At 32.7% G+C, this 119,692-nt stretch overlaps 7 protein-coding genes and 1 non-coding gene across 18 annotated transcripts; 7 read left to right on the top strand and 1 right to left on the bottom strand.

Annotated features, from left to right (window-relative positions):
* Positions 1–12,298: 12,298 nt before the first annotated feature.
* On the bottom strand, positions 12,299–25,723 carry LOC108322489 (transcription initiation factor IIE subunit alpha). Of its 2 annotated transcripts, XM_017554614.2 has the most exons (10): positions 25,566–25,723; positions 25,287–25,409; positions 24,760–24,880; positions 21,452–21,577; positions 21,151–21,260; positions 20,868–21,051; positions 18,986–19,183; positions 18,029–18,268; positions 17,712–17,904; positions 12,299–12,743 (listed from the first exon to the last, which is right to left on the bottom strand). In XM_017554614.2, the coding sequence occupies exons 1-10, from the start codon at positions 25,583–25,585 to the stop codon at positions 12,640–12,642; spliced, it is 1,419 nt and encodes a 472-aa protein (XP_017410103.1). In that variant the 5' UTR covers positions 25,586–25,723; the 3' UTR covers positions 12,299–12,639. The 2 variants fall into 2 exon arrangements, with proteins under 2 accessions (XP_017410103.1, XP_017410116.1); XM_017554627.2 differs by lacking the exons at positions 25,287–25,409; positions 25,566–25,723 and adding an exon at positions 24,431–24,461 and having other exon boundaries at positions 24,760–24,869.
* Positions 25,724–28,831: 3,108 nt separating this feature from the next.
* LOC108342509 (transcription initiation factor TFIID subunit 2) lies at positions 28,832–55,555 on the top strand. Of its 2 annotated transcripts, XM_017580298.2 has the most exons (25): positions 28,850–29,094; positions 29,250–29,589; positions 30,957–31,102; positions 31,224–31,290; positions 32,762–32,961; positions 33,056–33,209; positions 33,368–33,452; positions 33,569–33,660; positions 36,882–37,007; positions 37,130–37,183; positions 38,005–38,073; positions 38,775–38,872; positions 38,966–39,310; positions 39,389–39,476; positions 40,390–40,515; positions 40,595–40,651; positions 41,636–41,715; positions 41,803–41,845; positions 43,078–43,164; positions 50,622–50,711; positions 51,094–51,152; positions 51,237–51,327; positions 51,407–51,572; positions 52,149–52,332; positions 54,053–55,555. In XM_017580298.2, the coding sequence occupies exons 1-25, from the start codon at positions 28,976–28,978 to the stop codon at positions 55,254–55,256; spliced, it is 4,170 nt and encodes a 1,389-aa protein (XP_017435787.1). In that variant the 5' UTR covers positions 28,850–28,975; the 3' UTR covers positions 55,257–55,555. The 2 variants fall into 2 exon arrangements, with proteins under 2 accessions (XP_052729291.1, XP_017435787.1); XM_052873331.1 differs by lacking the exon at positions 54,053–55,555 and having other exon boundaries at positions 28,832–29,094; positions 51,407–51,608; positions 52,149–52,289.
* TRNAF-GAA (transfer RNA phenylalanine (anticodon GAA)) lies at positions 32,252–32,324 on the top strand. Its single transcript has one exon. It is a non-coding gene; the product is annotated as a tRNA-Phe (tRNA).
* An 8,639-nt stretch (positions 55,556–64,194) lies between the features above and the next one.
* Positions 64,195–66,298, top strand: LOC108338969 (transcription factor TCP12). Its single transcript, XM_052868141.1, has 2 exons — positions 64,195–65,720; positions 66,029–66,298. Exons 1-2 carry the CDS (start codon positions 64,674–64,676, stop codon positions 66,089–66,091), a joined length of 1,110 nt encoding a protein of 369 aa, XP_052724101.1. The 5' UTR covers positions 64,195–64,673; the 3' UTR covers positions 66,092–66,298.
* A 15,537-nt stretch (positions 66,299–81,835) lies between these two features.
* On the top strand, positions 81,836–90,182 carry LOC108323623 (DNA mismatch repair protein MSH2). Of its 2 annotated transcripts, XM_017556101.1 has the most exons (13): positions 81,836–82,096; positions 82,235–82,284; positions 82,793–82,825; positions 83,467–84,537; positions 84,712–85,266; positions 85,466–85,576; positions 85,713–85,802; positions 85,908–85,979; positions 86,162–86,272; positions 86,708–86,834; positions 87,985–88,184; positions 89,033–89,185; positions 89,722–90,182. In XM_017556101.1, the coding sequence occupies exons 1-13, from the start codon at positions 82,045–82,047 to the stop codon at positions 89,920–89,922; spliced, it is 2,826 nt and encodes a 941-aa protein (XP_017411590.1). In that variant the 5' UTR covers positions 81,836–82,044; the 3' UTR covers positions 89,923–90,182. The 2 variants fall into 2 exon arrangements, with proteins under 2 accessions (XP_017411590.1, XP_052727580.1); XM_052871620.1 differs by lacking the exon at positions 89,033–89,185.
* A 3,618-nt stretch (positions 90,183–93,800) lies between these two features.
* On the top strand, positions 93,801–103,185 carry LOC108320936 (uncharacterized). The gene is made up of 14 exons (XM_017552538.2): positions 93,801–94,274; positions 95,556–95,646; positions 95,878–95,962; positions 96,202–96,286; positions 96,608–96,677; positions 97,725–97,794; positions 98,023–98,068; positions 98,179–98,425; positions 98,503–98,708; positions 99,558–99,632; positions 101,761–101,830; positions 102,077–102,157; positions 102,625–102,704; positions 102,827–103,185. Exons 1-14 carry the CDS (start codon positions 94,159–94,161, stop codon positions 102,903–102,905), a joined length of 1,401 nt encoding a protein of 466 aa, XP_017408027.1. The 5' UTR covers positions 93,801–94,158; the 3' UTR covers positions 102,906–103,185.
* Positions 103,186–105,006: 1,821 nt separating this feature from the next.
* LOC108321274 (uncharacterized) lies at positions 105,007–111,965 on the top strand. 8 transcript variants are annotated; one of them, XM_052876622.1, is made up of 5 exons: positions 105,011–105,335; positions 105,605–107,347; positions 107,471–107,663; positions 108,400–108,708; positions 108,814–109,117. In XM_052876622.1, exons 2-4 carry the CDS (start codon positions 105,759–105,761, stop codon positions 108,550–108,552), a joined length of 1,935 nt encoding a protein of 644 aa, XP_052732582.1. In that variant the 5' UTR covers positions 105,011–105,335; positions 105,605–105,758; the 3' UTR covers positions 108,553–108,708; positions 108,814–109,117. The 8 variants fall into 8 exon arrangements, with proteins under 8 accessions (XP_052732587.1, XP_052732582.1, XP_052732572.1 ...); XM_052876612.1 differs by having other exon boundaries at positions 105,015–105,335; positions 105,578–107,347; positions 108,394–108,708; XM_017552976.2 differs by having other exon boundaries at positions 105,015–105,335; positions 108,394–108,708.
* A 32-nt stretch (positions 111,966–111,997) lies between these two features.
* On the top strand, positions 111,998–113,381 carry LOC108331404 (transcription factor MYBS1). The gene is made up of 2 exons (XM_017566055.2): positions 111,998–112,558; positions 112,762–113,381. The coding sequence occupies exons 1-2, from the start codon at positions 112,134–112,136 to the stop codon at positions 113,240–113,242; spliced, it is 906 nt and encodes a 301-aa protein (XP_017421544.1). The 5' UTR covers positions 111,998–112,133; the 3' UTR covers positions 113,243–113,381.
* Positions 113,382–119,692: the final 6,311 nt, after the last annotated feature.

Raw genomic sequence — 119,692 nt, forward strand, 5'->3', positions numbered from 1 at the left:
TCCCGTACCAATACGATCATCACGGTTGGAAACCACAACCACAACATGCAAGATGAATAACCAGAAGCATCACATCATAACCCAATACATATAAACTATAACAATTCCCATGATAAATTGATCCACATGACGATGCCAACTAGTCTTTCATAAACTAATGTCGTTTACTTGTAATTCGTCGTCATAACCTGCTCTCAATAACAGGCGACCCGAGCCGTCTTCCATCGCGACTTCAGACCTATCTCCCCGACTCCTCAAGGACTAACGAGTAAAAACATCGATACTACGCGTAACGATGCACTATACTCAACACGAGCCGAAGTCATTGGGCGAGACATTCACCTCCTCACGCAGAAGAAGGTGACACTCGAATCTCCGTCTCACGCGTGAGACTAGCAAAAATGCTAAAAAGACCGACGAAGTTACAAGTAAATAACATAGTGTATGTACCACCTCCAACAGAATAAACGTGCTCAATCACGAATTCATACATATTCTCAATAATATGTATAAATAAACCAATATTGGATCAAGGAAATAACCAACAATTCTCAATAATCGTTTTCAAAATACTCCCACAGATACATGCATTATTGCCGAACGCTATTTCCAACTATGATGTTGTCTGAACGAACGTTCTGGAATCAATCCTCCTCAAAGGCCGAACGTTGCCGATGAACACCAAGCCTTATTAACCGAGCTCCAAGGACGAACGCTCACAAAACCAAGGACGAACGCTCACAAAACCAAGGACGAACGCTCACAAAACCAAGGACGAACGCTCACAAAACCAAGGACGAACGTCCACAAAACCAAGGACGAACGCTCACAAAACCAAGGACGAACGCTCACAAAACCAAGGACGAACGTCCAAGATCCACACCGAACACTTAATACCGAACGCTCATTTACATCAAAAACCGAACGCTCAAATACACCCAAAACCGAACGCTCAATTACATCCAAAACCGAACGCTCGATTACACCTATAAATCGAACGCTCACTTACACTCATAACTGAACACTCACTTACACTCATAAACCGAACGCTCACTTATACTCATAAACCGAACGCTCACTTACACTCATAATCGAACGCTCACTTACACTCGTAACTGAACGCTCACTTACACTCATAACCGAACGCTCACTTACACTCATAACCGAACGCTCACTTACACTCATAACCGAACGCTCACTTACACTCATAAACCGAACGCTCACTTACACTCATAACCGAACGTTCAGGATTCAAAACTAAAATTCTCTTTTTAAGAACGAACGACTGCAATCACTAATACTCAAAACCGAACGCCCAAGTTGAAACCTAGAATATCAATTGATAACGAACGCTCACAATCTGTACAATTCGAACACTAAACTAAGTACGAACGTCCAACAACTCTCATTCACTAGATAAATATCATTGACGAACGTCTAACATTCAACTAACATAAGGACGAACGCTGCGCTCATTACACGAGAATACAAAATCGGACGCTCACAGATCAAGCCCAGAACGAACGTAACGCTCGTAACAGGAGGAGGCAAGACCGAACGGTCACTAGTTGAGGGAACGCTCGTTCTACAAGTTATAATTTGGCCGACCACTATTTGGTCGAGCACCAGTTGGACGTCCGTCGAACACCAACTGGACGAACGTCCAATTTTCACCAAAATTGGACGTTCGCGCATTCTGCAGAATTCTGCAGAATCGCGCAGATCCAGAGAAACCCAGAAAACCCTATTTTCAACCCCTTCTTCCCAAATTTGCATCAAAATACAGATTATACCAACAATTAATGAAATAAATCAAACTCCCCTTACCTCTTGAAGACTTCCTTGTAAATTTTGGGATCTATCTCTTCCCAGATGTGCAGATCAAGATCTCCTTGCAACCTCAACAATTCTTCACTTCTTCTCCCAGATCTTGCTGCAAGGACTCCCCTCTCACCAGATGCTCAACCAGATCCTCCTCTCAGGCCTTCAGAAGTTGGAATAGCTTCCCATGGGTGCTCCTGGAACGGCTGGAAACGAAAGGGAGGAAGGGTTCCCTTCTTCTGGAAGCTCTCCCTCATACCAAAGATAAGCCTCTCTCTCCTTTTTTTTTTCCAAGCTTCCCGTAAGATGCACCTCCAAATAATGCTTCCTAATAATGCAAGAGGTGGGTGACCACCATGTCCCCACCACTCCTAAAATTACGGGTTTTACAATATTAATGGAGAAAATAATACAACATCTAAATAAAATAGTAATAAAAAGTTATAACGATAAAAATAATTAGTTAATCACAGTATTAATTTTTTATAATTTAATATTTAATTAAAACTATTTTTTATCAATCACATTTTATTTTAATTAATTACACTTCTTAATTTTTTTATAAACATATCATATTATTTTATTTTAAATTAATTTAATCAAGAGAGAAATATACAATTTTATCACTTAATTGGTTAAAACATTCTTTTTATCTGTCAATTAAACCATTTATTGACTTTATTTCAAATATTTTGTATGAGTAGTCTCATTCAATACCTTTCTTAAATATTTTTTTTAAATTAATTTATATTTTACTTTTATCTTTTTAAAGTTAGAATTTTATATTAACTTTATTAATGTTATATATTATTTAGAAATAGTGAGAGCTTAAATAAAAAATAGAGTATTAGAAATAATAAGATGTTTTAAATAATGAAACTCACTTATTTTAATATTAAAAGTTTAAACGTATAAATAGGATTTCAATTAACGAATTTCATTATCTATAAGAGTATTATCTCTCTAAAACTCTTTCTCCCAAGACTCTTTGCGATTTTTCTAACTCTTTTCATTCCTTGTTCATTTGTTTAAAAGTCAGAGAGTACCTGAAGGATTACTGAGACAAGGTCTTTAAATATATATGATTAATTCTTGCAAAAAAATCAGTTAGTTTATGCTATTTTCTCTAGTTTGTATTTTACCATGTATGTGGATATTGTTTTTGTGGCATGTGTTATAAAAGTTTTTTATAAGATTCTCTGCTGGTTAATGATGCTAATAGTATGATGTGATCATAATTTTGTTATTTATAAAAGTAGATAAAAATTTTTGAGTTAAAAAAGTAATTATAGATTCTATACAGCAGTTTGAGCTTCTAACATACAGCAGAAGTTAAATATCATTAATCTTAAGTTCTAAGATGAATAGATTATGTAATAATTTTCATTTAACTAATACTCATCCAAACATTTATTTTATTACTAAACAATTGAGTCAATATGTTTTTGAACTTCACATGTAATATCTTCATTGATTTATCATATATTTAAAGGATATTTAAATATTGACAAATTTTTTCTCAATGTTCTGTTTTCTTATAAGTACTTAAAGTAAAATGATATTTTTAAATTCTTCATTAAAGTTAAGTGTAGAGAATTAACATTATTATGGTTGTGTCTTATTTATGAGCTTATTTGAATATCTTAATTCATACTCCTTTTTTAACTTTCAATGATAACATAGACTATACACATAACAAAAAGTCATACATTTCACGAATATACGAATCATGTTTAAATTTATTATCATTTAATTTGAGACAAACTTCAAGATAACTTACTACCAATTTTCTTGTCCTATCAAGATATAAAATTACTTACTAAATCTCTTCATCCTGAAGCATGCATACCAATTTTTTTTTCAATTTTCTTACAATTCTCACATATCATGTAGTGAAATATTATTTGTTTTAGTTTATAATCATTTTCGTTTAAATTTGAACTACATACAAAATTAAAAAGTAGTCAACAAATATTAAAAGTAGTAAAATAATTAATTTTCTCCATATAATTGAAATAAGTAATAATAAATAAAACTAAAATATAAAAATGTATTAATTGAAATATAAAGGGTAACAACTAAAAAAAACAAACAAGTTAGACTCTAACTCACGTAATGTACAAGTAAGAAACTCCTAAAATAAATTAGTTCAACTTACTTATCAAAGAATTGCTGAAAACACAATTGTTTCTTATTGTTTTCACACTCTTGCTAAACACACTATCCTATTTTTGTTTTAATTTTTTCCAAAATACAATCTGTTATTGCTACAATAATTTCTTAGATTAATGTCTAAAATACGAATGGTATTTAGAAAAAAAAAACATGTAAGTGAAAAAGATAAAAGAAAAAAAGGTAGAAAGTGATATATATTTTTTTTAAATTGTTGGATAAGAAAGGAAATAAAAAAAAAACAGAATTCCTTCTTTTTTTATGTTTGATTTTTTTTAAATAAAGTCAAAGAAAAGAAAAAAATACATTAATATAAAATAACATTAAATAAAAATATAATCAAAGAAAAGAAATTCAAATAAAGGTATTTTATGTGTTATAGTAAAGCTTCACAACTATTAAAAATAAGATTAATTTAAAATATATTATTTGATAAAAATCTTATCTTAAAAGTGAGTTTCATGTCAAATATTATATATATATATATATATATATATATATATATATATATATATATATAGGTTTAAAGTTATTATTTAACATTTTATAAAAAAAAAAACTTATTTTTTCCTTTTACATTTCATTTATTCTTTAGTCTATTTTTTAATAAATAAATGGGGAGTTGAATTTTTAATTTTTCTCCTCTTTTTCATTCCATTCTTATACAAATCTAAACTCTAATACAAGGGGGAACACGTTTATCGATTTGTTTTCTTTGCTCTATTTCTTTCACATATCTCCTCTCATATTACTAAAATTCGCAGCATTATTAAGTGATGTTCATAATTATCTAACGTGATAATTCAAAAGGATAAAACTTTGTATCTTTGAAAAGCCTATTACGTATTGGCAAAATACGATCACAATCAAATGTTTTTCTTTTTTTTAATTGACATTTGGTAGGCAGTTGTATTTTATATTTAATAAATTTCTCCTCACGTTAATGAAGAATTTTTTATCTTTGGAATTGATTGGTTCCTTTAAAATTTTACTTTGGTCAATATGAAAGATAAAAAAAAGTTGGAGGAAGAAGAAACCTTGAGAGTGCAAAAAGCAACTCCGATTTAGTATTAGTAGTGGACTTGGATATTTTCATACCCAGCTCTTGAAACTCAGTTAAGCCCAAATTTTTAGCCCAATAAGATAATAGAGTCAGAGCTACTTCTTTGTGCACCCCATAGTTTCAATCTCATGAGAATGGTAAAAGACCAAACTGCTCCAACTGTCACCACTGTCATTATCCCTTTATCGTCACTGTCACCCTTATTTATGTATTATGTTTTGGATGAACTTAAGGAAAAAATGTGTTGAAGTATATAATTCAAAAGTTACTTCTTTTAAAAAAAAAACTTGTATATTGTGTGATATGCAAGACACTTTTTGGATTATGGTTAGTAAAACATTGATTTTTAAATAGTGCAATATAGAAGACAATTTCAGATAACATAGTTTGAAAGTTTTTTCTATAAAAAAATTACTTTTGGATAATAGAATCCATTTTTTTCACAAAAATAATTAATTATAGATTTTATAATCCATAAGGTTTTTCCATACAAAAAGTTAATTTTGATATTGTAAAATCTAGAAGTCAAAAAAGTTTATAGAAACTTTGAATTGTCAAAAAAGTTTTGAATCATGTAATTTAGAAACTTTTTTTACGTCAACAAAAAAAAAATGGGAATTGTAAAATCAAAAGTTATATGTTTTAAGAACAAAGTGAAAATTTTCATATTTATGGAGTGTACAAGGAAAGCACCAGGTGCAAAAAGAAATATCATTAAATCAAGCTTAATCTCTTAATGGCCCGTTATTAGAAAACTGAAGATCCGATCATAGTAAATTTTTCCCACACCTCCATATATTTATTCCCACACATAAAACATTATCATTTTGCTCTTTGGATATAATCCATTAGTTAAAAATGGATTTAATCTGGAAACTATGTTTTCTTAACTTTTTCCAATTTTTAAAAGTTATTTTTGACTTTCTAGTTGTGTAATCCAAAAACGATAAAACGAGAAGTTTTTTCATATGAAGGTGTAGGAAGAAAATATAGAGGTGCAAGAAGAAACTGCATCCTATCATTATATCTTTAAGACTTATTGTTGTTCTTTGTTGATTAATTGCACTCCAAAAAGGACAATTGAAGTTTCTACAAACCTTTTGGACTTAACTAATTCACCACATATGAACACATTTCTTTGGAAATCTTAAATATGTAATATATATTTCTTTGAGAATTTAATTTCTAAAAAATTTCTTATCACTTTCTAAATTAATTTGCTGAAAAAGATTTAAAACTTGATTTTTTTTTACTGAATTTCATTCTCAACGAAGCGCTCTTTTTGAATTTTAACTTTAAAATATGTCAAACACTCCTCGTAAAATAATTACTGAGAGAGGAAATATAATCATTTTGATATCAAAACTCATAATATATTACATATTTATTTTATATAACGTATTAATTAATGGACAATGTTATCCAAGATTTAATAAGTTCGTGCATGAGTTTCCAAATGTGTTTCTCTTACTTTGTTCATCAAATTATGCTTCATCATATGTTTTCAAAGTGATTTTTAAAATTCAAGACAATTTTAACTGTTTTTTATTTTTATTTTTACCTTTTATTTAATTTTTAACCACTTGCTATATTGTGATATTTAAATAACGATTAAAAATTATTTTATAAATATTTTATTGAAAAAATAACTTATTTATTTACTGAGATTTATTAAAAAAAGCTTAAATAATACTTTAAAAGGGTGAAATGAGTATAACCAATATAGCCTTTTGTAAATAAATGCAAAGATTTGAGATACATTTCACTTATTTATAATCTTCCTTTACATTTGTTAACAACAATTTTAACAATGTAAGAGTCTTTATTAATGATGTCTAAAAAAATAAACACTGTATGTCTTAAATTTTTTGAACAGCGATAACTAAACTAACGCCTGTTTACATAGTCTTAAATAGTGATGTAACACTTCAGAAATTAAAATAAGTAAAAAAATACAATTTAACGAAGTTCATCAAGTTTTTTCATTATAGATTAGTCTAAATTTTTGTTTATTGAAGCAATATCTAACTATCTTAATTAATTTTGATAATTTAATATTATGACTATTATTTATGATGAGTTATTATTATACTTGGAATAAATATTATGATAAATATAGATCTATCATCTATATTAATTCTATAAATACAATTAATATTTTTTTAAGAATATTTATTTAATAATCACTCATATTTACTGTATTCATATAAATCTTAAATTTTTTTACTACTTTAACATAAAAAAAATCTTTTACATATAAACATCTTCCTCTTAGCATTAGAGTTTAAGACTAGTGAATTAAAAAACAAGACTCTTTAAATTACCGAAAAAAGACTAACTTAATTACTCCTTGTATATAGTTATATCATTTTAAGCTAATTGATATAGTAAATGAAAAAATTGTTAAATATCTTATGCATTTATTCCTCCATTCATTAATTTTATATAATACATTAAAAGATAAAATTGGTAACTATTTGTGTTACATGTTTACGTGGTGACTTGGGCCTATAGGCATGCTTAATTTTTTGAACTAGATAACTTTAAAACCTATCTACTCCATCTATCAAAAATGGGTTAGCTCAACATCTAAAGCTTTAAAACAGGAGGCACAGTAAAGTGATCGTAATAAAATCATAAAAACAGTAAGAAAAGATATATCAACCAAATCCATATTTTGAATCCCAACCCTGTCAACTTTCTTTAAAAGACAAAAAATTAATGTTATTGGTGATTAAGTAATACAAAATAATTAATTCACAGGATCTTATAATGTGTGAAAAATGAATTGCAACAAGTTATATATTAAAATTTTATTTAATTTGAATATACTGTTTTAACTAACAGGGTTTAGAGAGCATAAAGGAGATATTTTGAAGGGTTTTGAGAGGTCCCCAGACACAATAAGAGCACAATAATACCACAATTAACCAATCCACCAAACAGACCAAAAAGAGGCCTAATTTCACTGTCCTTCCATCACTCAACCAGTAAGCTTTAAATCTCACATGAAATTGTGGGGATCAAAATCAAGTGGTTAAACTTCTTCAAACTAATACCCACCCACTTCAAATTTCAAAGAGCAATTCAAATACTACAAAGGAAAATATTTTTTCAATAATTTTTGTTTTTTAACAAATTAGACGTGATGACTTATAATTAGTTCGTTTCAAATATTTTTTTAAAATAAATTTAAACAGATCAATAAAATAATAACACAGTCATTATAAAAAAATTGTTATAAAAAGTTGTTAATGTATCAATGTCTTGTTACAAAATGATGGAAAAACTATAAATTTTAGAATTATGATATTTTAACAACTTTTTTTAATAATATTTTGACAATAAATTACGTGTCACTGTTTTTGGTATGTATATTTAAAACGGACCAATCACAAACTACTGTTGTTGTCAAAAAGTTGTTAAAAGAACATTTTCCTAAATTTTATGACCATCATATCATATATAAGAACTTTAAAGTCAACCCTTTCCTAACATCCCTGCACGATCACATGTATTTTCAAACACCCCTTTTTCTCATAACTAATACCAATATTAAAATGCATTTCTTCTTCCTTGATGTCGTGCCGTCGCAACCACTACCAATCAATATCAATATACTATTTTTTATTTTCTTCTATCAATCGCATACTATTTAACCATCTCGTTATCGATGTATCTAGGACAATTTCATTAGTAGCTTATATTAATTCAAATTCGCGCGTGCTTCATCAAATCCTAACCATATATTTCGAACCACTTGATATTTACAAATTAATGCTTCTCGCTGGATCAATCATGGCGCAAATTCTAAATTAAAAACATCAACAGATCAAGAAGTGTATATATAATAGTATTCGTCGCACACATGTACACAAAAAATATAATATAAATAATAACGATTTTAGTTTATGAAGAGAGGAAAATATGTATATATAACACTTTTTTTTACTAGAACTAGACAAATTCTCCTTTATGAATACATAAAAATTACAATATATGACGGTGAAGAATAAAAAGAAGAAAAAAAAAGAAAACAAAAGTATGAACCTCGTTAATGGTGCAATGGGTTTGGACCGGTTGGAACGAGGCGTTTATCGACACCGTAACGCGGATCAATCTCGGGTTGGTTTGGGTCGGGCAGGTGAGACCGGTGGCGGTGACGGCGGTGATGGTGGTGGTGGTGGTGGTTGTGGAGAAATGGGGTGAAGTCAAATCCTGTGGCGGGAGTGGCTAGGATTTTTCTGTTTGGGTGGAGTTGGTAATGAGTGTTGGAATTGAAATGAAAGCAGCCATGGAAGAGTAGAGAGAAGAGGAAGAGCCAAAGAATGAAGCTGAGTAGATGTCGGAGTGTGATGATGAGGGCCATGATGAAGTAGAAGGAGATCGGAATGATTGCATGGAGAGAGGTTTTTGGAAGGAGAAACAATAATGAGGCTTTAGAAGAAGATGAAGTATATCAGTTTTGAAGGGTTGACAGCTTGAAGATGGTAAGCATGCATAAGAAATGCTGCTACGGAAGCTTGGCATGGGGAGTGTTTGCTTCCATTATAGACTATGCCATATTATTTTTATATAAAACTGATAATAATTAATTTGGAGAGAGAGAGAGAGAGAGAGAGAGAGAGAGAGAGAGAGAGAGAGAGAGAGGAAGAGGGGTTGAGTTAATTTGGAAGGTCCAGTAGATGCGGAGAGGGGGCAGAATTGTCGAGCATTCTTCTTCCAATGAAGCTTCCTTTGCGTTCAAGAAACAAAGTCATTAAGACCGCATTGTCAAACCTTCTATTATATATTGACACTACCACCACAACACCCTCATCAATTTCTAACTAGCCTAGGCCTCTTTGCTACGCCTTTAAATATATAATTAAATATTTTATATATCAAATCATTTCTCCAACCAATTGCCAAAATTTCAATTCTTTTATTAGTATTGTAATCTTTCTCGTATGAAGCTGAAATATGATCGCTTATTGCCTAGAAAGATAGAGACGGAAAAAGTTGGGGAGGTCTTGAAAAGGTCCTTTGTCTAGTAAAATTTGGTGGCTTCTTAAGGTCCTCAAAACTATCAAGCCTAGCTTTCAACACTCGTGTATGTAAAACAGCGACACCTCCCTTTAGTACTTTTGTGTACAAGAGAAGTGGAGCAATCGAAAATGGTAAGAAGCTAAAATAGAAACACATTATAAATGCAAGATGAATACATTTAATTCGATCTATCTTCCCTCCTGTTTTCCCGGATTAAATATCTATTGTGAAGATATTCTTCGTCTGAACGCAGGGAATGGCAACATGATGTATAGAAACCGGCAGAAAAAAAGAGCTGTGAGATTATTTTGACTTAGATTTTTGTTTTATGGCTATTGACCGACAATTGATTTAAAATATGGAAAATGAACTTATACCAATTTTCTATTTTCAACCATATGTGTAATTATGAAATGTCATTGGTATTTGACCTTTAGCTCAGCTTCAGCACAAAAGAGCTGGCATTAAATATTCGGATACGTTTCACCAAAATTTGAATATAGTTATAACAATCATGTAAACAATATTATGCGAATTCACACTTCTGTACTCTACATTATATATATACATATACGTTGGAACACGCTAAAGTTGCATAGGAGAGCTGAAAACACTTGCTTCAACTAGACTCTTTCTCGCGTCCTCTTTCAAATATATTGTTTGTTTTGATTTACGCTGACAAATGAATTGATAAAAAATGTTCTCATATATCTCTTCTAATGGACTTGGGCATGTGGATGTGGGTCTTAAAAACTTTTCTAGCTTTCTCTGACTTTTTAGTTAAGGAACCATGTTATCACCACATAGTACATATATATTTTGACCTCCATACTTTACAGTCCGCGGATAAATGCATGAAAATTGCAACTTGATTCTTATTAAATCTAAGGAAAACAAAATTGTAGCACTCAAATAGTTGGAGGTAGGGTAACCCAAAATATAAGACACCGAAAAGAAAGGAATCCGGGTTAAATAAAGTATTTTTCCTTAAAACGATCACCAAAATTAAAAATCACGATCACATACAAATTATTTTCAGTGATTTAAAAAAAACAAACTTTAAATTTTAAAAGTATTATATAAATTAAAAATATCTTAGAATTTTAAAAGTATTATAAAAATTAAAAATATCTAATAATAAAATAGTAAATCGAATTTCATGGGATATCAATTTTGACTTCAATTGTAGATGCCAGGCAAGGCAACGACGACACTGCCCATCTCTAATATACTTTTTCGCCAAACAGACAACTTGGATATGTTGAAAAATAAGGGCCCTGTCTGAAATTGCCAGAGGAGGGAGCTTTTTTCTGCACCTCCATACATTTCAACCTACACTCCCATAGAGTTGTGAAATAATCCATTTATTTTTATCTTCTCTCTTTCATTTTCTTCTTCCTCCACCAACCCAGAGTCCTCTTCACCGTGCTTCATCTTCTTCCTACACCAATCCCAGATCCCTCTCTCCCACTCTTCATCTTCTTCTTCCTACACTAGTTCCACACTTAGATTGTACATTTTGAAATACAAATTGTGCAATCCAAAACGCATTTTTTATTTTTTGCATTTTAGAATGCAAAATCCGAAATACAAAACTTGTATTGTGCTTCAAAATATACAATCCAAAATACAGAATTTATATTTTAGATTATACATTCCAGAACATCACCATATTTTACATTTCAGATAGTACATTCTGAAATTCAAAATGAAAATCTTAAATTAAAGAAAAATATTGGAATTTTCAAGTGTATGGAGTACAGGATGAAATTATGGAAGTGTGGGAAGAACCAGCTCTCGAAGAGATATAATTCAGGGCTCACCATTTTCTTCAATGGTGTGAGCAACAACTCAGATAAAATGGCAGTTTCTTCCTACAACTCCATAAATTTTCCTCAGCTCCCCAATATAAAGAATTTGGTTTTTGCCCTTTTCAGTTAATTCAGAAGTCAAAAAGGATTTCCGAATTGTGCAATCCAGAAATATTTTTTTCTTTAACAGAATACAGAAGTTAAAAATGACTTATAGATTGTGTAATCCATAACTAAAATGACTTCCGGATTATAATCCAGAAACTTTTTTTTTTTTTTTTAATTTTCTTCTGCTTTTGGAAGTCATTTTTTACTTCCACATTACTCAATCCGGAAAGGGAAAATTTTTAATTTTTTTTACATGGGATTACAGGGGAAAATTTATGGAGGTAGAGAAAGAAGCTGCCTGGTAAAACGTTGGAATGTCCATTACTAACAAATCTAGGCATCCACCGGCAAATAGTAATGTGATCACAATAAAATAAAGTTGGTGACACTGATTTTGGACAGATATAGCATGAAAAGTTTCCGAGTAGTATTTTTCATCCAATGTATGATTAACAACTAAAAAGTCAACTGCGCACCTTATCTGAAGCCACGGTCGCATAACCACAATAAGATGCACAAGCAAGAACATGTGAACAGTTAATTCCGGTCTTGTACTTTGCAGCGGCATTACTATATGAGCACTTGCCTTTGAAAATCAGAAGAGGCCATTACACACTACTGACCAATAATTTTTCATCAACCTTCCTCCCAGTCTACATCATCGTCGTCGTCGTCATCTGCTGGAACTTTCTCAGCTTCAACATTCAAATCCCCGACCTTGTAACCTCCATTTCCATTGCCTGTTAAATATTACACCCAGCGCATAAATCAGTGGACACAAAACATTTCAATCAAAAGAAAAAAAAATTAAAATCGTAATTGCTGAAAAGGAAATTTCAGAAGGGGACCTAGTCAATATTAATAATACAAAAAAAAGGTTTATTAAATTTTAATACTTCTCGGGCCAGTCAAATCTGGAAGGGGGGAGGCGTTTTGATCAATAACAAACAAACTACGAGTCCGTAGCTCCATCAAGCCAATCATAATGTCTAGTCCTCACAACGTTTCCTATTATAGTTAATTGGCTTAATATACTAATTTGTCCCGCTATTATTGGACTACTCTCTATTTTGCCCCACCTTTTTAAAAGTTCTCAAGTAAGTTTCTTTCTTGTAAAACGTATTCATGTGGTCCTTCCACAAATTTGAGTTTAAGTGGGTGGCAATTTAGTTGATTGTGTCACACGAGTTAACAGCAGACGACAGTTTCTTCCTCTCCAAACCCTTTTATCTGGGAACACAACCCCACCCCAAGAATGACATAAGAAGGAAAAGGTGGAAGAAATGAAATAGCAAAACTCATGAGGTTGGATCATTACTTCAGACGGGAGTAGGTTCGTTGTGAGGTGGTCACGCGTAAAAGAGGGATGCAAAGGAAGAAGTTGCCATCAGTTGCCAACTCGTTTGACACATAATAAACCAAATTGTCATATTATCATCCACTCACTTGTGTTATGCTCAAATTGATAGAAAGGACCACATTGATCCGCATTAAAAAATAAGGACCAAATTGTGAATTTTAAAAAAAGTCGGATAGAATTGAGATTAATGCGTTAATAGCGGGACAAATTAGTATACAAAGCCCCATTAACTTTATAGGAAAACTACACCTGCCTCTATCGACTCCACATTAGTAAAATTTTCCAGACTGAATGTTGAGCAGTAAAAAACTAACAAGAAAAAATACTTCTCTCCCCTCTTCCTTCTACCATTACAGTTGTTACCACTTCCACAACATCAGCCATAGCAATTGTCTTGCCATTCCACTATTCTCCAATTTATCCAAATCCGCTAATATCTAGACTTCAAATCCAACTTTGAAAAAATTATAGCACCTCAAAGCTCACAAACAATTCATCAATCACAGGGATCGGTAATTTATCAAGAACTAGGCTATTTAGTTTAATCCACACAGAATTGCTACACACCATCTTTCTTCTTGACCAAAATGACAGGACTACTAAAAAGGCTGGTTCTGGGTCCAATATCTCCAGCTTGTAACATCTCTCTAATAATCCTTTCTCTCTCATTTTTTTTGGCAGTGAGGGTATTGGTAAGGGTGCATATTTGGGATCTGTGATCTTGATCTCTCTTAGGAGGTACCCCTTGGCTCTCGAAAGAGATCATCAAACTTAGTCAAAACTACTTCAGACCATAGCTGTAGTTTTTCTGTTTCACTTGGTACGGTAATTACAACCTGACATGCCTCAACAAACCCCTCCAGCTTGCATTGAAAGGCTGAGTAAGATCTTCCAAGCAGCTTAAGTTTTAAACAATAAATGATCTCCTCTCAATTTTTTTTGGTTATCCTTTCCCCACTTAACAGTTAAATATTTGAGTTGGCTTCACCATCCCCCAAAACTAACCAGCCTACATCCCTTTAACTATGTGAGGATATAAGAAGAAGAGAAATTAGTTAAGATAGTTAGAATACTAATGAGTTAGTAGTCACTTGAGGTGTTAGATATAAAGGATGTTAATTTTGTAGATTGAGCACTAGCTCTTTGTGAAGGGGAAACCCTTGGAGGAGAGAGTGCTCTCCTATTTTTTGTTTTCATTCTATTCTATAAAAATCTTTCTTTTCTTTCTCTTTTCAATTATTGGCTCCTAGCAAACTACTTCAGTTCCTCCAAGTTCTGCTTTATGGCTATTCCCTGCTGGCCTGATAGTATATCCTTGCAAAATCCTTTATTTCTCACCAAGAAATAGCTAAGTGGAACTGGATCCAGCCAGCCACTGCCTTCTTTATAACCAGATGATTGGGAACTCCAAGACATCCACAAAGAAATCTTATCTGTTAGGACAAATCAGCAGGGAATCAAGGAAGCCTAGGTGCAATAGCAGCAACTACCAGCATGTGAAGGTATTGTTGAAGGGGGGAGAGATGATACATGCCCAAAAAGGCCAATTGTTTCTAGGTGTATGTGAAACGAAAAAAGAGGTTTATCACCTTTTAGTAAAGGAAAGGACATGTTTCAAAACTTTTGATTAGGTGGGACCTAGTTCTACTAGGATGATATATACTAAAAAGAGATTAGCCCTATTGAATATAGTAAAAACTGTATGGGATTAATCTCCCTTATGTAGAAAATGTTGGGTCTATCGAGGAAGAGATTCACCGGAAGACTTTCAGTATAGGGACCATTATACTCGTCTGAGCTGGTCACCAAGACAAACCATCGGCTCTGATACCACTGTTGGGTCTATCAAGGAGGAGGTTCACCGGGGAGACACAAACACCAATGAGACCTGAGCCCAACCATATAAGGGATTGACACCACTCTCTACCCTAAACCTTAAGGCAATGGGTTAATGGGTCTTTCATCTTTATATACTGCTCTACTTTCTTATTTTTATCCAATGTGAGACTTTGACTCACACTTGGATTCCTAACAGAAAATACATATATGATACTTTATTTACAATAAAGGAAATATTGGCTAAACCCAAAATAAAAATAAAGAATAGTAACAAAGTAAAATGCACCCTCTAGTTGGTGCATATAAATTGTATGTATCAAGTTTGTTACAAATATAATCAATTCTCGATCGCCGTAAAGACTTAGTAAAAACATATAATCACTTGAGTTAACGAACTCAATCTTGATATCTCCAAATACAATCTTTTATCGAATGAAATGACAATCACTCTCCATGTGTTTGGTCCTCTCATAAAATACAAGATTAGAACTAATACGAAGAACAACTTGATTGTCACATATAAGTGTCTTTTAGTAACATCTCCAAATTGTAACTCTATTGCTTAAGCCAAACATGTTCACAAGTGGTTGAGGCTATAGCTCCATTTTCTTCTTCCGCACTAGATCTTGCCACACAACACTTTGTTTCTTTCTTTTCCAAGAAATCAAGTTACCACCAATAGAGACACAATATCCGAAAGTATATCTTCTATCAGAAGATCATGCCTAATCAACATCTGAGTAACAAACAATTCTTGTATGGTTATTGGAACCATATAACAATCATTTTCCAAGAGATCCTTTAATGTATTTTAATATACGGATGGCTGCATTCCAATGATCTTCACATGGGAAATTAAGAAATTGGCTTACTACTCTGACTACAAAGCAAATGTCAGGACGAGTAATTGTAAGATAACTCAACTTCCCAACTAATCTTCTATTTTGCTCAAGATCTGACATAGGCTCCCCTTGATTTGGTAGGAATTTGGTATGGGTGTGTCAACATATTCATCAACTCAGTTTCCTCCAAAATATCCAATGCATACTTCCATGCAAGAGTGATTGCGATCATCACGTTGAAATGTTAATGCAAAGGAATCATCAATAGAAGTAGGTGTATAATGCCAATACCATGAAAAACTTTGATCGTTGCTCTATTTCTTGGACAAGAGTAGCAGCAGGAGACAATAACTCATTAAATTCATGGAAAAGAGCATGAATCTTATGCATATAATCAGCCATAGAGGCCGAAGAACGACATAGAAAAGATCATTACAAAAACCAAAAAAATGTTGAGTATCATTGGTGTATAATAATTTGACTTGTTTCAAGACTTCAGAACATGTGTCGTAGGAAAGAATTTTTTTTTTTAAAGAAGAGTGAAGGATACCCTTGAGAATGATGCATAAGTAAAGTCAAAGTTTAATGTTTGATGCCCAAGTTGCATAATTAGTGTCATCTAACTTATCAACAAACAAGTGCACGTTGACATAGATATATGAACGTGGCAGAAGAGAGATCAGAAGAGACAACAGCAGAAAAAGTCATAAATGAACATGAGAAAGAGAAACCCTAAAAATCCAAGGTTCTCCAATCAAGGCACCAAGCACAAATCCTTAGCACTTTGAATCTCTGCCAGAGAGGAGTTGGGACGTGCCGCCATTGTAGCAAAAAAAGGATGCAAATTTGGAACTTCGTGAGGTGCGTGAGGGCGTGTGAGAGCTCCAATGAAAGCGTCATTGGTGGCATGGTGGTTGCCTAGCCGATACGATCAAAACTTTATGGTCGCCACCAAAACTGGAACATCATTCATTCTGTTGGAAGTCCCACATCGACTAGAGATAAGGCCAATTCAGTGTATATAAGTGGGTGCAAATCTCACCCTACAAGCCGATTTTGTGGGGTTGAGTTAGGCTTAAAGTCCACTTCTAACATGGTATCAGAACCATGATTAGAGCCTATCCTAGCGATATTTGTTGTTTGTTAGGCATATTGTTCCACCCCCTATCGGGCTCCTATCGGACCACCCATTAAAAATGTCTAATCCCACGCTCGAGATGTATATACCTCGGCGTGAGGGGGGTGTGTTGGAAGTCCCACATCGTCTAGAGATACGGCCAATTCAGTGTATATAAGTGGAAGTCGGTTTTGTGGGGTTGAGTTAGGCTTAAAGTCCACTTCTAACACATTCCAAGTAAATGTCACCTTTGTAGCACCTAATAATCTCAAAACCACAATCATAATAAGTCCTAGATGTGAATCCAAGGTGATGACCATGTTTATTAAGAACATAATTTAGATACAGCAAGAAATGCAAGCAATAATATAATCAAACTTATAAGTAATCACATGAATTTCGAAAGTTATTGTTTAAAATTTTTTGCCTTGCCTTTATTAATCTTTAGGAGTTTGGGAGGGAGTATTAAACACAAAATTCTGAAACATTAGGGATTTAAACTTGAGGATCCAAATTTTAGTCATATCACATTAAAAGACTACAATGTTACCTGCAATAGGAGCCTCCTCCCACTCAGTACCATCGTCATCTTCCTCACGTTTGGATTTCTTCCCAACCTGACGATTGGAAGTACTGCTAGAAGGATTGTCTGCAGCAACTGTATCGGACAATTGTCTTTTTGCAGCTTCTTCCATATCATGTTGTTTAAGAAAAGCAGCATAGTAAGCCTTAATATACTCATCCTGTAATAATAAAATATCGGAGGAAGCGGAAAATTTAGTGAATAAAAACTGTCTTATACATTTGGGAGGAAAGGAAAATGAAGACAAACAGAAAGGGGTAAAAAGTTTATCTTATTTTATGAACCTGTATATTTTTATTATGGTCATGCCCAATCGTTGACTTCTTGTCGTCTGTGTCCTGTGCTGCAACGGAAGTTGAAGTCCCATCCAACTTTGTTACCTCCTTCACCTCCCCACGTTGTTCCTTTGTAAGATTCATACCTGATGTAATCATCCAGGGAGGCAAAACCTTTAGAGTTGTACTGTCAGTTTCAGACTTAAAGCCCTCTCCCTTTCCTTCAGTATTATTGAAGTCAACTACAACCTGTCACATTCATCAATAGAGTGTTAAGTAGTTAAAACTATTTAAGGAATATACGCTCAATGCAAAGAATTGAAAAGCATCAAAGAAGATTTGTAGGCCATATTTATTCACATGTAACTTGTTTCAAGATAAAATAAAAGATTAAACAATTTTAACAGCAAACAGAATGAGGAGAAAGAAAACAGGCATGAAACGAAGACAATCTAGCAAGTTGGCAAGTACGTTCATGATAAACATGGACATACAAACTATCATGTTACCACCACAAACAGAAAAAGATCCTATTTGCATTCATTTCAGTCTGTCAGTAGTTCTCTTCGGTCTATATTGCTTTGGGAAAAGGTAAGTAAGTTCAAAAGGCTTTCACTTTGTATTCAACTCAATAGTGATCCTGTTTGAATAAAGGAAGCTGTACAGAAATATAATCATAATAGATTATATAGAAGTACTATAAACTTTTTATTATAAGATACATCTATCAAGCTTTTAAGTCATTTTTTCCAACATTTTGCAGGTTTTCTTATACAGTTCAAAGATAGAAATTCCACCTATTAAATATTGGCTGAGGAAAATCAAACCATAATCTAAATGGAAACAATCATCCTCACTTTTAACACTGTTCCTACTGATGGTTGAGGGGGTGGGGGAAGGAGTACCATGGTTGCCGGGTTGCTCCACATGCAAAAAACAGGACACCCTTAAATAGGAGAATGTTACCTTAGTGTCTCCACTGTATGGCATTGGCACTCCATTATATCCTAGTTGCGACATTTTAGAATCTCCAAGATTGATATCTCCACTAGCTGCACGGACAACAGCATTAGCTCGAGCTTCCCATGCTTGAAGACTGCCAAATTCTGGAACAGGCAAGTCTTTTACCCGACTGAGTTGATCCATTAAAGGTTTGAGTTGTGCCTGCACAAGAACTAAGTTGTGGACCAGTAGCAACAAAAATAATGAAGGCCATATTGAGTAAATTGTAATAATATATCACAAACTTCAAAAGAGGTTAAGAACCTGTAGGTAATGTACTATCATTCATAAACTAGCCTGAGTTTTGCACCTCTAGAGAATACTTACCCAACAAAAGATGCCCAAAACTAATAAAGCAGTTGACCTACTAAAGACTTGCATGTCAACATTTAGTTCAAGGTTATCAACTTCTCTTTCCTCATTTCTAAACTAAAGCAGGTCATTTCATATAATTGGAAATCTCACATTGACTAATGGTCAAATTATAATATATAAATAAGTGCAAAATCATCTTATGAATCACTTTTGTAAGATTGAGTTAGGTCTAATTCCCACTTTCTAAGATGGTATTAGAAACCTAGGTGACCACTGATGTTTGGTATCAAAATGCCACATTCAAGCTTGAACTGGCTGAAAATTCCTGTTTTGATCATTTCCCGAGTCCTAATTGGGGCCTGGACTGGAATGATATGAAGAATGGAAAACAGGGATGCTACCTTCTCTTTCTCTCTCATTTGAAAATTGATGTAGTCGGCAACTTCCCCATGCCTGGCTATAATAAGATTTCTGTCTTCATCTCACACAGGGATCATCATTTTACAGTCACAACAGTAGAAAGGTGCAAACGCCTGAAACCTAACAGACATCTACACATGCGAGGATTTTTTTTTTACTTTTCATAATTTGGCTTTTGGATGAATTTAGCAGTATCAAATTCCAAAATGATATTTTATGATTGAGTGTAAGGTTTTAATAAAATTAGTAAGCATTCATTATATTTGGGCTCGTACTTTTGCTCTTTAGAACACATGAGAGCAGGTTTACATGGTTTATAATATAGAAAATATCCCACATTGACTAGACATATAGCTAAATTACTAGTATATAAGTGTATGTAAATCTCAGTGACTGATTTTAAGAAATTAAATTAGGCTTAAAGTCAAATTTTTGAAGGGTAAAATATGCCTTTAGTTCCAAAACTTATACCAAAATTGGAATTCTTGTTCCAAACTTTAACACATTTTGGTCCCAAAACTTTAAAAATGAATACATTTAGTCATTTTAATCCAACGTCTTTTTTTTTAATGTTAAATGATGTTTTAGGTTAGCATTTGAGCTATTTACACTATTTGACACGATTCAGCTCAAATGTCAACCAGAAACGTCATTTAACACGAAAAAAAAGTTAACGTCGTTGGGTTAAATTTTGTATCCAAGTTTAGGGACTAAACATATTTAACCCATTTTTTAATACTCTACTTTCAATTTGTTAGCTTAAACATTAATTTGTAAAATAACATAAATAAATAAAATTAATTAACTCTTTTATGTAGCATAAAATCAATTAATAGAGATTAACCTTACCACCAAACGATAGTTCCTAGACCTGAAATGAATCTTTAAGTGGGAATCGCATTACACAGCTTATCTTAACAATAAGATAAAGAATCGGAGAGATGGCTTAATGATACATGCAAAGAGGAAACAATCATTTATTGTTATAAACTAAATTTGCTAAGCTTCCCAATTCTTGGAAAGAACAACGAAACCAACTAAACTAAGTGAAATGATCCATCATAAGACGCCACAAATATGAATAAACAGCATAGCAAAATCGTATAAGAACCTCCATCTTTTGAAGCATGTCCTTTAACTTTTCACGTCGGCGTCTTCTTGCATTGTCATCTCCATCTCCCCCATCTTGAGCAGCTATCTTATCAATTTCAACCTCTAGTTGTCCATCACAACTTTCACAATGGAAGTCTTCATCTTCAAACGAAACTAACCGTAGAGCATCCAAAGCATTGTATCTACCATAATTCATATGCATAAGTATTATAGAATAAAAATTCATCAATACAAAAATAAATGAAATATATGATGTTGATACTAAAATGAATTATTGAAACCTTTTTCCACAGTTTGGACATATATATTCCTGAAGTGTATTTTTGTTTTCTAACTCATCTTTCAGCTTATGTTTCATGCGATGTAGTCTGTACCTAATCACATCATAAATCTGCAAGGAAATTTAACACAAGAGTTTTTTATACATGAAAGGGGCATAAATTGGTCGTACATTTGTAATGTTTCAAATAAAATGTCAATAAAAAAGTAAAATAGCATTGTTTTTTCCTTCTCCCTGCAAATAAACAAACAAGTATCCTTCTTAAACCACAATTATGGAAGAATCAGAGTGCAGAGACGGACCTGAGCATAATCTAGACAACAGTAAGAGTGTGTGTGCAGCTTGACCTTTTCTTCTCCTTCTTTTGCCAGATGACCATCAGCCGTAGCAGCTACAGCAGCACTATAAATTTTTGCACCTTTTGCTGTCTGAGGTCAAATCAGAAAATATGTACGTGAATACAGTCCATCGCAACTCTCCCACAGAATCAAATCTAACAATAAAAAATAACTAAACAACTCTATAAAACACACATCAACAGATGAGACTTATACACCGTAAACATAAATAACTAGTTAAGCTGAATTTAAACTTAACATAATAGATGGAAGGAAACTTTACATGATAGATAAAATAATATGAAATGCATCCAAAAGAGGGAGTGTTCCAAAATAATGATCTTAAAGGAGCTTACTTACTCTTCATTCATCATAATTCAGAAAAAAAAAAGTTCAGAAAGTAATCTTCTCCAGGTTATCTAGTCGTATTCTAAGTGTTTTTCCCTCTGATTTAGCATGGTAGTTTTTGGCTAGGGTTTTCAGTTTTCTGTTATAACTGATTACCTATGATTTCACTGTGATAACTGTAACAGTTAGGCGTCTCTGGTATAGTCACAGTTTTTGTATTCAGAAACAGAAATTCAATTTACAATATTCTCCCATGTTGAACACAGGATCTGAACACTTAGTTTGGTCAATGATAGTCTCTATAGTTCCAACACTAACCCCTCCTATGTTGTCTTCCTCTTTGCTGTATTTTACTTCTCCAAAACAACTTCAGAAGAACTCACTTATGATAACTTCCAACTCTAGTGTCAAAAGATTGAGTCAATTTTCAAAGGTTGTATAGTCTTACCTCCTATCTTGTGAATCCACACACTCCACCACATTATCACCAAAGAAGATCACAGTAATGGTGCATTGAACGCTAAGTATCAAGCCCGGGTGATCAGTTGGCCCAATTGTGGCTTCAATCTACACTAAATAGTAGAATTCTCGCTGAAGTTATCGATTGTGCTGAATCTTAGGAACTTTGAGGATCATTTGTTTCACAAAATCTTTTGGCATTCGCAGAATAATGAAAGTAAGAATACTTCTTCTCACATTTGTTAAAAGGTTATCAAAAAAATATTGGTTAAAACTCTTGGTTGATCCTCGTATTTATTCTGAAATCTCAATTCAGTCCTCACATTAACTAAAAATATGGTGGTCAAATGATAATATATGATTGGGTGTAAACCTTCTTTACAAGGCAATTTCGTGATATTGAGTTAGACTTAAAGTCAATTTTAACGATAATATCAAAGTATGTTCTAGTGAAGTTTTTTATGGGCTATCTTGCCACCTGTTATCCGGTCACTCCAAGTTGCCAATATTTTTGCATGAAAGTTTACCCAAGGATTATGAATCTATTGTTACATTGATCCAGTAGCAACATTTCTCTGCTGCAAATTTCAAAATTCAGTCTGTGCAATAAAAAAGTTTACTGTGAATTAGTTTCCCATCAATTTGACAAAAACTCAAAATTTAACAACTGTCATTCAATTATTCAAACTCAGGTGATAATTGACAAGAAAACTAGTTACTTCAACATTTCTTTTGAGAAGATTTTAATTTAGACGTAGTTGGCAGCTGATCCAAAAATTCTATGTTTAACATTTGTTGATACATACTCCATATTTGTGTGGCTGTACTTACTCAAACACAAGGCTAATATGTTTTCAGTTTCTAAACAATTTAGAAAATGGTTGAACTTCAATTTGGCTGTACCTTTAATTTTGTCCTTTGACTGAATTCCTTCATGATTAAATTTTTTGTAGATTAATATGCCAATGCCCATTTACATCAACAAAATGCAGATGTTGAATTGCAAGCATAGACACATCATGGAATATGGATTTCAGACTCAATCTCCATCAAGCTTCCGTTCCTATATAATTCTGAGATCATATGTTTGTTGCTTCTGTTTGTCTTGTAAGGAATTGAGAGAAACAAAAAGAAAAACGAAAGTGAAATTTTATTAAACTGTAAAAATGAATTGATTACTCCAACAGAGCTATTTCAGTTATTTTTACAGAGGAACAGGTTAGGCTACAAGCTATACACTCCAGCCATCATAATAGAATGACAACTGGCTAACCCAACTAACTCCAACTGTCATAATAGAATGACAGTTGGTTAATAACTTTGACTAAGTGCTGACTCAGCAATCTACATATAGAAGTACACTATATTACCTTTTAAATAGGCTCCTTACATTTTCTCTTAAGTTTGAAGTTCTATATCAAGCAATGTTCAAATAGTCACCAAGTTACAGGTTTCTGTTCTTGTAGTGCCTGGACTCAATCTCACTTGAATCATTGCTCAAGCTGAACAGAAGAATGTCAAACAGGCCTTACAAGATTAGACTTGGCTTGCTGCCATGCAAGCTGAATTCACTACTCTGAAGCAAAATAACACCTGGACACTAGCCCTTTTCCTCCCTATAGGGGTATCTTAAATTCTGAAAAGGTGGAGGGAGATCTTAAGTTTGCCACTATCCCTCCCAACACCTGGCACATAAATGACTTTGTTTCAAAGGCTAGATGGATTTTCAAAAAGCCTCACTTATGCTGCTACAACCGCTATTTTGGGCACAAAATGCATTACTATTCAAACTTTGTAGTGGCCCAAGGCCACTCTGCCACGTTAGCACAGTATTGAAAAATGATAATTATGTCGTTTTCCCACATAACTAAACCTTAAAAGTTTGTTGCACCTTATGGATATTTGGATAATAATCTTGCAGGTGGTTCTATACTTTATAGAGTGAAACTCTCAAGTATCTTGACTTATATTCTTCATCAAATCACAGTGAAAAAGAAAGTTATAATAAGCATTAAGAAAATACCATATTGTTATCAAATGAAATATACCGTTTGTGTTGCCGATTTCAACTTATTTAGAAAAAACACTCCTAAATAATCTGTCAAATTGCTATGTCAAAGGATGGATTAAAATCACCTCCATTCATTATGTGTCTCTTTCCTTGTTCCTGAAACAATTTTTTGCTATGTCAATTAATATAACACATAAGCATTAAATGGAATTAACAGTGCTAATTGACGTGGCAAAAACTTATTAGAGGGACAAGAAAGAAGACGAAAAAAAAAACGGTGCAGGTGATTTTAATTGGTCAAGAGATATGACTTAACACAATTCATCAAATGAGTCTCTTAGGTCCATTCAAAAGAGCAATGCTAAGCTATTTTGTGTTCTCACAATCAAAATATGAACCAGACAAAATAAATTATCTACTTCAGTGGTTAATGCAGGCAGGAACAAATAGTTACCTCTCTCCTATGATCGCGAGTAATGATCTTTTCTTCTTCAAAGAATCGCAAAGTTCGACGAAGTTGTTTAGTATGCAGTTTGAGGTCCTTTGCCAAGTCTTCTTCTCTGACCCATTGCCGTCTGAAACAAATATTAATGAATGGGTCAAACACCAAATTAAATAAATAACGGGCCTGCGTTTTTCCAAATACAGAGTCAAGTTCAACTATTATCATTTAAGTCATCTTTTGTTGTTTTCATTCTATTCTCTCGGCTTTCTCGTTCTCTCTATTGCTTTGCACTTGAAAGTTCAAATAACTTGTGTTCTCTTCTGGTTTTCGCTCCTTTGTACACAGTTATTAGTTCCATGGTTCTGAATTGCAGTAACCAATCTTAGAGCCTCATAAAATATCATTGCAGCAGCACTGACAGCATTTGTCCACAATTTAACTGCTCAACTGCCGTAATTCAAATCCACGCGTTCTACTTTCAACACAATAACACAGGCATACCTTCAGAAGAGTATAAACAAGAAGAAAACTCGAACCTCGTGAGCGCGTCAAGTACCACTACAGCAATTCCTCTGTTATCACTCCTTCCTGTTTTTGGTTGAATATCTCCTTTGCTCGTAAGATCATCATAGAAAGCCCTAGCAGCTAGTTTAACCAGCCTACGCAGATCCATTCATCGAATTAAAACAAAAATTAGCATAGTCATACATAGAATTGCATGCAATTCAAAGCCGTTTATTCTTCTTCTTTTATACTTTCATTTGACTAAAAGCAATTTCGATGCACTCGAATTAGAGAGAGATAGAATGTGTTACTTGTTATAGGGTTCAATCATGGATTCGACTTGGCCTGGAGTTTTAGCACGGTCGTTAGGGTTTCAGAGGACACCGTGAGTGAAATTAGTTGACTAGAGTGAGGTGAGGTGTAAATATTTCTGCTCCCAACATTTCAATAATTGCTGCAAGAAAGTACTTGATTTTGTCAGTGGTATTTATAGAGGGATGAATTGGATCAGCAAGGGCGGTTCCACTAAAAAGTAGTTAGATAACCTCTTTCCAATGTAAACTAATTGACAATTAATTTTTTGCCATAAATAATGAAAGTGGATTGTGTAATGGAGTAAAAAATATGCTCACTTTTTTTACAATAAAATATAATAAAAATTATTTTTATTACAAGGGATTTTACGTTTTTTTAATTGTTATAAATGATTATTTTAATTTAACAATAATAATTAAATTAAAAAATTAGTCAAATTAAGAATAAGAGTAAAAAAATTTAAAAAAAAGTATCAATTAAAGTGTAAAATATTAATTTAATTTTGAAATATTGTTATATAAATAGTAAAATAATAAATAAAATGTTCATAAAAATAATTTTTAATTTTTTGTACTCTTTTTATCTTTATGTTTTTAATTCATTATTTCAATTTCTATTATGTAAAAAATATATTTATAAATATTAAAAATATATTTATTACGTAATTATAATAATTAGCAAAAATAAAATATTTTATAACTATTATAACTATCATGTGAATTTTTTTTAATAACAGTTCCAATATATTTTTATCATATAATAAGCATTGTAAAAATCAATGAAAAGTAATTTTGTAGTTGTTTTATGACTCTAAAATAAATTTTAGTAATACCTTTAAGTCATTTCTATTATTATAACCAGTGAAAACACATATGTATATTAATTTTTATGATAATAAAAAAAAAAAATTATTATTATTATGAAATTTAATATGAATAATTGTTGTAATTTTATTGTAACTCAAAATTTATTTATTTCATAGGTATTTTTATAATATTAAAAATAGTTAAGTTAAAAAATGGTTAAATTAAAAAAAATGTTAAAGTTTTTAATATATATATATATATTATTACTATATATATATATATATATATATATATATTATATATATATGTTAAGGTTATATATATTACTTTTCAATCATGTGATTATTTTTATCAATGTAAGGAGTGGATATAGATTAATAATAAAAAAAATATTTTTGTAATTACTCAACTATTGTTTTTATCTAATTGCACATCATTTTTAATAGTGACTTTCATAAATTCTTTCTTAAACAGTTTATGTTATGTAAATATGATATCCTTTGTAGAATGTTAATTTTCTTTCTTATCTTACTCTTTTAATTGTTTTCCATGTTCATAAGATATTGGTTAAGTGCGAGACTTATGTCACTTTCTCTTACACTCATTTTACCTATGCCTTTCATTATATGTAAATGTTACCATTGTCATTTTACAAATCTTCATAAAACAGATAAACATTATTATTTTATAATGTTATCTTATAATGTATTTTATATCTGATAGAATTAAAGAGCGTTATGAGGATGTTGTTTATAAAAATACAAGTATTCATATATAATTGTTGTATGAGTTGATGACCACATTAAATAAAAATAACAAATTTTGATGGAATGTACTACAAAAATACCTGTAAACATTAATTTAAAAAAAAAAATATTGAATGTGGTGTTAGATTTTTTTTTTTTAAAACAATTGCTGTCTCAAAGATAACTTTTAGATTTGGTACTCCTAGCATTTATTTCAAATAATAACATTATTTCATTTTAATATTATAATAAATAAAAATTGGGAAATTTAATGTGAGTATTTATTTTTAACATTATCTTTTTTGGAATTTCTATATATTACTATAATCTCTACCATCAACAACAAAAATTTATAAATATACTTCACGTGAAACTATAGAAAAAGTTAAAAATTAATATAAAATTATTGTTGACACTTAAAATAAATTAATATACTATTTTTTATGTTTTTTATTTCGTGAACTCTTACTTCAAGGTATTTGGTGTCACATTCTAAATATTTGTGTATTTTTCTTTAGGAAACATTATTCTTCTTACATAACCATGGGCTAATGATGGGTTGATCTTCATTTGAAATGCATAACCCACAACTTAAATTCTTAAATTTCAACTTGTTATATTTATTTCTTTTAAACAACTTGTTTATTGTGATTTATTCATTGGTTCGTCGAAAAATATCTCACTCTTTTATGCTAGTCTATAAAAAGAAAGTAATTTATTCATTTAGGTTTTCTCTTTTGTTTCAGTTCAAAAACATTTATATTTTTGATATGTTTACTAAAAAATTATAAACCATAAAATTACAAATTATAGTCATTTAAGAAATGTGCGTATGAAGATTATCATCCCTACTAATTTAATTAAATAAAAATAAAGTTATTAAATTTTTTATGTGAATACAATTATATAATTTTAAATTTATATTATTAAAAAATTACAAAAGTATACATAAAATCTTAGTTTACTAATTTCATATAAAATTTCAAATTCATCTTCAAAATCAAGTTTCTAATGACAATTTTTAAATTATGTTACTTATATTTTATTTATAAATTTTAAACAATTAATTACAATAGATTTAATCTTAAGTTTAAGCTTATTCACATAATTGCATAATATTTTCAGTACCATTTTATTTATTTTCAAAAATTTATTCCTTTGTTATCTATAAAATTCAATTTGATTCTTTCCATCAAATTACTTTAACACCATGTTTATATATGATACTTGTAAATTCATATATTTTTTTAATATAAACAAACATAAACTATCACGTGATCATGTGGTATCACATAATAATGATAGTCTGACGTGAGAGTCGCAGTCTGATGTGGTATCCTATTTTAATTTAGTTATTTTATTAAAAAATTAATTTGTTTTTAAACGATCTAATTTTATTCTCTAATTTAAGATTTTAATTATTATTAATTTAATCTCAAATAGAAAAAATAAAATTAAATCGAATAAAAATTTAAATATAAGAAATAAATTAAAAACATTAAAATTTTCACAAATTCATACCTGTCATATACAAACAAATCAAACTTTTTTAAAATATCAAAAAAATTAAATTGAATAAAAAATAATAAAAAAAGTCAAAATTAACGAAACCAAACAAATCACTGATTAAGTCTAGCTTTATACACCCCTAAAACGAATTTAGCAACATTGAATGCAATTGCATTTAGGGCACCATATCGTCATCGCTTGTCTAGGCCTGACTCAAGCACGCTACTACTGCTCTATTTCTCTATAAATAAAGCATCACTTCATCTATCTTGGAGGGAGACACACTCGAAGAGAGAGAAAGATACCTCGATTCGAATTCGATTTTCGTTTCTCACTCTTCCCCCTATGGCGAAACCTCGCAAGACCAAGAACAACGAAGACCCCAAGCCCGAAAACTCTGGTGCCCTAGTTCATCACCAGAAGCTATGTCTCTCAATTGACATCGACAAACGCCTAGTCCACGGGTTCGCAATTCTCTTTTCCCCTTCCGTTACTCCATAATTAGCATCTCTACTACACGACGCTGTTGTGGATTAGGTTTTGTTACGGCCGAGACTGTGTTTGAGATCGCGTATTTAAAATCGATCTAGAATTTTATTTGAGTTGATTTCACTTGTAGGTACACTGAATTGGAGATTGCGGTGCCGGAGATTGGGATCGTAGGGTTGCACGCGGAGAATTTAGGGATTGAGAGTGTTTGGGTCGATGGTGAGCCCACGGAGTTCGAGTATTACCCGCATCAGCAGCAGCAGGTGGAAGATGATAAGAGGTTTAGTTCTGTGTGTTCTCCTAGCTCTGCTGCCGATGCTGCTGTCTCAGTGTACATGTCCTCTCTGGAGAAGGAGCTGGTGCCCAATTTACTTATTAACTGCTGTAAACCTTCCAAGACTGAAAGTGAACAACAGCAGGAGCAACCAGTTCCCGAGAACGGGTTTCACTCCACGGCCGAGCCCAAACAGGTTATAGTTGCCGTCTATGAACTCTAGGTTTCAGAGCTAACCCCTTGCTGAGCAATTTAGAGAGTTACGTTAAACGAGGCTTGTAAACCCCAGGCATAGCAACTGAGTTGTACATAATGTAGCAAATAAGTAATTTAGTCCCTCAAAACGTGATTAGTTCTCACTTTATTCTTAGATTTAGTGTAATTAAAAAAAAATGTCCCTGCTACTGTGATATTTTACCGCACACTGACATCTTGGCCTTTTTATTTATGTTAATATCATCACCTAAGTTTTTACGTTACAGCAACCTTGTACCATCTGAGGGACATATTGCGGTTTCAAGAGCTTTTTGAATTTTTTTAGTTCTAGGAACAGGAGTGACAGTGATTAGCAAATCACAACGGGGGCTAAATTGTCTATATGCTTATAAACATTGTGTTCATACCTGTAATTATCTTTTATAGAAAGTAATTAGGCACTGACTGGATTTTATAATTATTTATATAGATGTGTTTGCTGACTTGAATTTTATATTGTATTTATATATTTATTTACGTAGGGGTCTTGAAAAGTGCCTAAGGGCACTGTTTAAAGAAATTGAAAAGAAAAACTTTTTATTCAAAATCATATTGGAGCACATTAAAAAGTAATAGGGAAGCACATTTCTTCACATCGAAATAGTAAATTTTCCTCTTTTAAGTCCTTATTCTACGCTCTTAGGATGCTGGTTAGCATGTCATTTTTATATTATATATAATATATTTAATTATAATATACTTGTATTTTTTAATAGACTTCCGGCCATGGGTTTGGGTTCAGTATGACCAACCTGAAGTTAAATTGTGGTTATGGTTATCCTTTATATTCTGGGAAATAGTGGACAATTTTAGCAACAATTGGGGTCATGAAGAGTCCAAATCCAAAAGCCTTGATGTTGAGATCACATCCTTCACATTATGAGAAATTGCAGACTGATGCAGTTGCAATGCTGTCATTGAGTTAGAAAACCTTGCCATTGCTGGTGAAGCTACTGACCATTTTATGAAACTTTGGACCCATGTTCATTCTAAGGACTATCAACCCATTTATGAACATCGTCCTCTGCCTGCTTGGACTTTCCACGTGTTATTTAGATGCTGCACTAATGAAATTGTGATGTGTCACCAGAAGTGCTATTTTATTATGTCATTTCTAAATTTTCACCCTATTTTTGTATTTTTGTTTCTATATATTTTTTGCCCCTCATAGTAGGAAATAGCTTATTTTTTAATGGTTGAGATAGTGCAGCATTCTTCCATGAGAATATGGCAGTGAAATGTGAGAATGAGTAGTTTTGGTGAGGTTTACTATTGGTGTTTTCTCATGTAGGTTGATGTTGGGTGCAGAATGTGAGAATTGTTCGTATTGACTATTGGATAGAAAAGGCAGAGACAGGAATCCACTACAGAAATAATCTTCTTCATACTGATAATCAGATAAGGAGAGCTAGATGTTGGTTCCCCTGTATAGATGACAATTCACAACGATGCTGGTATGGACTGTTATCACTTTCCCATTTGTGTGTCCATATCCATGCTTACATTTCATTATAAATTTATTTACTGTTCATAGTTTGAGCTTGAAGTAATTATTGTTGTTTTGCTAATGTTCAGCTATGACCTGGAGTTCACCGTAGCACACAATCTTGTGGCTGTTAGTACGGGATTCTTGCTTTATCAGGTAGCAATGACTGATACTATTACTAATATTCTGTTATTTAAGTTATGAAAGCACAAGCAATACTATTTTTACATAAGCTGATAACATTTTGGAGCTGTTTCTATTGTTGATAAGCACATTTAATGTTCTTTCAAGTCAAGTCAGGTTGGAAATTGGAATTTCCTTTGTTTCGGAAATTGGAGTTATGCTTGCTTTGGTTTTTCTTTTCTTATATTCCATAGGTGTTAGATGATGATTGGCTTCAAAGTCAATCAATATTCTTTTTGGGAATATTCATTGCTGAAAATGACTGTCTGCTATCATAGAACTGTAGAAAACTAAAAATCACCAGTCTCTACATAAAAACATGAATGTTAAAGTTATTGGTTATCTAAAAAATATTAGAAATAGTGATTTTCTAACATGATTAGTTTTTTGCTGCCAAATAATTAAGCTTGACATGTCTGGTAGAACAGTGAATTATCTACTGATTTTTATTTTATGTGTTGTGTATTGTCATTTTCTAGTTCATTTATTCATAATTTGTTCATTGGACTCTTGAAATGCCTTAAAGGAAGAATCTTCTACAATGTTTAATTTGATCTGCTTATTCTTAAGTTATGTTCTTGCATATTGTGAGGCCCAGTGAAACTTTTGGAGATTGAGTTCGCTGTTCTGTTTTTTCCCTTTCCTCTTTGGATCGGATGCAACCTTCCCCTTTTCTGTTCTCTGTTTCTTGTCTTCTTTTTCTTAAATGATAAAATTCATCTGCAAAATACTCTTGTTGTCATTTGGGACACGACATCAACATAGTGATATTGTATGGATTTCAATTTGTTTCTGATGCATGCTTTTCGGGTTTAATCCCCGTTAGCCATATATGGTTATCACTGTCAATTTGTTGCGAGGGGGTGTGGGGTTAATGCAACTCTGCAACACTATTGGCTGGATATTGGTTTCTGGTTGGTGGCATCTTTGATTTGCGGTGATAGCTTAGTTGGGAGAGCATCAGATTGAAGATCTGAAGGTCGCATGTTCAATCCATGCTCACCGCACCTCCAGGGTCATGGATCTGTTTAGTCAAAGTTCTCATCCAAGGAATTTGTCATTTCTTGTTTAGATCTTTGGGTTGAAAAGTTCATTTAATTTTTACAAAATTTAGAAGCAGTGTTGCATTTTGTCTTCTGCTACCATTTCATGGAAGGGAAGCATAAAGGAAAAATACCCATTGTCTAAGTTTGAAAACATAATTATTGTTTTTATTATTGACGCATTCCTTTACTTGATTCCATTCTCTACATGCAATGGAATGTAGATTATGTATGATACCCTGGTCTGCCTGCCACCCACATTTCAGGGAAATTTCTTGACCCTCTCCTTTGTTGTAATGCTTCTCTTTTGTCTCTATTTAAATTTATAGTTCTATATGAAAATTTATCTTGTGTTACGCATAGTTAAATATGTTTTTGTTTGAACCTCCTTTCTTTTTCAGGTCTTAAGCAAGGACAATCCTCCTAGGAAAACATATGTTTATAAATTGGATGTTCCAGTAGCTGCAAGGTGGATATCTTTGGCTGTTGCCCCATTTGAAATTCTTCCTGATCACCAATTTAGTCTCATATCACACATGTGCTTGATGCCTAATCTGTCAAAGATGCGGAATACAGTGGAATTTTTCCACAGTGCCTTCAGGTTTGGCATGTGACAGTTGCAATTTAACTAGCATGTTGCTTTTTAATCACAAATTGTATAATGATTGCATAGTTGGACTTTTATTTGTGAGCAGCTGCTATAAGGATTATCTTGCTGTAGACTTCCCATTTGACTCATACACGCAAGTTTTCATAGAGCCAGAGACGGCTGTGTCTTCACTGAGTTTAGGGGCCTCTATGAGTATATTTAGTTCACAAGTTTTGTTTGATGAGAAGGTTATTGATCAGGTCAGTTCATTACTTCAATTCTTTTAGTTGATTTCCTTTTTACTAATCATACACTTTCTGAATGAATAAAGAAATTTTTCCTCTTGTACTTGAGGGTTTTTATGCTTGTGATTTTACTACCATGCCAGCTTATGATCAGCCTATGACTTTATTGACAGACTATTGATACAAGGGCAAAACTTGCATATGCTCTTGCAAGACAGTGGTTTGGCGTGTATATCACTCCGGAGACACCAAATGATGGTAAATTATCAGAGGATATTTCGATTGCTGTTTTAATTTGAGTTGATTCTTTGGGAATTCAGCAAATTTTGTGTTTCCCCTGGTGTGATTGATGAATGCTTATTTGCACATTGCAGAGTGGCTCTTGGATGGACTTGCTGGCTTCTTGACAGATTTTTATATCAAGAAACATTTGGGAAATAATGAGGCCCGATATCGGAGATACAAGGTTTGTTCTTCTTTTTGGTTTAGTCTGTTCTATGTGAAGGCTAACTCTTTGTGCATATATTGTAAGTTAATGGACGTAGGCTCTTTATGGGTGTATATAGAAGTTTGAGGTTCAACTTGTTATTGTTGTTTGGATGCTTTGTAGTTTGGAGTAGTGTTCATGTATTCTCTTAAGTATTCTTGAGGATGGTGCTGTTTATAACCATTTTTTTTATCCCCTCGTAGTTTTTATGTTTGCTTCTCTACAGATTTGTTTTAAGAGTTTCTTTATTGAGAATTGAATTTAATATTTAATCATACATGTAAATACTTTATTTATAACCATTCAAAGTATACTATAAGGAAATCGTTATAATGGCTAATAATGGAGAATATCCCTAACTATTAGTTGTATATATTTCCCTAATTATTAAGATCAAAACATATTTCATACCCACCTCAAGCTCGAGCATATGTCATATGAGCCTAGCTTATTTCAAATGTGGTCAACCAGAGCTCTTATGGGATTTTGCAAGCGTGTATGCAAGTGGGTCATTTAAGTTTTCTCTAGAGAGCACCTTGTCTCACAAAATGACAATCATTTTTTGTGTTTAGTTCGCTCATGGAAGACGAGATCAAGAAGTGCACCTCCTATTTAATCGTGGTCTTGTCCAATCAGCATTAGCATGACAACCAATTTTGGAATTGCCTTTGTTTGCATATATTAAACTGCTACCTGGTATATTATTGATGTATTTAAGTATGCATAATCTCAACGGACCTTTAGGAATTGGCTATCCACAATTGATGCATGTTTGATTTTTGGTCTATTAATAGTGAGGTAATTAAGCCTACCTACTAGACTGTGATATCTTCTAGGGTCTTTCAATGGCTCCCCTTGACCCAAGAAACTTCAAATTAGGATATGTAGGACTATCATTGTCCGACCACCAATCATACTAATCTTGTTTGAAAAGTCAAAAGCATGCTTTTGTTGGGAAATGACAATGCTAGACTAGGATTGTGCAACTTGAATGCCAAGAAAGTACCTAAGTGGACCCATGTTCTTGGTCTGAAATTGATTGTGAAGGTGAGACTTGATTTTAAGAATGCCATTGAAGTCATCTCCATTAATGACAATGTAATCAACATATACAATAAAATAGATGTACATGCTAGATGAAGAATGATGTGAAAAAACCAAGTGATTAACCTCACATGAGTCATACAAGCTCATGCAATATTGAGTTGAAACGTTTGAATCTATTGGAAGTCCTACATTAATTAGTCATAATGTCAGTATAGAGTATATAAGAGGGTGTGAATCTCATTTTACAAACTGATTTTGTAAGGTTGAGTTAGGTTTAAAGTCCATTTCTTAACATGGTATCAAAGCCACGGTTTAGAGCATATCCTAGTGAATTTGTTGTTTGTTGGATATATTCTTCCATCTATTATTGGACTGCTATTGAACTGTCCATTAATGTCTAATCCCACATACGGGATGTATATACCTTGACGTGAGGATGGTGTGTTGGAAGTCCCACATTAACTATTGATAAGGTCAATTTAGACTATATAAGTGAGTGCAAATCTCATCTTACAAGCTGATTTTGTGGGATTGAGTTAGACTTAAAGTCCACTTCTTAAGAGAATCAATCACAATGAGACTACTTGAAGTTATAATGAGGGGCTCACAACAAGTTATAATGAGGGGCTCACAAACAAGATGCTAGCCATTAGGAACTTTAAAATCGGGTGACATGCATACTTCTTGCAACTCACCTTGTAGGCAATGGTAGATTGCTGCCATGGCAAGAAAAAGGTGGAAAATATATGATTTTGGCCATATTTGAAAAAGTGTTACCAAAATTTAGGCAAAATTTTGAGTATATTCCTTGGCCATCTAAGAAATTTGTAACAATCAATTGTACCATCAGGTGCAATTTTCATTGTATATGTTAGAATTATGAATTGTGTGTGAGTGTGTATGAGTTGTGTGAGTGTGTTCCAACCAATCTTAGCTGGTTGGAAGTGTAGCCAACATCTTTTGTTTTTCTATAAATGTAACTTGAATTGTGGAGGTGCATCAAGCCCTCTAGAAATATATTTTTCTTTTCTAGTCTCAAGTGTATAGACTCAATGGCACCCAATAGTGTTTTGAGGGGAAGCAATGGAACAAGGTCCCATGTGCTGCTAGCATCCAAAATAGCCATCTTTGCCAACATTGTTTGATTCTAATTTTGGTCAACCGTGACTTCACCTCTAGACCTAGGGACAAACACACTGTCCAAAGAAGATATAAAATAAAAGTAGGAAGAAGATAAATGGTCACATTTTTGAGCAAAGACATATGAAAGGTTAGGATGATGAGTGTAATGTATAGCTTTGCAAATTGCAATGGGAGGTTCAGGTGCAAAAATGTTGGTGCAAAGACATGAAAGGTTAGGATTATGAATGGAATGTATAGCTTTGCGAATTACAATGGGAGGTTCAGGTGCATACAATGTTGGAGGAAGAGCGATTGGAGCACAAGATGATGCTAGAGGATCATGGGGTGCCACTTCTGGTGGTGCTTAGGTCATTCAATGGTATATAAGAAGTGAAGGTGGAGTAGGAGCTAGTTCTAGGACAATAAGTGGAACCTATGGAGGGATGCCTTCAATGGTGGAAGAAAAGAAAGTAGTAGCTCAAACATAGAGACTTGATACTGTTGTTGTTGAGGAGAAAAATATCAATAACCTTTCTGGAGTACGGAGTAGCCCAAAAAAAATACAATTTAGGATTGGAAAGGCCACATGAAGAGTGTGTATGAACAGTGCAATGCAGGAAACGGAAAAGGAAAATCTAGCTCTTTGATACCATTAAGAGTTTCTCTGTTGTGAATTGTGTGTTTAATCACACATGTAATCCTTTATTATAATCATTGAAAGTATAATACAGGGAAACCTAATAATGGCTCATCATGGAAAATATCCCTAATTATCAGCTGAACATATTTCCCTAATTACTAAGATCAAAACATTTTTTAACAATATTAATTATTCTTAGCTACTTTGTTCAAAATTTCAAGGTATTCTTCTTTTTAGCTTTGGTTTTCTTTACTGAAATTTCATTTCATATTTAAGCATGGTTGTTGATCTGTCAGTCTAGGTTGAGGCTGTAGAAATATTCTGAGTTGAAAGTGCAACAGTTAATATGTTAATTACATTTTTTTGCGTGCTAATGTAAATCACTCTACAGGCAAATTGTGCTGTTTGCAAAGTTGATAATGGTGGAGCGACAGCTTTGAGCTGTTCAGCTTCCTGCAAGGATTTATATGGAACTCAGTGTATTGGTTTGTATGGAAAAATAAGATCGTGGAAGTCTGTAAGTATTTTCCTTTCCTTTTCTTCTCCCCCTACCTGTCATCTTATAGCATTGAGCCAGTACATTAGTGTGATTCCTTAATCAGTATTGAATTATATAAATATTGTTTTACCCCTTTTCAGGTGGCTGTTCTTCAGATGTTGGAAAAGCAAATGGGTCCTGAATCTTTCCGTAGAGTGAGAGTCCTTGACATTTGCACTATTTATGCTTCTGATCATTCTAGATATACGTTGAATGTGTCTTAATCATGGTAATCAATAGTGTGCTTTCACACCAATATTGTGCTAGTGTGGAGTGGCGCCCCCTGCACCAAAAGGCTGCATGATGTCGCACCTCAGTATTCTGGCTTTTGTGTGCGTTGTGAGGCCAAAACTGAAACATATTGCTCCTGCTGACATAAGGGATTCAATTCCTGGCTGGAAACAGGGTCGTTTGGGGGTTTCTGTTTATTTTTGCTGACAATAAATGGGAACTTTCTATTTTATCCTATAATACACAATTTGCACCCCAGTCTTCCATAAATCATCCTTCTCTCCCTTATTCTGGTTCTCTACTTTCCTCTTGTCTTGTCGCATCTTTCCTCTCCATATCTGGCAGGATTTCCAATGAGGTTTCTGGTGGCGATACCAACCTAATCTGCAACTTCTGATAAAATCTGTACAATTCTTTATTCTTTCTTTTCTGTTTAGCTGCAATGGCTTCATGTGACCAACCACCCTCTGCCACTCAACCTGTTAGATAGTGACGGATGTCAAATAATAGTTGTGGAATCTTGTGTAGCAATGTTCACGCATGTATTCCAGAATGTACTTCCCTGGACATAGTGGTCTCCTTGCATTGAACACCTTTTCCCATTGTTCATCATCTGCCATGAGCCTTTTACTGTGGTTTTTGTTTTTCTTACCATTTTTTATGAAATTTTCTTTTTCTTTATTTCCCCTCGGAGGTTATATGCTTGAAGATTTGATGATATTTTTTGCTTGCTATTAATGTATAGATTTTACAAACGATAGTTTCTCGAGCTCAAGATAAAACACGTTCCATGAAGACTCTAAGTACTAAGGAGGTAATGTACTTTTGGTTCTGTACAATATGTGGCATATTACTGGAATGTAGCTTCTAAGACATTGGCAATTAACTATGCATAGGTGGCTGAGTTCAATAAATGTTATAGTGTGTCATAACCACTTCTTTTAGGTTTATCTATCTATAACATTTCATTATCATGAATATGACTGCTATAGGATAAGTAGATTGTGAACCAATACTTTATAGTGTGACCCAATACTTTATTTTCTGAAAAAGACATTGTTGTGGTATTAGTGCCTCTTGGATATATAGAATAATTAAGTTCAATAATAAGTTAAAGAGTAATGGACAGTTTGACAACAAACTATTTGCTACAGAAATAACTATCATATCTGAACGGGAGTGGCAGACTAGGCATTACACATTTTACATATCCTTTATAACTCAGCTTGTATGCAAACTCCATTTTCGAGTATATATGCCCATCACGGGCCTTTCCATGTTGCTCTATCTTATGCATTTAATTGATCAAACAATATGCATAAAAGGTGGACAAGCAAATTGATGAAATTTGCTCTGAATTGCTTTGGTAGACTAAATAATTTTGTCCTTGTAATCTCATGTAGAGCTGAGAAGTATAAATGTAGTTTAATCTTCAATGCAGTGATAGCTGAAGTATCTTTACTTTTTTGCTTCTGACGATGTAAGGTGGATCTGATAAATTTTTTCAATACACAGTTTCGACATTTTGCCAATAAGGTTGGGAATCTTGAACGTCCGTTTCTTAAGGATTTCTTTCCACGGTGGGTTGGTTCTTGTGGGTGTCCTGTTTTAAGGTATAAGAAAGGATTTATTTGTTACTCTTGATTTCATTTTTGGAACGCTATCTGTACATGTATTGTGATGGGTTACCTGTTGCTGTTGCTAAGGATGGGGTTTTCCTATAACAAAAGGAAGAATATGGTTGAATTAGCTGTGTTGCGAGGATGTACAGCGTTGCAGACTTCAACTACATCCACTCTTGATATTAATCCAGAGACAGAAAATAGAGATGGAGATACTGGATGGCCTGGTATGATGAGCATCAGGGTATATGAACTTGATGGTATGTATGACCATCCTATTCTGCCAATGGCTGGTGAAGCATGGCAGCTACTGGAAATACAATGCCACTCAAAGCTTGCTGCTAGACGCTTTCAGAAGCCCAAGAAAGGGTTAAAACATGATGGATCTGATGATAATGGTGACGTGCCTTCCATGGATGTGCGCTCAAAGTATTTATCAGTTTCATATCTTTTTTGTTTTAATTTGTGGTTGATGATTTAGTTCTGATGATTTTTCTGTTATGGCAGTACTGAGTCCCCTTTATTATGGATCAGAGCAGATCCTGATATGGAGTACCTTGCCGAGGTTCACTTTAACCAACCTGTTCAGATGTGGGTAAGGATGAATTGTTACAGCCAGTTGATTTTATTTGGTTTATTGTGATATAGTATTTTGCTATGCTATTAGAAGCACCCCATGTTTCAATTATTTTGGTCTTCTTTCTGGGTTTTATGTGTGATGTGTATACAACTAGTTTATTTATCCTATGCTAAGAAATCCTAGGAGAACCACTTGAGAAAAGCTAACCGTTGTAATTGACAAGCCTAGGGCCTCAACCCACGATAGGAGTCTATATTTTGAATGTGGGACTTATTAGTCATACCTTGCAACTGAACACTAGCATCCTACCATGCTCCACTGCCTTGACACACATATAAGCTGGCTGTGGAGTAGCCCTTATCCCATTCATTGTCTTTGATTTGCATCTCATAGTGAAAAGCATTGTCCAATTAAGAATTTATAAATCCAAACACCAGAAGTCATACTTCCGGTGTGGAACTTCCATACCTTCCTATTTGATCTTTACATCATACCCTGGTTGCAGATTTTTAATCTTTGTTGTCTTATATTAAAGTGAATGTTCAAATACTTTCCTTTTCTGGTCTTTTAGCATTTGTGGTGTTTGAATAGTTGATATGAAGTTCTTTGAAAATTTAAATCGAGTGTCTACCTGAATCATCTCTCTTTGTTTAAGTTCCTTTCTAAGTTTTACATCATGCCCCTATTTCTTGAACTTTTTTTATTCTATTAGGGAAGCTAGAAGACCCAATTACATAAAACGTGCAATGATGCAATGTTATGTAATCATACTCATTCACCTCTTGAGCCTTCCTCATTCTCTCGGCTATTTTAGAAATAAATCATGCTCATTCATTTGTGTGGGGTTCGTATTTGCATCTTTCATTATCATATTTAGTATTTTGTTGGTTATGTTTATTGATTCTAGATATTTAATTTTTTTGTTTAGATCAATCAATTAGAGAAGGACAAAGATGTTATTGCTCAGGCACAAGCAATTGCAGCCCTTGAGGCATCACCACAACTATCATTTTCAATTGTAAACGCCTTAAACAATTTTCTCGGTGACTCCAAGGTGATTTTCTTTCTGTAATATATTTTCAGTAGTAGCTTTTAAATATGAAATTAATATCTGTAGTCTTTTGGTTCTCTAGGCCTTTTGGAGAGTACGGATTGAAGCAGCATTTGCATTGGCAAATTCAGCATCCGAGGTAATGCTACGTTACTTGTTGCATACTTTATGATATACCTCCTCCTGTCTTGAATATAAGCAAACAAATTATAAAATCTCTTATCTATTAGTCTCAAATATTAGAAGTATTAACTAAGTTTAACTTATGAGATTGTTTCCAAAATACCTTCATTTAGTGGAGGTTTTATTTCCAATGACTCATCTTTTTGTATTAATTTCCAAGGAAGGGTGGTTTAAGAAAGAGGTTTATGTTTTGAATGAGTTAGGTACAATTGATTAATGCTAACTCTTAATAAGTGGACTTTAAACCTATCACAACCTTACAAAATTGGGCTTGTAGGGTGATGTTTGCACCTATTTATATATTGAAAAATGTATTTATCTCTACTCGATGTGGGATATCCAATATACCTCGGTCACACCGTGGCATTTGTATCTCAAGAATGGAACTAAATATTTGTGGGTGACATAGTAGTCTAACATAAAACAAACTTTACTAGGATTGGCTCTGATACTATCTTAAGAATTGACTCAATCTTACAAAACTAGCTTGTTAGGTAAAGTTTGCATCCACTTGCATATTGTAAATTGTCCTTATCTTTAGTTGAGATTTCCAACAACTAGCAAACTTTCTTAATTAGTATGAGCTAGTTATTTTTCGTTTATATTCAAGACCAGTGGTATACATATTAAATCAATGGCTGAGTGGGAATGAAGTTGGCTGTCCTTAATTTAACCAAATGAGTTCAGATCTGGTTTTGAGATAATAGATGAACTTTAATAACTTGCTAATCACTGCTGTAGAAGATATCTGTACACAGGAAAAAAATGGAAGTTTGCCTTTTAGTTTTAAGCATGCCTTAATCTGGTGGCTATTACAACTTTGAAATCTATTCAATAGTTGTTCATGTTCAGGAATAACTGGGATGCCATATGTCTCACTGTAGTTAATGGGTGTAATAATTTGAAATGTGAATAATGTTGTCATTTAATTGTCTGACAGGAAACTGATTTTTCTGGTCTACTCCATTTGGTGAAATTTTACAAGAGTCGAAGGTTTGATCCTGACATTGGACTTCCAAAGTAAGATTATGGAACTTATTGTTCACCTTTTCTCATTTAACTTTGGCAAATATCCCTTGACTAATTTTGTTGTACTATTATTTCCAGGCCGAATGATTTTCATGATTTTGCTGAGTATTTTGTTCTTGAGGTAATGCAAGGAGGTAGGATGTGTAAGTTACGCCTAATGTGATGTGATTTTGTAATGTTTGTTATTTATTGTGTTTTGAATATTTGTGGTGTTCCATAAAGTGTTGTTTCAGTTTTTATAATTTTGTAATAGAGTTTATTTTACTTTTTTGTAAATGGGTGTATGTGGTTATTATATTTGCATGTGTCAATATCTTCCTTTTTGATCTAGTGCAATATATTTGTCTGATTTCCATGATAGTGTACATGCCAGGTTATTGAAATTTGGTAGCTGTGATCTGTACGCAGTTTTACATTGCTTATTGAAATGTAAGCAGTGGTCAGTGTGGTGTGCTTAGCTGTATTCATTTGCTTAATTATCGTGATGCATTACATGACACCAGATATGTACTGTATGAAGGTTTAAGTAGGAGTGAATATGTCTATGTTAGTTGTACCTGTAAACCCAAATGATTAAACTTTTTCAGTTTGATTCCATGGTTTGAGAAAAAAGAAAAACATTAGTCTCTGGGTTTCATTTGGAGACAATGATCATTCTGAAAAAATAAATGATTGCTTTGGGAATTATAACATTTTCTGAACTCGTATATTTATATGGGGAGTGATATTTTGAGTCTCAATGCGAAGGACACATACGTCTCACAATGACTGTTGTGGTTTTGATGTGTTTGTCACCTAGGATGCTTCTAACCTCGTACAAATTACTTTCGGTGTGCTCTATTTTGATTTCTTCTACTGTCTAGTTTTATGGTGTTAAACTTGTGTGCATTATGAATTAAATAAGTTCAAACTTACAATTTGTGTTTTCATCATCTGGTGATCCTACGGCCTTTTGTAATGGAATCTTGATCTTTGTTAACATGGTCGCTCCACCCTCACGAACTTTGCTGCTCTTGTGCTAATTATAATGCCATCCATGAACTAAGATTCCCATATCCCTTTTACAAACTATAATGTCATCCATGAAATACCCCCTTTTCAAATTATAACATTATCCATGAACTCGACCCTTATCTGTGATCATTTACATTCTTTTCTTTTACAATGGTTTGTTGTGTTTACAATTGAATATTGAATGTCTTGTTTATGATATGTTTTTGTCAGTTACCTTTTGTGATGGTAATTCTGAACTGGTTTGCATATTCTTCTTGTGGCTGTATAATGAATAATTGTTTATTGATGTGCTTTTAAAACGTGGCAAGTCATTTTTGGGTAAATAAATTGTTGTTGTAGGCTATTCCCCATGCTGTTGCCATGGTTAGAGCTGCTGACAAGAAAAGCCCAAGAGAGGCTATCGAGTTTGTTCTACAGCTATTGAAGGTTATTGTTTATGTTAGACTTTGTTTTATTAGCTGTATTATTTCTGTCAGGATTTGTGTTTTATTGTTTACTTATTTAGTAGATTATAATTACAATATATGATAGGGATATGGATATCCCTGATTCATAGGGATTTGGTTGTCTAGGAGCTATTATTCTACTACCTAAAATAGCTTTCTAACCTTATATATATAGATTGTATTCTCATCATAATAAGACAAATCATTCTACCCTAAATTATAACATAGTATCAGAGCTCTCAAATTCTAGGTGCCACCTTTGACTGTGCACCCCAAAACCCTAGACGACAACCTTCACTGCTACCACCATCCCTTTCAGGATAGTCTTCATTATTGTCACACACCAAACCCTAGCCACCAGCCTTCAATGCTGTCAATCGTTTTTTCAGGTTGCCTTCATTCACTGCCTTAAAGGTTGTTGTACTGCATGGACATAACAAAACCAAATTCCTGAAGTGGTGCATACTGCGTCAAAGCCTACCGATTGAATGGAAAGAATTATTTGAAATGGGCCTAGCTTGTTCAAAGCCTACCGATTGAATGGGAAGAATTATTTGAAATGGGCCTAGCTTGTTCGCAAAACTTTGAAAGGTAAAGGGAAAGCTAACAACTTGACTGAAGATTCTTCTACAGAAGAAGATCCCAGATTTACAAAATGGGATGAAGAGGATTCTATAATCATGGCATGGCTATGGAACTCGGTGATCCTAGAAATCACTGATACTTGGATGTTTGTTAATTTTGCAAAGGAGATTTGGAATGCCAGGAGCAGACATACTCCAAAGCTAAAGGTAAAGGGAAAGCTAACAACTTGACTGAAGATTCTTCTACAGAAGAAGATCCCAGATTTACAAAATGGGATGAAGAGGATTCTATAATCATGGCATGGCTATGGAACTCGATGATCCTAGAAATCACAGATACTTGGATGTTTGTTAATTTTGCAAAGGAGATTTGGAATGCCATGGAGCAGACATACTCCAAAGCTAAAGATGCTGCTCAAATATATGATGTGAAGGTGAAAACTGTCACTGCAAAATAGGGAAATAAGACTGTTACAATGTATGCCAATCAACTCAAATCCTATGGATGGAATTAGACCATTACAGGGTCATAAAAGCCAAGTGCTCAAATGATTCAGTAATGCTCAAAGAGTTTATTGAGCAAGATAAGTCTATGCTTTCTTGGTGGGGCTTAACTCTGATTTTGATCAAGTGAGAGTCCATATTCTTGGTAAAGACAAAATTCCAGGAAGAAATAAAGTAGTAGCTATAGTTAGAAGTGAAGAAATCAGAAGGGGAATAATGCTGGAAACCCCAACCATGGAAAATTCAGCCATGATAGCTTCTGGATCGGCCATGATGGCAGACTCGAGAAAGGGGGAATAGCCAATATAGACAAGAAAGCTGAAGGAGTGTGGTGGACATTCTATAACAAGCCTTGTCACACTCGTGATAAATGTTGGAAGCTGCATGGAAAGCCACCCAGTAGAGATTGGGGATCCCATAATCGTGACAAGGAGCGGGGAAAAAAGGAGACAACACTAAAAAGGAAGGACAAGCACACATAGGTGCTGCAACAAATGAAGAAAACAGAGGAGGAGTAATTCAGCTTAACTAGGAAGAAGTAGAGAAGATGAGATCATTCCTAAAAAAGATGGACAAGCCACCAGGTAGTTGTTCTCTAGCACATTTAGGTACGTTTAGTCAGTTTTCTTCTTTTGGTTTTAATGCCTCAGATAAAAACCATAACCTATATTGGATACTAGATTTTAGGGCTATTGACCACATGACACCCCTATCTAAACATTTCTCAACTTACGCACCTTGCCCTAGTAATAAGAAAATATCTATAGCTGATGGCTATTTGATGACTGCAGTAGGTCAAGGAGAAGTCCAAATAAGCCCATCCATAACCCTTAAAAATGTCCTTCATATTCCTAAATTGTTAGTCTGTTTGATTTCCATAAATTAACTCATACAAGATCTCTCATGTAATGTTATTTTTTATGACAATATTTGTATTCTACCAAACAAGTACTCGGAGATGACGATTGGACATGCTAGAAAATGAAACAGCTTGTATTACTTGGACCATCCAAATATGCCACTAGATCTGGAAAACAACACCTCTTTTTTCTCTGATTCAATGAAGACCAGCTGGGAGAAGGTCTTCCTACATCACTATTGCTTTGGACATCCTTCCTTTAGGGTCATAAAATCGTTATTCCCTTCCCTTTTTAGCAAATTAGATGTGGTAAGTCTCAATTGTGAAGTGTGTGAGCTTGCTAAGAACAAACATGATCCTTTTCCAGTTAGTAATAATACAAGCACTTTTATCTTCTATTTAATTCATATTGATGTGTTGGGTCCCTCAACTAACCCAAATGTTTTTGGTGCCCATTGGTTTCTTACCTTTATAGATGATTGTACTTGTGTCACATGGTTTTTCTTACTAAAATAAAACTCTGAAGTCAGTTATGTGGTTCAATGTTTTTTCTCCATGATAAAAAATCAGTTTGGTGTTAGCATTAAGAGGATCAAATCTGATAATGCCAAAGACTACTTTAATCATGGACTTATATCCGTTTGTCAAAAAGAACATATCATTCATGAGTCCTCCTTTGTCAAAACATCTCCATGATTGCTGAGAAGAAAAATGGGCACCTTATAGACTAAACTCGAGCTCTTCTTTTTCAACATAAAGTTCCTAAACGGTTTTGGGGGGAGGCAGTTCTCATTGTCTGCCACCTAATTTATAGGCTACCTTCTAGTATTCTAGCTTCCAAGAGCCCTATGGAGATTTTGTCCTCTTTTTATCCTAATGTGTCCACATCTAACCACCCTGTTCCAAGAATATGTGGGTGTGTCTCTTTTGTCGATCTCCATAATGGTGATAGAGAAGTAAACATGATCCTAGAGCCGTAAAATGTATTTTCATAGGATACTTATCAACACAAAAGGGATATAAATGCTATAACCCACCATTCCAAAAGTTGTGTCTAGAGATGTCACCTTTTTTTAGCACAAAAGCTATTTCAACCAAGATCATCTTCAGGGGGAGATTGCTAGAAAAGAAGATTATCTCCTTATGCTCCCTAATTTAAGTTTAGAACCAGAAATTGGGAATAAAAGTGTAACAACTGAGAAGGAACCCACTAAATTCACTCAAGATGGGGCTGATGTAAGATTTGGGAAAAAAAGTTGTTTATACAAGAAAGACAAAGGCCATTCCAGAATGTCCTTGTCCAACAATCCAACCCAACATTACTTGAGGTAACTACCCGTAATCCTTTAATATACACTGAATCAACCTCTGATTTTCCAAATGTACAGGAACCTGAATCCAGTTCAGCACCTCTTTATGAGGACCTAGATATCCCAATTGTCCTTAGGAAAGATACTAGGAAATGTACCACCAAGCCATTATGCCCTCTAGCCAATTACCTATCCTTTAAAACCTTCTCACCTACCCATAAAGCCTTCCTCACAAGCCTAAACACTACAACCACACCTACCTCTTTATTTGAGTCATTGAATGAAAAAAAATGGAAGCATTAGAAAATATTAGTACATGTGATTTGGATGCTCTTCCAAATGGAAAGAAACCAATAGGGTGCTAGTGGGTATATACTATAAAATACAAGGCTGATGGATCCATTGAGAGGTACAAAGCAAGGTTTGTAGCTAAGGGATTCACTCAAACCTATGGAGTGAATTACATGGAAACATTTGCTCCGGTTGCAAAAATAAATACAGTTAGGTTGATATTATCCCTAGCAACTAATTATGGGTGGAACTTGCAACAATTTGATGTTAAAAAAGCCTTCCTCCATGGAGAAATTTAAGAGGAGATTTACATGGAATTGCCCCCTGTTTACAAGCTAAAAAAGCATTGTATGGGCTGAAACAATCACCACAAGCATGGTTTGAAAGGTTTACTAAAGCACGCTTTATTCATTAAACACTCTAAGTCAAGGGGAGTGACAATGTTACTGATTTATGTGGATGATATTGCAGTGACAGGTGATGATGAGGAGTAGGCCAACATCTGGCCAAGAATTTTGAAATTAAGACCTTTGGAAAAATGAAGTATTTTCTAGGAATTGAAGTGGCCCATTCTGAAAAGGGAATATTCTTATTTCAACAGAAATACATCACTGATTTGATGAAAGAAACTGGTAAGACAACATTTAAGCCTGCAAATACACCAATTGATCCAATCCTGAAATTGGGAAATGCAGAAGAAGGTACTCCTTTTGACAAGAAAATGTATCAAAGACTAGTTGGCAGACTTATATATTTATCTCACATTAGACTTGATGTTGCATTCACTGTGAGTCTAGTTAGCCAGTTCATGCACGAACCAAAGGAGGTTCACTTACTAGCTGCACCAAGAATTGTGCACTATTTGAAAGGGAACCCATGCATGGGAATTTTGTTTGAACGAAATGGGAATGTAAGTCTGGAAGCATAGGAAGATGCATACTATGGATGGTCAATTGTGGATAGAAGGCTAACTATGGGATATTGCACTTTCCTTGTAAGGAATCTTGTGACTTGGAAGAGTAAAACAAATGTGGTAGCCAACGCAATAGCACAAGGAATATGTAAACTACTCTGGTTGAAGATCATCTTGGATGACTTAAGAATAAAATTGGATGAACCGATGAGACTTTATTGTGATAACAAATTTGCTATTAGGAGAGCTCATAATCTAGTGCAGCATGATAGAACCAAACATATTGATATTGACTAACATTTTATCAAAGAAAAGTTAGACAGTAGTCTGATCTGCACTCCTTATGTCTCTTCACAAGACAACCTTGCAGATATTCTAACAAAGGGGCTGAACAACAACAATTTTGAGAGTATTGTTTCCAAGCTGGGAATGAAAAATACCTATTCACTAGCTTGAGGGGTAGTGCTAGAATCTGTTTTATTAGCTGTGTTATTTCTGTCAGGATTTGTGTTTTATTGTTTCCTTATTTAGCAGATTATAATTATAGTATATGATGGGGATATCCCTGAATCATAGATATCTGGTTGTCTAGGAGCTATTATTATAATTCCTAAATAGCTTTCTAGCCTTGTATATATAGATGTATTCTCAGGCATAATAAGATGAGTCATTCTACTCTAAATTATAACAGTTTACTTGCTGTATGGATTACTTTCTTATTTATCAACTAATGTGACATTGGTATCAACTGTTATACTCGAGATTTTAGGGGGGGGATATTTGAGTGAAACAAACACTCAACTGAACATCAAATGTTGGGCTAATAAGGCTTATCTTATTTTTTATTTTATAATGCACCTAATCTACCTTGTATGTGTTGAAATGTAATGTTATTTTTATTATTTTTCTTGTGTACCCAGATTTTAGTGTTAGGTTTTAGGCAAGTGCCTTCATTGTATCCTATATATACATCAATAAAAGTCCAAGAGAGTAGGTTGAATACAGTGTTTTCAGTCCTCCCATTTGTTTAAGTGTATAATAACTAACGTGTTTCCCAAAATCCCAATGCATGCAGCTTGTTGTAAATAAAAGGACATGTTTAGTTTGGAAAAACATTATTTTTCATTTCCTGTTTTCGTAAATACTTACGAAAAAGCCACCTTTTTTTCACCTTGTTTCCTATTTTCAATGATTGTACACAAAGAGTTAACAAGGACATACTTTCTTTAGGGGATAGCAGTTCTTTGATCATGTGAAACTTCAAGCCATCGAAAGTATTTAAATCTGCCCTAGTTTTTGGCTTCTAAATGACCAAAGAAACAAGAAGATGCATTGAACATTGAATCCCGGTATAAATATTGTTTGCCCCGAGTTCTGACATTATCATTGATGGAGACCACATGACTGGAGACACATTAATTGAACAACTGGGTATACAATTTGGATTGATTTACGACATTTTGGGTCATTCCAAATTTCCAATTTTTTTAAAACTGAACGAATCTCCCTAAGCAACATGGATAGTGGTTACAGAAAGAAATCTACAAGAGAAAGAGTGTGCAAATAATTTCAATTTCTATGTTACAATGCACCTGAGCTGCTTGGTGAGTGGGATAATAATTAAATCATGTAATTATCAACAGTTATTTGTTAGATTGGATAATTAATTGAATTGAAAATAATATTATGAAATGACCTGTGCCAGAGATCTCACATCAAATGAATATATGACTAAACTATAATGTTCAAGTGGGTGCAAAACTCACTTTAACTTACTTTATTAAGTCGGTTTTGTAAGATTGAGGTAGGTATAAATTCCACTTTCTTAAGATGATATTTGTCCAACCAAGGAGTTGGAGACTTCGTTACCCTTGGTTTGTGAAGTTTGAGCTTTATAATTCTTGAAGTTCTTGGTACTCCTATACCTGTTTCAGGTGTTAGAGGACTTGTCTTGGAATATGCTTGATTGGATTCCATCCTCAATTCTCTACCCGATCTCTCCTTGTCCCAAATATGGGTAATATGTTCTAAAAAATTCTTGCTCCAATCTGACCTAGCTGGCAAGTGATCCCAGTTCTCGACAGAGAACAAGACAGCAAGCGAGAGTTATTGAATATCTATTGTAGTCAAGATTGTTTGGACTTATTGTGTCATCTACTATTAAGTTCTTTCCCAGTTTTACACTCAATGTCTAGTCCTCGATGTGAAGCAGTGTATTAGGGTATGATCAATTTATAATATATATAAGGGAGTGTAAATCTTACCTTACCAAGATGACTTTGTTGGGTTGCATAGGTATAAATTCTACTTTCTTAGGAACCATACTTGAATTAGTTAGAGGACATTGTAGTTTTTGGAGACAATAGATGGATGAATGACAGCTAGTTTTTTGTGATTCTAAAAAAATTGGGGTTTAGAACTATGACCTTTGGAACTGAAAAATCACTAATTTTTCAAGTGCCTCCATCTCTCCGACCCAAACCTCATCATTTTCCTCTGTGAAACCTTACTCATGCTGAAACTAGAGGTTTCTCCTTCAGTGATCATCACTGCCTTCCTTTTCTGATTCTTTCTACTAGTTTTACATTCTGTTCTGCTTTCATTTTTTTTTCTGTACTGTCTTTTAAATCCATTTATTTATAAATGCTTTTCACATGGTTGTCACGCTTTCACCATTTTCTGCAATGCCATCCTCTATAATTCTAAGGATATTTTTTCTGGCCAGTTTTATCCTTATTTAGTATTTAGGATTCAGCTACCCAAATCAAGGGTAATGACTGATTATATCTGTTTTTTGCTTCTTTGGGCTCTTGCAATATTGTAATATTTTTTATTACTCATTGCATACACCACTACTCTATGGATTCAAGATATGTTGTTTGGGCAGTGTGATTACTTTTATTGTGAAGTTTTCTTGCTTCTAGTAATATAGAAGTTTCAGCTTCAGGGCTCATGTTTATCCTCTTATTTTTCCAGTACAATGACAACAATGGGAATCCTTACTCAGATGTCTTTTGGCTTTCTGCATTAGTCCAATCGGTTGGTCAGCTTGAGTTTGGGCAACAGGTTTATAAACTATTTTTCTCTTGCTGATTATCTTGGTTACCTTTACAAATTAATAATTTAGTATACTGATATGAGCTTGTTTTGTTTTATATTTATCAAAGCTCCGTAAGTACCTTTCTATTAATTAAAATTTGAGCTGTTGAATAGGAAGTACTGATAGTTAATAGTTTGTTGGTGGAAAGTGTGATTTTGAGCTTTTCCAATTTCCATTTGTATTACAACTATGCAAATGTTGCTTGTTATGAAAAGTGTTTGTGTGTGTATTTAACAGCTGTTAAATAATATTTGTAATTGATATGGTTCTTACTTTATTCAAGATAATCTTTACTATCAGCAGCCTGATTTGAGTATTAGGCTTCTTTCTGACTCAAAATTTTGACAGAGTATTCTGTTGTTGTCATCACTTCTCAAACGCATTGACCGGCTTCTACAATTTGATAGGTGAAATGATGCATTGATTACTGTGGTGGATTTATCAATTTTACTTACAACTATAATTTACATTTTTGAAATGTCTTCTGCTAGTCTCATGCCAAGATATAATGGAATCTTGACTATCAGTTGTATCCGAACATTGACCCAGATTGCTTTAAAGCTTTCGGGGTTCATTCCTCTTGTAAGTACCTTGTTATTGAGCATCAAACTTCTTTTCAATGTTTGGTACAAATATTCTAAAAGCTTCATCTTCACTACAGGATCGAGTTTATGAACTTGTAAAGCCTTTTCGTGACTTGAAGACACTCTGGCAAGTTCGAATTGAAGCAAGCAGAGCACTGCTTGACCTTGAATTCCACTGCAAGGGCATTGATTCAGCATTGCTTTTATTTATCAAGTACTTAGAGGAGGAGCATTCCTTAAGAGGTTGTTCATCTTTTCCCTAGCGGAGGATCTATAGATGTATGTCAAACTAAGAAATTGGTTCAGAATGCTAAAAGTAAAGTATTTATAGAAATGTTTATTAAGTGGGACAAATTTCATAACATACATGGTTGGATGAGTTTCTCCTTAAATTCGTTTTAGGAAGAAAAAAATTGGAAATTAGTTTCTCCATTAACTAAAGTTAAAATTAGTTGATGCATGAACTAATTTGCAGAAACACTATAATTTCTCCAATTTTTTAATTTAACTTATGCTTAAACTAATTTTAGCTTTCAAAGAAGTTCAAATTCATTTTTTGTTCTTTTTTTTCTTCTTTAGATAGGTTTATTGAGAAATTCGTCCAAACTAGTTTTGATCCTCCAATCCCAAAACAAGTTTTAATATACAACTTTATATATTTTAACTCATCTTGTGGCACATGATTATCTTGTTTTTCAAATATTGACAACCTTCTGAAACAATCAGATCTGTATCAATTTTTTCCTTTCATTTTCATATTTACTTTCCCCTTTCTTCCATCTTACTTTTGTGCAATAAAATTTCATTTCTTGATTGCAGGACAGTTAAAACTAGCCACCCATGTTATGAGGCTATGTCAGATGAGGGATGGATTGAATTCAGAAGAGGAAATTACTAGTCAAACTCTTGTCTCTATGCTTAATTTACTGGAAGGGCGTACTGCTTTTAATAATGTCTTTCTCCGGCATTATTTGTTCTGCATACTACAAATACTTGCAAAAAGGTATGTTTCTTATTGAAATGAAATGCAAGCTTGCTTATTTGTTAGCTAATGTATTGTGTGAATATTGCATGTACGTGATAAAGCAAAAGATGATTTTTAACTCTCCAATTTTTCATTTAGCTTTTGAAAATAATTTATTCACTGAACTTCTTTTATTGGTCGTAGTCGCTCTCTATTCACCTTTTTTACCTATATTTTGTCCAATTTTGTTGTTTGTTGAACTCAATGAAATTTGAACATAGTAGTAACCATGGTTATTGAATCGAGATTCGAAATTTCATGAATTTTGAATCCCATCGAATCTTATTTTGAATCTTAAGATACATAATTTGTATAGTTTAAAAGATAAAATAAACAATAACTATTTTTTTATAGAAAAATAAAGAATATAACAAAAATTGTATATTAATTCAAATTTATTTCTTTTCAAAAATATTAAATAAAAAAATTCTTAAATATTGACTAATTTAATATAAAAAAAATATAAGAATAAATATATACTAATTTAAATTTAAATTTTTTTATAAAAGAAAAAAATTAAAAAAAAAATAGTAAACAATACTAAATTATATAAGAACACTTATATATTAATTTAAACAATAACTGATTTTTTAAAAGAGATAATATTATTTTTTTACAAAAGTCAGAATAAAAAATAATATATAAATTATTACTGTCACTGTAAAATGTAAAAGTATGGTAGTATGAGATAAAAAAATATGAAAAGCATTTTATATTTTAAAATATAACTCTGAGAAACCTATTTAGAACTCTCTCACAGATCTTCCTTCCATGGTCATTTTCTCACTGTTCATGGATTAATCTTTTCCCAGATTGATTTCCTCTCCTTCTTCATTCCCACCTTCTGATGATTTCATCTTCTCCCAATTTCTTTTTACTGTGTCTTCGCGGTTCTATTATTTGATGTTCAACTTATACACTGTTTATTTTCTCACTGTTTATCTTTTCCACTGAACTTTCATCTTTTGTTGAGTTTTTCATCTTTGTTGAGTTTCTTTTCCTATGTGTTTCTTTCTTATTTTTTCAGTTTTTGTTTCTTCATGAATAGTATGTGACGAAAACCGAATCGCTAATAGCTGGGGAGAATTTTGTAACGAATCACGATTCGAATCGTACAATTCTGACTATTCTAACTACACTGAGTAGTAACTGTGATTCTTTAGGATTTAAACTTTATTTCAATTGGAGAGGTACTTAGGGAAGCTGTTTACGATTACTGATTTTGCTTGATAATATTCCCCAAGAAATGAATCTAATGTAGAATATAATGGCCTGTTTTATTTGACAAAATGTTTTTTCAGATGTTACCAAATATTTACAGAAATATTACTTCCTGTGTTTCCTTTATTTCCTTATTCTGTTTTCTATACAAAAGAAGGTGAAACGGTTGGTTTTGTCTCTCTTTCATTTGATATTCACGTCTTTGGAAACATGAAGTAAAATGAAAAAAATGTGAAATTTTTGTAATTATTGATGGGAAAAAAACATTTTCTCTATTTAATAAAGTCCTAATGTTTTATAGTCTGTAACCATTTTCACTTTGCTGCTACTTCTGCAAAAATTTAAGATCCTCTCTTAATAGGTTTAGCTGATGCCAAACAATGACAATTTGTGCTGGGCGTGATTATATTTACACTGCAGTTTTATCTGTATTTGAAAAACGAAAAATTCAGACTTTATTCCGTGCTTTTGTCTGCAGACCACCAACTCTTCATGGGGTTCCCAGGGAAAATAGAACGTTGCATATGAGTCTTACAGAAGCTTGTAACTATCAGAAGAACATGTTTGTTCTTGATTCGGATAGCAAACCTTTGGATCTGCCAAGCTCTACTCAAAACCCTACACCAAATCTTGGCCTGGATGGTTTGAGGGATGCACTTAACGAAGCTTCTAAGGACCCACCTGATGAAGCTCCGACACAGGTGCCTCCGACACAGGTGCACATTGAAGCTCTGAATGAAGCACCCCTAGAGAAAGCCGAAGAAGTATATACTGAATTTCCACAGGAAGCACCAATGGAAGCTCCAAATGAAGTTTCCAAGGAAGCTGATACTGTATCGAATAGCCATGAAAGAAAGAGGCTCATTAAAATCAAGGTCAAACAATCTTCTGCCACCAGTAGGGCTGATACTGATAATCAAGTGGTTGAACGTTCTTTAGGTGGTCGTAATGAAATGGACCATGGAGCTAGCAGTTCAGTTTCTGTAGATGCACCCCAGAGAAATTTTCCCGAGACTCTTAGCATGAGTAATCAAAATATAGACGAAGTTAATTCTTGGCATGATCGTGGTTCGCGCATGACTGCTAGCATTGGTAGTGCTAAATTTTTGAGTGACGGTGATGAATTGGTCAAAGAACTTCAGTGCACTGCTGATTCAAGTATAGTTTATTCACAACCTCAGCCAGAAGATCCGTCATCATCCAGTATTATACAGGATAACAATGTAGATGCTGATGCACGACGATATGCCAGCCTTCAAACTCTTTCAGTTGCAAGATTTGATCCTGACGGAGAATCATTAGGTAAAGAAATTTCTGCTCGTGGCAAGGAAAAACACAAAAGCAAGGAAAAGAAACGAAAACGGGAAAGTAATAAAGGACATCATGATGATCCAGAATATTTGGAGCGAAAACGACTAAAGAAGGAGAAAAAACGACGGGAAAAAGAAATGGCAAAACTTCAGAGTGATGAAGCGAAGAGGTCCTCTGTAGACTTGTCAAGTAAGAAAGAGGAACCTGTAGTGGACGTTACCAGACAGATTAAATCTGTTGAGCCCAGCGACGGACATAATTCTAAATTAGAAACCAAAAAGATTGATAGCAAACCGGATCCATCTGAAGGCACATCCGGTGCACCAAAAATTCGAATTAAAATTAAAAACCGAATGCTCAACAAGTCATAGAGAATAAGATGTCCATTATTTTGTAGATGCTAGAATGAAAATTACAACGCCTTCATATTTTCTGGGTTGTATTTTTCTTTTCCTTACCCGGCGTACACGAATTAGGTATTTCCAAATATTGATTCGATGAGCTTCATTCGTTGTTAGTTCTTAACTATGATTGGAGAGATGTATATGATTGCAATTTCAATCATACAATATTTGTTATCGATGTAAATGATGCGTATCACGATTTTGTTTAGGATATTGTTGTAAATTTGTAACTTGAAGTTGTAAATTTATAATTTTGTTGTGGTCAAGTACTCATTTATTTTGGGGAATTGTGGGATAATGCTTTCAATGGCTATATCTTGCATAGATCCTTTGCAAATGTCGTATTCCACTTGGTTACGCCTTTATGAGTTTTCACTAAGTTTAGTACTCTATACTCGCACTAAAAGGGATGCCGACGCATTATTATTTCTGATGTAGCGTACAAAATATACTTCATATGTTGGACAACAAAATATGTTGTTTCTAACTTGTACATTTATATTTTATTGTGGCTTTTCATGACTGTCTGAATATAATAATCTTGGTATCAGTTATTTTGAGGGAGATGTTAATTTCTAAATTATAGAAAGCATTATATATTTTTATTAGTAGCGGTAAATAACGTCTGGATATGCAGAAATTGCAGCGGAAATTTTCTTTTCTCTCTATTTACTTATATTATGAGCTTTTCGGAGGAGTAGCATTTATTTTTCACAGAACCTTCTTAATGAAAGAAATGGGTAGAAAAAATGGAAAGGATATTTTCTCAAGAGAGATAGCGTTTGATTTTTATGCTCTTGCATTTAATATGGAAATAAAACAAATGCACACTGTATAATTATTTTTTTTACCTATTGTTTAAAGTCAACTTTTGTTTCTTCCATTTTATCTTCAATTAGAGAAAGTAAACTTATACATTGTTGTTTTTACTAATTTTTGTCTTTTCTGTTTCCAAACAATATCGTTAGAGTTTTTGTGAAACTATTTTTAGAGAAATTGATTTTATATTATTTAATATGATTGAGATGCGTGTTTAAGTTAATTTGAGTTATTATATTTATATTGAAGTATGTTTTCACTGCAAATCGTGTTAATTAATTGTATGACTCTAGAGGAAATGGGAGCTGAGTCCACATAAAAAGAGTTAGGTTTGCATAAGATGTTGAATCGAGATTTAAACTTCAACCGAAAAAGCTTATATTCATTTGTCTCACGTACGATTTTATCTCTGAAAATGGATAAAGTGAAAAAGTGAAAAGAAAAAAAGAAAAAATAAGCTTACATCACTTGGGTACACATATTGTTGGTCTTTTTCTGTAAGTAGTTATTACCTAATAGAATTAATTGTAGTTGAGCTTATCATAATGTAAGATCTTACAGTTTTCGTTCAGCATTTAGTTTATAATTTTTTTCTCTGTACAATAAGATTAGGAAAATGTTAGCTAAGACATTTCTCTTTTTATTGGAAAATTTAATACTCCATTTCTTTATGATCTTTATATATATTTATAATTAAAAGACTAGAAGATAATGTATATTTAACTAACTATAAGGATAATTAAATTATTATCATTATTATTTATAATAAAAAAACATTCATTATCAATGTCAAATCACTACTAATCAAAGATAATTAAAATCACGTCCGAAACATCTAACTTTTCCATATCTATCAGAGTCTGCCTTGAAATTAAAATAAAAAATAAAAAATGAATGTATTTAAATTTCACAAAAACCCTAAAGTAAATTAAGTTAAGTTCATTTTTATATATATAAAAAAAACATACTTATATTTTAATTTCTCACATCAAACAGATAAAAGAGTTTACAAGTTATGTGTACTGGTCGAACTTTTTTTGATTATTTGGTAGACATATCCGAATGTTGTAACTAAATGATGTTATCCCTTTGTAGCAGAATATAACTACATATCTTTGTCGCCCCCACCCTGTTATGTTTCTCCATGCACGCCAGAACAACATGATTCATCAACTTTGCACATTGTGTGTATGATTAACCTTTTAGAACTCTTCACCACATTCATTATATATGCAGAAGAGAGTTAACCATATATTTGCAATGGTTTCTGTTTTGTGACAGAAATGCTGACACAATAACTAAACACTTGTAGCAGTAGCATTGCATATTGGCCCCCCCTCATACACCTTTCTTCTTCTTCTTCTTCTGTTCATAAAAGAAACCCTCATAATTTCCACTCATCATAATCACTACTCAAGCAGATGTTACAAAGTTAATGCATGTACCATAATCTTTTATCATCATATCATACGCATTATATATACGTTAACCTCATCACCTTTTATTTACAGTTCTAAATCAATTACATATGATGGTGGTTTCTGTCCTATGTGCCTAAAAGTCATTTATTATTATTGCTTTGAATACCTCCATTCAATCAATAAAAAAGTTGAAACTCTCTTTAATCTTTCTTTAACCAGATAAGAATGAATCATTAACACATCAATTAACTGTTGCAACATTCATTTATTTTAATTAGTAGTTTTGTTTGTCAGTCTTTGTATACTTATTTTTATAATCTCGTTTAACCATGAATTGTAATGTAATTAAGTTTTCTTAATTTTAATTATATATTTTGGAAATTGCGGTTAAAATGTTTTATTGAATTATAGTAGAGAAAAATATATTCAAAGAGATGTATAAAGTATCATATGTATTTAAATGAATTTTTTAATTTACACTTTCAGATTAAAACAAAACAAAATATTTAAAATATAGAATAGGCTAATTTAAGTCATTAACTGATAAATTAAAAGATTTTTTTTTTCATTGTAATAACAGTATTCATGAATATTGTTTGAATTTTTTTAAACAGTGGCTAAGAACACTAGTCAGAGAAAACTCATAAGAATGTTAATCCAAACGGGGAACATTGAAAGTGACAATACTCCCAGTTTGACCATTTAGCTAATCTACCTAGTTTCATCAGTCAAACCAAAATGTTCCAAAATAAGTGTTGTACATACTCCTCTCTCTTTTTAACTGTCTATTTCTTTTAAAAAAATATTTATTTATTTATTATTTGTCACATTAATTATTAATTTATCATTTTTTTAATTATAAATGATTTACTTTCTTATTTATTGTATTAAATGAAAAATAAAATTAAAGACTACACATAAAAGAATTATTTTTTTTTGTTTATTTAACTATTTATATTGAACCCTTTGGGCTTGGATGGAAGATAATTTCCTTTTTATTTCACCATGAATTTTAAGTCTATGTTCATATAGATAGAAATATTAAATAAATAAATAATAACATAAAGGGTATCAATTGATATGGTGTATTCAATGAAATAAAGATAATAAATTTAGTTTAAGAAGAATTCCATTAATTAAGTTAGTGGTTGATTTGGTGAAATAAATTTTAACTTGTGCTGTAATTTGTCTGCGTATCAGACCAAACATGAAAGAACAAGTGAAAGACACAATACCCTTTCATATAGACATGAAATGACAGAACTCTTTTATAAGTACCTATGATTACAATGTACCATTTTCTTTTATCATCTTTCCACCAAAAAAGAGTTTAAAGTGTCACCCCTCTTAGTCATAAAGAGTCAGTAAAAAAAAGACTCATGTTATTAATATCAGTATCAGTTCTAATTAATTAACTAATCATTCTTGATTAAATAATCATCATTGATGATCATACGTTCCAATTCATGTGTTCTATATGTAATTAAGAAAAAAAGTATATATGTAATTAGCAGATATCGCTTCTAAATTATAGTTATCTTCCAATCCATGTATTGTTAGAAGTCTATGATGTTAAAGGTAAGCATTTATACTTTAATGAAATTTTGAACTTTGGTTAGTCACTTTGCACTTTATATAAAGTTAGAACTGTTAGTTTAATTCAAAAAAAAATTGCATGTAATTTTACTTTACGTTTTATTTAATAATAAAAAATAGAAAAACTGTAAGTGTCTTTTGTTATTAAGTGACATTCAAATATCTTTTAATTTTAAAATAGATATTCGTTTTCCTTATTTAATTTCAAAATACTATATTAACTAAAACTTAAGTATAATAAAGTTATAAAAACTAAAATTTAAAGTTTTAAATATAAAAATTGAAGATTTTTTTTCCTGAGACAATAGTAAACGATTTAATTATTACATTTTTTTTAAAATGCTGTTTGAATATAAAAACAAATGAGTATTTATAAAAAATTATTGTTAAATTTATTAATTCATTATCATACTTATATAATAATATTTTAATAAATATAAATATATAAATATAATAGGGATTTCATCATTGTTTTATTAATAGAATAAGGAAATGAAATTTTATTTTACACAAAAAAAGAATAATGTGAAAATTATTTAAGAAAATATAAAAATAATTACGTATGAGCTTACTAATTTTAGGTTTAATTAAGTCTCCATTTTAAATTTTTGTATTTTTAATTAAGTCTTTGATAATTTTTTTACTGTTTTTGTAAAATTTAAAATTTTTAACCTTTTTAATTGAATTTATTTAACCTTTTTAATTAGGTGACGTAATGATTATTTATTTTCATTATATTTGTTAAAAATTATGAAGTTTTTTTAATATAAAACAATAAAACCCATTTGTTATTTCATATTAATAATAACACTGTTTTAGATTAATTTCCATAATGTCGTATTTCTTAACACGTGAATATAAGAAAGTAAGATAATATAGTACAAAATAATAACTATGCCAAATGATTAAAAATTTAAATATCCAATATGTAAAAAATTATAATAAAAATTGAATTAAAAATATATAAATTTATGATAAACTGATTAACCCTTAATTTTATTTATCATCCTTTTGGTATACTTCAACCCTTTCCAAACAATGACGGAAAGGAGAGCATGCGAACGTCATTAAAACGATGAAAATATTTTCTTACACCACTTACATCGGTTAACAATTTACTTTTAGGTATGATTTGTTCATTAAAAAAAATTAAATTTTATATTTATAAAAAAAAGGAAGAAATTAAACGGTAAAATAATAAATATAAAATGTGTGTAAAAGTTTGTTAAGTAATTATATCCTTAAAACAGTTTAATGACAGAGAGTTAAGATGTGTTTTAGATGGACTAAATTGTGGCGTCGATTAACTTTTTATTTATGATTTTGTCTCATTTTAAGTGTTATAATTTTCTTTGAATATTTAATTGTTTAGATTCTTGGTTAGATTTAAAAGATTTTTTACGTATTGAAATTTGAAACGTGATTGTTCAGTTTTAACAAGTTTTCAAAGACTATATTAGAGTGATTGAAGAGTAGAGTAGTAGTGTGATGGTCCAAAAGCTGCAGCTGCTACTGAGTTTGGGGAACAAAGATAGAAGATGAGATGACCAAACTTAAACTCAGACAATGATAGTCACCACCATCTAACAATTTCAAAAGTCAATATTGGCTGCCACCTAAATCAAATCTACTTTTACAAATTACATTCATTAAATAAATTCGAAAAAACTTTTAAATAAGTAAAAATTCATAAAATGTTATTGCTTAATCGTAGTGTTACTCCTTTTCAACTGGTGTCAATCCCTCCAACAGTCTCAGCATTTTTCTTCGTTTTACTGTAAGATGTTATCCTTCTGTCATCTCACTTTAATTCTTGGCTTGACTTTCAAATAGCTCTTTCCATAAAATTGCAAAGATAATTTTGTGCACTATAAGAAGGTTAAACATATATAATGATAAGACATTGATACTTCTTACTTAAATTTTTATAGATTTATTTTTAGTACTATTTCAAAATACTTTTTATTCGAAATATCTTATATATATAAACTCAAATTTATCTTTTATTTTATTTAATTTTTATTTGTATCTTATATCTTGTTTTATCTAAAATGAAACTTTTGTCGATAGTAATAACATTAATTTTAGACAACAAAAGCCAGATATTCTAATCTTATTCAATTTAGAATTTGAGTTTTATGGTAAAAATAAACATAAGAGTTTCTTTTTAGTAATCTCTTAATCCTTTGTCGGGTCTTTGTGATCTATAAAATAGCTGAGAAAAGAAGTATAAAACTATGTCTAGGTTTATATATAGATAAAAAGGTACTAAGTAATGCTCAGTAATGAAAATAGACAATGGCGAAACCTTTGCAGACCTAACTTTAAAAAGACAAGAGACATTAGTTAACGTATTTACTTTTATAAGCATTGTTGTAATGTAGAAGAAGATAATGTACTGGTAATTAATTAATTACAGATATCCAATCAATACAAGCGTTGGACAAAGTACCACAGTAGAAATCAAAATCAAAACCTTTTTTTGTCGCTTCTGTTTAATTCTACCATTGGAGGTAACCCTAACGACTGCGTGTAGATTTTAATCATCAGATCATGGGGCCCTACCAATTAACATTGATTTGGGAAAGTTGCCTGTGGTGTGCAAGAAACTTTAGGGCCATCTAATCAAATCATGGCAGAAAAAAGATAATGTAATTAATACAATGAAGAACCTGCTGTTATAATTTATGATTTCATTCCAGTTAAACTCTGGGTAGCAGACAAGTTCCTCTCATAATGGACCAAGATGGGTATGTTTTCTGCTTTCTGTCAAAAGCTATACTTCAATAATGAATACAGCTTCAACCAAAAACCTCCAAAAGAAGAACCAAACAATTCTATCTTGGTATCTAGTAACTTCAGAAAACACAAACAACCTAGTCAAATTCCCATGTTGTGGAGAAGGGCCAATGGAATACTCCAACATGAAAAGTATCTGTGTAGTGCCCTTTCATGTAAAGTTTGCAGAACAGCTTGTGTTACTCGATTTAATGCCCTAATCACTAGCGAGGGTCCTTTTACTTCTGGCCCACTTCTACATTAATTAATTATCACACATGCCTGGTTGGAATTCATGAACTTCAGATCTTTTCAGCACGAGGAGAACTGCATAAATTATAGGCCCATCATCCAGCACAATTTTACATGAAACTTGGTACAAAGGAAACATTTTATTTTTGTGGTAAGAAATACAAAGTGAGATAAATTGTTTTCTAAAGAGAAGCATATTTATCTGTCTTTTTAACAGTATAAAACAAGTGGGTTGGGTTGGGATATTATATATAAACAGTTCATCAAGCATAAGCCCACAGATTTAAGCGTGGAAAAAAAAAAGGAGAGGAAAGTTTTGAAAGAAAATGAGTTGAAATTAAAAAGGATAGAATTTGAACCACAAATGTTATCTTGTTCCTTTTTCCTTATATAGTACAGACAGAAAAAAAGGAAAGGCATCGAGATAGAAACGAAATAAACGCATTATGAGAAAATATAAGCAAGACTTTTATAGAGGATAATTGTGGTCTGGCAATGAAGCACTCCTAGATGTTTGTACTAGTACACAAATTGAGCAGTGCTTGGTTGTCATAGTTATCTCCTGGTTGAAAAGAACCCCAGACCAACCCTTTGCTTTGCCATATATCTATCGTGTGGTCCTTGCAATTATGCGATCTAAAGTGGTGTTGATCGAGACTGCTATATAGCTATAGATAGATAGATAGAGATAGTGAGAGAGTGGTGGAGAGAACGGCATGTATAAATGGAAAGACAGAAAGAGAAAGGGAGAAAAAACAGCAAATTTTTGGTGTACTATAGAGTGCTTTCAAGTGTGGATGGACTATTACCATTTTGACAACAAGTTGGGAGAGATCATGGGGTGTTTTTAGTTCTATGGCAAGTTCCAATTGGTTATTAGGGCTTGGATGGTCTCATTCTCTACGCATACATACATGACAGTGGCAAGTACCATTCCTTTCTTTCTTCACTCAGAGCCAGACATAGATAGAGAGAGAGAAACAATCTACTTCACTATATATATATATATATATATATATATATATATATATATATATATATATATATATATATATCAAAGTAAGCACAACACAGAAAGATAAGCACGCAGCACGCATGGGAAGAGAAACCAGCCAACATCAACAACATTCTCTAACACACTCTGATATCGATAGATAGATAGATAGATACTCACAAACATCGACATCCACCACAAACACAGCACAAAGAAGAGAGAGAGTGATGAGTGATGAGTGATGATAGAGTTGGATAGTGAGATTCAGAATGATGGCGCATCTCTTTTTGGAGAAAGTGACCTACTGAGCAACCCCAGTCAAAGGGAGCATTGGCTACCATTGCAAGCCGTTCCATGGAAATAATTGTACTTTGTTTCCCCCATTATCTACTTTTAGGGTTAGACACACACGGACACCTGGAGGTTTCCAACAGTGAATCGAAATTTTAGTTAAAAAAGACAAAGGGAATAATAAGAAGAAATGAAATTATTTGAGTTATGTGAATCTTCCCATAAAGTCACGGCATGTGACATCCCACTCCTACGCACCATGCTCTGTGGGACAACGTTGAACGCAAATAGTATAGTATAGTACCTTTAATTTCAACAATCGAATTACTTCTTCAACATTTATCCAATACCAGTTTAATTTAATTATCAGATATGATGAATTTCATAACAAAACATGTCTCTTTCAGAGAAAACATTTTTCTCTGATAATAAATTTGTGAAAGAAAAACAGTGTAAGAAGAGAAACTGGTATAGACTAGGGAATTAAAGGTGTGGTGAGGTTGGTTTTAGTTTTCTGTCAAGTCGCGTGTGTTCTGTGCGCACCACGTGAAGTGGCACAAACTATAACTTTTTTCCTATCCACTCACTTCTTCTTGCAATGTTATCGTTCTAAAGAGATCACAACTTTTTGCTCAAAAGAAACGATTAAGAAAAAGGATGGCCCTTGTCTACAATAAATTGCTGATGTTGGGTCCTTTGTCTCACACATTATCTTTAGTACTCACACCACTCTCCTTCTCCCAACCTCTCACCCTCTCTCATAATTCAACCCTCTCATATGCTTATAACAAGGTATTATTGTCTATGTGCTGTCATTCTCACACTGTACCACTCTTTTCTTCGGCCTCCCAATTCCACTGTGCCTCCACTCTCACACAAACTAACACACACACACGAACACACACACACTTATAAGCTGCTGCATCATATCCGTAGCCTTGTCCCTCTCACTCATCAGACTCACCCCTAGGTGAAAATAAATAACTTTAGTACTGGCTGCTAGTAAGTATCTTGATTAGTAACACTCACATGCTTATGTTATGTCTTCCTTTACTTGCAGGGTAACAGCCAAAACCAAAAAGAAAATGAGAGGTTCTTTCTTTTTCATTAGGGATATAGATGCAGCAAAGATGTCGTTCTCAGCCATTCAAACTCCCAACCAATAACCAGTTCCATCCTGAAGGGTAGGGTTATTATTTTGGTGCAGTCTCCAGCTAAATATTAATTCCAGATATGTATTCTTCAAATACCTCCCTCAACGGCAATGACCTACTCTCGTACCCTAGCCAACCATTTTGCTTTAGGCCTTTTTCCTTTGAAAGCAACCCAACCAATTCTTCAAAAGATCAATCCAATTCCAATTACGCCCTTCCTCCTCCTCTTCCTCCTCCTTTGTCCTTTCTTCAATCCTTTGACGAAAATATCTTTCTCGAACATCACCATGACTTTCTCTTACTTCACCCCTCTCTAGCCGACCCCGGATTCTCAAAAAACCTTCACGTTGCTCCCGAAATCCCCGCAACTCCCTCCTTCGGACAAGGTGGCGCCGCCCCTATGGACCACACTACAAGAAAGAGGTCCTGCAAGAGAGATCGCCACAGCAAAATCAACACCGCACGAGGCCTCAGAGACCGAAGAATGAGGCTGTCCCTCGAAGTTGCAAAGAGGTTCTTCGGGTTGCAAGACATGCTAGGCTTTGACAAGGCCAGCAAAACCGTCGAGTGGCTACTAAACCAAGCAAAAGTCGAAATCAAACAACTTGCTAGGGAAAAAAACAGTGTTGGTGGTGCCAAGAGTGCATCATCGACTTCTGAATGCGAAGGGGTGTCTAGCTTGGACGAGGTTGTCGTGAGTGGAGTTAACGAGGAGCAAGAGAGGCAGACACCCAACATGAAGAGAAGAACAAGTAAGGTTTGTAGAAAGAGTGCATTCAATACCATCGATAAGGAATCGAGGGAAAAGGCAAGAGAAAGGGCGAGAGAAAGAACAATAGAGAAGATGAGGACTCGAAGAGTACTTGCTGCAGATGCTTCAAACCTTAACCGTTTGAGTTCTTGGAACCCCTTTGAAACGGTTGAAGACTCTGCGGGTACTCAGAGCCAAAGCGTGAACCACCCCTCCTTGGATGCACACCTTCCCGAGGCCGAAGAACCAACTTCTCACGCTAAGGAACATTTGGAGGACATAGCGCGCCATGAAGACAATTCTTTGGTGATCATGAACAAGTGGAGCCCAACCATGATATTCAATTCTCTAAACAACTCAGCAATCCTTCACGAAGTAAGTTCAATCTCATCCATCATACAAAAAATGGCATGATTTAGCTATAAAGAAGGTTATAATTAACAAAGCCCTTGTGGAATACCAGTTTAGAAATTAAACGAATTGAAAGAGTGTTACTGGTACACCAATTCCACCACGATTTGAAATAAGAGTTATCTGCATATTAAACATTGGTTATAAACTTATATTTCATATATGTCTGTGCATGCTTGGTTTGATCATTAGCATGTTGTTGTATCAATGAAAACCATGCATTTTCTGTTCATATAATGTTGCTGAGGTTCCATTGATGAAATTATTTGCAGCATCAATTTGCAGAATTTCAGTCCTTGGGAAAACCTTGGGAAACCTACAACGATCACATCTAGTATTTGCGCTCAACTTGGATTGCACCCATCATGTGTTTGTGTCAGCAGAATAAAATACAATCATGCTATGTATTTCTTTACTTTCCTTTTGGCATGTAATGTGGTAAGGTATCTTCCCATCAACTACCATATGGGAAAAATATTTCGTGAATTCTAATTTGTATGTTATCTCTATATATTAAATTTTACTTCTTTCTTTTACCTCCATCTTTGAGAAAGCTTCTGTTAATATCCCATAATTGTCTTACTGGTGTTTTAATTAAGAAAACACTTAATTGAATCCTTTCCCTAACTCTGGTTGGAAATGCATTAAGAAAAGGATTTATGCTGCTATTGCTGTCATGTCATTTTTTTTTACATATAATAGTGTTGTTGATGCTACCCTGACATATTTGCTGTGGTGGTTTTTCTTTTTTCAAAGTCTAATCATCCCTCGGAAAAGTATTAGGGTTACTTCTCAGATGTATGTATGTTTCTAGTTGTTTGTGGATAACTTCATAAGTGTATTCCAATCTGTGAATTCATCTTATAGCTTTATAGACGTGACTGAATTGACACTTGGGTGATGTCCACTATGTATCCACTTTCAGAACTAGTTTCGATTAACTTATCCGTTTCAATTTTCATTATGATTATTTAGCTTGATCATATCACATAATTTAGGACTCAGACAAAGACCAAACTTATAGCATGTCTTTAAGAATGTTATTTCACGCAATAAAACAATCTTGAAAGATGGCTTTGGCATTTGACATATATAGATTGTAAGATTAGAAGGGATGGCGGTAGAAAACAATTACAATACACGAAATTTATAAAGAAAAATGGATAGAATGTATTTTATATTCATATTTTTATAGCATTTTCATGAAGTAATACAAGTTATACACAAACAATTAAAGTAAATTTTATTTATCCCAATTATGGCTTTTCATATACACAATTCAATGTGTTTATTTAAGAGATTCAACTATATATGCACTTTACTTGTCTTTAATTAGTAAATTCTAAGGTGGCTCATATTATGAATTAAAAGCAACTACTTGACTTTAATGGCATTTGCTGTGTAGCCAAAAGCATGGGAATTCAAATGTTGACTATCATATAAATTAGTGTGAAAAGTTATCAATATGGCTTATTGCGTAAACTATTGTAATATATATATATATATATATATATTAGCATAGTGAAATATTAGCGCTATACAATACACAAATTTTACACAAACGTTTCACAAAGAACAATTATAAGCATAGTTTTAAAGATAATTATAATAAAAATCAATTTAGTACATGTCATACATAACCATTTGTCATCCAATAAAATCTTTTTACATGGTAAGTTTAGAAGTAAAATTTATCTAAAATAAAACAATATAAAAGCATTAATTTAAATGATATAACTGGTAACGTTGACAAGACGAAGAAATTCACAGAGAAATTTCATTCCTTTAACTTAAAAAGGCGAATATTAAAGTGAGTTATTCATAAAATATAACTATGAATTGAAAAGTTTGGCTCAGTAAAAGGGTAGGATTTATATTCTTATGTTCATCAATATTAGCTAATTATGTACATAAATAATTTGGACTAAATTTTTTTATTTCTAATAAAAAACTTAAAAGATAAATATAAATATAGATTTTTTTTTCTATATACATTATTTTCGAGCAAAGAGAAATATAAATACCATATTGGACACATCATAGTTTGGAATACCTATTGTTTATAATTTATAACATGAATAATTTAAAAATTATATATATAAAATAAGTACATAAAAATAATTTATAAGATAATTTTCAAATATAACTTTAATGTATAAAAAAAAGAAATATAATTTATCGCATAAGCAGTGATATATCACACAATAAATATAAACTACGAGTAGAGTAAAATCAAGAGACGTGTTAACTATGCCCCCTTTTAGATTGATTGGAAAGCATTTGGAATATTGGAGAAAATGTATTTGTAAACTTTCGTGAAGGATAAAGATAGACAAGAAAAGAAGAAAGAATTAAAAATTAAAAGCGACAGAAAGAAAGAAAGAAACTTATAGAATACAAAATATTTAAAGAATATATTACATAAAGTAGATGATATAACTTTTTGGAATTTTGATGCCAGATATCGATGTTTAGTCATTTCATGAATTTCACAATATAAAACACAACAATATCAGCAGAATTTCAATGGTTTTTGCTTTCAGATATGTTCTTCCTTTATAGATGGAGAAATAGTCAAATCCAAATATCACTACACCAAAAGATGATAATATCCACAACGAAAGTTCTTATTTATAAGCACCAGAATATGTTGGTCCAAATATCATACTGTCCGTAAGTGTTTAATTAAGAGGTTGCAAAATAAATTACAACTATGTTTACCATTTACTCCATGTCGGAAATTTTATCTTTGAATTTAAATTTTAAAATTTTCTTTGAATTTAAATTTTAAAATTTTCTGATTATACAAATAATATAAAATTTAGTTTGCAGATGGAAGTGTAGAGTGTTATATCAGAAGTATAAATCTGATATATTCGATTTCTTGCGGTCAAAAGTTAACAGTCAAAAAAGGAAAAAAAGAACCAGATTGGTTGGTTTTCTTTACATAACACCCATCCAAGACAGAGAAGAAGCCAAACAGTTAGTGTTTTTTGGTTCAGAATATCAGCACAGTGTCACTTCAACTTATCCATGTTGCTTCTTTATTTTTTATTTTTTATTTAGAAAAGTTTTTGTTAAATTTGAGAGAATTCTGGAGATTAGGTTTATTTATAGATTATTTATCACTAAAATATTCATAGTAAAGATAATTTTTCTTTTGGCACTTAGTGATTGCAGTTAAACCTATATAAGTCAGAAAAATTGTTTTCTGTAGCTTTGATTCCTTCAAAAAGTTGGAGAAGGAATCTAAAAAGTTTCAATTATTAGTACTGTTGCTAACGGAAATTTTTGCTGTACAGTCTTCGAATTAATTAGCCTAATTTAATCCCTGATCACTTCAATTTTGCAATTTTTAACTAAAAAGATAGTTTTTATGTAAATAAAATTAGAGATATAATATAATTTTTAAATAATAGTACACGTGATTTATAACTAAATAATACTAACAAAATAATAAACTGTTTTATTTTTATTTGGTGGAAAATCTACCTTTATTCAAATTTCATTTCAAAATTATCATTCCATTAATTGAGGTTAAAATGTTGTATTTTGAGTTTTAAATTTTTTGAAAAGTTCAAACACACATTTGATTAAAATATAAAGAAAAAATTGTATAAAGTTATGACTAAATCTTGTCCCTAACCACCCAACATCAAAGCAATCACAACAAAAAGACCAAACAGAAGAAAATACACTTTTTAAACGAGTAGTGTTTTTTCTTCTCCATAAAAGATGTAACCTACGCATGCGCAAACAAACAAAACATATTGTTTCTCAATATTAATTAATTAATTAATTAATTTTATATATATATATATATATATAGTACTGAGTTTACTGGAGTTTTAGCCTTTGAAATACTCGAAACATTTAAAACGGATAACTTATCTCTTACAGAAAAATCTAAAAAATAATAATTTTTATTTGATAAGATTTTGTTTCAAATCTTCACATGGGAAAAAAGCAAGTATTTTTTTCAGTTGAATATAATAAATTATGCCAAACAAAAAATATTACAAATTAATTCTCTCTTTTCCCTGTTATCACCTTTGAACATGGTGGAGAGTGGTACAGCAGAGCGACAAACTTATCAGAAGACAGAATTCTGAACCTCCTAATCCATTTTCTGTGATAATTTTCTTAAAATTTTCTGTCCATGGCTCCCATGAAAATCAATCCAGAGCTTGATAATCACGAATACCATGAGAGCATTATTTTGTTTTATTATGATCTAAAAGAGGAAAAGCAAGAAAAGATTCACTGGAGCAAGAGAAAGGAAGCCTGCAGAAAGCCCTAGAGACTACAGAACAGATGAACATACTGCAGCTCTTCCACAAATGGTAAACCAGCAACTTTCTTGCCAGATCCATACACCCATTTGTTTCAGCTACATCAGTGAAAGTGATCCATCTTTTTTTAGCAGAAAAAATAGTACAAAAATCTCACAGAAATCACTGAAACGTTCAAAATTTTGTCCTCTTTTCTACTACGGTTTCCAAGTCCATATGCATCCTAGAAACCCTTTTCTGGGATTTCATTTCTCACCCCTTTAATCAGGTTTCTTTTATCTGCAAGGCACAAAGGGGGAGAACTCAGAAGAGAGAAAGAAGATAAGTAAATTAAGGAAGAGGAATATACCCAGATAGATCGAAACATGAGGTATAATAGCAATAGGAAATAGCAAATCCCTAAAGTTTGCAGATATGGTTAGGCAGAAGAGAGTGATAGGAATTATGATGAGAAACCCTAGGTAGGTAGGGAAATTGAACAGTGAGTGAGTGCAAGACATTGAGGCCTGAGAAACACCAAAGAGAATGGGTTGAAATGATTGCCCAAAGAGAAAACACCAAAGAAGGGCTCAAATAGCAACAGGAAGTGCGTCCTTGTATGACAGAAAATGACATTTTCTTTTAGGCTTAAAGGTTATTATTAGGGCAACAAAATAATTGCAGCAAGTCCCAGACAAGTGTGTCTTTATTTTCTGCAACTTATCTAACTCTCACTCTCTTTCTGTCATCTTTTGATTTGTGCACTTCTTAAGATACCCATACCTTCAAATCAAGGGAAGCACCATAAAGTCACATGCTTGGAATATATATACTCTAGATACTTCCTCTAAACTCTCCAATTTCCCTCTTTGTAGTCTGCATCATCTCTCATACCTATATATTACTAGTCATAATTAAAGTGAAACAAATGCACTGTGATTCCATTGCTGCACACACTGAATAGACATTCCATTGCGAGAGATCCCTTCATTTTCTCACTAAAGTAATTCAAACCCTACTCATTTCTTTCTTCCATTTAGCTTATGTTAAAAACAGATAACTTTAACTCTATAGTACATATCCATTCATTTCTTATTTTCACTCATCCAACATTTTCTTTTACCAGCCATGTGAAACCTGTCGTCTCACTAAATTTTAAGCACACAGACGTATCAACATTTTCTGCCACTTCTTTTTTCAACTGCATAGCCTTTCAATTATTGAAATAATTCAAAAACTTCAATTTTCAAATTACAAGTTCTAATTTATCCTATAAGAGAAAGTCTTGCTTGAAAAAGTACATTATGTATCAACAAAATCACTCTATTAGTATCGTATATATGTCGTTAATCGAAATGATAGTATATTCAAATCCCATTGGAACACGTTGAGTTCAAGTATTTTAGAGAAATATGAGATTAAAACAAAATATTCAATTAAAAGTAATCGGCTAGAAATTTATTGATGAAATTATTCACAAAGTTAATAATTACTCTGCATGATCATTATCATGAATAATTAGCACAGTAAAAAAATTTAAAATTCAAACCATTTACACTATTTAAATTTTTTTATGCTTCATAGCGGCTTTGAATATTTTAAAGGTTTAGGATGTTTTTATTTATTTTTCCCACGTGTGTGCTTTTAAACTACATTTTTATTTAGTTAATTTAAAGTGAAATTAAACAATTTTAAAACATTTCAACGTGTGATTATATATTCAACTCAGCCCATATAAGACACCTTTAGAATAAAAGTGTTACTACGAGAATACGTAATATTAATAATAGATGATTTTTCGGAATATGCAATTGATGTTTCTAATAAAACATTCAATTGATTTTTCCTGTTTTTCGTTTGTGTACTTATTGTTTGGTGCACTATTAATGCTCTTAAAAAGGTTTAACAGTTCAGTAGATTTAAAAGGGTATAAAAATAAAGCCCAAACATTGAGAAGACATACAATACTTTTTCCCATGTCTGTATTGATATTGAAATGAATTGCTAATATGTATTTTTTTTAGCAAAAGTGATCAATAAAATGTAGCTTAATTTTTACAATTGCTGGGTTTGTACGATTTTTTCTTTTTTTACTTTGCAACAACATCAAATCGTGATGATTTGTACGAAAGTGGATTATATAATCGTGCTCCTCTATAATACATAATAAAGAAATAAATGCTCAAATTGTTATTTGTTTCTTATGGCTGTTGGTCAAAACCGTACAACTACTGCTTTCCGTCAATTTTCTTCTTACGTTTTTTTTTTCTCTTTTACATGATTTCTGAATAAGCAATATACATTTATAAATGTTGCTTTTAGAAAATAGCTACCATCACACTTGTTTTTATGGAATTCATGCATCTTATTATTATTAGTAAAAATCAACCATATACTGACAATTATTAAATACATCAAATAAAATTATATTACAAAAGGGATTAAATTACATTACATAAAGAAACCTGGTTATAGTATGAGGGTATAGGAAATACGAATGACATTCTTTCAATTTTTTTACAAAAATATACTTAAAGCCAAAATCATATATAAGCACCATGTAAACCTATGAAATATTATAAATTAAAAAAAATGCAAAATTCATTAAGTAACTGAGAAGTAATGGCACAAATTGCACCAGACAAGTAAAGGGTATCTTATCGCCACGTTTGACTACCTTTTTTTCCTGACTAGCCCCTATAAATTCATAAACCACACTAACATATCTTTGTTATTCCCTTTGCTAAAGATATAAAAAGGGGATAAGACTTAGTTTCAGAATAAAGTATTTACATAGATTTATTAATCTGTTAGTCCTTCATAAATTATAAACCATACATTGATTTTATGTATCAGATATACTGTTTTTTATGTTAAACTTATTTTGTCAAAACAACCAGAGAAAACTAGAAGTTCTAAAAATAGGATTCCATTCTTTGTGTCTATGTCAGTCAGTAGTCATCAATACATACATATAATATATATATATATATATATATATATATATATATATATATATGAGCAGACGAGATTATCAAAATAAAAATGGTATTTCTCACTGTAAAAATAGGATTTATCATGACACGCATCAAAGGATCAAAACATATGAAGACTGCTGTTATTTGACCTCTTTTTTATAATAAAAGATGACAATTTCTAACACCCCAAAACCAAAAAAGGAGAAAAAGTATAGTTTCTACCAAGAAAAGAAAATGAATACAAAACATTCAAGTTCAAACTCATGATAAAACCACAAGAGCAAAAAAGAAAAAGGAAATGGAAACAGGAAAACAAATAAAACTGCTTAGAAAAGTGCAGGTGCAACTCACCTTGAAAAATGAAGACCTGATATGTGGCTTTTTGTTTTCAGCAGCAGAATGTAAATAGTTTTGCAGTCTGAAAAAAGCAATTCATATTGTAAAGAAGATCATCATTCAACATACATAAATCTGTTCCTTTATTGATGAATAAATAGATTTTGAAAGGTAACTAACCTGAGAGTCCAGGGAGCCATGGAAAATTTTACCTCTGGCCAGCAGAAAGATAAAATGGTCGATCGTATCAGTTGTAGATATATACATATACAAGGAATTTGAAAGCATTTAGTATTGAATGTCTACAGATTCAGACAGTGAAGGAAGGGACGAAATTCAAAAAAGAATGGAACAAATCTGTCAGAAGAAAGATTTCATTTATAGGCATGATGATGAAAGGTGATACTTGTTCGATTTTGCTACGTTGGTAACTAATTACTATCCCTATAATAAATAATAAGCAATAGGGTTTATAAGTATCAGAGGCTAAGCCATTGTTTGCACGTAGAAGAACAGTGAGCTCTCTGGTATCTAGTGTCTACACAACTGCAACTTACACAGTTTGCAACAGTGTGTTATGTGCAGTGTTGAGAATCACATTTACTAGTATGGAGAGTCCTACTCCATCTTATAGTGGTATGAAATTACCTTGGTTTGTGTGGTGTATGTGTGGTGTATGTGTGATATATAAGGGTTGTATTTATGTAAGTATTTGTGTACATATAGGTCTGTAACAATAGACTAGCTGGCTAATCAATCACCTTCATATATATATCTTTTGTTTTTTAGCCTTTTTCGTTTAAGCGTAAGTTAAGCTGCACAGCTTCAGAAATTTGCTAATTGAGGGAAAGTGTGTTAGCTATAGTCACAGGTCTACTTATAGCATCTACACTTTAACATTACCAATTTTCCATATCTGTTTTCACTGTGTCATGTTTCAAAGGATAATCATACATACTTGTTTCGGCTACACTTCTTTTGTTGTTTTTGCTGCGCCATCAGAAACGTTACGATGAAATAAAACATAATAATCTCTCTGTTTCTGTTATTGATGTTATTGATGTTATGCAGAAGTGGCTGAGAAATGAAGAAATTCAAGAACGCCAGAACCTAATGGTGAAACAAAGAATCTGTGTTGTGGTATCTAATAGTTTTTTTAATTAATATATTTGTTTATTCCTCTCATGAACACCTATTTGTACCTCTGCTGCTAAAACTGAAAGATTTTCATGGGCTGTTATGGCTTTATCTCACAGAGAAGTCCCTTTCAACACTCACTTCAATTGGGATAAATGACAGTGCTTTGTATTGATATTAACAATATAAGAAAAATATTTTTTTAACAACTTTTTTATAATCGTATACGTAGTCTACGTAGTCTATTATTTTTAACAGATATAAGTCTTAATAATAATTATTACACATTATTCTTATCTCTGCTACGTATCAAAGACAATAAAAAGTATCAACATTCTACAAACCATACATTTTTTTTCATATAATACCTTTCTTTTGTTTACTTTTAATTATCATTATTAGTCATTTTATTATTTTTATATTTACAATTATTTAATTTTTTTTTAGTTTTTTCTTCCACCAGAATGAGGTGGATATTTATATATTTCTCCTTCTTATATATTATGTGTAAATAACGTAAAAGCTATGATGTACAATTTAGCAAAAGGTCAAAAAAAAATTGCATATATATATATATATATATATATATATATATATATATATATATATATATATATATATATATATATATATATATATATATATATACGTGTCTGCGCGCGCGTATCGTAAAAGAAAACAGAAAACATTATATGGTGGAAGTAATACCACAATCGAAAAAGTATAGATAACTTTAAAAATGTAAATGTTGAGAATATTAAGCTGTTCATTAAAAAAGAGAAGCTAGAGAGCTAATAAGCATAGAATGCCTATGAAAATAGTAGGGTTATTTTGCACAATCCTTTCCACCCTCTTATCACTTTGTCACAAATGTATAATTGTTAAACACCTTTTTAAACTATCTTTTTTTCTTTTTGTTTTTTACACATATTTTCATATCGTGGATATGGATTTGTTTAATTTTTCGTTGAAACAACTCGGCTGAAAACGTATAAAAGATTCGTTTTCCATAATAACAAAATTGGGCACATAAAGTTCGATATTATTCTATTTTATTATTTACATATATAGAAAATATTAATCAAATTAGACAATAATATTTTTGTAAAAGAAATATGGGTCATATAAAATTAAAAGTAATAAATATGTAACTTATATATAAAGAGATAAATAAAAATATATAAAAATGGTAGAATAATTTCTCTTTGAACTAATATTCATTTTCTCCCATTCTAGCATTTTCTATAGACACTGTAATGGTTGAGGGTATGGCGTTTTGTGTCCTGAACTAGTAGGGGTGTGACTGGAAGTACTGTTGTTCTTTTTGACCTTTGACATTGCTTTAATTAATTATATACGTATGTATGATGTGAATGAATATGATGAGCTATATCTATATGGGTGTAGATAGTAGCTGTGTGTGCTGAGATAACTGAGACAAGGTTAGTACAAGCCTATATATATATATATATATATATATATATATATATATATATATATATATATATATATATATATATATATATATATATATATATATATATATATATATATGTATGCATAAGTAATGATACTTTCCTTACCCTCCAAAGCTGCTAAAAGAACACACCTCAATTCCTTTTTCAGACATGCATGGATTCAAATTAATGTAAGCAGATCTTAAACACTGTCGCCTTATGATTCCCGAGTCCTGTCTAGTTATACTCATCATTGTCATCGTCCCAAATTATCAAAACTTTGTCCTCCATAACATCCTGGACTTTCCTGTCACATATACATCACTTTGAGCTTCAAATGCCATATCCAAAGTACATGTTGTTAAATTATGCATCCATATCCATTATTATTAGTAATTAAACTTTTCAATGAGTAATTTTTAATATCTTTAAAAAGTAATATACCAAAGCATATAATTGGAATCAAATAAATTAAAGGTATTTCCTCTTCAAATACTTTTTTGTTTTTTATTAACTTTTAATAATTTTAATTTGATTTCTCATCAAAGTCTCTGCACAAATGATTAAGAAGTGGACTTTAAGTTTAATTACAAAATCAGTTTGGAATGTGAGGTTTGCATCCATTTATATATTATAAATTGGTTTTATTTCTAATCCATGTGGAACTTCCAACACTCCTCTCACTAGTGCAGAAAGGGCTTTAGACGTCCGTTCTTTGAGCCTTTTGACGTCCGACGTTCTCCCGACGTCTTTGTGGGTGACGTCTATGTAGACGTCCGTTGTGTCAGGCCCGATGCCTATCCAGACGTCCGGTGTACACACTCGGACGTCCACGTAGACGTCCGAGGTGTCCGTCTGACGTCCCCAGAGACGTCCGTCTCCTCCTCCCTCCCCGTAGACGTTCGTCCTTGGCTCAGCATTTTAGCACATAAGGCTTCGGCCGACGCTACTACAGCGCTTCGCTAACTCGAAGCCTCTCGCTAAATCTAGCTTCACTAACGCTCGGCTAAGTCTTGAACCGTCGCGGTTCGCTTTCTCAGTAGCAAAAGCGCTTATCTTTGCTCCCGCTTCCTCGCATCTGCGCTCGTCAAGCCAACTTTGCTTTTTGGGAGGTGACACTGCGGTTGAAGCGGACATTTCGAAATGACAGCATCGAAGATCCCCCCCTACTTGCAGAAATGAATGGATCAGAAGGAGGGGCTGGGTTCTATTTCCGGGACGGGCGGAAGGTGAAGGCCATAAGATTGCCCTCCCGGTAAGGAAGAGAGGAAAAGGGTGTTGAAAATCCAAACCGGCTCAGAGAATCACTGGCGCTATTTAGCCCTTCGTTTTGCCATTCGAAGTACCCTGTCTTCCCCTTTTGTAACATACCCAAGCACCCTCCCTTCATATCACTAAGAAAAAAAAATACCAATCAAAGCCCTATCTAAGTAAATAAGTGAAACTCTCGACGTCCGTTGGGGAGGGGGGGGGGCGAACGTCTATAATATTATAGGCGTAATAATATTATAGACGTCCGTCCCCCTCCACAATGGACGTTTAAGGGCTGACAGAGGGGAGTTGAAGAGGTGATTGTCCAGCCTCTTAGATGTCCGTGGGTGGGTCCTGGACGTCTATAATATTATAGACGTCCGTCCCCCCACACTACGGACGTCTATAGTTTCACTTATTTAAGGATATGCCACCGGTCAATTATTTACGTTGGGGCTATTGAGGACTGACGTCTCTGGGGTGACGTTAAAGGTCATTTCTGCACTAGTGTCTCTCACGTCGAGTATAGATATCATCTCGAGCATGAGACTATGCATTAATGAGTGGTTCGATATCGGGTTGAACAACATGTCCAACAAACAAATCTCGCTAGGATAGATTCCAACTTAGCTATATATGACATAGTGAAAAACTATATATGGGATTAATCTCCCTTGTTTTGAATATACACACAGGGTCTCTATTTATAAGAAATAATAATAAACTAACTAAAGATAAAAGATAAATATAAAATAAATATAATATATCTAACACTTCCCTTAAACTAGTGCATACATATATATCAAGTTTGTTACTAATATAATTCATCATGTCTTAGTGAAAATTGCTCAATCCAAATGAATTCCCCTTAGCAACAAATATGGGAGGATGCTCCATGTAGATCTTTTCTTACAAATCGCCATTAAGGGATGTCACCAGAGATACCAGAAACTTTTTTCTTAAAAGAACTTAGCTCTAGATATGATGTTAAGAGGTAGACTTTGAAGTTACAAAAATCTACAAAACATAACTATGTTGTTAACTTGTCTTGAATGGATATTTATCTCAAAAGCTATAATAAACAAACTTTGCTATCAATAAAACCTTTCCCGTCTTGAAAATGAATACTTATAAATTTTTGTCGGACTCTAATACCCCACGTTTATTTACTTTATATATCTATCTAATAAAACTAATTAAAAAAAACGTATGTACCCATATTGTTGATTCATTTTAAAAGTTAATTAAAAGATTTGAAAGCATTTCTTCTGAGAATAAGTATGGTGAGAACAACAAGTTAGTTTAAGAGTCGTATGAAAGTTGAAAAGTAAAAATTAAATTATGTTTAAAAGTTGAAGTTATAAAATGATTAAAAAAAATTAAGTTATTACTTCTTAAAATAACAATTATCTCCAAAACTCTCTTTTTTTTTTCTTCAATTTGTTTTATCATCTTCCATAATGGTAAAAGTCTTCTTCTTGGTGAGTAATATGAAAGCTCTTGATCAATTTATTGATTTGAATAAGAATTTTTTCTTTCTTTCTTTGAGTTTCAACATGATCTATGAGTGCACTTAACTTCTCTTGGTTATATGTAATGTTTTTATGTCTAAATTAAGTTTATATGGTCCTATAAGTTAAATGGTATGATTCAACTGTCAAATTGATGTTTCTTGATCTAGATATAAGATCCTTTTGAATTGTGGACTACGGGGATGTGCTATAGTCATTATAGGAGGTCATCATATAGGTGAGGATGTTAATAATTTAAAGTATTTTAAATTGAGAGTTTATAATCTACAAAATATTTAATTTGTTTGAGTGAAACTTTGTGGTTTTGGGTTATATGTTCTATGTTGTTTTTGGTACAGACATGTTTTAGTTTTTTATGTATCGTATGAAACATTTGAACTGTTAGGTTGTAAGAAATTAATAGAGTTTATGTGATGTGTTTTGAGACCTTGAACTATAATTAAATATATAAAGAGATGTATAGACAATTCCTTTTGTGGAAGCTAATTTCCTTGTAAATTTAATGTCTTGTTGTAGAAAGATAAAGATGGCAGTATGAATATAGTGACAAAATGTTGTTGAAGCATAAGAATTCCTTGCCATAAGTGTAAGTTTAATAGTAATTGTGATATTTTCCTTTTGAACATACAAAGTTAAAAAATTTGAGAATAAGAAAACTTGGGTATGTATTGTAAAATTATCAAGTGTATGTGAAATTGTTGGATTAGACCGATTTAAGTGTGGTTGTCATTGTTAATATAAAGTGGTGATTGATAGCTATTTAAATTTACATGTTTTATGTATATTTTCATGAATAAATAATCTCTTTTGTAACTTTTATCTTCTTTTATTTATAAGTTTAGTGTATCTTTAGGTATTTGTGTGTGTTTTGGTTACTATATACTTGTTTTACTTCCACTATCTCTTTGAGTATGTGAAATAAGAAAATAGGAAATTATTATGATGTAGGAAAACCAGTTGTAACCTAGTGAAACATGATTGAACAAGGAAAAAAATAATTTTAGGTAAATACCCGACTTTATAATTTCACCAAAGACTACAAACACTAATAAAAGACTTACAAAAAAAATCACCATTGGGCATAGACAAACTCATAGGGCTAACTAGGTGAGTTTGACAACATAAAATTGTAATATTTGAATCGCTGAATGAAAATATGGCTCGTATGAACAAGAATGAACATGCTAGAAGAGAATGTGTTCATATACTAATTAAACAAATCTAAAAATATATGTTGAATGAGTTTGTCAACAAATTAATTATATAACTATAACAATTTACATTATATCAATTTATTTATACAATCCATTTATATTTTTAGTGAGTCAATATATTTTTATACATGTTTTTATCTTTTTTATATTTACAAAATTTACTGTTTATAATTTCTATAGACATATTTTTTTAAACCTATAAATTACTTTTAATATTAATTTTATTCAAAACTTAATTATAAATTTAAAAATGAAAATTTTTTTATCTCTAATTTTATTTTAATAAAAACACAACCAACATCATCCATAAAAACGAGTTTAAAATTAATTCACATAAAACAAATCACTCTGATCTGAATTAACAAGAAACAAATTATAATTACATAAAATGTAAAATTAAGATATCATACCCAAATGCATAAATTTACATTTGTACAAATTTAAACAATAATAATTATTTGTAATCCTAATTATAAATCAATAAACCCACCCAACATCAAATTTACAAAAAAATTCAAATAAGAAAATAAGGGGAACCTAAAGACATTTATTCGTTCTTAAACGTCTTTTGCACGACTTTTTATTATAGAGATGATATTTCTTTCTAAAATGATTGAAATCGACACATTTAAAAAATATATATAAGCATTGCAAATTATTATTATCTTAATTCAATCAGAATCCTTAACATTATAACTATGATCGGTTAGACTTTTAAAAGAAAATAAACTAAAGTCTGTATGTGCAAATAACATTTCATTTTTTAAAAGAAAATAAAAAAATCGCCAAATCCTCATTTCTTTATAATAAATTAATGTTGTTTCGGTAGGATTGAGATACGTGTCCCAAAGCATTCAAAGTTGTTCGTTCCATCTTCTAATTATGTTGTCATCTCTTTTTTTCTTGTCCTGACCGCGATTAAGGATGCCTGCAAACATTCCTACGCTCAAGTTAGTAACTTTAATTCAAAGTTGTTCGTTCCATCTTCTAATTATGTTGTCATCTCTTTTTTTCTTGTCCTGACCGCGATTAAGGATGCCTGCAAACATTCCTACGCTCAAGTTAGTAACTTTATATAATAATCTTGTAATAAAGATTAGTTATCATAGTTCAAAATTATGTGTTTTTTCTATCAAACAAATATTTATAAATAATTATAATGAGTTTACTATTAGGTTTGACTGGTTAATCACCAATAAATAAAATTATTTCTATTAATGATCAATAAATGATAATTATTTTCATTAATTTCTCGTCAATGATAGATTATTTTAATGACTGTTTTTATCGATCGTTTAACTATTTTTTTCCAATCCATTGGCCTGAGAGGCATCCATATGGTACAAACGTGATTTATATTCCCATGTCAAAATGAATTCATATTTTTAATTTGCTAATACAGTGGATTACAATGGTTGATAAGTCAATATTTTTAAAACTTATTATAATTAAAATAAAAATCATAATCTTTATACTATATTATTTTAAAAAAATAAAAAATATATTATTATTATTTTTATTTAAATTATGAATATTTATAAATTAATTTCAAATACAAGATAGTAATTTATTGAAAATATTAATTAATTAAAATTTGACAAAATATTTACATAATGTATTTTTATAGTATATATATATATATATTTAAAAATTAAAAGAAAAATTAATTGACCATTTTGTCATCTTTGCCCTATATAGTTATCTCACTTCTTAATTTCAAAAATAGAAGTGAGATGAAATCATTGGATTTTTTTAAATAGATAATTACGAAATAGTCTGATCCAAAACCAAAAATTATTTTAAATAAAAATACTAAATTTTATAAAAAATGACAAATAAAAAAATGTGAAAAACTTCAAATATAACATTTTGGACCTGGTTTGGTTACAGTTGCCAGGTTTGAAATCACGGGCTTCAGCTTCCGCGACGGGCCTCTAAAAAGCCCGCCAGTATTTCCCGCCACCAACACCACAGAAAGTGGAAACGCTCCCACTACATCACTCATACGCACAAACAAATGCGCGCCTTCTCACTGTTCGTACCACCATTTCACAAATCCCAGGCACGGGTTCAGACACAGTTTCGCTCTGAAACTAAACCCTGCTTTCAGCAATGGCTGAAAATTTCGACGACCTAACCAATAAGCTTCCTGAGCTCAAATTAGGTAATCCACCATTTTAAAGAAGAGAAAATTGCTAATATCTTAACATTGTTTTATACGCCAGTACATTTTTTTTGTTATTGTTGGTTATTTGAAGTTTTGCTAACCGCTTTCCTCGTTTTCTTTTATCGCTGTTATTAGATTCTAAGCAAGCGCAAGGGTTTCTATCATTTTTCAAAACCCTACCTGATGTAAGTATTATAATATTTGTACTTTCTTGTTTCGTCTTGGAATCGGACTTGGTTCCGTTGCGAGATTATTGTTAGCATACATGATTGCGTCCTTAACTGTTGTTTTTTCTTGTCATTAAAGATACTACATATTTAGCGCATGATTTATACACTTCAGAAAGAGGCTAAGTATCAAGTACTTAGTCATATACTTATTATTGTTTACATTTTCTAAATTTAGTGAAGCAACTACGGTGTTTTCTCTACACCAAGTTATTTATCAAGTTTATGACATTTATACTGGTGTCAATCCTTTCCTTAGTAGTGAAAATTTAACATTGTTTTAAACAATTGTTGTTTGACACGTTGTTTAGCTACATTTTTCTTTTCCTCATTATTTAAACGGCTTATATTCAATCCATTTTTTCCCCCTTTAATTGATGCTGGTTTAATGATTTTGTTGCGTTGTAAATTGGTGTGGTTACTTTTCCATTTTTACGTTTATTCACTATTTTCTTTTCTGTAACAGGATCCAAGGGCTATACGGCTTTTTGATCGTAGGGTAAGTTTATAGATGAAATTGCTCTTTTTCGATGTTAAGTTTTGAATTACTCTGTTCAATAGATTCCAAGTGGTTCAAATTCCGTACAAGCATGTCTTGCAGATATCTTGAGAAGCAGCTCATGATCTCTGAAACGTGACAATCTCTTTTTTTTTGACATTTCTCTTATATTATATGGGTTTCTTAAAGAAGAATAATTTTATATAAAATGACTTTCTTCATCTCAGCAATATTTATCATAAGATTTTTAAAATTTGTAATCCTGAAGTACTTTGTATAGAAATAGGTCCTAAATTTTAAGATTGACGTAGTCCAGTTAATTACTGTTTAATTTTGGCTAGAATATAAAAATATCTTGGTTAGGTATTATTTGTGGATTGTTTAAAATAAGATGCTTAAAGCTCAGTAACCTGAAAGTACTTCTAGAAAAAAATATTATCCATGGTTTTCAAATCATCTTGCTGCAACTTATTTTCATCTTTTGAAGAGTTTCTTCATTTTTTATTATAAATTTTCAGAATGTTTTCTTGTTACATAGAATTTTCTTATATTATATCAACAAGTTTCTTTAGCTTTATTTCCTCCTTTTAATGCATTATGATTATCCTAACTGGATTAAATGCCCTTTTAAAATTATTCAGGACTATTATACTGCCCATGGCGACAATGCAACTTTCATTGCAAAGACCTACTACCACACTACGACTGCCATGCGACAACTGGGCAATGGATCAAATGCTCTTTCCAGTGTTAGTGTCAGCAGAAACATGTTTGAAACAATTGCTCGTGATCTCCTTTTGGATAGAACAGACCATTCTCTCGAGCTCTATGAAGGTAGTGGTTCTAATTGGAGACTGGTCAAAAGTGGAACGCCTGGTAATATTGGTAGTTTTGAAGATGTTCTGTTTGCTAACAGTGAAATGCAAGATTCTCCAGTTATTGTTGCTTTGTCACTTAACTTCCGTGAAAATGGTTGCACCATTGGGTTAGGATTTGTTGATCTAACTAAGAGAGTGCTTGGGATGGCTGAATTCCTTGACTGTCACTTCACAAATGTGGAAGCAGCATTGGTTGCACTTGGTTGCAAAGAATGTCTTCTTCCCATAGAGTCTGTCAAATCTACTGAATACAGAATGTTGCGGGATGTGTTGACTAAATGTGGTGTGATGTTAACCGAGAAAAAGAAATATGAATTTAGAGCCAGGGATCTTGTGCAGGATCTTTGCAGGCTTGTTAAAGGTCCTATCGAACCAGTTCGAGATTTTGTGTCTGGATTTGAATATGCACCTGGTGCTCTGGGGGCATTACTATCTTATGCAGAGTTACTGGCAGATGAAAGCAATTATGAAAACTATACCCTTCGTAGGTACAATCTTGACAGCTATATGAGGTTAGACTCTGCAGCCATGAGAGCACTTAATGTCCTGGAAAGCAAAACTGATGCAAACAAAAATTTCAGTTTGTTTGGTCTCATGAATAGGACTTGTACTGCTGGAATGGGAAAACGGCTATTGCACATCTGGCTTAAACAGCCATTAGTAGATGTGGCAGAAATTAATTCTAGGTTGGACATAGTACAAGCATTTGTAGAGGACACTGTGCTTCGGCAAGATCTGAGGCAGCATCTGAAAAGAATATCAGACATTGAACGACTGATGCACAATCTGCAGAAGCGACGAGCTGGTCTGCAACATATTGTTAAACTTTATCAGGTAAAGTATTGTATGTATTTACATTTAGGTTTTGATAAGGTATGGAATTTTACCTACGGTATGACTATCTTACAATTTTGATAATGTCAACATAAGAAATCTGATTATATATAACTGTTTACATGGCTATTGATACAGCATGCTGTTAACTCCACTATTATCTTTTGGTTGCAGTCAAGTATTCGACTACCTTTCATTAAAAGAGCTTTAGAAATATATGATGGGCAGTTTTCCTCAGTGATGAGGAGTAGGTATTTGGAACCTCTTCAGTTATGGACTGATGATGAGCACTTGAACAAATTCATTGGGCTTGTAGAAGTTTCTGTTGACCTTGATCAACTGGAGAACAGGGAATACATGATTTCTCCAAGCTATGACTCTACACTAGCTAACCTAAAGGAACAACGAGAATTACTAGAGAGCCAAATACATAACTTGCATAGACAAACTGCTGATGATCTTGATCTGCCTATAGATAAGGCATTAAAGTTAGACAAAGGGACACAATTTGGACATGTTTTCAGAATCACAAAGAAGGAAGAGCCAAAGATAAGGAAGAAGCTCAATACCCAGTTTATTGTATTGGAAACCCGGAAAGATGGAGTGAAATTTACCAACACGAAGCTCAAAAAGCTAGGGGATAAGTATCAACAAATTCTTGAGGAGTATAAAAATTGTCAAAAGAAGTTAGTGGATAAGGTAGTTCAAACAGCGACAACCTTTTCTCAGGTGAGTATATATGTAAAGCAAGTTTAAATTCAATTAATGCATTGGAAAAAAAATTGTTTTGTTTTGTGTTTCTGATACTACTTCAACATGCTTTCAATCAAGCTGTATTAAATACAATTTAAGCTAATTCAAACACACTTGTTATGTCTTAAGATCACTTTTTCTTTTGCTCTAAATTGAAGAAATTTTTGTGTTGCAGGTGTTTGAATCTTTGGCCGAAATAATCTCTGAATTGGATGTATTACTGAGTTTTGCTGATCTAGCTTCTAGTTGCCCTACTCCCTACACAAGGCCTGATATCACTCCAGCGGTACTTAATTTGCTGTTTTCAAAATAACAGGATGCTTTTCGTCTTGCATTTGTCTCCCTTCTCTATTTATCCCCTGTTTTGGTCGGAGATATCTTTTTTGGAGCGATGTTTAATGTTTTCATTTTTATTTTTATAGGATGAAGGAGATATTATCTTAGAAGGCTGCAGACACCCTTGTGTGGAAGCCCAAGACTGGGTGAATTTTATACCAAATGATTGTAAGCTTGTAAGTGTTAACGAGATCCATGGAAAGTCATTCACATTTCTTCATTTAAATTAGGAACTTATAAGTTGATTTTTTTTTTAACTTTTTCTTTTTGTAACAAACCAGGTCAGAGAAAAAACTTGGTTTCAAATAATAACGGGGCCTAACATGGGTGGTAAATCAACATTCATCCGGCAGGTGCTTATCTTCTGTACCATATTAGTGGAAAAATTAATCACCATTTAATTGTCTTGTGAATTTTATTGTCGAACCTCATCCATCTTTTTTTGCACTGGTGTTTGTGTAGACATTTTATACCTCGTAATTCAGATATGAGCATTCTTGCTACCCACGGTTAACAGAGGTTGTTCTCTACGTAGGTGGGTGTGAATATTTTGATGGCACAAGTTGGTTCATTTGTTCCTTGTGACAAAGCCAGCATATCTGTTCGTGATTGTATTTTTGCCCGTGTGGGTGCTGGTGACTGCCAAGTGAGTCCTATTGTGCATTATTTGCCCTTGTTAGTTGCATATCCCCACCCCTATCTCTGAAACTGTTTGTGGCTTATAATAAAAATAAACCAACTTGTATATTGTTTTTTTTTGTTGCTTTTAGACTATTTGAATGCATGAAGTTAAACTTCTTTCGCTTTTATGTTACTTTAATTTTAATTTCTGTTGCTAGAATACGTAACATCATTAATGGGATTTTGAGTTGCTTAAACATGGTAGAAGTTGTATGTGTCTGTAAGGGTATTACCAACTGCAAAAGGTCATCACTTTTTTCAGTGCCCATCTAGAATGTCATTCTGTTCATTTTTAGGCTTATATTTAAAACTGCAATTTTTAAGTTACTGTTTGATGCTCAGTAAATCTATTGTGATGTTGTCCCTAATTTAAATTCTGATTTTTTTTAATTCTCCCCAGCTACGTGGTGTTTCTACCTTCATGCAAGAGATGCTTGAAACTGCATCAATATTAAAAGGAGCAACTGAAAAGTCTTTGATAATCATTGATGAGTTGGGGCGTGGGACATCAACTTATGATGGATTTGGTTTGTCTTACTCTTTATTTGTGTTCATGTTGCAATATCTTAAATCTGAATCGTTATTTTCAAATATGTGTTTATCAACTAAGTTACTCATGTTGTGCTCTCTTACTGACCTGTACAATGGCTTCTTCTACCTGAGATAAAAAATAAAATTAAAAAGGTAGAAAATCTCATCTTCTATCTTAATTCTTAATGTGTAAACTTATGGCTTAAAATTTTGTTCTATTGCTTTTTCCTGTCTTCAGCCACTCATTAATTTATATAGTCGAACCATTTTTGGGAATTTTATGGCCTTGGAATTCTCTGCTGCCTGAGTCCTTGTATTTCATGTGCTTGTCTAATGTTTACTACTAAGTTAATATCTATAGCTGACGGCAAGGATATTCTGATACAACTTGTTAGCTCAACCTTCACTAGGCTAAAAAGTATAATTGATAAGCTTGATTGCAGCTTTGTTTTCTTGAGGATTGTCAGAGTTGCGTCCATATTAAGGGACTACACCCTTTATAAATGCCATGATCTGAGATATTAATTAGGGACAACATTTTAATTCCTTAATTTTTGAAAATATGATTTTAGTCCTAAATTCTAAATTTAAAGACCTAAAACAATTTCTAATAAGTCATTTTTGTCTATCAAATTTAGTGTTTGGGACTATAACTATGTTTTTAAAATTTGAGACTAAAAATAGACTTTTTTAAATTTGGGGTATCGAAATCAGGTTTTTAAATTAGGTCATTCTTTTGTTTTACTGGAAAACACCGTACAAATGCCAATTTGTAATTTTTTTTATAAAATAGTGTTGCATTAAAAGTTTGTATCAAATGAAGTATCCTCTCAACATTTCATGTGGATTTGAAACCAATTCGTACATTTTGATAATATAGCTTGTTAAATATAATTAACAAAAATAGTTGTCAGTAAAAGTTTATTGATATCCTATTTTCTTAAATTCAGCATGCAAGGTAAATTTGTGATTTTACTTGTAACGTAATGGTTGGATTGATAAAAATTTCATTCTGCAAAAAGATTATTCAGTGGTCGCATTGGTGTAATAAACAGTGGTTTGAAACTGTTGGTTTAACCCAGGTTGGTAATAGAAAGCCCTTACACGTTTCAGTACATATAAACTTAAAGTCTTTATTATATGCAGGTCTAGCTTGGGCCATTTGTGAGCATATTGTTGAAGTTATCAAAGCTCCTACTTTGTTTGCCACCCACTTTCACGAGCTGACTGCTTTAGCCCTTGAAAATGTAAGCAACGATCCACAGAAGCAAATTGTTGGCGTGGCAAACTATCATGTTAGTGCGCATATTGACTCATCAACTCGAAAGCTAACTATGCTATATAAGGTAAATACATTCCAAACATTTTTTTTCATTTAGCAATTTACGCTTTTCCTATCAGTTTTATGACTAAGGTTCCTCATTAGGGGAAAGCACTTTTATGAAGCCTATTTGGAACTTTTTTCTCCCCAGAAGTGAAGAGCTTAAACTGTTTTTACTCTACTGAAAGTTAATTCAAGAATTCTACAATTTTTACTTTTTACCTCCGCATCACATGCCAGCAAAATCTTTGGCAGATTGTCACTCGTATTCCCCTTCAATTAGTTTTCATTTTCTAGATTTCGTCAATCCTTTAATGAGGTTTCATTTATACCTTGGTTTACTAGAAGGTGATATTGCTAAGAAATTTAAGGATATGAGAAGCTTTAAAGGGGGCAGACAATGAAATAATATTGAAAAAAAAAATCCTCTTGTCCCTTTCAAGTGATACATTTCTGCGCACAAACAATTGACCATTATTCTGAAATCAGAACAATCAATCAACAACCAGTCAGAGTCGTGTTTTTCATTAGCCTAGCACTTATGGAAAGGAAAAAAAAGACCTACCCAGTTTTCTCAAAAGTAGTGTGAAGAGATTGAATGACTCGCCATTTACTTTGTGTCCTGTTACCAGTAAACGCCTTGTTACTGTTGATTACGGAAGTCTGTCCCAAATGCATCATCCACAAATAAATCTTCCAGGATTCTTGTTATTGTTGATTCTTAACCAATTTTTTAATTACATTTTTTTGGCAATGAGCTTACAACATTCCTTCTCAACAAGTCTGGCCATCAAGTTCGAAAACTATAGTAATGTAGTCAAATAGGAATCTGCATTTACATCACCTCTTTTTTCACTCGATTCTACATTTTAGGTTGAACCTGGAGCTTGTGATCAGAGTTTTGGTATTCATGTTGCCGAGTTTGCTAACTTCCCTGAAAGTGTTGTTACCCTAGCTAGAGAAAAGGCGGCAGAATTAGAAGACTTTTCTCCCCCTGCAGCATCCCTAACTGATACTACACAGGAGGTATAGCTAATTGCAATTTTTCTGTTTCTCATTGATATATGATATTAAAAAAACATTTCTCAGAATAAACAGATTGGAAAATAAGGATTTCTCTTAAAAAGAGTTGGCTTATGTTATGAGGAACCAATGTGTTTCCTTTAATTCTGGCGATTGAAGTAGCCAGGTCTAATTTGAAAACTTCAGTGAGTGAAATGATGTTTGGTTAATGTATGACTATTCTTGTAATACTCATCAAGGAGAGAATCTTCTATGTAAAACTGGTTCCGTGGGAATATTCCATGGAGTGAACATATCACATGCACGTGCACTTAACTTTAACCCTCTTCGAGCTTAAGAGGATTTCACTGTCTCGTGCGTGCCTGTTTGCTGAGAGCCACTTTTAATTTCTTACTGTTGTATTTTATTTTTGACATGTTGAAACGTTTTCTTCACCTGTCTGAATTTGAAAAAAAAAATCAGAAATAATAGCCTCGGCATTGGAAGTGAACCTACGGCATTGGAATGAATTATTAAAAAATTGCGATTATAATTTGCAGGTGGGTTCTAAACGTAAGAGAGTTTTTGAATCCGATGACATGTCTCGAGGGAGTGCAAGGGCACGGCAATTTCTCGAAACATTTGTTGCTTTGCCACTGGTGTCCATGGACAAAATGCAAGCGTTGCAAGAAGTAAGGAAGTTAACAGAAAGTTTGGAGAAGGATGCTGAACACTGTAATTGGCTGAAGCAATTCTTGTAGTTCGAAAAATTATTTAGTACCCATGCATGTGAATTTTGAAGAGCTTCTTGCTGTGTACATGATGTGTTCCATGGGTTAGGTAAAAACATAGTAGTGCCAGGGTGTTTTGTAAATTTATATACGGACTGTAGGGAGGTTAAGGAGAAATGTGTATTTTAATCTTAGTTTGCTTAGAATGTTATTTTTCAAACTTTTAGAAGACCGTATGGACTTTCTTCCTTGGAGCCTATGTATAATATATATTTAAAAGCTATTGATCATATTCAAAGCATGTTTATTGATGTCCTAAATTTCACCGTTGATCTTGCAGTTCCAACTTGAAACAATAATATCTCTTCTCCGGCCCAAAAAAATCTGCCACTTGTTGTCAAGATATTATACTGATTTGAAAGCTTATTAATATAAACAATTTGCTTTTTTGTTGTGAAGATATTCATTTTGGAAGAAAAATTAGCCAAAGAAAATGCGGCTGACGATAAAAGCTTATGAGCGTGTATGTCTTTTCAACGTGGCATAATAATTCGTATTCGTACTCAATATGCCATTTGGGTAAGACGTGGTCTATACTTATTTGTCATATTCCATTGAAGTGCTTCTTATCCAGATCGACACACAAATCATTAGTCGCTTGTCACTGTTTTTGGTTGTTCAAAGAGACAGGCGAGTGATTGCGATGTGTTAATTTTCAACAATAATAAGTGAAATAAATATCATTTTATTAAAAGCATGCATGTTATTTATTAAAATACGATGAAGGTGAATTTTTTATTAAATGATAGGGAGTCTGCCTATTATTTATCAAGAATATAAAAAAGTAGGAAGCGTCTAGGTATGAGTATCATTTAATATAATTCAATTAATGTTTCCCTTTCTATAATTAATATTTGGTTGAAGTACTTTAATAAATTAATTTATATTTTTAGAAAATTAAAATACTTTGTGGTATTGTTTGCATAAAAAACTTTAAAATATGAAATATCAAAATTTATATATTTTAATTATTTAACATTATGTAATTTCAAACTCTTTCTTAAAAATAGTAAGACTTTAATTTTTTTATAAGCTGTCTTCTCTTTTTTTTACTCTGTTTTTCCTTTTTCTGCTCCCTCTTTTTTTTCCCTCTAAATGTCTCTTTCATTTTTTTTCACTTTTTTTTCTCTCTCTCTCCTCTCTTTATTCTTGTTCTTTCTCCTTTTTCTTTTTTCTTTTATCTATATAGACTCTGTTAGCTCTAACAAAAAATGGTCAAAATATTTTATACTTTAATAATTATTTTTTAATATTTTAATCAATGATTGTTTACTTTTTGTAGAAGGTAGTATTAAAATTTATTTTTTAAGTATATTATATATATATATATATATATATATATATATATATTAGATAATAGAAATTTAATTACTCTATCTAAACTAAGTTTTGTTAATTAATTTACCAAAATAAAGTATTTAAAAAATGAAGAAATTTAACAAATACTTTTTTTTTAATATTACACCTTGAACAAAAAGTTATTTCCCAATTTGACAAGTATTAATGCTTATACTTTTTTTTGTCTTGCATTTCCGTACTTTTTTTTCCTTTACCATTTTAAAAATATTTTTGTGTTGTGTATTTCATCAATTTTTTAACAGAAAAACATCTTATGATTCGAAAAAAAAAGTGATACGAAAATAAATCTTTCCAAAACATAATTTAAGCTAACTTTTGAAATATAAATCTCTATAATAACAGAAAATTACATAATATATATATATATATATATATATATATATATATATATATATATATATATATAATATGAGATTACATGATTTAAATGACTATATATAATATTTTCTTACATTCTTTCTATTATGATATTTAAGATGTGTTTATTTCCAAGTATTTAAAATTCTAACCGAGAAAATGATAAGTGATTTGCATGTTATTTTTAACGAATTTGTATATGAGAGTGTGAACGATGATTTAAGGAATGAGTGAGAAAACTAGCTTTTGCATGATAGCACTAGTTTTGTACAATTTTGAGTTCGTGAAAGAGGATAATGGTGACTAGTTCTTGTGTGAGAGGAATAATCTTGATTAGTTCTCTAAAATTATACAAAAACTAGTTCTCTCCTACAGGAAACACATGCATAATTGGTTTTCATGCATGGAACTGATTCCCTCTTACTAGTGACCGACATCCATGACACATAGTAAACAACAAATAAAAAAGGTGTGGTGAAGAGGAATAAGTTCTAATGGTAGAACCGATTCTATGACTTGATTATCTCAAAGTGGGTGGGTTAACGGTGCCAGGGAAATGATTATTCTTTCTACAGAACCGATTCCCATACTTCGTATTTATTATCACTATTTTTGAAAGACTTTTGTTGTATGTTGAAATTTTATTTCAATTTAATTTCAACTAATACCATTTAATTTTATATTTATTTAACCACTTAGACAAAGTGTGATCTTTAATTATTATTTATTAAAACTTTTTTATCTGTCACTATTAAAATTAATAAGAAGATTGGTGTGGATTCATTCCTTATTAACTTTAATTATTCTTATTATTATTTTTATTTAAAACATAATTATCCATATTTTATTTTACATTAATTTTAACTAATTAGATTTTATTTTATATTAATTTTACCATAAAAATAAAATTATAATATTATATTTTAATTTTTTAAAACATTTAATTATCTATTACATTCATCACATCATTCCCTAATTTTCATAAATTTTCTCTTCAAAATTTTTCTTTTTTACCTCTTCATACTTACAAACAAACAATATCATAATTCTCTAAAATATATCTATTCACCCTCCCTCAAACCCATCATCGTTAAAAACAAACGAAAGAGTACAATGGTGCCTCTCTTTCTTAAATGCATCATTGAAAATTCATGCAAGTCCCAATAAATAAAATCTCTACTTTATTCTCACCAGCATTAATTTCCTACTTCCGTTCTGGTTACTCAAAAGGCATTTTATACTCTATTCCTACGATATAAATAATAATATGTTATGTGTAAAGTAACTACAACAAAACTTTGAAGCCAAAAGAATAATAAAATAAAATACCTTTCTACAAAAGAGTTGAAAAATATATTTTAAAAAATAAAAAAATACAGCTTACAAAATTAAAAACTACACCATTTTAAACAAAGTGAACATATGCGTTATTTCTATCGTTTTTTTATGAGAGTGATATTAAAAGTATCTCAGCAATGATTTTCAATGGATTAATTAAGAAAAAAAGGACAAAAAAGATGAACATTAGAAGGGAAGCTCGTGGGTCATGAAATTGTGACATTATTGATATCATGGAATTTTGTCTCATTTGGCCTCTTCTATTGCATTCCCAACCACTCTGTCAGATATCATCTGTTATCATGTTTTGGATGATACAGTAGAAGCTGCTTATGTCTTTTATGTCGTAATTATTGGAAATTACAAGAGTGAACAAACCCTAAAAGCCTTTATTATAATAATATACTTTGCTTAGCGTGTGATTGCGGATTCAGATCACTCATTACTTCACATTAGCATCATATTTTAACTTCCATTTATTTAACATAATTGAAAAAAACTAATAATGAAAAAAATCTGGTAAATAATCTAAAAATATAAGGAACGTGAACAGAAGAAAAGAAGCGGCTAAATGAAAAAGAACGAACAGAATGAAGAAAGAGAAAATGAGTGGATTTGGATTCATTCTATTTAGTCTTCATAATATTGATAACGTTTTTATTTTGGAATTTATTTAAATTAGGTAAATGTTATCATAGCATTACTATTAAATGATTTAAAATTAAAAAAAACAGTATTTTTCCTACGTTGATTAACGAAATTAAAGTTAGCTTAAAAGTATATATATTATATATGAAATATTATATGTGCTAAGAAAAATGTTATAATGAACTGTGTTGAAACGAAGATGAATGTTTGCTTTCCTCTTTGATCGTGACCCAAACGAAGGCTTGAGTTTTCTTTTTCATCTTTCAACTTAGGAATTCATCCCACTACTAGACTGTGTCTCACTCAGTCACAAAATTCCTTTCATCGGAAACAAAGCTAGGGCTTTTTCGTTTATTGTTGGGTTGTTGTGTCCACCAAGTGCTTGCATAAATTCTGTGAGGGTTGTTTGTTTTTTTGTGGTTTTGGGATTGAGATTTGGTTTCTGTGGGGTGTTTGTTTTAAGATATCAATCGATCAGAAAGGAAAAGGAAGGAGGTTGGGAAGATGAGCTGGCGCAGGGTGTTGAACTCAGCACAGGCCCTGGCCGCGCACACCTTCCTGTTGTGCTTCACTCTCTTCCTCGTTCTCAAACTTGATCACGATCTCTCTTGTTCTTGGTGGTTGGTTTTTCTCCCCCTCACTCCTCAATTCTCTTCTACCCTTTTAATTCCCGCTTCAATTTCGATTTGCCTACTTTTTTTTTTTTATTATTATTATATTATTCTTATTATTAATAATAATAATAATAATAATAATATTATTATTATTATGATTACTGGTATTATTAGTATTATTATTATTATTATGATTACTGTTATGATGACTATTATTATTCCTTTGGAGATTTGGGTTTGGGACCTCATGAAATGCCTTGTCTGTTTTGTTCTGTGATAATTATTACTCGATTTTGGTTTTGCCTTCTGATGATTGACCTAAATTTTGCATGGTTGAATTTTTTGCTAAGAATATGGGGTGTGTTAGTATTACTATTAACTGATTTTTAAAAAAAGACGTATTTCTATTCCTGGAAACACGTGCAGAGTACAAAGTGATAATGTTGGTGATTTTTGACATGGGAGGAAGTTCTGTGTAAAGTTTTTTCTAGTTTTTTTTTTTTCAGTTTTTTTAACTATTGGAATTATTTGCAAGAGTTATGCTCAGGATAAGACGCTGTAGAACCCATTTTTGTAATGGTATAATTGCTACCTGAGAGGTGGTGCTTGGGGGTTATTGCCAGTGTTAGTTTGTTTCCTTTCTCCATCTCTACTTTGGTGTAGGATGTGTTTGAGCTGGTAGAATGGAGATTGGGGAGAAGATGATTGTGTACTAAAGTAATGGCCTAGAATGAAAATAAGTACTCTTCGGTATTGTGAAATAACAATTGGTAGACCAAGATAGTCAGGGAGTGTGCAAGCTTCTGGTTCAATTGGAGTTGGGATAATGCCTACGTGTTAGTTAGTAAGCTGCGAAAATGAGTACCTGACTAATGAAAGTGGTGCCCACCTTTAGGTTGAGAGGTTAGAAAGACTCCATAGGTGGTGAATTGTAAAGTGGCTTCATATAATCAGGTTATGTCGTGCTTCAAAAAATTAATAGTATCTGGAAGTTATTATGGGATTCAATTGAAATGATTGCTTTGTAATGCCAAAATTATTAAATGCAGTATAAGGACATATTATGTTGTTGGTTTGGTGGAAATCCATTAAAACTCGTAATATTTTAGCAAAATCATAAATAAATGAAAAAAAGGGTTAAGGTGTCCTAAAATGTATGCCATGGTGTGCTGGCAAGTTTATTAATATGGAAATTTTATGATCGTAATGATGTGTGGAAAGATGTGGTGTATATAAGGTTCTGAGAAGATGGTGACTGTTGATGACTGATTCACCTTTAATATACAGGGTAGTATTTTTACCTCTTTGGATGTTCCATGGTGTTGTGGCTCGAGGAAGGTTTTCATTACCTGCACCATCTGCTCCACGTAATCGAAATGTATGCCATCATCATTCTTAACTGAAATTTAAGCCAGTTTCTATTTTCAGTTTTAGTTTACTCGTAGTAGTTGAGTATTGAGCCATTTGACTTTGAAACCATGATATGTGTATTGTTCTTTTGCTATCAAAGTATACAAACTCAAACTGGGGTGCTCCTTGTTTTCCTTTTCTTGTCTAACTAACTAGTTGACACGACTAAATACGATACTGAATTTTTATATTGTGACAGTGGGCACCATGCCATGCCGTCGTTGCAACGCCGTTGCTTATTGCATTCGAATTGCTCCTTTGTATATATCTTGAGAGCATATATGGTATGCTTTCATTGTGGCGTAGTTAGAATTTCCAATTATTTTCCCGTATTCAATAAATATTTATTTAAGTTACAGGTTGTTCATATGGTTAGCTTGGAGTTTACAAGTTCCAACCATAGGAACGTGGGCATTTTGCCATCTGTAAATGAAAGAATTTTTTTGCAATAGAGGAGCTAAATTTCTGTGGTGACATTGATGCAAAATCTCCAATTATACTAACGTATTTTGTTCTTACACAGATCTTGGCTATGCAGCAGTTGATCTAAAGATAGTGTTTCTTCCCTTACTAACATTTGAAATCATTATTCTCATTGACAATTTCAGGTAACTTCTTTTGAATAGCTCCAATAGACCATAGTTTCTTTTTGGGTTGTTCTCTAATGTTAGAGTAATCAATGTTGACATGAGTAATTTTGTGAATTCTTTACATCTGGTAGACCAGTTACTTAAGTGAATTTCTTCATCATATTTTACTTCTTTGGAATTTTTAAGTCTTAATCATTGATGTGCACATTTGGGTTTGTTATGATGTGATGTGCTTTGTTCTGGAGAGATTAATGTGAACCCCTTCAGCATGATTCGTTCATTTTAGGATCTCATATTCATCTGTCATTTGTAACCAACTATGTTGTATTTTATGTGCAGGATGTGTAAGGCTCTAATGCCAGGGGACGAAGAAAACTTGAGTGACGAGGCAATATGGGAAACTCTTCCGGTAAGGATTTATATCAATTTTTTGTAGAAAAAATAGGCATAAGCTGCAGTGTTTTCTTCTTATCAGTATATTTTTCATGTGTTTTGTTGGGTTCTCTAATATAACTAACTAATTAAAAAATACAAATCAAAGGAATCTTATGTTGTGTTTGAGCGGGATAAGAAGAGGGGATAGTTCAAGGAAGAATATGAGAAATAGATAACTGAAAGTAGAGTACTAAAACAGCTTAACAATATTTTGGTTTCTGATTTAAAAAACTGAAAGGAGTTATATTTTTTTTTAAAAAGAATTTTCAACAAGTACTCATGCTGAGCAATTTTTTAACTAATATTTTTTTTCTTCGAAAAATAGGAAACAAAAAGTTTCCTACTTAATGGTGCTCAGGCCTTTGAGATTCCTACTTAATGCTGCTCAAGTCTTCAACAACAGTTTTGTCACTGTCTATGTCATAGATTATATGGGGGAAAGTGACAGTATTTCTGATTGATTTAAGTATACACACCATAGTAAAAATGCATCAGGAAAGGATTCAGGAAACAATGTGTGAAAGTTGTGGGTTTTCAAAGTATTGTTTGAAGAGTGAAATTGTGGTGAATTTAGCATCAATTCCATCACCAATTACCTCCGTATCCACGCTCTTCCCTATTAATATTTGATTTTATTGTGCAGTGGAGAAACTGCTATTGCCTTTTTGAAAAACTTAATTGTAGTTGAGTGTTATAAATTGTTGCAGGTATCCTACTTTTTAGCACTCTAAAATTGTTTAACAGAAAGGGTTTTTTTTTGCATTAGTTTACATGAGTGGATATCTTTGTCATGCCACAGAAATTCAGTGGAGTACTCTAATTGTGACATGCACCAAATAGTTAAAGAATATTAAAATTAGGAAATCTTTTGATTGCAATTTATGCTTGAGTCAAGTTGAAATCATGTAATGTTTGTTATGTCTCTTCAAGTATGCTATTTAATTGTCTCATTTTATCATTAAAGTATTTTATAACTTGAAATTGCTAAAGCCTTGTTACACTCTTGTTATTGATTTGGCAGCACTTTTGGGTTGCTATTTCTATGGTGTTCTTCATTGCTGCAACAGTCTTCACACTCCTAAAAATGAGCGGTAACTATTTTCCCTCTAAATTCCCTTTCACTTATTCTTTATAAATTCTGTCATTATTATTTTTTCATCTCACGGTAGCAATGTTTAATCTCATGATTCCTTTTGGAATTTGTCTTATTCTGCTGTGTAGTGTACAGTATGTTTTGTTATATTCTTCTTCAATACTTTCCCTGGCGGCCCTAGTTATACAAATAAATAATTTGGCTTCATTTTTCTTGTCTAATACAGGTGATGTAGGTGCTCTCGGTTGGTGGGACCTGTTTATTAACTTTGCGTAAGTTTCTTTCGTATTTAGTGCTAACATGCATTTTTATAATTAAGCTTGTGTTTGTTGGAATGCTGCTGTGAAGGTTTTATAAAGTTTTATGATCTATTATTTTGCAGTATCGCCGAATGCTTTTCTTTCCTTGTATGTACAAAGTGGTCCAATCCTGTAATTCATAGAAATTCAAGAGAAGCCAGTAGTTCATCTTCAACTACTATTAGATATCTTGACTGGAACAGTGGTTTAGTGGTTTCTACAGATGAAAATCGATCCGAGGGGAGAATCTGTAGCCTTCAAGAGATAGGGGGGCATTTCATGAAAGTACCAATTATTGTATTCCAGGTTCTTCTCTGTATGCATCTAGAGGTATATGATACGGAATTGTGTGCTTGGTCAGCCTTGGGAATATTGTTTTTGGAGATCTGAGATGTTGTTCATTTCAGGGAACACCTGCTTCTGCTGTATATATACCACTTCCAGTTATTTTCTCTCCGCTTTTCCTACTTCAAGGAGCTGGAGTAATGTTATCTGCATCTAAATTAGTGGAGAAACTTGTGCTTCTCCTTCGAAGTGGAGCTGCTGCAGGAATTTATTTTAGATTTTCTTCAAGAGTTCATGATTGCTTGGGGTTCTTGCATCATGGTTCCAGGTAATTGATTTTCTTTTATGACTTGTTAGGGAAACTTTAGATTAAAACTCTGTTGTTTGGTCTGACTTCATTGTTGTCATTCTGTTTCCCTGAGCTTTATTCTGCTGACTCTTTCCGATTTATAACTAATTTTAACAATCAGGGTATGAGTGGGACATGTGATATAAAATTCTTTTCCCCTGATTTTCCTCAAATCAAATAAATCCTTGATTACCGCGTTTTATTTATGAGCTGTTTTCAGTTAAATTTGGATAAAAAAGCTTAGTTATATGTTAAGAATACGAAATTCAAAGATAGAGTGATTCTTTAAGCACCTTGAGTCCAGGGGAGTGCAAACTGATAAACAATAAAAGGATAAAGCTATACTGCCGCTGGACATGGTAGAAACAGTAAAAAGTACATCAGATAGAGTAAAAATACTCTAATTGGTAGATAAAATATGGCATGTACTGAACCAATAGAAGCAACAGACTGTTCTACACTTCTTAATTTGGGACGTTTTATGTGGAATTTGCTAAACTAGATGTTCTTATCGGTTTGGTTCACAGATTGAATGTATGTCTTTCATCTATTATTATTTTTGCCACTATTAAATGCAAATCCAATATAAATTGGGGTCAAGTATTTCATAAAGATGCTCTGATAGTTCAGTGCACAAAATGAGCATAATATCTCAAACCTCAAGGGAGTAATCTGAATACTTATCATTATTTTTACCTCTATTTTTATCGGAGGTAATACATCTAATTTGGGGTTAGTTTTCTAAAAGGGAAGCTGTGATCTTGTTGATATACCATTTGCGTGTACTGTACTGGCACTGCATCTAAATTCTGACAATTGATGCATCAGATTGTTGGGTTGGTGGTCAATTGACGAAGGGAGTCGGGAAGAACAAGCACGAATATACCATGAGGGAGCATCTGGGTAAGCATCATTCATTTTATTACAAACGTAGGTGTGTATCATACCATCAAAGAATTTTATATTCTCTCTCATACATATTCAGTGCAATGTCTCTTGATAATTCATGTGCCTTGCTTGTGAATGTTTAACTTTCAGAAAGGTGCCATTTTGGTCCTTCAAAGATACGCACTTACCCATTTTCTCAATTTCCATTGAAGTATTCTTTTATTGGTCAGAGTTATTATTTTATTGGTTTAATGTCACTTTAGGTCCCTATTTTCGGTCCAGAATCTCAAATAGGTCCCTTTCTTTTTCGGCGTCTCAATTTGGTCCTTATTTTTGTAAAATTGGATCAAATAAAGGCTTTCCGTCAAATTGATCAAACACCGTTAAGTTGGGTGTTTCGTGGCATGCTGACACTGTAATTTTTTATTATGTGGCATTAAAAACGTCACTGAATTGTATTTTTTTAATTTTTGAATTAAAAAATGAAGTTTACAGAGTGGAAATATAATTTAAGTAAGGGCAAAATTGGAAAATCAAATTAAATTAAGTGCTGAATTGGAAAATCAAATTAAATTGGAAAATCTTCAACCGATCGGCCCCCGTGCTTCAGCCGTTCGGTGTCCTCCAGCTTCTTCACTGCTCGACCTCGCTCGGTAGCCTCACCGCCTTCAGCCGTTCGGTTCCCTTCCCTTCTTCTTCTCCCTCACCGCTCGGCGTCTTCCTACATTCCGATGTTCGGTTGACTACTAATAATATCCTATAACAGGCTGCCGCCAAACCTTAATTCCCTAACCTAGCCAATGACGCCGTCAGCCACGTTGTGCCGCCACCATCATCCTCGTCGGACCACAAGCCGTTGTCGCCAACCTCCATGGTCGCCGCACATTCATCTCATCACCTGCAAACCCAGAAATCAGAAAATGCCAATTGCCACGTAATCCTAAATCGCAGATCCCTTTCTTCTTCCTTGCGAACTTCGCTGCAACCACCAGTTAGCGACATCATCTCCTCCATCATCGCATCATAAACCTGCATCAAATAGAAACCACATTATCATCTTCGACTTCGACTTCCCATATGAACTACATCAGAACAACCCACCAAAACCCTAAATCCATAGTCAGCCACCACGCCATTCAACCACCGCAGGAACACCATCAGAACCTCGTCGGTCCTCCGTTCACCTCCAATGCATCTCGCAATAGCCACCAGCACTGGAAAAACCATTGTGAGCTCGCATCATCCTCACTGAACCACCTCGCGAGCCACGCGTGAAGGCTCCATCACAACGTGAACCAGATCTCTGCACCAGAGTCGCACCACCACGAAACAAAAACAACACCATCGCGAGCCCCAAAACTCCTCCGCACAAACCCTAATCGCGAAAGATCACCGCGCCGGAAAGGAGATCGAAATCGCAAGCCATCAATGGAGCAACCCAAACCGCGACGAACAAAAACGCGAACACCTCAAAATCAGATTGTTCTCTGCAATTGAAATTAGAGAAAGGAGCAGCCTTTAATTTCTTTTTCCCAATTTACCCTCAATTTTTTAATTTAAAAATTACAAAATACATGTCACAATTTTGTATAAACTGACACGTCATCTAAAACAACACCCTCAGCATGCCACGTACTACCCTCTTTAACAGCGTTTTCTCAATTTGATGGAAAACCCCTATTTGATTCAATTTTACAAAAATAAGGACCCAATTGAGACGTCGAAAAAGAAGAGGGCCTATTTGAAATTCAGGGCGAAAATAGGGACCTAAAATGACATTAAACCATTTTATTTAACTTTTTTTGAGTTCTGCCCTTCATTTTTAGGGTGCATGGAATTCTAATGTAAAAACCAAATTTTAATAAATGAATCAATTAAGTGCTCAAGTGATTCTCTTAACATAAGATAATCAAATTAAGCTGATGTTTAATCTTGAAGTACCAAAATAGGTTCCTGCTTTTTCTTATTCTTTTTCTGTTTGGCATTTGAGCTTGTTTACAACACAAGTACTATATGAAGACATCCTTTTTACCTCTTCTCTCGTGAATTAAGATACGTTAAGCTATTTTCAATTTTTTTGCTATATGTTCATCTTGTAGTTGTTTCTAATGATCTTTGTACATTTGGCTTCGTACTGAAACAGGTATAATACGTTCTGTGGTTATCCTCCTGAGATTGTTAAGAAAATGCCAAAAAAGGAACTTGCTGAGGAGGTAATGGCAATTCTTATAATATAGATATAAATTTATAATGAAGTATGTTCAGGTCTACGTGTATAGATGTATAGATGAACATGACCTTGTGTGGTATGTTCTTTATAATATAGATATAAATTTATAATCTGCTTAGGTCTTACTTCCTTATGTTATGTTCATTGTTCAATATTAGGCATAAAAATTCTCAGTAAGTCTGTAACTCTGATTTCCTTCATTAGGATGCTTATAGTTTTCGAATGACAGGTTTGGAGACTCCAGGCAGCTCTTGGTGAACAGACTGAAATCACAAAATTCAGCCAACAGGAGTATGAAAGACTTCAAAATGTAAAACAGCTAACCTTAAATGAGTAATATAGTTAGTCGTGTGCTTATGCTGTGTATTTCCAAAGTTCCTTATACGATGCATTTAGAGGCCATCCACAAGGACAATGATATATCGGGTATCATTCAGTTAGAATATTGTTTATGCATGGACCCTGTTCTGATATCTGATGTTGTAAATCAATGTCTGTCAGTCTTTTGAATACAGTGGAACTATGAATAGCCTGTGAACGTAATAATCAAATACTGTCATTGCTATGTCATAAAAGTGAAGCAGCAATTATGTGTTTGTTTGTGTTAGTCGCACCAATATAGTACCTAACCTCACATTGTTTTGATTTGGTGACAACAATTTTCAATGAGTTCTAGCCCATTCAACTGGTTAAAATGAAGTTTCCGATTGCTGTCATCACTGGCATGGTTAGACCAATTGAAATTTCATTTGACCAATTTTATGTTGTGTGCAACAGGAGAAAGTGTTGTGCAGAATTTGTTTTGAGGGAGAGATTAACGTTGTATTGCTCCCATGCAGGCATCGCGTTCTTTGCAGGTGAGATCAAATATGTGATGGTCAATAAGGCCACTTAATGCATCATTACATAATATTTTATTTTTCTTCCATTTTCTTGGTCAAAATAGTTTTGGCCTTATGCTTGATTTGTGTTATTGCAGCACTTGCTCAGAGAAGTGTAAGAAGTGCCCGATTTGCCGTGACTCTATTGCCGAGCGTCTGCCTGTTTATGATGTTTAGATGTTAACATGGTTCTTTTTTTTTTGTTAAGAGACCATAGAGAAAGGGGCTAGAGAACATGTTTTAACTGAGTGAATCAATCCTTGGTACAGTTTTGGCGATGATAATATTGGACGCCAACTTGCTCACTGTCTAATACAACATCAAAATGATAGGAAGAAGAATAGAGCATCCCACTTTTGAATTTAATTTGTTTTGCATTCACTCCCTTCTGTAATTTGTATATATATACTCTAGCTTTTTACAGGCTTTACAAATGAGTGTGATGAGTGTTGAATTATAGTAGCTGAGCACCGATTCTTTCCTTTTGAATCATTTTCTAAGGTTAAATGCGTGCCTGAAAACGTTTGAAAATACAGGTAATTCAGTAACTATCATGAAACGATATGTTGATATCTCGAAGTGATTGTGAAACATGATGTTGAATTGTAATGACGTAGCAAGTTTGATATTTTCATCACCAATCTCCTTTTCTAGTTGCTTGAATCAGAATTTCTTTTTCCGGTTCTGTTTATCAGAACCAAATTAAAAGTGTGGTTTGGATTTGTACAGTACAAAAACATTGAGAATCTTATATTGACTATTCGCATAATAGTAATTAAAGAATAAATATATTAACAATGAGAAAAGTAATGTTTGAAAATAAAAAATTAAAGCTAATACAATATTTGAAAAGGAATAATGTTAAATATAATTTTCAAGCATAAATTTAGGAGAAAAGTAATGTTTCTTATTAAATTAATATCTCTAACCTCGTTAATTAGGTTTTGTAGAAAGTCTAAAAGAGTATTGTTTTGTGCAGCAATACTTTTTTTATGACCAGCAACCATGTTTCTTTATCATAATTGCAGAAATTTCTCCATAAACGCTTTTAAAAGAAAAGAAAAGTAATTATTTCATAAATTAAAATTAATTTAGAACTACACGAATTTACAATAGTTATTCTTCATTAGTTCACTCAAAATTTGGTTTTTAATTCTATACAAGTTTATTCTGTTTTAATTTTCACTTTTAGAGGTACTTAAGGATATTTATTTTAAATTTCAGTGTTTAAAAATTTAACCCACAGGATCCCATGCAGTGACAAACCAATTCCAATTTTTTTTTCTGTAAAAAAGAAAAACTATAGTGTGCATATAAAAAATCAGTTGATTTTTTTTATTAGAACCGGTTGATTTAGCTTATATTACTTTAACTATTCTTCTATTCTACAAGTGTTTATAAGTGTTATACCGTTACAATTGATTCACCTATTTTATTATCTAAATAGACATACAAATACGGCTATTGCTTCTTGCACTCCATAGTTACTAACTACACCCTTATAATATTAGGAAAAGCCCACATCACACCAGCGCTGTTACTACTTCCACCACCGCCGCACCGTTACTTAAGAACACCGCTGCAGAAAAAAAACTTATTTCAAAAAGTTTTGTTTTGAGTATTTTAGAAAACTCATTCCTGAAAGCATTTTATGAGTTTCAGAAAGTTCTTTTTGAAAATTTCATTCCAAAAAATTTATTTCAAAATACATTTCATACGTTCCAAAAATTTTACTTCAGAAATCACGTTTTGAAAATTTTGTTCTGAAACTATTGTTCTAAAATTCTAGAAAGCTTGTTGTACAAAGCTTACAAAATATATAATCTGGAAGTTACTTTTTCAAAAGGTAAAATAGTCATTTCAAAAATTTGAGGGGTGCACAAAAATATTGTGGAGTGAAGGGAGTAAAATACTTCAAACCTATGTTAAGACGAATGGGATACTTTAAATCAGTTTTCAAATTAGATTTTTAAACATAAATGTGAGTGATTAATTTGTAGCAGTTTGAAATCATTAAAAATATAATGTGATAATTTTAAGGATTTCAAAATCTCACAACAAAATTGCATATAACTCAATTAGACAAAAAGAATACTAGGCAAGAGAACTGTTAAGATTAGTAGAATAATTTAACTTAATTATAGTTCATAAGTTCAGAGGTATAATTGTAACTTATAAATTATAAAGACATACTAAAAACTTTTCAAATGATTCTGTTGGTTCTGCATAAAACGAGAAATCTCTCATTCACAACCCAACATAATTTAATATTAAAATCATTTATTTTGATGAGGGGGCAGTATTTTCAATTTCAAATATGTACACAACTTGCAATACTATTTCCACTTATTTAACAACAAATGAAAAATTTGTTGCAGATATGTCTTTTTTCTTTAGGAACTCATTATTGATTTGGATACCCATTGCCCTGAGCACAGAAAGTTGTTGAATTTGGAGCCATAGTTACTGGGACCAAGCACGGGGCCTAAAGCTCTCAACTTTGTTTGATTTTCTGGGAGATTTTCGATCAATCCGGTTTTCTTTTGTTGCTGACCCAGATGGTTTCCTGCTAGGAACTGTGTCTTGGTTCCTGACTCCTATCTTCAGGTACCCATTTGATGGATCTTGTTGAAATTGAAATTGTTACATTCATACGATGATTTTGGTTACTAGCTTTGATTGCCGAGGAAATGAAGGGAACTATGTATAATTCTAGATCTTGCTTAAGCTTTTGTTCTGAAAACTTGTTTGGTTCTTAGTCAAAGTAACACAAGTAGTTGAGCATGGTTGTTTGAACTAGACTTTCTGATTTTGCTATCTTTCTTTCTTGGTTTCTTCTATGCGATGAGGTACACTTCATCCTTCTTTGTTGTTAGTGATCCTCAGGCTTATGAGTTATCTGTAAAGTTGAGTTGAACTTCTTTGATCAATGAAGATGCTGCTGGTTTTCTAGCACGAAGTAGTTGCCAGAGGTGGTGTCAGTGGCATATTGATCAATGAAAGTATGCATTATTAGTATTTTTATCGGATATGAGTAGGTCTCCTTCCTTTAAAGTCAGAGAAGAACTTCTTCCCAGTCTTGATCCCGAGTCTTTACAGAGATGGATAGTTGGCTTTTGTGCTATAAGGTTTGATCTTGAACAGGGCCAGCTTGTAGAAGTATGTTATCCGCCTGGCTGTCTTACGAATGATGAAGAGCTGGAGATTGCATATAGTTCGTTTCCGGATTCCATTTCCCAGCAACAAAACCGCTCAAGCATTCATGATTGTATCTTCTTTTTCCGATTTCGTAGGCACCTCAAATCTCAATCCACTGAACTTGACAAGGACTTTTCTCCAAATAAAAACAATGTCGGTGAAGAATTATCCAGTACAAGCAGTGCTAATGTTTCTAAATACATGTATGGTTTTGTCTTTAATAGACAGATACATGATGAGAGGCTAAAGCGAGGAGGGGAGCAGAAGTCTGTGGTTGTTTTGTCCCACAGTCCTTATTCAAGTGTGTTTAGACCTTTATTACAGATTATAGGTCCCTTATATTTTGACTTTGGTAAGGTAGCACTGGAGCATATTGCAGCTTATGTTTCAGCATGGCCTGCTCCTGTTCCTGGAAAGCTAATGGATCTTCCGATTGGGAATGAGACCCTTAAAGTGAACTTGCCACCTGTTCACTGCTTGCCTTTGGAAAATGGATTATCTTTTGATGAGTCTGCTTCTCCTGTGGCACCTTTACTTCCTAGTAATCAGTCTATTCCACAGGGCCTTTTTCATGATGCAGATATTTTTGGTGCTTTCCGTGGCATCTTATTGCAGCTTTGGTTGTTATGGGAGTTGTTAGTCATTGGTGAACCAATTCTGATCATTGCACCAACCCCTTCCCAGTGTTGTGAGGCCGTTGCCAGTCTTGTGAGTTTGATTGCACCATTACTTTGTAGTGTTGACTTCCGGCCTTATTTTACCATTCATGATCCTGAGTTTTCACACTTGAACTCAATTCGGGAAGGGGAAACCTTCCCCCCAATGGTTTTAGGGGTGACAAATCTTTTCTTCCTTAAGGCTCTCCGGAAAATCCCCCACATTGTTTCAGTTGGAAGTCTCCATCCTAGTTCAAATAGGGTTTCCCTTTCAACTAGGTCTTCTGCTGGCAAAGTTTCTGGTAGACCTGATGGTGGGCTTCAACAACTTTCCCTACAGAGCCTACAGAAGTTTTCTCCTTCAAGTTTACTGAATGCAATTAAGCTGCGGAGAGATGGTCCTCTTTGTCTCATGACAGAACATAAGGAAGCCATTTGGACTACATATTCTGCCATAACTAAGCCCGAAACCTCTATTTTAAATAGGCTTGTAGATGCAGGCATGTCACCAAGAGTTGAGGAATCAATGTCAGTTGTTAACAATGAGATATTACGGCGGCATTTCTTGGAGCTCACAACTAATTTCTTGGCCCCTTTTGGTCCATATTTTAGGATCACAGCTCCATTGGAAGGATCTTCTCCTTATGTTGATCCTCCATCTTTGCCTCCATTTAGTGCTGATGAATTTCTTTCAAGTTTATCAACCAGAGGTCCAGGGAAGTTCATTTTGAAGAGAATGAAGTCTAACTGGCTCAACTTCTACAGGTAATGAATTTTATTTGCAATAGTTTTTTATATTAACTTTTGCTACCTACCTCTAAAATTTTAGTTCCTCAGACTTCACTTATTAGATTTTTTATCTATGGTTCGTATGAATGTTCTTATCAGGCGGTTCCTGAATGGACCCAACTTCATGCCTTGGTTTCAGAGGAGGCGTGCTGTAGCTGAACGGGAACAAGATAGATTGTGGAGGCATTCAAGAATGAAAACTGATATGCAACAGCTTGTATCTAAAATGTCTGAGTTGGAAATTGTGGATTCCTTCAATGTTATAGAGAAACTTCTACATAGAGAATTGCAGGTGGTAACCTACCCTCCTATGGTCCTCCAGTTTTGTTTATAACCAATTGTTCATGTCTTTTGGTACTTTCTCCAAATGAATAGATGTCTACATTTATTTGAATTAATGATTATTTTCATTTGCTAAGCAATAACTAATCTAATGTATTCTGTCACAAGTTTTGGTAGTGAATTATTAGAACTTGAACCGTTTTCATATTGGCAATTTATTTGTTGTTGGGATCCAACGAGGTAAATGATCAAATTGAATGTACCAAGACCGAAGTTATGAAAACTAAATATGTCTTATTTTATCTGGGAGATTGTTGGGAAACAATCATAAATACTGTTAGAGTTCAGGCATGAATTTGGAGTTCCACGTTATGTAAAAAAACTATTTGAGGGAGACAGTGTTAGAGTGAGTTTGGAGTCTAACATTATATAGAAACAGGCAAGTTGAACAAAATATAAGTGAGAAAATTCTACAAACTTATTGTCTTTAAAGTTTTGGATTGAGAATGTTGCTAAATTCAGTTATGTAGTTGACTTGTGGTCCATTGACAAAGATCTCTCCTGAGTTTTCCTTCGAAGAACCGAATAAAACTTATCATTTGTTTCTTTATAGGGTAGACATGCCAATGCTAAGCTCAAGCCTCTAGTACATTATTATTTATTGCATATTGCATGTGTAAAACATAGGATTGTTTAAGCTTACACAGTGCTTTTATTTCTCAATCAAATGCAATTATCAGCTGCAGCAACCTGGAAATGGAGGTATTGATTCTACTGCAACTTGTGAGAAACTAATGAGAGATCTTCAAGCAGTTTTCAATGCGCTTACAAAAGATATGCAACAAATCATGCTTTCAAATCCAGAAAGGGCATCCCTTCTTCAACGTATTGTGAATTGACAGTGCATCCCAGTGAACAAGCTGGGGACATGTCTTCTGCATCGCCCAAGTCAATGGAAAAAGCATGAAACAGGTGGTCTTCTTATGGTCCTCAAATACACCCTTGAAGTCATTGCCTCTGTCTGAGGGAATTTCTGTAACCTGACACATCAAGGGGTAAGATTTTTTTTTTTTTTTGGAGACATCCCATTTAACTTTGTGAGCATGCAATTCCTTTCAATAGAACATGTTTCCTGATTATCATTTTTCTTCAATAAACAGCTATGGGGTAACCGAATTTTGGTTGATCAAATCCCCTTCAAGAAGCAGACATATGAACTTGGCTCTTGACAAACAAATAGAAATTGATTTATTTGAAACTTGCCAGGTTGTATGTATTGCCTTTGTAGGTGATAATTGTGGCATCATATTGTTTTAATTATGACCGACAATACTGTAAATTATTCACTTCGTTTTAGCCCTTGGTTATGATCTCTATTCCACGCTCTCTTCAAATAAAAAACTCTCAAATCTATGCAATGGATTTTCTCTCAAGGAAAGATTCATTTACAGGGATTGTATCTTACACTTGCAGTGTCAAATTGCTATTTGCAAGTCACTTTGCAACATCCATTTTCTTAGCAACACAAAATATTGATAGAACGATCTTAATAATACGTAGGCAGGTATAATATGCAAAATTTACATCTGATTAATCACTTCTGAGAGGCTTTGGAACTTTTAAAAGCTTAACAAGGTGGAATCTGTCTAACTCTCCTCCTTTGAAAATTTTAATCATTGGACATACTTAGACAGATTATCAAGTATGAACGCTTCAGATTATCAAGTAATATTTGATAAAAATAGGACAAGGACTGTGTAGCATAAGAAAACTGAGTTGAAGCTAGACTGGAAGTTGATGCCCTGTTTAATCTGAGAGCACTTTTTTCTGTTTTAATGATTAGAAATATTTGACTTTGTTTTTATTTTATATTTCAAAATATTGTCCAAAAAATAAAGTGAACAAATAAGAGCTTTTAGTCCAGTATAGAGTGATTATGATAAGAATGGTTTATTATGATCATTATTATCATCATAATTATCACTATGATTATTATGACTTGTGTCAACCATTGCATCTACTTGTCACTTCAATGCTGGATTTGCTACATCCTATTGTAATTTTATGGCGTGACTAAGGATTAGGAGTCTGATTCATATGTTGATGAAAAGAGAGCTGATGCTCAGTGTTACATGAAAGTTTTGGGATGTTGACACTTTTGTCCATCAGTCAAGGTTGGTTGCACACCGCATTTAGTTTATGCTTACCATTTCAGGGTCACTGGCTCCAACCAAAATCAAAACCCTCTTACCAACAGAACTCAGTGGAACCTACCATTTTGAGAGAGGGAATGGTGTTTCCAATGTAAAAAAAGAATTTGTTTACCTCACTAAAAAAAAGTGAGTAAAAATACGTTGTAATAAGAGGAAATATTTATAAAAAAAAATTATTTAGAAAAAATATATATATAATCTTCTTAATTAGAAAAAATAGGTGTACGATTTTATAGATTACTTTTTAGTATATTATTTTTTATTTTTTTTAAATTAGATAATTACATGTAAAATAGAGGTAATGATATGAATGAAAATAATAAAATCATTCTCTCTTTCAAGTAAATTTAAACTTCAAACATATATATATACTATTTACTCCACTGATTTTGTTTGTCCTATCCAGTATGAATTTTCTCTATGGATAATATCCAAAATTTGAATATAATATCTTTTATTCAAGTAATTAAGAAAAATCAATTTCATATAGATATACTTACATATATCTTATTTGAAGAAAAAAAAAGTAGAAGTTTGAACATGGGACCTATACATATATCTTATTTGAAGAAAAAAAGTAGAAGTTTGAACATGGGACCTATTACATATATACACAAGACCAATCTTTTGGGACAGTATCATAGATAACCGAGTTCTGCCTCAGGAAACAATGTGTGGTAGCAGTTTTATTTTACAAGAGAAGTGAGATACTTATATCATCAGTAAATGAGAAGTGAAGTAGTTATATGGTAACATCAGCAGGTCTTAATCATAAGCAAATGTTTTGTTGTTGCTTGCCATAAAATTGTACTCCTTTAGACGTATCTGAAGGATGTCACTTCTAACTTACATACGCTAAAGGGAAATTACAAACTAAAATCTCTGATTTTTTTTCCTATGCGCATAAATGCCTCAAATTTGAGGTATAAAATTGCAAGACAATCAATTGATAGAATGGAACTTTAATCAAACACATAGAACATGAAGGTGGATCTTTTAAGAATTAAAAGTCCCCCTTATGGAAAAGTGGGGTAAGGGGAGAATAGTGTTCTAGAAGTTTGGGTTGATATGGTGCAACTTGACGTTGTGAAATACTATTCCCAGCTGCAACTTGAAACTCTACACAATATATTTTGATGTGAAAAGTGTTTACTTTATGAGATGAGTGCGTGGGTGGATGTGGATAGTATTGTTCTAGTTTTCATAATTTGAATGAATGAATGAATAGGTTCCTATTTGAGAAAAAAGGAAACTAAAGAAATGTGGTTCATATTATCCCAGAGCAGACGTCGAAAATTCGCCACGTCTCTACTTTTCTCTCTATCAATAGGACAAATACTATAATTCTGCTGGGTGTACTGGCATGTGTCTTGTATTTGTGAACCTTCCATTAGGGCAGCATGATATCTATCACATTTGATTTCAATTTCAAAATTCTTGTATTTGATGGAGAATTTTAGGTTGAAAAGTATGCTTCTGTCTCCTATAATTGTTTTACTATGTTCAGTGGTATCAGATAAACCAAACAAAATCACTGTTAATTCAATTCAAAACGGTAATTAAATAGGAACAAGTGACAAGAAAAATTTAGACGTGTTGAAAAATCACAAGCCATGCTTAAATGATTGAATAACAAGGGAAAAAGAAGCCATACCTTAATGAACTTGTCTTTATGCCTAGATGTCTATTCATTGGCATGGTCGAGATTCCATTTTATTATGGTTGTATTGGGGAAAATTCTATTGGGCCTACTATATACTCATTCAGAAAAATGTCAGTACATATTATAAATTTACACCATTTTTGTGCTATTTTCTTCTTAGATAATTGAAAATCATTCAATTTTCTTTTTTTAGTATAGTTTTTTTTTTCTGTCTATGCAACCCCTAAAAAAACCTATAAAAAATTATTGTAATATTTGTAAGGTGTAAGTATGTTACTCATACTGATTTACAATTTGTGGTTAGTTGTTTCTGCAGTAATATGCAAACAAGAAAAAAAATATATGTGAATGAAGATGACAAATAACACATCCCTTCAATTACAGAGTGTGGTCCTCTTGAAATGGATTGTTTGATACCACTTTACTTCTTATCATACACACATTGTGATTCTTCTCCTTATCCTGCGCACCCCTTCTGCTACTTTGTTCAATAGAGACAAAATCCACACACCAAAAGAATGACTTACACACCCATCTACTACCAATTCCACCATTCTCATCCTTCAAGGCTGAACCATAATTGCAAATCCAACAAAGAGCCACCATGTCATCAAGTGGAAGCCTTTGGAACTATGAGGAAGAAAAGGCATTTGAGAATGCCATAGCTATGCATTGGATTGAGGAAGCCTCAAATGAGCAATGGGAGAAAATTGCTTCAGCAGTTCCCAGCAAAAGCATGGAAGAAGTGAAGCAGCATTACCAGGTTCTAGTGGAGGATGTAAGTGCAATAGAGGCAGGTCACATACCATTCCCCAACTATACTTCTGAGGAAACCACCTCTTCAAATAAGGACTTCCATGGCTCTTCCAAGGCCACAAGTTCAGATAAAAGATCAAATTGTAACTATTCCACTGGTTTTTCTGGATTAGGACATGACTCCACCACTCACAGTACTGGTAAAGGAGCCTTGTCAAGGTCATCAGAACAAGAAAGGAGAAAAGGAATTCCATGGACTGAGGAGGAGCACAGGTACTTTCCAAATACATTTACCATAACTCTTTAACTCTCATGCTAACTCCCTCATCTTAATATAACATACTCCATACATCACTCACTCATATCAATTCTATCTGATTCAATTCAAGCAAAATTAACTCCAGTGAGCTAGATGTACACAAAATTGGTTATATGGGAATCAAGTTAAGAGATTTTTTTGATGTCTTGTTTTTCAGGTTATTTTTACTTGGTCTAGACAAGTTTGGAAAAGGAGACTGGAGAAGCATTTCAAGGAACTTTGTGATATCCAGGACTCCCACACAAGTAGCAAGCCATGCACAGAAGTACTTCATAAGGTTGAATTCTATGAATAGGGACAGAAGAAGGTCTAGTATTCATGACATAACTAGTGTGAACAATGGAGATGTGGCTAGTAATCAAGCACCGATTACAGGGCAACATAGCAGCACAGTTTCTTCAAGTACAATGGGTGTAGGACAATCACTGAAGCACAGAGTGCAGGGCCATATAGCACCTGGTTTAGGCATGTATGGAACACCAGTTGGACATCCTGTTGCTGCTCCTCCAGGGCACATGGCATCTGCAGTTGGAACTCCTGTCATGCTTCCTCCTGGACCCCATCCACATGCTCATCCTCATCCACCTTATGTTCTTCCTCTTGCTTACCCAATGGCACCACCACCAATGCATCAATGACAACCCTTTTTCTTTTCTTACTTGTAGTTAGTTTCTTTTTCTCTTTTTAGTATGGAATTAAGCTCCTTTATGTGGAAAGTCATAAATATGGTGTGTCAAATTCTACTCCAGTTTAAGCAAGGAAAAGTTGTTGAATGAATCCATTGGTACTACTTACTACTACTCAGTTTATATCTCAGTATAGAGTTAGTTGATCTTGCCACTGTTCCTGTGAGGTGGTGGATGTAATGCTAAGAATTTTGCCTTGGAGTGTATATGCTGATAGAAGTGGATTCATATACCAAGGCAAAGACTTGAAGTAAATGAACTTGTCTTTGTTCAGTGAGCTATAAATGCTTTCAACAGATTTCTGTAACCTTGAAGTACTTGTTTTTGGGCACTTTTCTTATCATTAAGTTTTTGGGTGACTTTTCCTTGAAACAATGGGAAAGGAGAAAGCAGAGAGAAGCAGGAAAATCAATGAGAATGGAACAGTAACAGATAATTTTGTGTTGTGAAGACGCACTTTACTAACACAGTCCTTAAATTGTATGACTTAACTATATATCATCTCACTTTCACTTCATAAATTTACCACTCACAACATAGATATGACATGCATTTTAACTAAATTCGGTATTTAATTAAGTATTAATAAAATTCATAAATTTACTAATAATTTATTTTGTATCTGTGCAATATATTAAAAATATTTTTTGACCATTTATTTTACAAACTCATCACCATTTTATTAAAATTCATTCTATTATGGACCCCTTATACCATCTTTCGCTCTCATCAATCATTCTTTGCAAAAAATTAATCGAAATTACAACGTAAATAATTCTACTATCTATTTTCATTTATAAAATTACATTATTTCATATAATCATCTTCTTATCAATTAGTTTAAAGAAATCTTTATTTATCATATCTGAATTTTTTTTCTTATTTTACTGCAAACAATTATAAGAACTGTGCTAGTTGTTCTTTATTATTGATCTTGGTATAAAAGACAATCTTATTAAAGCTAGAGATGTTTCCAGTATGGTTAGACTAATTTATTTAGTGAAAGTTTTCTTCGTAGATAAGCTCTTGTTTGTTATGATTTTTTTTAGGTTGAGGATTATGATAGTTCTGACTTTATCAGAAAAGGTGGAAATATTTCTTAAAAATCTCTTTTTCTTAATTTCTTTTTCTCAGGCAAAAACAAGAGTAGTTTGAACGTCTGAAAAGATCTTCTCTCCCATATTATATTTCTCTCCATCTAAACGTGGATGAGAGAAATCACAATTTTGTTTGGTTTTATTTATTTATTTTCAGTTTATTAAACTATTATAATTGTAGATTACTAGAAAGTCTAATAAATAGGCAATGTGGAAACATTTGTTTTATTACATATGCACAGTTATGAGATTGTCATGTGTATACAAATTGATTTGATTTGCCTTTTCTTGTCTTCAAACAACTCTTCCACTTCTAATAAAACCATGCAATTTCTCACTTATTCTAAGTGAATTCCTGGTGTATAATTAACTAAATATACGAAAAATATTTTGCCAACGGTCGTAATATCACAAACAAAAAGAATTAGTAAATTTGAAAAAAAAATCCTTGACAGGACAATACTAAATAAAAGTAAATAATAATTGAGTTGATCTTCTTTAAAAATGTATAGATATACTAGGTCCTTATGATATGAACATGCATGATGGTTAGGCACACTACATATTTGGCAACCAATACTGACATACAGAAAACATTGACTAATTTAATATCATGATTAATGTATGTTTAACATATTTACTAACCAAAGAGTAATTAACTACATGGATCGGGCTCACCTAGATAAAAAAAACCTATAAACATAGTATAAATAGCATAATACATAAGGTACATTTATTATGTTCATTAATTATTATATTTATTGTCGTCTGACACACTTGAGTGTTGGAGTGTCTTTTATAAACACAACACTCACTTGACTTTGAGAGGACGAGTACCTAAACATCCCAACCTAAAGTGTGAAGTTAGAGTTGTGAGTGCTTAAAGATTAAGAACCTGAATCATGAAGTGGTTTTACACTATGATCACAACAATGAGGTTGAACCCTTTTGCTGACAATTTGTGCATGACATCGACCACAAGTGTAGACGAGTTGAGATAATGACGCAAAAGGGTGGGTTTCGTTAGAGAGAGAATGATGGACCTTATATGTGGATGGTTCTTGTAATCCTAAGGGAGCAGGAGCTGACATAGTTTTAAAAGGACCAGATGACGTGCTGATAAAGAAATTGTTACACTTTAACTTCAAGACGTCAAATAACCAAGCCAATTATGAAGTTATAATTGTTAGTCTTATATTGGCTAAGGAAGTGGGACCCAATAGGTGTTGTCATCAAGGTAAAACTAGAACATATTTCTAGATGGGACAATATGAGAGTCGATGTGCTCTCCAAGCTTATAAGCATAAAGAAGAAGGGACAATACAAGTCATTACTACAATAGGTGTTGTTGTCACTATCCATCGAGATAATTGATGAGTGCATGCAAGTAAACAAGTATGAAATGACCTAAATGGCGCATTTTATCAGTTACCTAAAGATCGGGGTCCCTTCCCTTCTTGAGGGAAAAGACAAAAGATAGGTAAGGAAAGTTGTCCGCTACACATCGGTCAGTGATGAGTTAATTAGGAGAGACTATGGCCGACCCTTACTAAAATGTGTTACTTGGGAGCAAGCCATATACATAATACGAGAATAACACGAAGATATTTGCATATACCACTATGGGACAAGAACTATGATAGAACACATGTTGAGAGTTGGATACCTTTGGTTGACTATAAAGGCAGATTGCGCTAAATACATTAAGAAATGTATACCTTGCCAAAAGCATGACAACACTATTCACATTAAGCAGGAGGAACTACACCATATCTTCTCCTTGTGACCTTTTGCAAAGTGGAGGATGGATATCATTGAGCCTTTTACTCCATGTAAAGGCTAAGTAAAATTCTTACTAGTTGGCATTGATTACTTCACTAAATGGACCAAAGCGGAGTCTTTGGCTACAACCACTGCTCAACAGGTACAAAATTTTGTGTGGAAAAACATCGCATGTTATTATCATGGATAATGAAAGGCATTTTATAGATAAAGGTCTAATTGAGTTCTATGTCAATCTCGACATCAAGCATATCACAATCTTATTGGAACATCCCCAATCAAATGGGCAAGCCGAGACTGGTAACAAGGTAATATTGTAGAGCTGAAGAAGATACTAGACTCGACCAAAAACAAGTGGTCGAAAGATTTACTAGAAGTTTTATGGGTATATAGATACACTATCTAGTCTTCAACTAAAAGAGACACCTTTCAGCCTAGTGTACGACGTTGATACCATGATTTCAATGGAAATTAGAGAACCATTTCCTCAACAGGAACAACATGACGAGGAGCATAATGAAGATTGTCTCAACACTAGCCTAGACTTGTTAGTTGAAAAGCGAGAGAGGGCTTAGATCCGTGAGACGATTACCAAGTAGAGAACGCTCATAAGGAACCATTACAAGTTATAACAAAGAACTTTTAGAAAGAGAGACATGTATGGCACCTGGCTAGCATTGCCAGGAAAAGTGACAACAAATTCCTCACCAACTGGAAATGACCTTTTCAAGTAGTTGAAGATGCTGACAAAGGTGCTTACATGTTGGAACACTTAAGACAGCCTATACCCAATATTTGGAATGTAGCACATTTAAAATTGCTTTTCAGCTAGCTTGTAATGGCTAGATACTTGTAACCTATGATGTGCTCCTTCCTTACTTGGTCCTTTTTTCCTAAGGAGGGCTTTTGGATGATAAGGTTTTAACGAGGTACTTAATCAATAAAATTAGAGGTTTCACTTAGGTAAAACGTTATTTCATACCTTCTTAACTCGGAGAATTTTGTAGTCATATATTAGTTCTCTATAGGCTACCATGTTAGTCCTGGTCGAACTCACCTATTAGTTCCCTATCGGTTTACCTTATCAGTCTTGGGGATAAAACAAGGTAAAAGTTATGAAGGAGTTGATTTATTCACCAAAATATACACACACAAAACACGTAAAATCAACCATTATCACTCTCCTACACTTAAAACCTCGCTTGTCCTCAAGCGAAAGGTAACTTGGCCAAGAAAAACATCTACTCAATAAAAGTCAAATAACTAGGAAGCAAGTTCACACAATCAAATTCGATAACATTCATGAATACTCTTCTTTTAACACCAATCCAAAGAGAATATGTGTAATGTTGCAAATCCTTAGCTATGGTGATCACAATGCAAATATTACAAGAATAAATATACATGCTTTATGAGAGATTAACAATCATGGCAAAGATGTTTTCATTGATCAACCAAAGAAATCAATCATCACTTGAGAAAGTGCTTCACTCAAACAAACTAGTGTATAAAGGTGTGTCATTCTCTCATTTACCTCTAATAGCACACAATTTGACTTTGCTTTTCATTTCAAGAGCCAAGAATTATCAAAGCATGCAACAAGGACTTTATTTGATGTTGGCACAAGGTAAGGAAGAAAACTAGTGTATCTAGATAATATGAAAGAGCAAAGAAAGAAATCACATCAATTTCACAGTCATATCATTCTACTTTCTTTTATCTGAAAACTAGAACAACCAAACACCAACTTGCACTCACCTTATTCATATATTTTCTCTTTCTTTTTCTATTTTTCTCTTTTTTTTTCCTTTATAGATAACATATATACAAGAATGCATAAAATAAACCAACACCAATTCACAATTGTTACCCATGCTCCCCTTCTAATAATAACTTCCCCCACACTTGAATCACACTACTAACCATGGAAACTTTACTCTCTCATCAAGGTGAGATGGTCAATCATATCAACAAGGCTTCAGATTTTAAAAATGAAGGTAAGTTTCTTTAAATGCTCAAAGGATTGCACAAGGGTTCTAATATTTGAAAACATAATTGGCTATTTTGGGTATATGATGAAAAGAGGGAAGGAAAGACAGTTTTGCTTCAATGTAAACATTCAAATGAATAACAACTAGAAATGAAACTCAAGTAAAGTTAATTGTATACCAAAAGTGGTAGCATTCAATAGATAAAAACTAAGGCATAAAATATCATCCAATTAAGTTCTTTGGTTTCCTAAGATTGTCATACACCATACCATAATCATTAACCACAGTAAAAGCAATAATATTCTTGATATACCTACACGAGAACAACCACAAGCATAAGTTTTCATTAATTCACAACACATTCTCAATGTATTATAATATCAATTTATGAGCAAACACAAATGGTTATCCTCAAAGTCATGCAAAACCCACTCAAAGTCACATAACCAAATACATCATATTTGTCAGACCAACCAAGTCAAACTTATTATCAGCAACAAGGAAAAGAAAATAGAAAGGGAAAGAAAAAGCAAACTCTTTTTGGGTGGACCAACTTGTTGCTCAAATTCCTCAGCTCCTTATGTATTCTTCTTCATTAAAACTTGCATTAAGAACCAGAACGGTGGGGCCAAACACACAATCTCATCCCTGATGACTTGCAATATCTGGGTTGATTTAGCTAGTTCGGCTGCTAAAATCTCATCCCTAAGACCTTCCAACAAATAGATCATACTCTATGGCATACCCCGAATCAAGCATTAAGTAGAAACAAAACCAGTGGAAAGTATAAACATCTACATAAAAGAAACACAAACAAAACAAATATACAATTGGCAAAGAATTCTATTTTCCATGTTTTCTAAAGTTAGAACACTCAAATCCCTCTTATTGTGCCTATCTAAGTATGATGAATACCCAATCCCTTGGTGTAAGAAGTACAACAAACTTGCCTTAAGTTCCAAAACAGTTAATCCAAACACAACCTCATCCCTGATGATTTGCACATCTGGTGTGATTTAGTTAGTTATGCTATTGAAATCCCATCCCTAAGAACTTTCAATAACTGCATCAAGCACTAAGGCGTACCCTAAGACAAGCATTAAGTTCAAACTAAATCATGGAAAGTGTTAAAAATTAAAGCCAAATGTATACAAAACAACATTCAAAAGAAAAATTCACAACAAAGTCTAAAAGAGTCACAAATGCTAAAATTTCCTTGTGTTGGAACAGAAGTCCCCCACAATGACGCCAAAAAACTTGTTGGCTCAAAACTAACGACAAATGCACCGATCGCAGCGTAGCAAGTCAAATATATTTTTCTCTCCCAACGAACTTGTACAACATATGACAACGCTTTCTTTCATAACTCAATTAGACATCAAAGTGCACAAAAACACAAAAAAAAAACTCTTTTTGATATTTTTATCAAACAATTGGTGTACAAGAAATTTAACATAAAGTATTTACAATTGTCAAGAATAGAATTCATCTACTTCATTTTCATGCATTCACAAACATCTCAATTTCATCCA

The sequence above is a fragment of the Vigna angularis genome, chromosome 1, assembly GCF_016808095.1.
Source record: "Vigna angularis cultivar LongXiaoDou No.4 chromosome 1, ASM1680809v1, whole genome shotgun sequence".
In the NCBI taxonomy this organism is placed as follows: Eukaryota; Viridiplantae; Streptophyta; class Magnoliopsida; order Fabales; family Fabaceae; genus Vigna; species Vigna angularis.

Bases quoted from the DNA above. Each gene is read 5' to 3' on its own strand.
- LOC108322489 (XM_017554614.2), bottom strand. From the start codon at position 25,585: ATGATTGAACCCTATAACAA. The intron at 24,881-25,286 runs GTTCGAGTTTTC...TATTTGTTTCAG, and splicing joins GTACTTGACGCGCTCACGAG to ACGGCAATGGGTCAGAGAAG. The intron at 19,184-20,867 runs GTTCTTATACGA...GTTCTTGTGCAG, and splicing joins ACATGCTTCAAAAGATGGAG to GCACAACTCAAACCTTTAAT.
- LOC108342509 (XM_017580298.2), top strand. From the start codon at position 28,976: ATGGCGAAACCTCGCAAGACCAAGAACAACGAAGACCCCAAGCCCGAA. The intron at 31,103-31,223 runs GTATGGACTGTT...GCTAATGTTCAG, and splicing joins GACAATTCACAACGATGCTG to CTATGACCTGGAGTTCACCG. The intron at 50,712-51,093 runs GTTTATAAACTA...AAATTTTGACAG, and splicing joins AGCTTGAGTTTGGGCAACAG to AGTATTCTGTTGTTGTCATC.
- LOC108338969 (XM_052868141.1), top strand. From the start codon at position 64,674: ATGTATTCTTCAAATACCTCCCTCAACGGCAATGACCTACTCTCGTAC. The intron at 65,721-66,028 runs GTAAGTTCAATC...AATTATTTGCAG, and splicing joins ACTCAGCAATCCTTCACGAA to CATCAATTTGCAGAATTTCA.
- LOC108323623 (XM_017556101.1), top strand. From the start codon at position 82,045: ATGGCTGAAAATTTCGACGACCTAACCAATAAGCTTCCTGAGCTCAAA. The intron at 82,097-82,234 runs GTAATCCACCAT...CGCTGTTATTAG, and splicing joins GCTTCCTGAGCTCAAATTAG to ATTCTAAGCAAGCGCAAGGG. The intron at 86,273-86,707 runs GTGAGTCCTATT...AATTCTCCCCAG, and splicing joins TGGGTGCTGGTGACTGCCAA to CTACGTGGTGTTTCTACCTT.
- LOC108320936 (XM_017552538.2), top strand. From the start codon at position 94,159: ATGAGCTGGCGCAGGGTGTTGAACTCAGCACAGGCCCTGGCCGCGCAC. The intron at 94,275-95,555 runs GTTGGTTTTTCT...TTTAATATACAG, and splicing joins GATCTCTCTTGTTCTTGGTG to GGTAGTATTTTTACCTCTTT. The intron at 95,963-96,201 runs GTATGCTTTCAT...GTTCTTACACAG, and splicing joins ATATCTTGAGAGCATATATG to ATCTTGGCTATGCAGCAGTT.
- LOC108321274 (XM_052876619.1), top strand. From the start codon at position 105,759: ATGAGTAGGTCTCCTTCCTTTAAAGTCAGAGAAGAACTTCTTCCCAGT. The intron at 107,348-107,470 runs GTAATGAATTTT...TGTTCTTATCAG, and splicing joins AACTGGCTCAACTTCTACAG to GCGGTTCCTGAATGGACCCA. The intron at 107,664-108,393 runs GTGGTAACCTAC...TGCAATTATCAG, and splicing joins TTCTACATAGAGAATTGCAG to CTGCAGCAACCTGGAAATGG.
- LOC108331404 (XM_017566055.2), top strand. From the start codon at position 112,134: ATGTCATCAAGTGGAAGCCTTTGGAACTATGAGGAAGAAAAGGCATTT. The intron at 112,559-112,761 runs GTACTTTCCAAA...CTTGTTTTTCAG, and splicing joins TGGACTGAGGAGGAGCACAG to GTTATTTTTACTTGGTCTAG.